The sequence below is a fragment of the Lontra canadensis genome, unplaced genomic scaffold (assembly GCF_010015895.1).
Source record: "Lontra canadensis isolate GAN:19392208 unplaced genomic scaffold, GSC_riverotter_1.0 scaffold92, whole genome shotgun sequence".
Lineage (NCBI taxonomy): Eukaryota > Metazoa > Chordata > Mammalia > Carnivora > Mustelidae > Lontra > Lontra canadensis.
In genome coordinates this window covers 1,189,695-1,333,873 of record NW_022631086.1, presented here as the reverse complement: position 1 = coordinate 1,333,873, position 144,179 = coordinate 1,189,695, and the positions used below count along the sequence as shown (strand labels likewise).

Genomic DNA, 144,179 nt, shown 5'->3' with positions numbered 1-144,179 from the left:
CTTGGGTACAAAGGTTATGTTTAAAATGTTTTCAAAATAAATATAGAAGTTTACATGACAAAAAAACCTGATAAAAATCCAACACAATCTGGGGTGCCTGGGTGGCTCAGTGGCTTAAGCCTCTGCCTTTGGCTTAGGTCATGATCTCAGGGTCCTGGGGTAGAGCCCCGCATCGGGCTCTCTGCTCAGCGGGGAGCCTGCTTCCCCCTCTCTCTCTGCCTCTCTGCCTACTTGTGATCTCTCTCTCTGTCAAATAAATAAATAAAATGAATCTTTTTAAAAAATCCAACACAATCTGAATAAAAAGATATAAATGATCTTTACCTGAAAATTAGAGGATATATACCTAATTAAACTTTAAATTTGAAGAAATCAAAGGTGATATTCAAAGTGTCATGAAGGCAATAGCAAAGATGCTTCAGACCAAAGCCTATGGGTCACAAAAGAAACAGACTCAACTGAAGTTTTATAGATATAGATATATCTCAGATATATGACACATATAATGATATCTATATATCTATATAAATTATATCAATATAGATAATTATATAAAATCCATATTACATATGAAATATATAATAATATATAATATAAAGTAGGATATAACATCATATATCTTCTGGGGGAATCTGGGTGGCTCAGTCGGTTAAGCATCTGCCTTTGGCTCAGGTCATGATCTTAGGGTCCTGGGATGGAGACCCGCATTAGGCTCCCTGCTTGGCAGGGAAACTGCTTCCCCTTCTCCCTTTGCCTGCCTCTCCCCCTGCTTATGTGCTCGCTTGTGCGCTCTCTCTCTCTCTCAAATAAATAGAATCTTTAAAAAAAAAAAAAAAAAGTCTTCTGAGATCTATTCTGAGCCCAAAGGCTCAATCTCACCCCCTCCTTTCTTTTTTTTTTTTTTTTAAGATTTTATTTATTCATTTGAGACAAAGAGCACGAGCAGGGGGAGGGGCAGAGAGAGAGGGAGAAGCAGACACCACGCTGAACAGAGGCCTGAGATCCTGACCTGAGCTGAAGGCAGATGCTTAACCCACTGAGCCATCCAGGCGCCCCCCACCTCACTCCTTTCTACATATTATTTTACTTCATGATTTCCAGGAAAAGAAAAGTCATATGGCTCCATCTCCTCAATGTCCTTCCTCTCCACTTAAGAATCTATCCTCTTTGCCTAGACTTGCTTCCCATTTTTCTCCCACATTCATTCCTTCTCTCCCACCTCGTGTGTAGAAGGAAACCATGGTTGCCAAAGGGATGAGGTCCCTGCCTCCCTGAAGCTTGTATCTGGTACAGAGAGGCAGACGAGGACCCCATAAGTAAATAAACAAGACAGCACTGAGTGGTGATAAATCAGTGTAGACCTAGAATATGAGTAATGGGTTAGGCAGTGCACGGCTGCTTTGGATTGGGTGCTGAGGGAAGGTCTTTACAGATTTAAAGAGAGAGCTAACAATAACAGCTAGCCAGCCAAGTAAGGACCGGTGCAAAGGGAACAGAGATGAACTTGGTAGGGCACAGACCCAGCTGAAAACAGTCTCTGCAGGGCTGAGAAAATGCGGGGAAGTAGAAAAGGCAACACAGCCAACGCCTTTATCCACATGGATATGTTCCAAGACCCCCAGGAAATGCCAGAAACCGCAAATATTACCAAACTCTAAATGAACTGTCCTGTACATACATTCCTACAATAAAGTTTAATTTATAGGGTGAGAGTTTAACAACAGTAATCTAATAGTAAAAGAGAACAATTATAATGATATGCTGTAATAAAAGTTCTGTGAATGTGGTCCCTTTCTCACCATATCTTACTGTACTACGCTCACCTTTCTTCTTGGGATGATATGAGATGATAAAACGCCTACGTGAGGAGATGAAATGAGGGAATGATGTAGGCATTGTGATGCAGTGTTAGGCTGCTCTGTCAGAAGGCGGATCGTGTGCTTCCGGAGCAGACCTTGACCTGGGTGACGGAGCAGACCTTGACCTGGGTGACTGACACCGGAAAGTGAAACCACCCCCGAGGGGGAACTCTTGTAGGGAGAATGGGAGGAGTTATAGCTGGAAAGCTGATAGGAGCCCGTTCCTCTGATGTCTCAGAGGCCCAGGTGAAGAGCCTAGATTTCATTCCCAGGGCAAAGCGAGGCCATTCATCCTTCCTCTGGGACTAGGTTAACCCCCAAGGACTTATTCTATAGCCTTTGGCCTGGGTCTGAATTTACTTCCAACAAACCCTCTTCTCTACCTCCCATTTCTCCCCTCTTCCATGGGACCTTCCCCTCAACTTTAAACATGCTTGAAAGATCTCCTACTAATTAAAAGAAAGAAATTTCCCTTTTTTCTGCTCCTCCCACCAACCAGACCCCTTTGTACTTGTTTTCACTGAACTTTTTTTTTAATTAACATATAATGTATAATTTGCTTCAGGGGTACAGCTCTGTGATTCATCAATCTTACGCAATTCACAACACTGAACTTTTTAAAAAGCATCCTCATGAAAACAAACACAGATAGCACAGAGCGTTATGTTTATTAACTCATTTAATCCTTACAACAACCCTACCAGGTGGTTACTATTATTAGCTCCACCTTACAGATAAAGAAACTTGAGTACCAAGTAGTCGATGATTTGCCCAAGTTCCCGAAGTTAGCAAATGGCAACCCACGATTCCAACTCAAATGTCCTAGTGTCAAAGTCTTCACTTTTAGTCCAGACTGGTGCCCCTGGGTCTTGCTGAGAGACCTTTCCCTCTTTGGAATGATAGTTTTGTCTCAAGTTCCTCAAACAAATTTCTCAAGAGGGTCATATCCTTTTCTCCTCTATCTTCCTCAAGTCTTCTGTAGATTTCGTATCATTGAATACCTTCTCCACTACTCCAATGGTTCCTCTGCAGCCCATGTTTAAGAGTTCTCCTTCACCCATGCCAGCATGGGCCCATTTCCAGAAATTGACACGCCAACCCAGACCTCAGTGTAATAGCTTCAGCACGGGCCCCTCTGCAAGCTCCCAGCTGCCGCACCAGCGCTGTGGATCCTTCTGAAACCCAGCTGCAACCAACACCCTGCTCGGATACCTGCTCTGATGCCACACTTCCTAGAGATCAAAGCCCAAGTACTTTTAGGTCACAACCTGCCTTTCCAAAAGAATTTGCCACAGGTCAGCTCCACATATCCGCTAGAGATGAATGAACTCCCACCATGTCCAGAAATGCCAAGTGCTTTTCCACTTGCCTTGCTTCTCGCTCTACTTGGAATGTCACCTCTAATCTCTAAATGCCCAAACCCTGCCATTCTTTTTTTTTTTTTAAGAAGAGGCACCAGCTATCTTTTTCTTTTCTTTTTTTTTGTTGTTAAAGTTTTTATTTATTTACTTGACAGACAGATCACAAGTAGGCAAAGAGGCAGGCAGAGAGAGAGGAAGGAAAGCAGGCTCCCCCCTGAGGTGAGAGCCCGATGTGGGGCTCGATCCCAGGACCCCGGGATCATGACCTGGCCTGAAGGCAGAGGCCTTAACCCACTGAGCCACCCAGGTGCCCCCAAACCCTGCCATTCTTAAAGGCCAAGCTCAAATATCACTTCTTTTATGATGTGGCAAGAGGTAACGTTTCTTTCCTATCTTCATGTCCACGATAGACGTATGGGCAACTCGGTCTTTCCATAGACATCACTCCTTGTTCTCCTCCTCTCCCTGATAAGGACTGGTCCTAGCCTCTATTTTGTACCACCACCCTCCACCCTGGCCCAATCCAAGGTCCTGTATAAACAGTCTACCAGGCAGTCACAGTTTGTATTACAAGATCTTCAGTGTCCTTACAGATGACACCCCTGTCTTCTTGGGGACCATGTAGGTACAAAGTCATAGAAGACCAGTGCTAGGCTGGGGTGTTGATTTATCAACCTGACCATCACCTTCATAGTGCAGATGAGGACCGTGCAGTCCAGAAACCTGAAATGACTTGTCCCAAATGCTAGGCTTTCAACAAATATTTAGTTATGTAATATGGACAGCAATGCCTTTGCTAGATGCTAGGGTCATCATGATGAAAAAGACCCTTCATGAAGTTGCTCTCTAATGGGAAAGAAAGCTAACAAAAAGCAAACTTAATAAAATGTCAACAAGTGTTCTGATATGCACAGTATAGATTTCCACGAGAACACAAAGGCTCCCTGCAGAAGAAAAACAGATGGAAGTAAAGGGTGAGCAGAGATGGGTCATCAAAAAAGGGGGAGGAATGTTAGCTAGCTAGTGAGATCTGGGCCAGGTAGCAACTCCATGAACTTTTGTCTTTTGCATTCTGTTTTTGACTGTAGTTCTTTCCTACTCTTTAATTCTCATCTTCTAGTTCTGAGTTCCTATGACGTTTCAACTACTCTCCCATCTTTCCACTGCCTCCCTCCCTTCCTCCTTTCCTGCCTCTCCCTCAACCCCTTCCACCCAGCCTCCATGTAGTCCCTGGAGCAGGTAGCAATCCCTACACAAAGAGTTAAAGATATTTTGCTGAGTGGAGGTATTCTGAGAGTGATAACAGAGCCTTCCTCCTCTAGCCCGTGCAGTGATCCCTCCACAAACACCCACAGCCAACCACGTGTCTCCTGGGGGAAGTAAAGATCTCATCAGAGTGGATAGGAATCGCCAAGTGAAGGTTAAGTGGTAATGGTTCTGGCCACAGAAGTAGATGTGTGAAGACCAGGAGCCCCAGCATTTTCAAGGAACTCAGAGATCATCGACCTAGATCAAGTTGAAGACTGCAGTAGGGTTGGCAAGGTCAGTAGAGGTCGGATGGAGGAGACAGGCAGCCCAGGGGCTGTGGTTGCCTCTGTCATATTCCTCCATTGGGAACCTGATGATTGCTTCCATAGGACATCAGGAACATGCAGTTTTCTCTACAGAAAAAGTTGACATTATTAACCAAAAATGCTCTTTAAAAGTATTTTCAATATAATAACAGCAAAGGAAGTGTGTGTCTCTCCCTCCCTACCAGCTTTGTGACTTTTTTTTTCTCACTTCTGAACCAAAGGGCCAGTATTTGGGATCCTCTGGGCCTGGAACTTTTTTCCTTTTTTTTTTTTTTTTTTTTTTAAATATCTCCACACCTAAGATTTAATTTTTTTCGATGTAGCTTTTCTTCCTCTCTATAGCTTGAAATCAATTTCAAAATGCCAGTTACTTAGGGCTGATACATTTCACCAATTTTCTATGAAAAGCCCAAAAGAGACACTGAAATTAGCCAATTTCTTCTGATCGTGATAGTTGTGCTAATGGAATTCTTTTTCAATAATTTCTTAGTTTTTCAATGCAATTCTTTAGGCCCCAATGAAGTAAAATATAATTTTTAAGTGATACAAGAAAATACAGAAGGAAATAACTGTCCAAGAGATTTGGAGGAATTGAAATAAAATAACTGAAATGATTTGAGAAGTAGAATGGTACAAAATTCTTGTCTCTGTCTCTTTGAAGTAATAATTTGAGATAATGTGTCTATAGCCCTAAAAGAGAATATGGATTAGAATGAAATCACTTCTTAATATGCCATTCGGCTTTTGGAAATGTGATAAAACATTTCATGTTAGTAGTCTGAAGTGATTTGGAAATCATTTATTTTTGAGGTATTTTAAACCTTTTAAATCTTGCCACTGGAAAAGGGAGAGAAGACGTGTTTTTAAGAAGAAAAAAAAAAGAAAAAGAAGAGGAAGGCATTTTAAAAGCTTCAGGGATGGTGTTAAGAACAGAGCTGGGGGGCGCCTGGGTGGCTCAGTGGGTTAAGCCTCTGCCTTCGGCTCAGGTCATGATCTCAGGGTCCTGGGATCGAGCCCCGCATCCGGCTCTCTGCTTAGCAGGGAGGCTGCTTCCCCACCCCACGCGCCCCCCCCCCCCCCCCTGCTATTTGTTGTCTCCATCTCTTTCCCCTCTTTAAAAAAAAAAAGAAAAACCTTAAAAAAAAAAAAAAAAAAAGAACAGAGCTGGCCTGGTGGGATGACAATGGGGCCAGCCGTCCCTGTCCCTGTTGTCACCCCTTCCGCAGGCCCCTCACCTCCAATTAGGGCTCCGATAAAAAGAGGAAACACTAGTTCAATATTTGTCAAAAATCAAAGTTCACCCCGAATATAAAATAAACTGTCGGCATGTAGTCCCACTACTCTCGAGGTGGGGTAAGAGAGGAGCAAGAGGAGGCAAGAGAAGCCTTAAGTAAAGGGTTGAGCAGCCGGGAGCCGGCGCCACAGACAGCAAATAAACCTGCGGGTCCAGCAATGCAGAGCTGCACCTGCGCAGATCCCAGGGCTCCCAGCTCTGGAATCCTGTGCTTCCCAGGTCAGAGCTCAGGATTCTCGAACTGCATTGTCTCTTTAAAACAAAATCTCTCTAAAGCCAGTTTAATGATGACACCAGAAGTGATTTATATGTTATGACAGACACTTCTAAAAAACAAACCACTTAAAAAAATCAGTGGACTGGAAGACGCTTGAGTCCAAGTCCAATTCCCTGTTACCCTATGTCTTTGACCACCCCGCCCCGCCCCCCCCCCCACCTTGTTTTCTTGTTTAATAGAGGGGGCTTCCAGCCAGGAAAATGAGATCATGAAAGCAACTGTACAGGACACAGCTGTGAGCAGGGAAGAACATTATTTCTGTTAATTCTAAACTACTCTCCCCACACACACACATACAAATGGAATTTGGGGTGTTCACAAAACTTCGTTTGATTTTTATCACTGCTATTTCTGTTCATAGTAATAATAGTAATGTTACAAAAAATATTTTAGGGACTCCAAGGTTTTTGGCAATTAGATTTGGCTTTTGTTTTGTTTTGTTTTTTACTAATTTTACAATTGAAGGCAGTAATTTGGAAAATGCTTATTACTTTGTAAACCCAAACTCTTCATAACAATAAAATAATTATGAACATTATCTCTTTGCTTTTCCTGAGGCCACTTTAAAGACAATTCATAGTCTTCCTTTCCCTTCTCAATTAATTTAGAAATGAGAAAGTTCTGTGAGAGGAATTTAAAAGAAAGGGTTGAAGGCAGAAAAAAAACAGACATCACATTCATCATCACTGATGCTCAGAACAACACTGATTGGTCTCTAATGTGAAAGAAAAAAGAAAAGAAAAGAAAAATTTGCATACAGCATAGAGAAATTCAGCGTATTGTTTTCCAAACTTTAAGAAAATGGGGCGATTTGGGTCAGGAAAAACGATTTTACTGTTTTTGTCAGGCAGGTGCTGTGTGTATGAATTTGTTTGGGTGTTCAGACATTGACCTTTATCAGATGGACTGGAGAGCAAGGATCTGGGCAGGTCATGCTGTCAAAGATAAATCTGTATTTGCCTGGTATTTTTCTGCCTAAAGAAAAATTACCTTCTCATGTTATCTAAAGCTTTGTTCTTATCATAACCTGCTACATTTGAAATAGTTCCCTCTTGGTAATATTTTCCAATAAACTACTAGGTTTAATAGATCAATTAGAAACCATGATAAGATCAGTATTACTTAATTTCTCTAAATTAATCTACTTGAAAATATGGTAACGGTGTCCTTGTTTATTTGCTCGTACTGAAGGTTGACCTTCCCCCAGTAATCCATAAAAGCAGTGTTCACTTCATCTGGTGGTAATTTGAGTTTCCAGCCTGGCCTACAATCTAAAATAAATATGATTTTCTCCACAGAATCTATATTTCCTCAGCTCCAAATCACCATTTTAATCCCTTCCTAATCTTCTTTCAAATTATGTTTACCTTTACTCACCTATCAAGAGTGTGATGCAACTGGGATGGCATCAAAAAATCTAAACCAGAGAGCAGTGGGGAAATGGCAGAAACACACCCACGATCCTTCAGAAAAAGGACAGCCCTGAAGAACAGTGTCTGTGGCAGAGAGTAACAACACAGCCATCACAAAGGGAAGCCAACGCCCAACAACAGGGCTTGGATGAAAACTTACATGCTCCATGTTCTCTTTTAATCCATTTCACTCTTAGGTTGCCTATTGTTTCAGAGTCTTATTTCTTCACAATCTGGAGGAACTGGTGATTTGTTTCAGATCAGAGTCATGAAGCACATACAATCCAAACTTCCGTTATGTGTTGTTCTCCTGTCATCTGTTCTTCCCTAATTGTTTCATGTGTGAGGCTTCTTGTTCCCGCAAGATTGTCATGTCCTTGAATATAAGACTGCACAGTTTCAGGCCGCTGTTAGCACATCACACAGGTCTAGGGACACAGAGAAAGCTCTAACAGGAAATGAATGGAATTGAACAAAGAAGTAGAACAAACACGATTTTCCTGTCCGCAATTAATAACCCAAAGAAACTGCATGAATGTTTCAATCATGATGGGCAATTAATGTGAAAAAATTGGAAACTAAAGGCACCAACCCTTTGGAGGGATCAGAGTCTGCATGTGTACTAGCCTAGCTCTTACCAAATGTCCTGAGCCAAAAGCTGACCCAGAGGATTGTCCAGAACTCTCAGTCACAGCAGAAGAAAAGGTCTTGAAATAAAAGTGATGCGCAGATAAATATAAATGGGATTTTGGAATACCCAATCCATGTAATAATCCACAGGCCCTTAATTAATCAATTAATTTCTAAACCAACTCCTTCCTGTAGTAGAGACACAAGTTTCACCCCATGCGTCCCAGACACTGTATAAAATGCTTTTGTTGCCATGTCATTGAATAATCCCAAAAAGGAAACCAAAGCTCCAACACATGAGAAAATGTGTCCAAGAGCATACAGTCATGTCCCCTTACCAGTAGACTACCCAACCCCTGTGTTTAATGAGTGAGAATCACGAGGCTCAGGTAGTTTAAGCGACTTGGCTAGTGGCCGTGAACCAGAGACTGAACCATTCCGAACAGCAGGTTTCCTGACTCATACTTGAGGCACGCTTTCCATTACACCGAGTAAACAATGACTTCATTGACTAGCTGCACCGAAGTTTAACAAGAATTTTCCAGAGAAGCATGGAACACTGCACATACTTTTTTTTAATTAACCAATGTCTTTGTTTTCTAAATACATGCTGAAGACTTTTTACTTTATTTTCAGAGAGAGAAAGGGTGGGGTGTGGGGAACGCTGTGGACGGAGGTAGAGAAAGAGAGTCTCAAGCAGCCTCTGCACTAAGCATGCAGCCCGCTGCGGGGTTGGATCTCAAGACCCTGAGATCGTGACCTGAGCTGAAACTGAGTCTGACGCTTCACCGACTACACCACCCAGGTGCTCCTTTGCTAAAGACTTTTTTTAAAAAATTCAATTTAGTTAACACGCAGTGTATTATTCGTTTCAAGGGTGGAATTTAGTTCACAACTAATTTTGGACAGAAACGGAGAAGTGGGGCAGTTGCTACTGATTTCTACTTCCTGTACCCTGGGGCCAAGCGCTGCCCCACGGACAGAAGGCCGACCCTCCAGCACCCCTCCCCGTGGGGCCCCGCCGGCTGCCGTCGCTCTGCATTGCGCGTCATGACGTCATGACGTCATGACGCAGGGATTCGCTGATGCGGACCTGAGGGAGGGGCAGCCGGACAGAATTGGCGGCGGCGCCCCTGAGCAACATGGCACCTGCTCCAGAGTCAGCCCACGGCTCCCCCAGGCCCGGGTTTGAAGTCTGCTTCTTTCACTTCCCGACTGCTGATTGGGGGCAGGTTACTGGTTTACAATAGGTTTACTATTGTATGAAACGGAACCATGGGTGCTCATGAGTGTGAACTGTGACTATTATGTCCCCTAAGTGGAAGGCCAGCGGTGCTGGGGCCCATCAACTGTACACTGGTGGATAGGCAAGCGCGGAGAGAAAGGGTATGCAACTCAGAGCTCCGTGCTGAGAGGCAGGAGGAGCTAATAACTACCCTGTATGCGCCGGAAAGTCCATGCGGGTGGTTAAAATCTCAAATATCCACACCAGTTGTCGAAGGGCCACTAACTCAAGGCCCCGGAGTGCTCTTTCGTGCCGCCCCGGCTGCCATGGTCCCAACCATCGAACTCCACCCAGGAGCCCAAGGGTTCGCACCTGGCACGGGGGTAAATGAGTGATGGTGGGGGAGACACCCCAGATCCTGCTTCTGTGCCACTGGCCACATCCTTGCTATTTCTTTGGTACCTGTACTATGCGGGCTGTGCCTGTAACTATTTTGAATATTTATTTGTGTTTCAGAGAATATATCGTGACATTCAGTAGTGGTCTTAAGCACCAAAATGAAGCCAACGCCAACGGGACCTAAGTAAGCACGCACCTTTGGAAGCTTTGTGCTAGCAAGAAAAACCACTACTTCCTCCCCTTGGACACAACCCCACACCAGGAGACGCATGTTGGGGTGACACACTTTGGGGAGCCGGCTTGACTTTAGCCAGCACTTACCTTTCATCTAGACCCTGTTGCAAGACATGGTCTCATACAGCTAGTCTCCACTTGCCGCCCTAATCCCCTGAATACACACTTCAAAATAAAAGAAACACTAAGCTGCAAAATCTTTGTAAGGAAGTCCAACAAAATCACGGTTTTTTCCATGATAGCTTCACGGGTGCTTTTCTAAAATCTCTAATACTGAACTAGTTTAATTTGTGCCTATTACGCTAATTCTTATAAAGTAACTCCAGTGTTGGTTAATGTTAACTTCACATTAGAATCACGTGGGAAGCTTTCATCCAAAATGTTGATGCCTGGTCCCAATCCACAAGTCAATTAAATCAGATTGTTTGGGGATGGAACCCCAACATCAGTATGTGGGTTAAAGTTCCTCAGGAGTATCTAATGGACAACCAAGATTTAAAACCACTGTCCTACAAACCACTAGAAATATAGAACAGAGTACCGGGGCTTACCTGTGTGTGTGTGTGTGTGTGTGTGTGTGTGTGTGTGTGTTTTCTAGCCTTCTCAGTTGTCTTCATAAATATTTATTGAGTGAAATATACATACAAAAGATCCCACATGACATATGTCTCTGTTCTTTAAAAAATGAACACCAAAAATACTCAGTTAGTTGAGTCCCCTCAACTAAAGAAATGGAACATTTCAAAATCTGTAAAGCCTATTTTTTGTTCCCCATTTTAGAATTCTTTCTTCTCTCTGGCCAGGTAACCACTACCCAAAATTTTGCTTATCCTTCCCTTTTTTCCTTTATGATATTTTTCCATAGATTTTGTACTTCCAAACAAAATATTGTTTGCTTCTGCCTGTTTACAAATTTTTATAACTAGATTTCTACTAGATACATTCTTCTGTGCCTTGCCATTTTTTTGCTCAAAATTATGTTCTGACAAATTTTATACATTTTTCATTTAATGCCCCCCAGTAGCCCCATAAATGAGTTTTACAGATGAGCACACTGAGGTTTGAAACAGCAAATACTTTGACCAGAGTCACATTCTAATAGAAACAGAAGTGGAGTCAGAGCATAGATCTCAGAGCTCACCCATTGAACTAACCTGGCTAACCATTGTACTGAACTTGACACAAAATTGGAAGGACTGTGAGAAGTCAAGTCTGGATAACAGAATTGAGAACTTAAAAACACAAATTATGCTATTTCACCATGCCTAAACGATTCTGTGTTCACTGAAACTGTCACAGCAAGTCATAAAGTCCTGTACAGAGTTTATTGGGAATTTCACATCTTTCCATAAAATGGGTTTGTACAGTTCACCTACCCCCAGCTACCTATTCACCTACCAAAAAGAAGTGTATAGTACTGATGTCCATTCCGATTTCTTTGAAACTCCTGAACTTTAAAGTGCTAAAGTGATGACTGGATAGACATATATATTATTAGGTGGATATATTGCATATGGATACATGTTATCAATTCTCTTATCCGTTTTACCATATTAAAGCTGAGTTTTTCCCACAAGCAACTGTAAATAGTAATGTGTTAAAGGCAAATTATGCCTAATAATTCCTTTTGTTTCTATCTCTGTTGCCTCCTCAATTTGGCTTAACAATCAGCCATGTATGATCAGCCATAATCTGCTATGAATTTCAGGGGTAAACAGTATGACTTAACATATGTATCACGTACATTCTTTTCTGGATTTTTTTTTGTTTTGGTTTGGTTTGGGATTTTTTGTTTCTACTTAGTTGAGACTCACTATAAACCTTCAAACTGTTGTTCTGAATAGAAAGTTTTTGGTGAAGTTGGAGCGGTGACCAAGAAGACATTTGTTTGGATGAACTACTCCAGTCAAGGATCTAACCCCCAGATCTTGCCTACAGCTAGGGAGTGGGGCCTTCTTTCACAGCCGGTTTAGAGAGTCCTAAGATAAACCCAAATACCAATTTATTCCTTAGGCTTGAGGAATTCAATGATTAAAAGTCTGGTACAATTGCATCATTGCGCAAACAAAATAAATAGGAAACCATTTTATGTTTCCTACTGCTGGCAGATTCTGTGTAGGAAAGGCTTTCCACTGGGATTGAGAAAATGTGGGGTTCTGGTCTCCCTGTTTACTAGGCAATGTCTGGCTTAGTGTTTCCTGGTTAATGCTCCTTGTGCCTCCCTTTAGTAAGCCTTGAGCTGGCAATTTTCAGGCAAACCTTTTCTAGCTTGATCTAGGCATATTTGAACTGTAGTATTCACAATTGGATTTAGATGTGGGCTTGGCTGCTTTGCTAACTTTGTGCCCCTAGACATAAAGGCTTTAAGTCTGGGTTTCCTTATCTATAAAGCAAGAAAAATATTCCTTCCTTTCAGGATCACATGAGGATTAAATGAGATAATAACTTTAATGCACCTAGAACAGTACCCACAACATACTAGGGTGCTTACTATATGACATATACTATTATTTAAAAAAAAACAATTTTTAAATAGGAGATACTATTTACAAATATATGTTTAATATTGGCATCTAACTTTTTGACAGAAGGGAAAACAAAGCAATGTTATGGGCTCACTAAAATGAACAACAGTCCTTAGAATAGTGCTTTGTGCAGTACTAGACTGCACTGACTTTTATCAAATGAGGCATATTTGTGAACACAATTTTAATAAAAGCAGAAAACAATAACACTGTGTTTGCGTGTAAGGATCACAAAATACTTCTTCAATTCAGAGTTCAGAAATACAGGAAAAGGACTGCAGAGTCAAGAGGAGCTTTTGTGGGTCATTTCATCTACATGAAAGAGAATATTTAGAGAAACTGAAAAGGTCAAACTAACCTGAACTCAAATTTTATTGACAAAAGTTTAAGCTACCTTTAGCATATGTCATCACACCATAATCAGGACCATCAACAAATATTTGCTGAGTGCCTGCTGTACTCAAAACATTTATGGCTAAGTGATTTGGAGAATTACTAAGAAGAATACAATAAGGTACCTGTCTTGAATGATTACAATCTGATTTAGGGAGACAGAACATAGCATACAAATAAATCTGTTAAAAAAAAATGTGGAAAAAAACCAGCCTGCAAAATTTTCTAATTTTTTTTTAGAATTTGCCTTTATTACCCTAATGTAGAGAAAATATTTTAAAACACAAAGCTTATGAGAGAAAGAGTAAACAATTCTCTAGCCATCACAAATTCTTTTTGTCAATAACCTCAGAAAAGAAAGATTTTTAGATTGAATGATATGAAAAACACCAATTTCAACCATTTTTTTCCACATGGACAACTAGAAATTTTGTATGGTTCCAACTTCATTTCAGTGAGTTATTTTTTTTTTAAGTCAAATACATATTGGTTTATCCTATGCACTCTAAATTCCTGCTGATTTCTCCTGGAGCCTTTTCAGATTTGAGGGAAATTTGGGAAGAAAAAAAATTACATGTTTAAACTTGGCAATTGAAAAACTGACACAAAAAGTTGATCAGTGATGCAGAAAAATTTCACGCAACACATTTCATAAAGAAAACTTAAATGCATATGGTAGATCCATCCAGTAAACCATGTTAGTGTAGTGATATGATCTATCAATCAAACTTGAAAATAATTTCCCCAATAAAAGAATTCATTTTGCTTAGAAGATTATGCAGAGGGGCACCTGGGTGGCTCAGTGGGTTAAAGCCTCTGCCTTTGGCTCAGGTCATGAACCCAGGATCCTGGGATCGAGCCCCACATCGGGCTCTCTGCTCAGCAGGGAGCCTGCTTCCTCCTCTCTATCTGCCTGCTTCTCTGCCTACTTGTGATCTCCGTCCCTCAAATAAATAAATAAAATCTTTAAAAAAAAAAAAGAAGAAGAAGATTATGCAGATTGTGAACATTTATGGAATACAATTGCCACCCCAAATATTTAACTTCACAATAAATAGCAAACTGTTTCAATTTTCCATATCATAGAAAAAGTTTTATTTTTAAAGTTTCATATCTTCAGAAGTTCTCCCTTTTTCCATGGTGGAGTGGATCTTAAAATCTGAAACTGATCTATATCTTGCTATGCATTTTCAAAACAATTTTAAATTCCCACACATTATTTACAACCATAACTCTAAAAATCTGAATTTTTAAGAATGACAAGTGATAACCTTACCTGAATAAAAAAAAATTCAAGCAAGCAAGCAAACAAAAGATATTGACTTATTTAATACAGTTAAAGAGCTCTTTGGCTCTCATTCCTTGATAATCTAAAAATTCTTCTAATGTGAAAGACTGTCACAATTTATGAGCTCTGAAAATCTAGGAACCCTGCGTCAAGTCCTTGAAGACACCAACCATTGTGTCCACGTATATCTCACATTCATGTCTCAGCAACACTTTATAAGAGAAAAATGCTTGTTTTGCTTTATGTGATTTTAACACAATATGCAAGGCCTGGGTCTGATGACAGCTTTTCCTTGCAACTGTAACATTAGATTATCTGTGGCAAATTTAATAACATAGAAAAAATTACTAAAACTTACCTTCTTTGAGAGCTAGAGAATACAATTCCTAATTAAATAGATTGGCATCAGATTCTGAACATATTGGAAGTTGCATGATCATTTATCTGACTGACTAGAACCTTAGGACCTACCAAAATAACATCTATAAATCAAATATTTTTTTTGGACAAAGCTAACACTGTTTATTTAGGCATTGATAGCATTCCCAGGAGATTCATTTCTGCTTTTAGATAAATTTTGTTTACTAAAAGAAAGCACAGAAAAACTATCTCAAAAAAAAAACAAAAACAACCACCAATACTTTTTTTTTTTTTTTTCAAAAGATGGCAAATGTGCTATTGACGGGGAAAGGAGTCTGCTGACTCCCTTTGTGTCTGCCGCTGGTCTTTGTGGTTCATACATCACAAGCTAGGGGAAAAGTGGAGTAGCAACTCACAAGTGTTTTGTATCCTGAGCCTCGGAGGTGAAAATGTGTATTGAGGAAAGAGATGCTGCAAACTACTAATTATAATGGACAATGGATTAATATTTTTAATATATAAAGTGATCTTTAAAATCTTTTTTAGTAGAAGATTTTACTTATCCATTGAGAGAGAGAGAGAACAAGCAGGGGGAGGGGCAGAGGGAGACAGAGGATCCTGAGCAAACTCCACTCAGAGCTCCTGCTGGATTGCCCAGCCCCGAGATCGTGACCCAAGCTGAATCCAAGAGTCAGACACTTAACCAACTGAGCCACCCAGGTGCCCCTGAAATCTATTGTAAAAATGAAATGTGTGAACAGAAAAACCAGCAAAAGATTTACAAAAGACAGAATACCAAAGGCTAATAAGCAGAATTTTTTAAAGTTCAACTCTACTGATAATCAAAAAATTACAAATTTTTAAAAAACTGTATGTGATCAGTTTCAAAATCCCATTTACGGTTTGATGATGCGGGAAAGAGGCACTCTGGAACACTACTGGTGGAAACAGAAATTGTTACAGCCTTCCTAGAGGGAAGTGACTTCAGTTCAAAATCTCAATACAAGGATAGAAAAAAAAAAAAGCTTTCCTATTGTCTCATCTGCATTTCAAAATAATGTAATTGAAAAAATACCTCACTCATGAAAGCAAAAAGAAATCTTTTATATACACATATTAAATCTCTAAAAATATACAATGTTATAGACTCAGAAATTTAATATTATAAATGTATTTTTATTTCCAAAATTAGCTTTTAAATTGAGCCCTCCTACAGGAATAAGCATATGAGAGTAGCCTAACATATCTGAAAAGGAATAAGAAGAGAGTTACCCCACAAGTTACAGTCAAGCATTATTTTAAAACTAAGATTAAAGCATTGAAAGACAGTTCATTAACATGACCAAATTATAAATTTTTGGTTTTTTTGTTTGTATCTTTTTTTTTAAAGTAGCCTCCACACCTAGTTGTGGAGTCCAATGCAGGGCTTGAAACTACAACCCTGAGATCAAAACCTTGAGCTGAGATCAAGGGTCAGATGCTTACCTGACTGAGCCACCCAGGGGCCTCCAAATTATAAGTTTAAAATGGAACTGTTATGGATTAAATTGTATCCCCCCCCCAAAATTCATTAAGTACATCAGAATATTGGTTGCTTTGGGGATAGGTTCCTTAAATGGGTAATTACTACATCTGAAACTAATGATGTGCTATATGTTGGCTAATTGAATTTAAATTTTAAAAAAATGTCAAAACCCCTAAGAAATGATAGTAATAATTAAATAGGTAATTAAGTTCAAATGAGGTCATTAGGGTAGGCCCTAACCCAATAGGACTGACATCTTTGTAAGAGTGAATTAAGACGTAAACATTGGCAAAACCAGAATAATGTCTATAGTTCAGTTAATAGCATTTACCAATGGCAGTTTCCTTACTGTAACAATGTGCTATGGTAATATGAGATATTATTGGGAAAAACCAAATAAATGTTACACAGGAACACTCTGTCCTGTTTTTAAAACTTCTTGTAAGTCTAAATTTATTCTAAAAGAAAAAGATTTTAGAAGTATACATTGTAATAGACAGTTCTGAGGGGAAGGGGGGGGCCCTGCTTAGCAACCATTCCCCCTTTCTGAGATCACTTCATTTCCTTTTGGATAAAAATGATATAAATATTCTCCCACTGCATATAGACAGTGGAAATCTAAGTCAAGGAGATTTTATACTTCCAAGCCAAATGCATCTATACTGGCCATCACATATGACTTCAGCAAGAAAATTCCTCTCAAAGTAAAGGCCCAGGGACATGATTCAAGTTGGTTTAATCAGTCCCTCTCTCCAGGGCTTTTCATCTAGATCAGTGATGGGATGAAGGAAATACAGTCAGAGGTTATTCATTCCTAAGTACTCACATAGCACTTGTTACCCTGGTCTTCCCATGGCTTGTGACCCAATGATCTACTGAATATTCTTGCAGGAATATTTTGTTTGTGTTAGCCGAAGCTGCTAAACAAGGAACCGTAACTCAATAGATGGTGTCTTATCCAGGCTTATTTTAAATAAAGAGTTAAGTGAACTTGCTGTCCTGTGACTTCCCCTCCATTTAAGGACAACTGGTCACCGATTCTCATATCTTTTCAAAGTATTTCCAACTCTCATTTCAAATTAAAATTCTCATTTCAAATTAAAGTATTTCCAGCTCTGCCAAAAATTAACAGCAGAGTCTTATTGTTGTGCCTCTTGGGTTTCCAGACTGAAACTTTCACCAAGCAGTTTTGTCTACCAGATCAATTTTTTGGTCAGATGGTCTTAAGATCATTGGTCTCACCTTAGGAAAATTCTCCACCAAATTCTCTACCAAAACTCAAATATTTCAAGACTTCTCTCACAATTTTCTGGCACTTTGTTTAAGCAAAGGAAATCAATAAATTAATCACAAGAAAGACTACAGACTTTGGAATCCAACAGATCTGATTAGACATCAATCAATCGCTGTGTGCTGGTTTTCAGAGCTTGTGCAACAGACCTGACCTCTTTGAGCTTCTGTTTCCTTCTTCAAAAACAAAAAGTAGTTCATGATCTTGTGGATTATTTGTAGTATTAAATAAGAGTTTCTGTGATACTTCTGAAACTGTCAGGTGCAAAGTAGATATGCTTTAAGCCTTTGGCCGTGCATCACACAAGTTAAGGAAGAAGAAGGAAGACAAAGAGGAAGAGGAGGAGGAGGAATGAAGAGGGAAAAAAATGTGTTCCTTCCTGTCCCCTAGAGATGAAAGAACTTACAAAGCTTTAAGTTTTCATGTCACTTTATATATATTATCTCATTGTGTCCTTACAACAGACACATGAAATAAAACAAGTATTCTTTTTCCTACTGTAATAGGGAGAAACTGAGGCATCATGTTGAGTGAGGGGCAGAACCAGATCCAGAATCAACCCCACTTCTCTGATTTCCTCTGCCTGGTTCATATTTTTTGGGAACAATTACTTTTGAAACACCTACAACTGTCTAATTCAGAAATACACAACTCCAATGCCAAAAATCAGGATATAACTATCATTGGTATCATGACTCGAACAATCTAACTATGTGTGCAAAAAAAAAAATCGCTTTATATGTGTATAAAAGCAATAGATACTAAAATTTTCCCCTAGTCTAGTCATAAAACTGGGACAGTTATACGCAAAATATTTCAGATTATGTTACCTAAAGCACATAAGCCACAATGGTACTCAACGAGGACAGCATATTCTGTGATGTATCATTCTGAGCTGTACCCGCTGTCAAATAGGCACAGGCATTTGACTGTGTGACAGTATCAGGCCAAAACAAAATCTGACTTCTAAGGGCTCCTCTGTTAGAGGAAAGATGCTCTCATAAAAAATCATCTCTCGGGGCACCTGGGTGGCTCAGTGGGTTAAAGCCTCTGCCTTCAGCTCAGGTCATGATCCCAGAATCCTGGGATCGAGCCCCACATCAGGCTCCCTGCTCAGCAGAGAGCCTGTTTCTCCCTCTTCCTCTGCCTGCTGCTCTGCCTTCCTTGTGGTCTCTCTCTTTAAAAAAAAAAATCATCTCTCCATATTTTGTATTTTGTGATTTCAATAATATCCCATTTGGGGAAGGGAAAGCAGATCATTATAGCAAATGTATCTTGCAATAAAGTACAGCAATGAAAAGAGACATAGAGTAGTAGCTGGTTCTCTTCACCATTTCAATAATACAGTTAAGAGCCCGGAGTAATTTATCAAAATGCGTAATCTATAAATGGAGGTGCAATTCAAAGTAGGCTCGTAAAATTTTAGATTTGAAGAAACATTAGAAATTATTACTTATATCAACATCCCTCTCCTCTGTTTTTAGATCATGAAACTGAAGATCAGAGAGGTTACAAAACTTGCCAAGGTAACACAGACCCAGAGCAGTAAGATGGTGGGAAGATTTCAAGATCTGGAATCCGAAATTTGAGTTGCGTCTCTGCTTCATGTCACTTGCGTCACCTTTTGTGTGATATTTAATAACCTATACATAATCTAATAATCTATATTTTTGCACTTTGGGGAATATAGTCCAACTGCTTCCTCATGGTAAAATGGTGTAATAATGAAAAGACACAAAACTAATACCTACGTCTTAGGTTGCAGTGAGAATTAACCAAAATGGCCTTTGTATTAAAAAGCACTTTGTAACCTATAAATCTCCATACAAATGTTGGTTATTAGTAATAGGACACTAAGTGATGGAAATTTCTTTTTTTTTAAGATTTTATTTATTTATTTATTTATTTATTTATTTATTTACATGAGAGAGAGAGAGAGAGAGAGCACAAGAGGAGAATCAGAGGGAGAGGCAGTCTCCCACTATTGGGGAACCTGAAGTGGGTCTCAATCCCAGGACCCCAGCATCATGACCTGAGCCAAAGGAAGACACTTAACTGACTGAGCCACCCAGGTGTCCCAGGGATGGAAATTTCTCACTGTTTTCTCAACCTGTTGGAGTCCACTGAGAGTTCCTAAAGAGCCAAGACTGTCTTATTCATCACTGTGTCCTGAAAACCTATCGTGCCTGGCATATAGAAGGCAGTCAACAACTATTTGTTAAATTAGTATGTTATCTTTGGAAATAATGTAGTCAGATTGAGATAGAACGAATCTTGTTTCCATAACTCACAATACTAGATAATTCTGTGATGATTTTTCTCCTTGATCTCAAGGAAAATCTGTGTCCACCAGAACAGGTTTTTTAATTAGATAGGAAGGAAATAAGTTGGTGGACTGGACTGCCTCCTCCCAAATACACATCCCTAAAAATGATGGGGAAGGGGAGTCAAAGTTCAGTTCCTACTTCTTTTCTTCAGTGTCCTGTGAGCTGCATTCTGAGAAAACTCTTTGACATGATTTTCTAGCTCACTAGCTTACTCCTCGTCTGGTCTTGGATTCTGTTATTCCTCTCGTCTGTTGAAGCCTTTTTTTTCCCCAGTATCACATTTTTATTTTCTAAACTCTTTATTTTTTCTCTCTAATGGACATGGTATCACTCATATCTCCCTGAGATGTTTAAAGATATGTGATGGTACCTGTTCTAAAGTCTGATTCTGTTTGTTCTTTTAGCTCTGTTTTCTCTATTTGTTGAGAGAGAAGTTTTCTTTCTTTGTGGGTGATCCTCCCTCCCAGATGTTAATCTTGGTTTTATACTCACGTTTTAATTGGAGTTTTGTCATTAGTTTGTGAACGCCTTATCTTTTTACCAAAATTTCCTCCTGGAGATGTGAGAGAGTGGAGTATGTGGCCACAGATAAAGTAACTGCATGGTTATCGGAGAAGAATCCATCAAACTTTATAATAGGTAAGAGAGGATTCATTCAAGGTAAGTAGGTAGGTGAATGGACAGATAGATATATGATAGATGAGAGATGGATAGATAGACACATAGATGATAGACAAGAAGAAATACATAGTCAATAACTATCTAGATACATAAAAATATACATTACACTATTGTTCGTAATTTATAGTCCTCGTGGTCAAGACTAGGCATCAGGTAGAAAAATCTGACAGGTCAGGGGCTGTAAGAACCATTGGCTGTCATTCTTTGAATGTGGTAAATGCTTCTGTCTTTTAGACTCCTAAGTACCTAAAGCATCTGGTGAAGAAGCAGCCTGGGACCACAGAACTTTACCCAGACTGGATGCCAGTTCTTTCTGTACTTAAGTGCCTCACTTTCATGGGACTCTTGACTGAAGAGGAGATAATTTATTTATCTGACCGCAGTTATCCATCTGCCCCTATTATCTCTCCACTGAAACCTTTTAATACTACATGAGCTGCACATCAATTCCTAATAGCAGCAAAAGCATGTATTTTGGCTTCCTCTGTAAAAACATCAATAACTCTAACAGTTAACTTCTTGTCACCCTTAGCAGTCTCTTCCTTATTAGGCCACAGAGTAAACTGTGGAGCAGGACTGAAAATCATGGAAGCAACAAGGTTTTCTTGGTATTGGGAGTTTTATGACTGCTGATAGCAAACTAAGAGATCACTGATTGTTACAAACCCACCTGAATCCCACAGGTTGGGGACTTGGGGTCCTGCAGGAGACTTGCAAGGTCTCTAAGGACTAGTGGGTCACTGCAGGCTGGCAATGACTTATAGGAGAGAAGGTGGCTCATAACCATGTCCCTTTACCCACTCTTGCCCCATCTACTCTTAGACTATGCCTGTGCCACAGGAATCCATAAGTGCAGTGTCCTTGGCCAAAAATCAACTATGATATAAAGAATAGGAACAGAAAGATATGCTCACCCAGTGCACCCTGTCCCATGTCCCAAGGCAGGGTGCACTCCTGCCTCATAGCATTTTGTCTTACTCTACCTGGGACCTTTGGATTCCTGTCCCTACTGGAGTTTGCCTGCCCCTACCAGCGAGAGCTGGCATTCCTCCTTCAGCTTGTGCAAACACAATTTTATTTTTGTTTATGCATCACGCTAGTCTATTTTATTTATAATATAATAATGACCAACATCCGTTGAGCCCCTACCAGAGGCCAGGCACTTGCCACCATTCCTTCATTGCTGGTGGGGGTGCAAAATGGTACATCTCCTTTGGAAGACAGATTGGCAGTTTCTTACAAAACTAAGTACACTCTTACCATATGCACCAGCAACCATGATTCTTAGTATTTACCCAAAGGAGTTGAAAACATGTGCATATGAAAACCTGCACACAGATGTTTATAGCACCATTATTCATAACTGCCAAAATGTGGAGCAACCAAGGTGTTCTAGGAGTAGTTGAATGGATACACAAGCTGTGGTGATCCAGACGAGGAACAATTATTCAATGCTAAAAATAAATGAGCCTACAAAACCATCCAAAGATACAGGAAAATCTTAAATGCGTATTTCTAAGTGTAAGAAGCCAATCTGGAAAGGCTTCATACCATATGATTCCAACTACATGACATTCTGTGGGGAAAAAACAAAACTCTGGAGACAGGAAAAAAAAAAGATCAATGGCTTTCAGGGGTTGAGGGAGGAAGGAGAGATGGAGCACAGAGGATGCGTAGGGCAGTGAAACTACTCTGTCTGTTACTATAACGATGGGTATGTGTCACTATGCATTTGTCAAAACTTCATAGAATGTACAAAAGCAAGAGAGAACCCTAATTGTAAGCTATGAATTTTAGGTGATAATGGTGTGCTGATGTTGGCTCATTGATTGTAAAAAACATACCACTCTGGAGGGAGATAGTTGGAGAGGCGGGGTGCGGGGGAAAAGGGGAGAGAGTATGTGAGAAATCTCTCTACCTCTCACTCAGTTTTGCTGTGAACCTAAAATGCCTCCAAAAAGTAAAATCTATTAAAAAAAAAAAAACTGTTCCTTCAGAAAAATTTTTTTTTAATTTATTTTATCCTAGTCATGGATTAAATGTATTTCCCCCCTAAGGATTTATAATCTGTTTCCATGTCCACACCACTCAGTACATTTCAGCTAAATGCAACAAGAAAGAGCAGTTCCAGAAAGGGAATCCCAGTCATTGAGACCAGGAGGGTTCAGTGCATGTACCTGAGTCAGCCCATGTAGCAAGATTAAGTCACATGTCACATCTCTTCAGCAGCCACAGTACCAATTGGCTCTCATCCTTTCAAATCCAAGAATGTCAGTATTACTTAGTCAACTTCTTAGAGCTCTCTGGAAATGACCAAGTCCTTACTCTACTCTTCTTACTAACCACATGTTTTGGAAAAACACCATTAGGGTGCAATTGGCACTGATATTTTCCAACTAAAACATTTATTTCTGAAAGTATAAATTGTCTTATTTTTCTATTGTAAGCAAATGGAAATATGAGATGCAATTATTGTGGCAAGGCAGTGGGAGAGTCTGTGGGTTGTTTTTTCTGTTGTTGTTGTTGGGTTTTTTTTTTCATATTTCCATAGGCTGGTGGCCACAGGACTGGCTTTCCCATCAGGCAGGAGTCCTGGCAACTCTCTAGGTGCCTTCTGATAGACTTCTTGGCAACAGGACATGGGGCCAGGATAGAGATGTGTCACTTTAAGTTCTTAGAAAACTCTTCTCTTTCTCCATAGCTGTCCTTTTGCCGTTGGGATTATAGTACTCACGCTGTATTTTTATCACTACAGGTTTGGTAAGCAGTCACACTTCACAGGATTATGCATGCATCACAGAGGACATTTCAGTCACTTATTGCTTCATAACAAACTGCTCCCCAAAAATCAGTGGATTGAAACGATACAGATTTGTTATTTCTCATGATTCTCTGGGTTCTATGGAACTCCTTCTGTTCATTACTGGGGTCGCCCATGCAGTTGCATTCAGCTGAAAGATTGGCTCAGGGCTGGACTGAACCAGAACACTGGGATGGCTTTGCCTCCCTCTCCATGTGATCTTAGTGTCTCTCTCCAAAAGACCAGCCAGATCTGGTCTTTCTGTCATGGTCTCTGGGTTCCAAGAGGGCAAACCCCAGTGTGTAAGTGCTCATCCAATTTCTGCTTACACGACTCTTGCTGATATCCCATTATCCAAAGCAAGTCACATGGCCAAGCCCAAGATCTGTACAAGGGCATCAATATGGGAAGGTGCGTTTTATTGGTGACCATCCATATAACAGCCTACCCAGAGGGAGGAAAAATTAATTATCTGATTGAACAGATTTAGTTTAGGAACAAAGCCATTAAATATGAACATAATGATTGGACATATAAGGGCCTTATATCAATAATAACTAATATATAAATGGGCAGTTATGACACGCCAGGCACTGAACTGAATGTTTCATATTTATTATTCTACTTTACCCTCATACCAACTGCATAAGATTGGTACTATTACAAATCCCCATTTTATGGATGACAGAACCAATGCCCAGACATGGAAACAAGCAGTAAAAGGTAGGGTTCAGGGTGAGAGTCCAGTGAGTACAACTCCAAAGTTGATGCTCTTAACCCCCATACAAACCATCATATTTCTAAACAGATGGTATAGTGATCCCCACAGTAGTGACAGAGGCATGTCTTTAATAATTCCCTTTCTTTTTTTTTTAGATTTTATTTATTTATTTGACAGAGAAAGACCACAAGTAGGCAGAGAGGTAGGCAGAGAGAGAGAGAGAGGGAAGCAGGCTCCCTGCCAAGCAGAGAGCCCGATGCGGGACTCGATCTCAGGACCCTGAGATCATGACCTGAGCCGAAGGCAGCAGCTTAACCCACTGAGCCACCTAGGCGCCAAAAAATTCCCTTTCAACATGAAATTGAAGTCACTCATCCTAAGTCCCAAACTAGTACATCAAGATGGCCTCCTGTCAACAAATCTCTCTACTGAGCAGACTTCTTTTCTCCTCATCCAATTCACCTAGACTTCTGGCTAATACATGGGCACAGATACAGTTCCCTTTCATTTAGAGTAGAACACAACCTGGCCAGCCACCATCCCCCCCAAACACACACACCTTCAGAGCCTGGCAACAGGCTCCTCTGTGGGCAGAATAGCTCAGGAGGAAAAGCACCGGTTAGACCACCCAGCAGCACAATCTGACACCAGTCACTTAACCTCCCTTAGACTATTTCTTCAGCTTTAAAAAGAGGCTAATAACAATGTCTGCCTCTGAGGGTTTAGGGGAGGATTAAATTGGATTAAATCTTACAGGGAGCTCAACTGCAGCCTCTAGTACATAAATAAATGGTAACTATTGTTATGAAGAGTAAGTGCTTTTCAGAACTTCTTTGGAAGCTGACTTTTCCTTGCCAGTCATATACTTTGAGAGAAGCATCCCAGGGACTTTACCATCTCTGTGGAGGACCTTCTAAGGACAATCAACAGAACCACGTAGACTATATGTTAGCTTATTTCCAAGAAATGATCAAAGAAAAGATTTAAAGAAGCTACTTGACTTGGCTGGTGGGGCGGTGGGGGAGAGAGATAAAAAAGGCAACATGATTCTCCGAAGTATGTGAACCAAGTTTCCCAAAGTCATTTATTACATATCCTGTCTGTTTGTATGTCAGCTCAACCTCTGTACTGAGGGTAATAAAATCAAATCACATGGGTGAGGAATCACATTGAAATGCATCCTTTTAAATCTAACGTTTTACTTAATTTTATGTATTCTTGCTAAAAGAAGAAAAATTCAAAAATATTGAGTAAAGAGTCTCGTGTTTAAAGATGCATAAACACTTTGTAGATTTCTTTTTCATGCATTTTACAAGGTTAGCATTCCTCATTGCTACAACTGTGCACAACTAGAGTGCCCCATGTTCGACGGGGAGGTTTACAAAATGGAGGTGCCTAGGGAAGTATTTTACGTCATGCACAAACTCTTCCAGTCCCTTTCAACACTATCACAAGCAAAAGGAAGCCACGAAAAATATGAGCCAGAATAATGTCCACAAATAATCTTCACAACTCCCTGTTGCTTACAGAGATCGAGGTCCCCTGAAGAGCAAAGGGTGGTTTAGGAAACTTTTAAATAAAATGGGGAACTAAAGTATCCACTCAAATGTCTCTTTGTCTAAAACAGGAAAATTTCAGTCTTCTCAATAAAGTCTTTTTAGAGTTTTGTGTGTTTTTTTTTCACTTTCACACACCTGGAACAAATAATGAAAGCAATAAGGACATCCTGGTATGGGAAGGAAAAGCAAGAGTTCAGTCAGCCAGAACCGAGTGCAAGCTCCACATTCTTGTACTTGCTAGTTTAATGACCAAGAGTGAGTCCCATTATCCGTAAAAATGAGAATCATAATTCCTCCTTTAAGAATTAATGAGAGGATTATGTGAGTCATTGTAGATGAAAATGCTTGGTACACCATTTGGCACGGAATAGATATTTATTAAATGTTTATTTTGTTCTGCCTTTTCAATAGGCTTTTCTTAACACCAATTACCTTCAAACCTACAGCATATTAGAAAAAAAAAAGTCCTTATAAAAGCCTTAGTCATTGGCAAATATAAGCTTTTGCCTAAAAGCTCTACATTAAGGGATTAAATTCTTTGCAAACCATAACAGTGAAATTAACGGTCACCTTACAAACATGGGGCAGGTGAACTAATCATATGCTTCACATTCAATACCTACCATCATGCTTTTAGAATGAATCATGAGATTTTACGCCTATGTGCATAAGCAGGAACTTAATTAAAGCCAACTAATGTTTTTTAGGAGTACAAGTTGATGTCCAAGTGCATTTGCTGCTCAGACGGCCTTATGAGCTTCATCCATCCTCTACCAAAAAAATCACCAGCTACCAATCACCCTTTCTCTCAGTTTTGCCAGGATGGGTCCAGTGGGTCATTAGCACATAGAGCTACTGCAATGTTCTCATTTACAGAAGGAGAGACAGCTGCTGGAAGGACTCGAACCCATTCTTCTGATTCTCAGTCCACTGTACACTATGGCATATCACTAAGTCCCTCGATGTGCAGCCTTCAATCCTATTTGTTAACTTAGGGGCAGGAGAGGGAACAGTGTAGCACAGTGGATATCGTTGACTGGCATTTAACATCCACTCCTCCTTTCTTGTGGTCAGTATTTTTTTTCCAGACTGCTAGTTGCTATCCATAAGTCTGTCATGAAATCAACTAAGGGGTTCAAGACTGGCATTTCTTAATGGAGTGGCACGACCTAGAGTAGCCCTGAATTGCATGGCAAAGACTAGAATAGAATCTATCAGGGCATCCAACTCTCTTGTTGGATCTTTTATCTGAGGTGGACATGAATGCAACTGTGTGTATGGGTGAGTTGAATCTTAGAGTTTATCAAATAGTTTGAAAAACATTGTTCTGGCATGCCTTTCGGGACTTCTGACATTGAGAAGCTGCATACTATGTTTCTCAGAATCCCTGCAGAAAAGATTGCAGGTGCAATTTGGATTTTGCCAGTTAGATGCCTCAGTGTGAGAACTGGAAGATGACAGTGGTCACACCTCTACTCCACAGCTATTCTGTGGAGGACACTTGTGGCTTTCTGTGGCATTATTGATAGAGGACCCAGCATAGAGTCATAGATGCTTGGATTCAGGATAGTAGGAGCGAGATGGTGAAGGAATAGTAGACCTAAATATCACCGGGTCCCAGGAGTTCAGCTGGATAGTTATCAAACCATTCTGAACACCTACAAACTCAATAGGAGACCAAAGAGAAGAAGAGAGGCAATTCTAGGAACAGAAAAGCAACCATTTTCTGGAAGGCAGAACATGCAGAGAAGTGAATCCGAGGCAATATACAGGAAGATAGAGCATGGGGGCTAGGGGGCCAGCTCCCAACAAGCAATAAAACAGCAGTGGAGCACAAAATTGGAAGATTTAGAAGTCTGCTTCACTGAGGGATGCTGCTCCAGAGGCTAAGTGGGGTGGGGGGGGAGCCCTCGTAGGAGCAGTGTGATCTTCAGAACCCATGGAAACACAAAAAGACCAGGGATGTCTGAGGGTGATAGAGCTCCCAGGTATTGGAGCAGGGAAGCTGGCTGCAGAGATGGAGCTAAGGAGGGGCTCTCAGCTTGGGGTTCCCTTAAACCATGATCCAAGGCACAGTTGGACCACTATTCTTTGAGCAGGGACCCCACAAGTGACAGATCCGGGGAGACCCTCCTCCTTCCTCCTCTGGGAGGAGCGGTGCGGGAGTGCACTGCAGAAATCTGCTGGGTTTGGAGACTCCAAACAGGGCTGCATGCCAGATATAGAAACTCTCGGTCACAGGCTGGATGAGCTTGGAGTGCAGCCAGAGACCAGGGAGACAGGAAGGATTGACTGCTTTTCTCTGATGGTGCTCTGAAGAGTGGGGCCCCGAGCTCTCAGCTCCTCCAGGCCAGAGACTGGGAGGCTGTCATTTTCATTCCCATCCTCCAAAGCTCTATGGAAAGCATTCAGGGACCAAATGCTCCCAAGCGTGAACCCGAGCAGATTATTTAGCCTGGCCCCTGGCAAGGGCAGTGCAATTCCACCTCGGGCAAAGACATTTGAGAATCACTGCAACAGGCCCCTTCTCCAGAAGATCAATAAGAACATCCAGCCAAGACCAAGTACACCAGTGAGAACTACAAAACTTCAGAGTTAGCGGACTATAATACATAGAATTCATGTTTTTTTCCCCATGATTCTTCAGTCTTTCAAAGTTAAATTTTTTTAATTTTATTTTTGTCTTATTCTATTTTTTTATTTTTCCTTTCCTAACATTTTTAAACTACTTTATCTTATCAATGCTTTTTTAAAATCTTATTAAATTTTCAATTTATAGTCATATTCTATTCTTTCATTGTATTTAACCTTATTTTTTGCATACATACAGGTTTTTCTTTCTTTAAAATTTTGGGATAGAAAATTTTAAAAGAATTTAAAAATTTAAATTTTAAAATTTAAGAAACAAAAAGTTTCTTTTAATAGATCAAAGTATACCCTAAATCTAGCACATGGCTTTGTTTTATAGTCTCCAGCCTGATCACATTCTTTTTTTTTTCTTTTTTCAACCAACTTCTTATATTATCAATTCCTCTTTTAGAATCTTTTTTTTTTTTTAAGATTTTTTTATTATTTGTTTGACAGACAGAGATCACAAGTAGGCAGAGAGGCAGGCAGGTGGTGGGGGGTGGTGGTGGGAAGCAGGCTCCCTGTCTAGCAGAAAGATGGATGTGGGGCTCCATCCCAGGATCCTGGGACCACGACCTGAGCCAAGGCGGAGGCTTTAACCTACTGAGCCACCCAGGTGCCCCTAGAATCTTTTTAAATTTTCATCTTTACAGTCATATTTCATCCCTTCATCGTGTTTACCCTTATTTTTTTGTATGTGTGTATATATATGTATGTGTGTATGTGTGTGTGTATATATATATATAGATATAGATATAGATATAGATATAGATATGTTTTTCTTTCTTTAAAATTTTGGGAGATACTTTCTTCTAACAGACCAAAATACACCCCAAATCAAGTGCAAGGCTCTGTTGTACTCACCAGTCAAATGTGTATATATATATATATATATATATATATATATATATTTTTTTTTTTTTTTCCCCTCCTTTCTTCTCCCCCTGGTTTCGGGTCTCTTCTGATTTGGTTAATATATTCTTCTGGGGCTGTTGCTACCCTTTTAGTATTTTGTTCTCTCCTTCATCTATTCTTATCTGGATAAAATGACAAGGCAGAAAAACCCACCACAAAAAAAAAAAAAGAAAGAACAAGCGGCAGCACCAACAGCTAGGGACATAATCAATAAGGACATTAGTAATATGTCAGAACTAGAGTTCAGAATGACAATTATCAAGGTGCTAGCAGGGCTCAAAAAAAGCATGGAAGATACAAGAGAATCCCTTTCTGCAGAAATAAAAGAAAGAAAATCTAACCAAGTTGAAATTTAAAAAGCTATTAATGAGGTGCAATCAAAAATGGAGACTCTTACTCCTAGGATATATGAGGTAGAAAGAGAGAATTAGTGATATAGAAGACCAAATGATGGAGAATAAAGAAGCTGAACAAAAGAGAGACAAACAAGTATTGGATCACGAAGGGATAATTTGAGAGATAAGTGATACCATAATATGAAACAATATAAGAATAACTGGAATATCAGAAGAAAAAGAGAGAGAGAACAGAAGATATATTGGAGCAAATTATAGTAGAGAATTTCCCTCATTTGGCGAAGGGAACAGGCATCAAAATCCAGGAGGACAGAGAACCCTGCTCAAAAATCAGTAAAAATGGGTCCATACCCCATCATCTAATAGTCAAACTTACAAGTCTCAGTGACAAAGAGAAAATCCTGAAAGCAGCTCAGGACAAGAGGTCTGTAACATACAATGGTAAAAATATTAGACTGGCAGTAGACCTATCCACAGAGACCTGGCAGACCAGAAAGGACTGGCAAGATATATTCAGAGAACTAGACGAGTAAAATATGCAGCCAATAATACTATATCCAGCTAGGCTGTCATTGAAAATAGAAGGAGAGATAAAAGCTTCCAGGACAAACAAAACTAAAAGAATTTGCAAACATCAAACCAGCTCTACAGGAAATATTGAAAGGGGTCCTCTAAGCAAAGAGAGAACCTAAAAGTAACAGACCAGAAAGGAACAGAGACAATATACAGTAACAGTCACCTTACAGACAATACAATGTCACTAAATTCACATCTTTCAATAGTTACCCTGAATGTAAATGGGCTCAGTGCCCCAATCAAAAGACACAGGGTATCAGAATGGATAAAAAAGCAAGACCCATCAATATGCTGTCTGCAAGAAACTCATTTTAAACCCAAAGACACCTCCAGATTTAAAGTGAGGGGGTGGAAAACAATTTACCATGCTAATGGACATCAAAAGAAAGCTAGGGTGGCAATCCTTCTATCAGATAAATTAGATTTTAAGCCAAAGACTATAATAACAGATGAGGAAGGACACTACATCACACTGAAAGGGTCTGTCCAATAATAAGAAGTAACAATTTTAAATAACTATGCCCCTAACACAGAAGCAGCCAATTATATAAACCAATGAATAACAAAATCAAAGAAACACATCAACAATAATACAATAATAGTAGGGGACTTCAACCCCCCTCACCGAAATGGACAGATCATTTAAGCAAAAGATCAACAAGGATATAAAGACTTTAAATGACAACACTGGACCAGATAGACATCACAAATATATTCAGAACATTCCATCCCAAAGCAACAGAATACACATTCTTCTCTAGTGCACATGGAACATTCTCCAGAATAGATCACATCCTGGGTCACAAGTCAGGTCTCAACCAGTAGGAAAAGATTGGGATCATTCCCTGCATATTTTCAGACCACAGTGATTTGAAACTAGAAATCAACTACAACAGGAAACTTGGAAATAACCCAAATACATGGAGGCTAAAGAGCATCCTACTAAAGAATGAATGGGTCAATCAGGAAATTAAAGAAGAATTGAAAAAATTCACAGAAACTAATGAAAATGAAAACACAACGGTTCAAAATCTGTGGGACACAGCAAAGGCAGTCCTGAGAGGAAAGTATATAGCAATACAAGCCTTTCTCAAGAAAGAAGAAAGGACTCAAGTACACAACCTAAACCTACACCTAAAGGAGCTGGAGAAAGAACAACAAAGAAAACCTAAACCCAGCAGGAGAAGAGAAATCATAAAGATCAGAGCAGAAATCAATGAAATAGAAACCAAAAGAACAGTAGAACAAGTCAATAAAACTAGGAGCTGGTCCTTCGAAAGAATTAATAAGATTGACAAACCCCTGGCCAGACTTATCAAAAAGAAAAGAGAAAGGACCCAAATTAATAAAATCATGAATGAAAGAGGACAGATCACCACCAACACCAAAGAAATATAAATGATAAGAACATATTCAAATTTGACAATCTGGAAGAAATGGATACATTCCTAGAGACATATAAACTACCAAAACTGAACCAAGAAGAAATAGAAAAGCTGAACAGACCCATAACCAGTAAAGAGATTGAAGCAGTCATCAAAAACTCTCCCAACAGAGAGCCCAGGGCCAGACGGCTTCCCACAGGAATTCTACCAAACATTTAAAGAAGAATTAATACCTATTCTCCTGAAACTGTTCCAAAAAAATAGAAATGGAAGGAAAATGAGGCCAGCATTACCTTGATCCCAAAACCAAAGACCCCATCAAATAGAATTACAGACCAATATCATTGATGAACATGGATGCAAAAATTCTAACCAAAATACTAGTCAATAGGATCTAACATTACATTACATTAAAAGGATTATTCACTATGACCAAGTGGGATTTATTCCTGGGCTGCAAGCTTGGCTGGACATCTTCACATCAATCAATGTGATACAGTACATTAATAAAAGAAAGAACAAGAACCATCTGATACTCTCAATAAATGCTGAAAGAGCACTTGACAAATTACAGCATCCTTTATTGATCAAAACTCTTCACAGTGTAGGGATAGAGGGCACATACCTCAATATCATAAAAGCCATCTATGAAAAACTCACAGCAAATATCATTCTCAATTGAGAAAAACAGAGCTTTCCCTCTAAGGTCAGGAACACAACATGAATGTCCACTATCACCACTGCTATTCAACATAGTACTAGAAGTCCTAGCCTCAGCAATCAGACAAACAAAAAGAAATTAAAGGCATCCAAATTGGCAAAGAAGAAGTCAAACTATCACTCTTTGCAGATGATATGATACTTTATGTGGAAAACCCAAAAGACTCCACTCCAAAACTGCTAGAACTCATGCAGGAATTCAGTAAACTGTCAGGATATAAAATCAATGCACAGAAATCAGTTGCGTTTCTATACGTCAAAAGCAACACAGAAGAAAGAGAAATTAAGGAGTCAATCCCATTTACAATTGCACCCAAAACCATAAGATACCTAGGAATAAACCTAACCAAAGAGACAAAGACTCTGTACTCAGAAAACCATGAAGTACTCATGAAAAAAATTGAGAAAGACACAAAGAAATGGAAAAACATTCCAAGCTCATGGATTAGAAGAACAAATACTGTGAAAATGTCTATGCTACCTAAAGCAATCTACACATTTAATGCAATCCCTATCAAAATGCCATCAATTTTTTTCAAAGAAGTGGAACAAATAATCCTAAAATTTATATGGAACCAGGAAAGAAACCGAACAGCCAGAGGAATGTTGAAAAAGAAAACCAAAGTTGGCCGCATCACAATCCTAGACTTCAAGCTCTATTACAAAGCTGTCATCATCAAGACAGTACTGTCCTGCCACAAAAACAGACACATAGATCAATGGAACAGAATAGAAAGGCCAGAAATAGACCCTCAACTCTATGGTCAACTAATCTTCGACAAAGCAGGAAAGAATGTCCAATGGAAAGGGAAAAAAAAAAAACAGTCTCTTCAACAACTGGTGTTGGGAAAATTGGACAGGCACAGGCAGAAGAATGAAAGTGGACCATTTCCTTACACCACACACAAAAACAGACTCCAAGTGGATGAAGGACCTCAATGTGAGACAGGAATCCATCAAAATCCTTGAGGAGGACACAGGCAGCAACCTCTTCGACCTCAGCTGCAGCAACTTCTTCCTAGGAACATTGCCAAAGGCAAGGGAAGCAAGGGCAAAAATGAACTATTGGGACTTCATCAAGATCAAAAGCTTTTGCACAGCAAAGGATATAGTCAACAAAACCAAAAGACAACTGGCGGAATGGGAGAAGATATTTACAAATGACATATCAGATAAAGGGCTAGTATCCAAAATCTATAAAGAACTTCTCAAACTCAACACCCAAAGAACACAGAATCCAATCAGGAAATGGGCAGAAGACATGAACAGACATTTCTGCAAAGAAGACATCCAAATGGCCAACAGACACATGAAAAAGTGCTCAACATCACTCTGCATCAGGGGAATACAAATCAAAACCACAGTGAGATACCACCACACACCAGTCAGAATGGCTAAAATTAACAAGTCAGGAAATGCCAGATGTTGGTGAGGATGCAGAGAAAGGGGAACGCTCCTACACTACTGGTGGGAAAGAAAGTTGGTGCAGACACTCTGGAAAACAGTATGGAGGTTCCTCAGAAAGTTGAAAACAGAGCTGCCCTATGACTCAGCAATCACACTATTGGGTATTTACTCTAAAGATACAAATGTAGTGATCAGAAGGAGCACATGCACCTGAATGTTTATAGCAGCAATGTCCACAATAGCCAAACTATGGAAAGAACCTAGATGTCCATCAACAGATGAATGAATAAAGAAGATGTGGGATATATATACAATGGAATATTATGCAGCCATCAAAAAAACCTGAATTTTTTTCTTTTACAATGACGTGGATGGAACTAGAGGGTATTATGCTAAGGAAGTAAGTCAATCAAAAAAAGAAAATTATCATATGATCTCTCTGATATGAGGAATTTGAAAGGCACAGCAGGAGGTCGTGCGGGGTAGAGAGGGAAAAAATGAAACAAAATGGGATCAGGAGGAAGACAAACCATAAGAGACACTTAATCTCAGGAAACAAACTGAGGGTTGCTGGGGGGTGGATGGGGAGGGATAGGGTGGCTGGGTGATGGTCATTGGGGAGGGTATGTGCTATGGTGAGTGCTGTGAATTCTGTAAGACTGATGATTCACAGACCTGTACCCCTGAAGCAAATAATACATAATATGTTAATTTTTTAAAAAAAGATGCTTGGATTCTGGAGGCAAGGCACAAGGCAACCCATCTGGGCCAGCAAGAAATGGAGTTAGCAGCAGGAGGGGAGGCACTCTAAAAGTGGTAGCTTCCAAATCTTGGTAGTATCAGTGAGATTCTGGGTCCTCTGGTTTTCAACTACAGAAGCAGCAGCAGCAATCTTGGTGGTTTCATTCTATGGTGTGCCTTTGGGAATCGCCATGGAAAACTCAACCTCAAGTCTATTCTTCAGCCCTCACATGATTCTGAAAGCCACTTAATACCCTGTAATAAATCCTTCCTTGGTTAAGCTACTTGGAGTAGTGTCTCTTCTGTACTCTACACTGCTAAAACTAACAGGAAATGGAAAAATAAGAGTAAAATCTTCTTTTGGTACTCAATACCATACTGGAACCTAATTATGAATCTCGACAGAGAATTCTGAAGAGAAGGAAAAAGCCAAATCATTCAAGTTATAGATATTTGGGGGGGTTGTTGTTCTGGTTTTTGTGGGTCCTATATCACCAACCAATCAATAAACACTTGTTCATTGATAAAACTACATGATGGAAAAATACCAAATATTTTCATACATTCACAACTAGTTGCAAGGAGAATGAAAGAATCTAAGGTCGGACAGACCTAAGACCCTAAAATAAGGGTCCTGGAAAGACCCTGAGATGGGAATTTGGAGGCAGGGATTTATTGAATCACACACTTAGAACAAAACCTGTAAGAAAGTAAGAAAACAGGACTGGGCAGAGGAAGCAGTTGAAGTGTGTTGCCACAAGGCCTTGGCTGATTTGGGAAGGGGGTGGTTTAAATGGGTGGGGGGCATAGTTCTGAATCTGACATGACCCTTCAGAGTGGTCCTGAATTGAAGAAAGAAGGCCAGATTTTTGTATCCCCACATTGACCAATCACTAGATACAAACTGCCTTTGGGAAAATTCTGTGACCCAGGATGAGGCAGCTCCTTTCAACCAAGGGCAAGTCCTTGCAAGGAACTCAGCTATGGGTTGTCAAGAGCTAACAGCTCTGGGCAGCTGAAGAAGGAGCACTTCAGTCCTAAAGGGGGGGACCTGGGTGGTGAATGTTCAGAACCCAGAGAAGTCTGAGTGAGAGAGAGATAACGAGATCTAAACTATCGTGGTGTTCATGTGGAAGGAAGGAGGAGATAGATAAAGGAGAAGACAGGGGCAGAGCAGACAGGGCTTTATGATTTATCTGCTGTGAGAGGAGGGAGAGGGACAAGTCAGAGTTCCCTCCCTAAACCCTGTCTTGGACACTTGGACAGATACCAGGCCATTGGCTGAGGCAGGGAGTCCAGGAGAGAAGTAGGTTCTTGGTGAGAAGGAGATGGAAGCAGATATTATAAATTCAAAGTTGCCTATATTGAGTTTGAGATACCTGCAAGGTTTAACAACAATCACCAAGCTCTTGTGACGTCCATGTTCTAAGCTACACACCTTATATACATCGACTCTGAATCCTTGCATGAGGATCCCTCTAAGATTAAACCGGTCTTGTTATTCCTATGCTTGCCCTGAAACAGATGGGTTTTCAAAGTGGTTGACTGCCTGGCCCAAGACACTCAGCAGAGCTTCTATGTGAACCTAAGTCTATTTGGCTCAATTCCTACAGGTGTCCTTTCCACACCATCCTACAAGTGAGAGGATCAGGACAGGAATGTGATCTAGAGGGATAACGGTTGGCATCATCACTGCATCAGTGATAATTAAAACCACAAGAATGGGTGGAACTAGTTAACAGTATTTACAGTAACAACGTCATTGGCTAATGTGTGTCAAGAATTCCCCAAGTGCCAGGATATCTTCTAGATGCTCTACATTATTTAATCCTTACAAGAATCTTATAAGATGGGGCCTAGGCTCCACGGGCTGTGTTAACAGGCTGAGCGGTTTACACAATAAATGTATTGTCACGCAGTCTGAAGGCCAGGCATCTGAGACACCAGCTGAAGCCGCAGAAGAAGAAACAGAGGGAAGCTGAGTTTTCATGGCATTGAAGGAAACCAGGTCGCATGGGATAAGCAAGAGCACCCAGCCGTGAGAGCCACACTAGACCGTACATTTGGCAGTCCAGTTGTTGGACCATCAGCGACATTCTGGTTTCAGAGATGTAAAACTCTTCCTCACTGAGTTCTGACTGTGACGTCGAGATTCCCACCCACACTCATAGCCACACTTATCCTTACATTAAACACTCATTTCACTTCTTTTTCTTATAACCTTAAAATAATCTGACTCAGGCATGCAGAGAGTCAGGGGGAAAGAAATGAGTTGAAAGCCTCATCATGGAAGCTAATGCAAAAGAATGATTCGAGAAGGAAATGATCAATGGTATCACCTGTTACAGGAAGATCCAGTAAGATAAGCGCCCAAAAACTAACAGAGGTTTGCTAATAAAATAATGGGAGAGCCGGGTGAGTGGAGACTGAAGCCAGGCAGCCTCTGGAAACGGCAGGAGTGGGGGGTCAGATCAGAGAGACAGCCATAGAAACCACAGTTTCGAGTGGCTCACTTCTGTAGAAAGAGGGGAAAGTAAGGTCCTACACAGAAGTTGTTGCAGAATATTGGGACTGGTTTAAGATGAACACATTTAAAGGCAGAGGGAGAGGATCCATTCATGAGCGTGAGGTTGAAAACACTTTGGAGAGAGGACAACTGATGGCATGAAGTTGCTGAAGAAATGAGCAGCCTCGGGGAGGAAAGAGTCTGAGACAGGAAGAGGGAAGAAGGCAACAAGGGGTATGGACACATAGCAGGCTATTTTAGGATCTGATATTGAAGATATTTCCTATAATGGCTTCTATTTTGTGGGTGAAAGAGGAGACAAGATTATCTGCTGACAGTGAAGAAAGAGACAGGTTTAGAGCCTTGAAGAAGAGAAGAAGACTTGCAAGAGTCATTTTGGAAAATGGCAGTGAGTTCTACGTGGAACCCTGTGGAGGATTATTGATTAGTAGAGGGCTCCGGTGAGAACACAGACCTGAGTGTGGCATGCCCACCTGTGATTTCTCCCAGTGTCCTCTAGTGGGGCAGGAAAAGCAGCAGAAACATTGTTAGTTGGGATTACTTGAAATCTGAGGGGAGAGAAGCAAGGGCATGAGTCAATGTTGGAAAAAGAATGATTGAAGAAAGAAACCAGAGGATCCAGGATGACCCCAAATGGCAAGGTTAGTAGGGAGAAAACAGGAGAACCAAGGAGACTCGAAGAACAGCTGTGTGGGAATAAGAGATGGAGGTCTGCAGTAGTAAGAATTTATGGAGATTTGAAGATTTCAGAGGTGGAGAAGTTGTAGGTGATGAGAAGACCCTAAAGTGCACCATGGGTCATAGATGAGTGTTGTGTGCCTATCCAGCTTCTCTTCCTTTGGGGAGCTTTCCTTCTGTCATTACTTGTGATTCTGGTTGAAAGATCACCCTAGAGCCTCCCCACACCCCACCTCTGCTACAGGAGTTGGCATGGGACACAGGCCAATGAGTTCATCCCCTGACTAAGGTGCTTGGTTCAGGAATGAGTAGGTGACCAAGAGGCGAGGATCAGACTCTTCTATCCTGACATTCTTTCCCTGGATGCTGGAGCAGAGAATCTCTCATTTTCTCAGCTCATGAGTTGTAAAGACCATGTAGCTTCTTGTGACCATCTTTCCTGGCAGCATGGAGGAACCAGTTGCAGAAGGAGAAAGTGAGGCCAACATGCAAAGACAAGCAAATCAAGGAGACATGAAAGATGGGTAGAAGCAAGATTTCAAATAACAATTTTAAATTGCTGGATCTAGCCATGCTGAAGCTAGTCTACCCCTGAATCTTTCAAATGAGCTCTCTCCCCACCAAATTCTCTTTGGCTGAAGGGAGTCTAAATATAATTTTTTTAAAGATTTTATTTATTTGTGTTTGCGAGAGAGAGAGAGAGAAAGAGCACAAGTAGGGGTTGGAGGAGGAGCAGAGGGAGAAGCAGGCTCCCGATGCAAGACTCGATCCCAAGACCCTGGAATCAGACCTTAGCCAAAGGGAGACACTTAAAATCAATGGAGCCATGCAGGTGTCCCAACGGAAGGTAGTCTGAACTGGGTTACTATAAACTACAATCCAAGGTTTAAGTAGCTGAAACAAAAGGAGGTAAAGGTATGGGGGCCAAGAAGGCCAAGGAGTGAAAGATAGGGCATTGTGTGAGTTTTCCTTATAGGCACTAAAGTCATCCAAGATGAAGGTAGTACTTCACGGGGATGGAGAAGACACCCATGAACCATCTGCAATAGGTCTTAAGTAGGAAGAACAGACAGGATGTTAGTAGATAACTACAATGAAGAACAGAAGAAAGTTCCATATCCATTAGCAGAAGTCTCAAATGAGCGATGGGTTTATACAAAGGTGCAGGCATTTCAGTGTGGAGACCCCATCGGGGAAAGAGAAGCATCCAGACCCCACTTACTGATGAGAAGCTAAGTGGAGTTCAGCAATAATGTGGATCAGATCGCTACTGCATAGAGCGGGCAGAGCCTTCCTGGTCCAAGGTTATATAACCATGAAATGCTTCCCAGTGAAAAATAAACTCCACTTCCAAGTCCTAAGTATTATTACAATATAAATAATAGAGATGCCCTTTAACCATTTTCCGCCCACCAACCCTTAACCTTGAATCACTCACTGTTCATCTGTAAGACAGACTAGAAGGTAGAACTGAAAATTTAGATGTCTCAGGCTTTCCCCCCCTCCAATTGAGATGTTTTATGCATACATTTAAATGTCTCAATGACCAGAGTAGTAATCTCGAAGGCAATTATCACTCAAGTATATTTGGTAGAATTAGTGTTAAATATTTTAAAGCCCTATTTAGAAAATCTCATCAACCTAACACATTTTATTGGCCAACATAAAATATACATGGGTATTAGGGAAGAACAAAATCTAACACAAAAATGTGAGGCTGGGCTGCCAACTCTAGAATGAATACCACAAAGGGAAAGCCAGCGATCAACTAGCATTTCGACAAGGAGGGAAATGGCTTTATTTTTTTTAAGATTTTATTTATTTATTTGACAGACCGAGATCACAAGTAGACAGAGAGGCAAGCACAGAGAGAGGAGGAAGCAGGCTCCCTGCTGAGGAGAGAGCCCAATGCAGGGCTTGATCCCATGACCCTGGGACCATGACCCGAGCTGAAGGCAGAGGCTTCAAAACCCATTGAGCCACCCAGGCGCCCCGGGAAATAGCTTTATTTAGGGATTTCAATTTGTCCAAATGACAAATAGTTAACATACCTATGGGTGATATACATAGACAGACTTCTTTTTCTTATGCCGTGTAGTCTTTCCACCAGAAATGGAAACATATTATTAGACCAGTTTATGTTTTTAAAGTGATGTTAAAAGTATCTCTGAATAGTGTCGAAAGTGAAATTTACAGAGAAAATAAGTGCCGTTCATTAAAGATTGTACTTGGAGAAGGAAAACAGAGGGAAGGTATAAAAACAATCCCTCCATCTCTAAACACCTCCATCTTCCCACGGATGAAAGAGAGCCGCTCAGCAAGTTCTCTAGAGACCAAACCAGTAAAGTCACCTCCTTCTTTCTGGGTGAGTGTGGGTCTGGAGCCATAGCCACTGAATCTTTGGATCGTGTGTGATGGGGAGAGCGGTTCAGGGGGTGTCTCCAGAGATCACAGGCCTTCCACTGGGAAAATACAAGCCCCCATCTCCTGTCTGTTGAACCCCCAGTTCATGTCCTTACTCTTGGCTCTGCAGGTGTTCTTATTAGGTCACAAATGCTATTTCATACTGTCCTTGCACGTAAAGGAGAAAGCGAGGCAACACTGACCCCATCCCCAAGGGGACATCCTGGGTCACTCCCTCTGTGTGATCTGTCAACGAGCCTCTAAATGTTAAACTCATTTCCTTTCCTCTAAAATTTACTTTTTCTCTTAATGTTTGGGGATAGTCTATTCCCCCCCCTTTAATTAGACACCAATGTTTTTTTCAGAGACTATTTAAAAATTCAAAAATAAGATTCAAAATAAAAATAAGATTCAAGGGGTACCTGGGTGGCTCAGTGGGTTAAAGCCTCTGCCTTCAGCTCAGGTCATGATCCCAGGGTCCTGGGATTGAGCCCCGCATCAGGCTCTCTGCTCAGTGGGGAGCCAGCTTCCTCCTCTCTCCCTGCCTGCCTCTCTGCCTACTTGTGATCTCTGTCAAATAAATAAATAAAATCGTTCAAAAAAAATAAGATTCAAAAATAAGATGCTCGCCCAAAGAACTAAAAGTTTCTCTCAATAAAGTTAAGAATATGGTTTCCTGAAAAACACTTGTGAAGTAGAAATTTAAAAAGACGGCAGAAAGTGATGGAAATTCATAATAAAACCCCCATTCTAAAAAAGTCCTCTTGCTGTCAGTACATGTGATATATTGGTGAATAAACCTGGGCAGGATTTCTTCATTTTATAGGTTTCGCATTAAAGGTTTCATTTTTAAAGGACTGAGATCAACCCAGTTCAAACATGAAAAATGCCACCAAATATGATCTGGCAGCAACATTTAAAACCGGTAGGTTTCTTACAGGACCTCAGACCTATGTGTTTTATCCAAATAATTAGGTGTAATGCTTTTTAAAGAAATCATATGCGTGACATTCATGAATCTCAATCACTTTGTGGACTTGATTTAATGTATGAATGTTTGTCTTCCTTTACGGGGGCAATTTTCACCACGATAACAGGAGAAACTGGAGGAGGGCGGAGTAGCAGAAGGCACAGCCTTTGATCTGGGACCAACATGGTCAGAATGCTGGTTCAATCACTAACCAATTGCAATCTTGGGTAGGTAACACCCTCTCTGAGCCCCAGACAGGTCACAAAATAAATCATTAAAGCTTCTCCACACAGCTACGATGAAAATTAAATGGGATAATAAAGCCCCCAGCTCATAAAAGGAATCCCACAAATGTTAATCCCCTGCCGCCATTGTGCATTCTAGATATGCAATCTACTAGAATTCTTCTGGGTCCCAAAGTGCTAGCAAATAAAATAATGTGTGCTCTTAACCTACAGCTGGCACCTCTAAGATCATTTTTTGCAAATGGGATTCTGGCTTGATCATCAAAGTATATGGTATTCACACACTGACCAAATTTCAAAGGTTTGGGGAATTTGTGAAATTGACCATTGGGTTCCATCTCTTATCTCCACCTCCCCCAAAAGAGATGGTATTCAATGAAGGAGTTTTAAGCAGTTCTGTGGGTGCCTATCGCCCCCTGGAATCATATCTTTGAGACAGGCACAGGTGACAAAGTGATGCTGATGTGAATGGATCAGTCTTTCAAGGCATTTGATGATTTCATAGTCAGGAAGTGCAAGACTGGTCACGTTCAAGCCCAGCATCTGGGAAACCACCTCCCTGAAGTCCACCAGCTGTAATATCAAACACACAGAAGGGTGAGAACACAATGTATCAACTACTGCTGGTCCAAATGCAACCAAACAAACCAACCCATTGAAAGCCTAGGTGTGCATGAGGTAAGCAAATTACTTAACTATCTTTAACCTCAGTTCTCTCATTTATAAAATAGGAAGGTGTCATCTATTAAATTACCTCTAAAATACTTTCATCCCCAACTTTTGGTGATTTCATAACCTCTTTTTTGATAAGCCAATTAGTGTGGCATTGGCTACCAAGTCAAGAATCTCGGTTAGGCAACCATGAACGGGACCCTGACCTAAGACTCCATATTCTCACTTCCTGGTGGGAATAACCATACACCTCCTTCCCAGGGCTATTCTGAAATTTGGATCCAATGAAACAATGACTGTGTATGTGTTCTATACAATAAGAAGTGCTTTACAAAAGTGTAGTTGTGTCCATGGGTGGTAAATCCTTATCCACTGGAATTTCAACTGGGCATGGAATCTTTTTTTTTTTAAGATTTTATTTATTTATTTGAGAGTATGTGAGAGCTGGGCGGGGGGCAAAGAGAGAGGGAAAGAGAATCTCAAGCAGACCCCATGCTGATCACGGAAGCCAATGTGGGGCTTAATCTCATGACCCTGAGATCATGACTTGAGCCAAAACCAAGAGTTGGGGTCTTACCTGACTGAGCCACCCAGGTGCCCTGGGCAAGAAACCTCTTAAACTAAAGGAAGAACAACGGGCAAGAAAGTATGAGCTGGGGGGTGCCTGTGTGGTTCAGTGAGTTAAAGCCTCTGCCTTCGGCTCAGGTCATGATCCCGGGGTCCTGGGATGGAGCCCCGCATTGGGCTCTCTGCTCAGCAGGGAGCCTGCTTCTCCCCTCCCTCTCTGCCTGCCTCTCTGCCTACTTGTGATCTCTGTCAGGTAAATAAATAAAATCTTAAAAAAAAAAAAAGAAAGAAAATATGAGCAGAGAAAAAAAGAAGGACTACTAAGTAATGACCAGATCACATCACATATCAGCCTCCTTCACAACCCGTAACATTAGACTCTCTGGGACTACCCTTCATCCATCACAAAAGGAAAAATGGAGAGGTGGGGAAATTGGAGACAATGGATGAAAATGTGCCTCATATTCCATAAATTCTCGTACACTGTGTACACTGTGATTCTGTGCTAGAGCAGAGCAGATTAAGTCAGGGCTATCTGGTCAACCCCTTGATGCAGTACCTTCCATTTTGGAAAGATGTGATCCAACAGACATTGCCTCCAGGAAAAGTGCCTTCCAAACATTCTCACCATGTCTTCATTCACTTCCCAACCTCCTTCCCATGCTGAGTCCAATCTAGGGGAACATAACACTCTCTCTAGCCTAGAATCCCTGATGAAGAAGTTCCCCCTCAAAATTGTCTCCCCTTTCACATATGGCGGAAGCTCTTCATTCCTGAGAGGTTTCTCTCTGAGAACACACACTTTATAGTTTGGCCTTCCTCAACATTGCCTGACACATGAGCCAAAGCAGAGGCAGCCAAAGAGAGGAAAAGAAAATATATCCTAGGATCAGAGTCCACTCTCTGCCCTTTTGAGCTTCAGAAAGAGAAGGAGATAAAAGCCAAACGCAATGGGGGTCAGGCTGCCCGGGACAGTTTCTTTATGCCTGACCTCCTGATGTGCTCACCAGATAAAACTCTCCTCCTCGCAACCAGCCAGCAAGTGAGTACTGTTTATGGCTTACATCTGGGTGAGACTGGCCATCGAGTCTGGGTGCCACTGTTTGAGAGTTGGGACTGTTTCCTGCCACTGATCTCTGATGGAGATAAGCTCTCCCTCCTGAGGCTGAAGCCTGGGCTGATGCAAACTTCAGAGGCAATCAGAGAACATAATCAAAACCTCTCCACAACCAGAAACTGGCTTTCCACAGCCTTTCCACTGCTTTGATGAGAATGTCTTTTTCTTTCCTACAATTCATGCCATGAAACTGTGGATTATTTTTCTTAGCAGAGTAAATCATAATGGTTATTTTAATGCCAGGAAGATGCTAGAGGGCAAGCAGATACATTGGAACGATAAAGAAAACCTTGTAGATTGTTTTTGAAGAAATGTAAAAATAATTATCAAGCTTTTGAATTGTCCTTTTTCCTAAACAAGATTTCACCCCAGATTTCTACCCACCTGCTTTTCTCTCATTTCTGCTTCTTCCAGAGACTTCTTTAGCATCTTCGTTTCACTGGTTACCACTTCCATCATACTCCTGGCCCTCTCCTTATCCTCCTGAGCCTCGTGCTCTGCGGTATCCAGTTCCGACTTGACAGACATTAGCTTTTTCTCAGCTTTCTCCTTCATCTTCTCAAGTTTGTCTCTGGACTTACTTAGGTCTTCAATAATTTTGGTCTGTTCCAAAGCTTTAATCTACAAAGTCAAGGGAACGCTAATAATTTCTATCGTATTTGTTTTTGGAAAATTGTATCAACAAGATAAAACTAGAAGTCAATAAATTCACTTAATAACTTTTTTCTAAATAAAGAATGGAATCCATCCCAGTTATACAGACTTTGCTAAACACACATGCCGGACAAACATGTCTTAAGGCAGTTACAGCTTATAAACATATCAGAGGACCATTATTTAGAAAATCAATGAGACAAAAGGTAGATAGCATGATTCTGGGGTTAAATATTCAAATAAAGTCTGCTGGTACTTACTCACAGACTCTAATATACTCCATAGGCAAAAGCAACTTGCACTTTGGGATTTATGAAAGGGTCATCCCCAGCATAGAAACACTAGGATAAGTAAAATATCTCCTCTGCTAGTGGTCTATAACAAGGAAGCCCACCTAAAATCCCCTCAGTGAGTCTTCATTACTACTGTAAGGAAAATCTGGAACAGCAATATTTCAGAACTAATGCCTTCGGACTTGACCAATGAATATGGGAGGCATGAGGTGGCCACAGCATCCCACTGCAAATAAGAGGGAAGGTGTGGGGGGTGCCTCTCTCTTGGAAGCTGTCCCAGGAGCTTAAAGCCAACACAGAGAGCATTCTGGAGCATGAGGCACATTTTCTTTATTACCTTAGTATTTAAAATTTTGCCAGATCTGCTTACAAAAAAGAATTTGAACAAAATGTTGAAATTCTGATCAATACCATAACATGGATGAACTTTGGACATTACAACAGATAAAATAAGCCAGACACAAAGGGACAGATATTGTATAATTCTATTTATATGAGGTACGTGGATAGACTAATTCATAGAGAGAAAATGTGGAACAGAATTCCATCGCCAGGGGAGGAATGGGGAGTTATTTAGTGGGCACTGAGTTTCAGTTTGGGAGGATAAAAAGTTCTGGAAATGGATGGTGGTGATGGTTGCACAACACTGTGGATGTATTTAATGCCACTGAATTGTGCACTTAAAAATGGTTCAAATGATAACTTTTATGTTATGGATATTTTACCACATTTTTTAAAAAGAATTGGAGGTAGTTTTACATATCCGACACAAAATTTTTAACAGCAACCATTACAAATAAGTATGAATGAGCTACCATTCAGCATCCACGGGGATGGCTGCAGTTAAAAAGAGAGACAGCAGCAAGTGTTGGCAAGGGTGTGGAGAAATTGGAACCCTCACATACTGCTGGTGGAAAGGCAAAGTGGTACAGCTGTGGGAAACAGTTTTTCCAGTTTTCAAAATATTAAACACAGAGTTAACTCATGAGCCAGCAATTCCACTCCTAGGTTTATATATTCAAGAGAATTAAAAACTTCTGTCACATAAAACCTGTCCACAAATGTTCACAGCAGCACTATTGATAATCGCCGAAAAGTAACAACAACCCAAATATCCATCAACGGGTGAGTAGATAAATAAAATGTTGTACATCCATGCAAAGGAATGTTATTCACCAGTAAGAAGGAATGAAGCACGGATACATCCTATGGATGAACCTCGAAAACCTTTTGCTAAGGGGGAGAAGCCAGTCATGAGAGACCTCTTAGCGTATTATTCCATTCATATGAAAGATCCAGAAAAGGCCAGGGACGAGTGGGAGGGGAGACTGCAGGATAACTGCCAACGGGTTGTTTTCAGGGTTGATGAAAATATTCTGAAATTAGATAACGGAAATTTGCTTTCATCTACTATAACACACACGACTTCTTAAGAAATTTAGTTTCTGTTCCCAGAGAGAGGAGGCTGATGGCAGCCATGCCTGGACAAGTTCAAAGCTTTGAACTGCCTCCATGAAGGAGAAAGGAAATCCTCGGGAAACTGACAGCTGTTGTGGGACTTGCAATGGGGAAGGCATAAAAACCACCACTGCAGCTTGAGAAATCCACAGGCGATACCATGCCAACTATGGTGGAGGGAAGGAATTCAGAGTCAGTTTTTGAGCCAATGAAATGGCACTAGAAAACCAAGTTTCTACCACCCACTAAGTGCAGGTCTGCAGAGGCTGACCTTGGAGATCATGCACGGATTCCAAGTTACGAAAACCCACGTGATCAATACAACGTGCATCCTACTCATAAACGTTTTTGAACATATATGTATATGTATTTGTAAATTAGATCAGCAGGGGTGCCTGGGTGGCTCAGTGTGTTAAGCCTCTGCCTTCTGCTCAGGTCATGATCTCAGGGTCCTAGGATCGAGCCCCGTCGGGCTCTCTGGTGAGTGGCGTGCTTGCTTCCCTCTCTCGCTCTGCCTGCCTACTTGTGATCTATCTCTCTATCTATCTATCTCTCTCTGTCAAATAAATAAATACATCTTTTTAAAAAAATAAATAAATAAATTAGATCAGCTACTGCTCTAAATAATGTAGTCAGTCGACTATCAAATAAATATGTTACAAATTGGGGGACACTGCATGACTGAAATCTTTATCAATTTTAAAACAAAGTTATCTCCTTTTAAAACAAAGAGATTCCCCTCATGTGCAAACCATCACACGCTACAGAGAGACTATGTGGCCAAGTGGAAATTTGCTGGGATTGGGATACTGAATTCAAAAGCTTGTATTAAAGGATATGTTCAGCCTTTCTGCTCAGATTAGAAAAGCATTTACAGTGGGCTATCTACCAAAAGTGACGGAACACAGCTTGGAGAGCTAGAAGTCCATAAATCAGGTCCTAATGAGGAGAACTCATAGCCAAAAATTTCTGAAAAATACGAGACTTTATCACAATCCTAAAGGCTGCCTCAAATCTTGTCATCAGGGAGCAAAGGCAAGTCATGGAGCTCTGAGCCAAGCCACCAGAACAAAACTAAAAGCCAGGGGATGACAGAGACCTCGCGCTCCTAAATCAAACCCAACAACCGAGATTCCGGGAAGTGGGGTGTGGCTAAGCTGGTTTCTTAATCCTCCAGAAGGAGCTTCCCAGATCCAGCCCAGAGTTCAACAAGAGCCTGTGTCCCTAATGGTCTTCCAGTGGGGCAGAACTGGTCATCAACAAGACCTATGTGCCACCCAGACCCCAGGGGGATGGAGAAGGCTCCAAGGGGGCTTTACGTCCGGGGAACACTCTGTCTAGTGTCAGCCTCCTTGAGAGAAAAAATGTCAAAATCCAGTGAACAGTTCTCTCTCATGTTAAACAAGCCCAAGGCTCTGAAAGAGATGGTGATGGAATTTTAAATCTGATGGGTCAAATCCCCCAGAGGATCTAAATTCTCTAGCTGGAGGGCTTTCAAGAAGCCGCATTGAAAATGCAACCCCGTGGGAGCTCAGCTCTATACACAGGCACCCTGAAAACCGGGAACCGCAAAGAGGAAGAGCATCCCCGTGGCCCAAAGACAGGCTGCGCCCTTACTAAAGAGAACCACAAGGATTTCAGCAGAGGGAAATTGAAGCAGAAAACAGAAGGTGTTCGACTCGGCAGTCTGAGCACACCTCCACTCCCACCGCTCTACAGCCCAAGAAGTCCTTCCTTGTAGGTTCTGCTCGCGGCACACATTCAAAGTAGGGAGAGTTCAAACCCAATTCCAATCTACTACTGGAGATCCACTGAGCCCAAGATGGTAGGTTACAAGAAATATATATAAAGAAAGGCTGCACTGACAGGGTTGGAGAAAGTTCTAGAGTAGAGAAGGAGCATGGGGAGCAGCTGTCTTGCATGGGAGATGATCAAGAGAGGTAGTAAGAGGAAGAGACCTTTGCTGCTGGCTAAAGGATATTATTCCCCTTTAGTGTTTCCGTGAGAGGCTAAATGAAGGTAACAATGGTTTTTCAGGTTTTGGTTGTCTGACTACTGATTTGGGGGCACAGCTCCCTACTAAAATTGGGCCACATGGTACAGATGAAAAGCCGATACCTCTCCACCCAATATCTATTCTTTCTTTTGTTCTTACTGCCCACAATAGATCCATTTCTCAAGCTGACTTCATCTAAGGGAGGCCTAGGGACTAAGTTCTGGCCAACAGAGATACAAAGCATTGCATTGTTCCTGGAAAGTGGCCTATAGGTTGTCCTCCTGGCTTTCCTCCTCGCTGGTGGCTGGAATGAGGCCAGAGCCCCAGCAGCTAGCTTGTGTTAGGAAGCAGCATTGAGGATGAAAGCTCTTGCCAGAACACTGCGGCAGAAAGAACAAGCCAGGGCCGCCGATGACCGCAGAGCCATTCTGCTAAGCATGGCAGGCCTTCTTTTCCATGAGAAAGGGCTCTTCTGTGTAAGCCACTGTTATTATAGGGATGTTCCAATATATTTCACTGAAGCTAATCATAACTGACACAGGTTAGGAAGCAACTGGTGTTACAGGAGTTACACAAAGCATTTTCTGGGTCCCCTGGAGTTCTGCCACATGATTTCAGTGCCTGCACTTGCATTTGCACAAAAACCTATGTTTGTGCCAATTAGTAGTACTACTTTAATTATTCTAAGTTAATGAGAAAAGAGCAATGGTGGACTTATTACATAAATAATGTGTTCCTGCCAAGGGAAGGCCAAACCATGTCACTGTGCGTATACAAACAGCACATCTGCAGCTTTCAGTTAAAACACGGGCTAGACTAAATGCTCTGTCCTTAGACCACAGGCACGCGAGACTTCAGAAGAACCCAGGCCACAAGCAATGGATACTACACATTCTAATTAATGGTGATTGTAGTGAAATAATATAATCCAGCACATTGAATTAATATCATTAATGTTTTCAATTCAACTTTTACACTCCACTTTGCTTTCTAATTGGTCTAATTTTACAATGGTAAAAATGTAGCAAGATTGGGGCGCCTGTGTGGCTCAGTCAGTTGGGCTGACTCTGGGTTTTGGCTTGGGTCATCATCTCAGGATTGTGGGATCGTGCCCACACCACCACCCCCCCACCGTCAGGCTCCACACTCAGCAAGGAATCTGCTTGAGATTCTCTCCCTGCCCCTTTCCCTCCCCTCTGCTCCTCCCCCCACACTCATGTCCTCTCTCTCTCTCTCTCAAATAAATAAATAAAATCTTAAAAATGGTGAAAAAAATCTGTTAACCACTTTTTTTAAAATGTAGCAAGATTAAGAAATTTTTATGCAGTGTTAAGTTTATATATATTGTATACATGAAAGCAATATTATAATAAAATTATTTTGACTCAATACAGGGAGGGGAATCTGTAAAAGAATATTTTTCTTTCCAAAAGAGATTTTCTACAGTAATCATGTTTGCCTGCCAACTTAAAATTTAATAGTTTTCTGAAAAGGTCTACATATTCCTGGTTGAGAATTCACAGGGAAATGTACTGCATAAGTCGTAAAAAGGAAGGCTGGAATAAACTAGGAGTCAAGGTCTTCAAGCATGGTTTTGCAACAGACAGAGAAATGCGCTCAAACACTCCACACAAATCTTCCTAACAGCCTTGCTCATAATAGCCAAAAAGTGAAAACAATCATAATGTCCATCACATTTTGAATGCATACACAGTGGGTGGTGGGTCCCAACGGTGGAATATTATTTGGCATACGAAGGAATTGTAATGGTTAATATTATGCATCACCTGGGCTGGCCCACAAGCCAGATACTTGGTGCAACACTGGGAGGACACTGGGAGGGTGTCCTGGGGAGAGATTAATATTGAAATGAGTGAACTTTCAGTAAAGTAGATTTCCCTTCCATAGCGTGTGGTCTTCATGCAGTCCGTTGAAACCCTGCACAGAACAAAAGTGACTCTCCCTGAGCTAAGAGGGAATTCTACCAGAATCCAACCTTTACACTTGAACTGCAACACCAGCTCTTCCTGCCAGCCTATCCTGCAGATTTTGAACTTGCCAAATTCCATAATCACATGAGCCAATTCTTTAAAATCAATCTCCCTGTAGCTCTCCCTCCATCCCTCCTTCTATGATGTTATACACACACACACACACACACATACACACACACACACACACACACACATATAGATCTTGCTCCTCTGGAATACTTGGATAAATATATTTCATATATATATATATCATATGTATTTCATGTATGTATTTCATACATATATATGAGAGATAGAGGATATAAATAAAGAGAAAGACAGAGAAATGCTACTAGTTCATACATATCCTATTAGTTCTGTGTGTATATAACAGAGAGAGAGAGGGAGGGAGACAGACATACCCTATTAGCTCTGCTTCTCCGGAGAGCTCTAATTTAGGAATGAAGTGCTAACACGTGCACAAGACAGATGAACGCTGGGAACAGACTAAGGGAAAGAAGCCAGAGGCAAAAGGCCACATATTGTATGATTCCATTTATATGAAGTGCTCAGCAGAGGCAAATCCATAGAGACTGAATATAATTTAGTGGTTTCCAGAGGCTGGGTCAGGGGGAAATAGGGAGTAAAGGCAGTAGGTATGGGATTTGGGTGGGAGGGTGGGTGGGGGGTATGACAAATGATTTAGAATTAGGAAGCAGAGATGCCTGAACAACCCCATCAGTGTATTAAAACCAGCGAACTGTGGGGGCGCCTGGGGGGCTCAGTCGGTTAAGCAGCTGCCTTCAGTTCAGGTCATAATCTCAGAGTCCTGGGATCAGGCCCCACATCGGGCTCCCTGCTCAGTGGGGAGCCTGCTTCTCCCTCTCCCTCTTCCCCTGCTCCTGTTCTCTCTCTCTAATAAATGAATAAACTCTTCAAAAAAAAAAAAAAAAGAAGCCAGTGAATTGTACACTTTAAAAAGGTGAATTTTGGGACACCTGGGTGGCTTAGTCAGTTAAGCATCTGCCTTCAGCTCAGGTCATGACCCCAGGGTCCTGGGATCAAGCCCTACGTCAGACTCCCTGCTTGGCGGGGAGCCTGCCTCTCCCTCTGCCTGCCATTCCCCCTGCTTGTGCTCTTTCTCTCTCTCTCTTTCTCTAATGATCTCTCTCTCTCTAATGCTCTCTCTCTCTCAAATAAAATCTTTAAAATAAATAAATAAATAAATAAATGGGCAAATTTAATGGCATATGAATTACATCTCAATTTTTTAAGGCATAGAAATGTAGTTCAAATTAATATTTTCTATATCAACCTTCCATAAATGGTGAAATTAATTCTTAATTCAATAAGTGTAGTGGGTTGAACTGCATCCCTCCCCACCAAAAAAATAAATATATGTCCACCCAGAACCTCAGAATGGGACCTTATTTGGAATAAGGGCCTCTACCAGTATCATTAAGGTAAGGATCTCATTATGAGATCATCCTGCAATAGGGTTGCCCCTAAGTCCAGTGGTGGGTGTGGCTTATGAGCCTTACAGAGAAGGAGACAGAGCAGGAGGGACACACAAGAGGACAGTCACCTAAGGATGGTGGCAGAGAGGAATTCCGCAGTTACAAGCAGCAAGCGGGAGCCCAGAGGCTAGAGCAATGGGCCCTCAGCTTCCCCAGAGGGATCAACCTTCCCAACACCTTGCTGTCAGGATCCTGGCCTCCAGAATTATGAGAGAAAAAATTTCTGCCGTATCAAGCCACCCAATTTGTGATCATTGGTTTTGGCAGCCACCGAATATGACATGAAGGCCATCTTTGCTAACATTCCGAAATGTTACCTTGTGAATAATAAAGTCAGTACAGGGACAAGCACAGGCAACATACAAAGATAAAGAGTTAATATCATTGGGGCTCCTGGGTGGCTCAGTAGGTTAAAGCCTCTGCCTTCGGCTCAGGTCATGATCTCAGGGTCCTGGGATTGAGCCCCGCATTGGGCTCTCTGCTCAGCGGGGAGCCTGCTTCCTCCTCTCTGCCTGCCTCTCTGCCTACTTGTGATCTCTGTCAAATAAATAAATACATAATAAAGAGTTAATATCATTGATCTCTCTTTGACACGAATATGTCTCAAACAATAAAAAATAAAAAGTCACTTGTAGCTAAAATCTCTGACAAACTCATGAAGTTAGCATTCACGGTGTTAGTAAGTCAGAGAGATCTCTGTTCACTAATGGAAGGCATCCTGTGTCCGCGGTGAAGGTCCTGATTCATTCTTGAGTCCGTCAAATTCCCCCTCTCCTACTTCTTTCCTATAATCTTAGCTGGTAAAAAAGAAGTGGATCTTAGTCACCTAGGTGGCTCAGTGGGTTAAAGCCTCTGCCTTCGGCTCAGGTCACTACCTCAGGGTCCTGGGATCGAGCCCCACATCAGGCTCTCTGCTCAGTGCGGAGCCTGCTTCCCCCTCTCTCTCTCTCTGCCTGCCTCTCTGCCTACTTGATCTCTGTCAAATAAATAAAATCTTTTTTTAAGAAGTGGATCTCTTTACGCAAAATAAAGCAAATAAACACACAAGCCAACTTTATTTACTTTCCTAACTCTTCCCCTTTTCATCTAAATATTCCAGAAGAGCTGACCACTGACTTTTGTTTCCACTTCTCCTTCATCCCTCAGCATGTTGGAACTTGACCTATTCTCAATGGTCACCCAGGACCGCTACAGTCTACTACACGTGCTTGAGTCCGAGGTGTCCCAATACCAAGGGCAGGAGACAGCCATTCCCCCTCTACCTTACCACTATACTTGATGCTATTGGCTACAGCCTCACTATAGAGACCCCCTGTTCTCCCTCCCTTGTCTCTCTCTGTTTCCTTTTAGTCTCTTCCCTGATGGTTTCCCTCTCCTGTCTGAAAGTCTTCAATGGCTCCCCAGGGCCCAGAGGACAAGTCCAAGCATCTCAGGAGACACACAACACCCTGGCCCCTGTCCACTGCCCAGCTTCTTCTTCCCCCACCCCGCCTCTGGACATCAGCATGGTGCCAGCAGCAAACGACCGAGCTTCTGCTCGCCTGCTGAATGCATCTGGTTATCACTGGTATCATTCCCTTCTCCAATCTACTTGTCTATACTTCAGTTACTCCCATCAAACGTACACAATTTTTCCCATATCCACGTATCACCTATGGTCATCATTCCTTTCCTTAAGTCAACCATCTTTTGAACTTACCTAATTTATTTCTATGAAAAGGAATTTTGTAGGATTCCAGTAGAATTTGCCACGACTGGAAGATAACAATAAAACAGAAACTGTACAATGACCATGAGGAGCATTGAGTCATGTATGGAATAGTTGGTCACTATCTTATACGCCCGAAACCAATATAACTATATCTTAATTATACTGGAATTAAAAATTTTTTAAAGAAAGAAAAAACCCACTGTACAATGAAAACAAAACAGTATTTCTAGATACTATTCCTTGTACCCAGCGCTGAGCTTAAGGCTTCTTCTTTATTTAAAATGTAGACTAGCAGGGTGCCTGGGTGGCTCAGTGGGTTGAGTGTCTGCCTTCAGCCCAGGTCATGATCCCAGAGTCCCAGGATCGAGCCCCACATTGGGCTTCCTGCTCGCCAGGGAGTCTGCTTCTCCTTCTCCCTCTCCCCCACTCATGCTCGCTCGCTCTCTCTCTCTCAAATAAATAGATAAAATCTTTAAAATAAATAAATAAAATGGAGACTAGTAAATGTTCTAGGGGCATAAAGACATAATAACCTCTAATTAAGATTTTCTCCTTGATAAGGAGTTGGAATTGGAAGAAAATGGAATTGGAAGGAAGGAAGGAATTGGAAGAAAAACAAAAGGGCACCCATTTTTTACCTCACGACAGAACATTCTATAGTGACCTATCCTGAAGCACCTAGAAGCATTTTATATGCCCCCAGAGCTGTGTGCCCCACACTCGAAAGCTTCGCTTTACCCCAATGACCCCAGAAGAAGAAAGTGTTAAGCCTGACACTATCACCAGAACTACACATTGCACAATCCCGTCACCCAAAGAGCAAAGCTTCATTCCAAGCGTCAGGCTTGCTTGTGAAAGGTTACGTGGAGAGACCACTGGCAGGTGAATTATCATAATCCAGGCAGAACAGGGGGTAGATGTGAGGCAGCTGTCCTTGCGGCCAAACGCGAACACACTTTTCAGATGCCAGGCCCAGTCCCCACCAGCTGTTGACCCCCTTTTGCTACAGAAAGTGTGGGCTTCTCTCTCTGCAGCACCATTTGCGGGTTATAGGGCCACCTTGGCTCCGGGTCCCAGTGCCTCTCTCCATATACTCAGCCTGGAAAACGCCCTCCTCAGAAGCCACACCCCCAAGTGGTCCCCAGACCGCCATTCACCAGGAGGGGCCCCACTTCCAAAGCCACTCTTTCTCCACTCTCCCCCAGCAGGTGCCGGGCCCTGTGCCTGGGCATCGCCCATGGGGGATCCCTTCTTCCATCGGCACCTCGCTGGCTCCTGCACTGTGAGCTGCCATGCCCCGTGCAGGCCAAGCTTTCTCAGACTCCTGACGTGTGTGGTAATCCTAAAGCCTCGTCCAGCCCCTCAGGACAAACTGCCCACCCCCCCCCCAGGAGTGACAGAATTAGCTACAATGGTGGGGCGTCTGCGTGGCTCAATGGATTAAGCCGCTGCCTTCGGCTCAGGTCATGGTCTCGGGGTCCTGGGATCGAGCCCTGCATGGGGCTCTCTGCTCGGCAGGGAGCCTGCTTCCCCCTCTCTCTCTGCCTAACTCTCTGCCTGCTTGTGATCTCTCTTTCTCTCTGTCAAATAAATAAATAAATGAAAATCTAAAAAAAAAAAAAAAAGAATTAGCTACAATGGCAACTAACATTTGTACCGGGCTTTATTCTATTTTAGCTTTATGTTAACTGGCCACATGCAGAGAGCTAGCTGGAACCTTCCAGTAAATGTCACAGAGTCCAGACAGCCCTTTGTCCCGGCCCAGCCCATGTCTTTCAGAGATGGAATCTCAGTTCTTAGAAACTGGCAAAAGCAACACAGGCCTCTAGCATGGGGGGAAGCAAGGGTCTCTGAGATATGGGGATGGGTGGATGGAAAGAGCCCAGCGGGATCCGGTTAGGGAGAAGGGATGCTCAGAGACCCAACCCATGCAGATTTCACAACGACGTTAGCAGTAAAATAAAGAGCAAGATGAAGTCAACCCTGACTTTTTAAATTAAGCTTCTTAATTTTTCCTGAGCACAGAAGAGTGCACTATAGGAGAAGGGTAGCAGCAGGCTGGAGGGAACCGGGGGAAAGAAGCCAGGCAGCCCACAGGGTACCTCCCAGCACCAGTCAAACCTTGTTTCTGAAACACAGAGTGGTCTCAGGAAATCCTTGCTCGGGTCCTTGCTTGGAGAGACCCGGAGGCATCAGGTCTCCCCGGTGTCCCCCCCAACTTAGTCATCCGTAGTAACCACCCAGACTGCTCCATGTCATTCTCTACCCCCCTGGCTTCGTGGAGCTCCGGAAGCTTGGAGTATGAAAATCCCCAGTGCTGTTTCCCCTTCCTTCCTATCACAGATATATTTGAGGAATTTGAACTATTCCCTTAACACCCACTTACAATGAAACATGTCCTTTCTTTATGACTGAATTTACCTCCTGGTTTTGAAATCCAAGTTCACTTTATTTATCATGCCTCGTCTATGTTTTTCTACCTGCCTACTGAACACCAGTTATGGGAACTATTGTCATCTCTCCTTCAACAAGGAAGCCAATGAATAGAACAGATTCTTCCAAGGCCTAAGGCTAGGGGTATAGCAATAATAGTAGTAAAGACATTAATAAGTTCTAATCAAGATTTCTTCCTTGACAATGGGAAGAACTGGAAGAAGAAAACCAAAGGGAACCCATTTTTCACTTTAGGACTCAACATTATATAATGCCCTGCCATACGCCAACTAGAAACACGTTATGTCCACCACAGGACATTTGAACACCCGGCTTTACAACACAGATGCTGCCTCAGCTCCCCCTGCAGCCCCTTCCAGCCAGGGTGGGAGCAATGGCTTGCTGACCCCCTACCCCAACACCCCCCCAAGATCAGTCTCAAGGTGTGAAAGGGTGTGGAAGATACTTGATATTTTCTCCCCACATTTTGCACCCCATCACATCCTTTCCCTTGCTTCCTGCTTTCCTTCCCCCGGCCTGTGTCTGCCCTTTTTTTTTCCTCTAGGTAAATAAGCTTCAACTCAAAAGGGCTTCAGGGGAAAAGAGCTAATGACTCAAAATAAAAAAATAGAACAGGAAATACTTCCTAAAATACTGTCCCCGCCACATATATTTAAGTGCTAGCTTAATGCCAGGTTCCTTTTCCCTCCTGGTCTGTTTCCAGACTCAGAAACATTCCAGAAGCCCAGTCTAGAGCGCTATCTGCAAAGAGCCAGGACGTTATTCCCATCTGTATTCCCAACACGCATATCTGCCAGAACTGGTTTGTGCCTGTGGAGTTACATATACGTTCCAGGGGCACACGCACACAGGATGTTTAAAGATTTTGATTAAATTTGTTTACGTTTTAATTCCTTTCTTCTCTGTAGTGATTAGAAGGGGAACGCTTGAAATCCAGGATGCACACTGCCCTGACCTGGGTACCTTCCTCACTTCTGGGGATAAGGCTTCTCCAGCAGCTCCTGAAACACCAGTTGCCCGCCTGACTCTTCCCAGTGAAGAGCTGGGATCATTTGCTCAATTCTTCCTAAGCAAATTCCTACACGATCACTCCCTACAGGATCCCAAGTACCAGTCACCCACCCTTGGAAGAAATGCTTCTATTTTCTGTAGTTTGCACCACCCCCTCCTTTTCTTTCAATTCCAGGAGAGTTAATAGACAGTGTTCTATTCCTTTCAGAGGTATGACACAGTGACTCCACACTTCCACGTCTTAGTCGGTGCTCACCCCAGGACGTGGCCTCTCCATCCCCTCCGCTGACACCACCCTTTTCTGACCGACTTTTCACGCAGCCACCACGGTCTCATTCCAACTATCGAAGACACGCTGTGCTGATCTAATATGCCGATCTGTGTAGCTTTTGCCTTTCCCCCAGGACTCTAGAAAATCAGAGGAAGCTTTTGTCCCTGTTTCTATTCTGCTGCATCTGTTATAAGACTTCCACTCTTCGGGGCGCCTGGGTGGCTCAGTGGGTTAAAGCCTCTGCCTTCGGCTCAGGTCATGATCCCGGGGTCCTGGGATCGAGCCCCGCATCGGGCTCTCTGATCAGCGGGGGGCCTGCTTCCTCCTCTCTCTCTGCCTGCCTCTCTGCTCACTTGTGATCTCTGTCAAATAAATAAATAACATCTTTAAAAAAAAAAAAAAAGACTTCCACTCTTCCACATAAATTAAAAATGGTAACTTGCAAAAAGCAACAAGGGAACCAAGCCGAGCACTTGCCTTGAGCTCACTGGTGTCAGCCAGCTTGGCTCTGAGCTCCGTGTTCGCTTCTCGACACACACTTAGCTCCTTCTGCAGCCTCTCCACCTTCTTCTGCAACTTTCTTAGAGTGAGATTGGCCTCGTCCCTCTCCACGGCCAAGGCCGAGCGCACCTGCTTCTCCTCCTCCAGCTGGGCCACCTTCTGCCGTAGAAGGCTCAGATGTAGTTCTTTGCTCTCCAGCCTTTCTCTCTGAGTCCTGAGCTGATTTGGTACAAACGGGGATTTTTAAAAAATAATAATAATCATTGGACAATCAGTAAATAAAAATGAATCACTCGGACCATGTTGTTCTTTATCTACACTTCAATAAGACTCATCTGTAAACTGCCCAAAAAGGTTATTGGATTCCTTTCCCTGATTGCATTTTTTATTCCTATTTTTCCAAGAATTAATTTTGTAGCTGCAAGGATGAGACAAAGGAGGCACAGAAGATACAGAGGGAAGTAGGCTTTCAACATCGGATTCCCTCCAACATACGTGCAGCATAATAGGCACATAAAATTGCTTTTTAAATGACTAAAATGGGCTTATCAAGACCAGAATATGGTAGAGAGACAAAATCCTCTCCACCACCCCAAGCCAACTATACTTATACTGGCCTTTTCTAAAAGAAGCCAGAATGCAGGTTAGTGCTCAAAACCTAGACTGAGTAATTTCAATCCTGTAGAACTAGACTGAGTGACATCAAACATGAGAGTCGGTATATTTTTAAAGTAAGCTATACAAGGGAGAGTTTAAAAAAAGCTTGGTTTATATGTTTAAAATCTTTGAAATAGAAGGGACTTAAGGGGCGCCTGGGTGGCTCAGTGGGTTAAAGCCTCTACCTTCGGCTCAGGTCGTGGTCCCAGGGTCCTGGGATTGAGCCCTGCATCGGGCTCTCTGCTCCATGGGGAGCCTGCTTCCTCCTCTCTCTCTGCCTGCCTCTCCACCTACTTGTGATCTCTGTCTGTCAAATAAATAAATAAAATATTTTTTAAAAAGAAGGGCCTTAAGAAGGTTTTTAGTTCATTGGCATCTTTATTATATACCTTGCCTATACCATCCACAAACCAAGCAGAGAACAAGTTCTTCAAACAGCACTTACCACTCACAGTCAAACTTGATAAAGGAAATCACAGTGGTTTTTAGAAAAAGATTATGGACCCTAAGGGGGGAAAACGTCCTCCTAGGCGTCAAATGTCACAATTAGTGAGTAGAATATTAAGTACGGGAACCTCTTTCATCTGCTGCGCACACTGGACATTAGAATCGTTTAGAATTCTAGAATGTTAGAGCTGAAGAGTGTCGCATTTTCCCTAATTATATACTCCACACTTGTGAAGTGTTCGGAGACATGAAGGGCAAACGGAAACACAGGCTTGTACATCTTGTCTAACTGTGACAGCATGGTCCAGACCAGATCCATCCTTAACAAGGCCCTTTTCATGTTCTCTAACCAAATTTCCTTCTTTGAGCTTCTTCATGTCAAATCCACTCTACTGCAAAATTACACTGGTAAGGTCTGTAGACTGGTAATTTTAATGATTATACAATACTTAATAGTGTTAATTGTAATGATTATACAATAGTTAAGAAGGAATGGTTTTGAAGAAATCAATTTTCTAGGAGAACCCAAAGAACAGTAGCTCAATTCAATGTTTCCAATGATAATAGGGTTACTGCTTTTTTAAAATAAAACACTCCTAAAAATCTAGTAAATGGAGAAAGGTCAAATGTGAATAGGTACAGTCTATAAGCCAAGAGTTTAAACATGTATTTTATTAAAAATGAACAATCTTATGAGGAAGATATTATACCTATCTTAAATATGCGGAAACAGGGAGAGCTATGTAATTTGTCTACGGTCACATAGCTTGGTGGAACCAAACTGGGATTCAAGATGTGACTCATTACACAGCCTGTATGCTATAATTCCATCACAGAATTTTCTCCTAAGAACTATTACAAGAACACATCTGCGTTTTGCTCTCTTTCACCAACGCCAATAATTATATAGTAATTAGATTTTTACCCTTTCATACACCCATTCATTTATTTCATCTAAACTGTTTCTAACTCTTCTTTAGAATGAGTGAAAAATTAGCTTTTCTCCTCACTTTACTATCCAATGCAAGAGGATTTATCCAGTTGGAGACTGTCACATGTTCCCCAGCTCTCCTCATCTAAGAATATAAACAGTTTCTTAGCAAGGCAAGTGGCTACTCAGAGTAAAGACTACAGTTTCCATCTTCCCTTGCAGCTAGTTTCAGCCTTCAGAACCATGTGATATAAATACAAGTTCACATAGAAAATTCTAGAAGCCTCCATCAAAAGACTGCTCACACATGCTCTATTGCATCCCTCCTCTTCATCCCTTTCTGCTCTAAATTTCTGTCTGGAACACAGACATGATGATTTTAGGTACCATTATGAACCTTCAGGATGTGGACCACCCCAGGAATGGGAGATTAATGGACTAAAATCAGCTGGGCTCCTTGAAAACTTTACAGAGCAGACCTGCCACACTTACCCTGAGCCGCCTACCTCCAGAAATTTATGTGAGGTGGAGGGACCACTTCATGTCATTTAAGTCACTTTTATTTGGGATCTCTATTACTCATGGTCACACATCACCTTAGCTGATATACTTACCGTCCCTCAGACTTGAAACAGAGACTCAAATTCTAAATATGTATTTGTATGTTTCCTAACTACAGTTGCAAATAGGAAGGAGTACATTATTTTTCAATATTTAAGTCTCTCTGCGATTCCTTCTCTCAGCACCAGCAAGTTTCAATATCCCCTACCTTTCTCTGTAAATTGTGGGCAATAGTCTTGTTTTCAATGACTGCATTGCTCTCGAGATGGACCAGCTGTTCCGTGCGAGCTAAAACTACATCCAGACGCATGTCAAAGCCAAGTTCAGCAGCCATCTGGTCCAGTTTCATTTTTTCTGAGAGTTGATCCAGAAATTTAAGATACTAAACCCAAGAAATAAAATTAAATTGAGACACAAAAACAAAGTTAACAAGTGATCTCACAGTACCCCAAACTTATAGACAGGTCCCATTAAACCTACTCTATAGCCCAGCCTGGGACCCCAGTGCCTGGGAATGAATTTCTGTACCATCATGCCAGTTCCATGTCCTGCTTCGTGTCCAAATTCACTTGACTCTCCTGGTCAGTGATCTTGATATCCAACCTAACAGTAGACACTCTTCTTCACCCCACCACATGACAAATCTGGCACCGTTCTGACTACATCCACATGTCTCTGTTTTGGCTACTTGTTGCTACCACGATGCCCCTTCTAGGTTAATCCAGCTCCTGGGATCTACTCACGTTCCATGGCAATTTTTCCCACCTAAGTGGGCCCTGCCCTCAAATGTGAAAAAAAAAAAAAAATAACAACAGTTAACCACTCTGATCACTCCATAATCAAAGCTCTCCATACAAATACACTTGGACAATGCTTTTGCTTCCATATTTAAAATCCTACACACATACACCAAAAAAAAATGTCTTTTAAGAGTTTTTAATGTTTTGTACTTTAAGGAATAACAGGGTAAAATAGAGCTGTATCAGGGAAGTCAAGGTTCATCTTTGAACAGGTTAGTGTCACAAAACTGTTCTAGGATCTTCTGTCACTTGATTTCCTTTTTCTTTCTTCCAAGTTTTTATTTAAATTCTAGTTAGTTAACATATAGTGTAAGATTGGTTTCAGGAGTAGAATTTACATTCTACATTTAGATTCGACACTTACATACAACATCCAGTGCTCATTACAACAAGTGCCATCCCTAATACCCATCACCCATCTAGCCCATCCCCCAGCCACCTCTCCTCCAGGAAACCTCAGTTTGTTCTCTATAATTAAGAGTCTGTTCTATAGTTTGTCTCTCTTTTCTCCCCCTTATGTTCATCTATTTTATTTCTTAAATTCCACATATGAGTGAAATCAATTGGTATTTGTCTTTCTCCAACTGACTTATTTCACTTAGCATAGTACACTCTAGCTCCATCCATGTCATTGCAAATGGCAAGATTTCACTCTTTTTATGGCTGAGTAATATTGTTACACACACACGCACGTGCGTGCGCGCACACACACACACACACACCACATTCTCTTTATCCATTCATCAGTCAATGGACATTTGGGCTCTTCCCATAATTTTTGTTCCATATTGTTGATAATGTTGCTATAAACATAGGAATGCAAGTATCCATTCGAATCAGTATTTTTTTAAATTTTACTTTATTTTTTCAGTGTTCCAAGAGTCATTGTTTATGCACCACACCCAGTACTCGATGCGATACGTGCCTTCCTTAATACCCACTACCAGGCTCACCCATCCTCCCACCCCCATCCCCTCCAAAACAAACATGGAGGACATTAGGAGAAGAAAAGGAAAAGTGAATTGGGGTAAATCGGAGAGAGAGACAAACCATGAATCGGTATTTTTTGTATCCTCCATTTGATTTCTGTGGTTTTTAGCCATCCCAGCCAGAGTAATGCTTCCTAAGTGCTTGCTGAATTAGTGAACCAATCAATGAGTTTTCTGTATCATCACTTCATGATTTGGATTCTCTCTTTGAAACTTGATTCTCATTGCAATAAGTCCTCATCTATCTGGCATCTTTGAGGCAATTATATGTTTAAATAAGTATAATTTCCTGAGGACTGAGGCATGCCAACATTAAGCCCAGAGCTATCTACACTTTGAGTCATCAAGATGAAATTGTGAGTATTTTCAAATTTTGCTGAATGGCATATCTAAAATTTTATCTCTTCTTTGGGAGGCACAGTCATGGCAAAATACTGCTTATTGGCTGTGTTACAAGACCATGGGTTACTTTGTTGTGCTATAAGATCACATCATCAATTTGTCACTTTTTAATGTTGTGTCAGCTCTCTCCTTGGAATTACTTTTTTGAGAGAGAGAGAGAGTGTGTGTGTGTGTGCACAAGTTGGGGAGAAGGGGCAGAGGGAGAGAGAGAAACCTAAGCAGACTCCATGCACAGAGTGCAGCCCAACATGGGTCTCCAACTCATGACCCTAAGATCATGACCTAAGCTGAAATCAAGAGTTGGACGCTTAACAGACTGAGCCACCGGGCGCCCCCGGAATTACTCATTTCTAATGTGTGTGAATGAAAAGAAAATAACTGCTATTGTTTGTTTTGTAAGTAAAATAGAATCAGTACCTTTCGTGCGGAGGCATAAAGCCTCTCTTGCTATGTCTACATGTGACCCATCCACTTAGCGTGCAAGGATCTCTACCAGGAAAAAAGGTTGAAGACCGGACCAAGCCAACACCACACAGAGCAACTGACCATTTCAAGGATCTTGGCTAGGCCTCAGAAAGCGAGGGTTGCCAGGGGACTTACTGTACAGCTTGTTTCTTTGAATCACAGATTAGCCTAGATACCTTCTATGTGGCATGAGCATCAGTTACCTACATCTAAATCTCAGCTCTGTACAACTTAGCTTTTCTGGTTTATACACCCAACCCCTCACTAGGAGGTGCGTGTTGTGGGTGGTTACCTGCACAACAGTCAGCAGGATAGAATCTGTTTACATAATTCGCTTTCATAACTGAGAGTTCTTTTGATTCTTCAGTCTCAATGAAAATTAACGAGTCACTACAATGATTTTTAAAAAGGGGGGGAAGAGACCCCAATCTACCTATAATTTTTGCCTTTTATTGTGTTTCTTCATAATTTAAATACTATTTATTTAACTCTTCCCTAAGTGCTGGAGAAACCCAGAAAAAAGAAAAAAGAATATTCCCCTGGCCTCAAGAAGCTTGGAGTTGACTGGAGAAGATGACTAAAAACTGAAGAAGGGGTGGGAAGGTGCCCAGGTGGCTCAGTCAGTTAAGCGTCCAACGCTTGGTTTCAGCTCAGGGTCGTGAGCTTAAGTCCCACGATGGGCTCCATGCTAACTCTCTCTCCCTCTCCCTCTACACATGCTCGCTTTCAAATAAATAAATAAACAATCTGGGGGGAAAAAAAAAAAAAACACCTGAAGGCAATCGAGTCACTAAGTGCTGGGACAGACACGGGCATGTGTTACACGACGGAGAACTAAGTCTCTAAGGGACTCCCAGAGGAAGTGACACTGGAGGCAGTTCTTCAAGGGACAGCTACTACCTGATGAAGGAGATAAGGGGAACATTCTCTCAAAGAGAACAGCAGTGTGCAATATGGGATGCCAAGGGGACCCTCTTTTTTTTTTTTTAACAAATTTGAATTTGGATATCTTTGGACTCAATCCCCACACACCCTTGAAGGGCCCTGTTGGTCCCTGGAGGCCTTGAGTTTGCCACCGTCAGGTGGAAAGATGGCAGGTGATGGGAAGCCTGCGGCGGGGGCGGGGGGCGCTGGGTGGGGGGGACCTGGTCAGGTCACAGAATGCTCAGCCAAGGCGAGAAGGAATCTGTAGCTGAGCCTGAGGGCCATAGAGAGCCCCTGGCCAGTTTGAAGATGAAGAGAGGCAAGATTAGGCATACATTTATTAAGACATTGCTTCCAGGGACATCACAACCGTAAGAAGGTTGTTTCTGGAATCCATGCAAATGATCATAGTGCTCCGAGTTAAAGCACTGCTACCAAATACAGAGTTGGGGGGGTGGTATTTGAGATACATTAAGGAGATGGAATCTGTAGTGTTTAGCACTTGCTTAAAAAGAGGGAAGCATTAAGGATGACTCTAGGGCTTTTGGCTCAGGCACCTGGAGGCAGGAGGGGGCAAATCTGTGGAGAGGTGATCGTTTCCATTTGGAATAGATTTAGTGCCAGGTGTACGTGGGACATCTATGTGGACAGTCCGACAGACTTCTTCCAATGGGACATATTCTATTCAGGTGCAACATGTCCTTTCAAATTCAAAATTTCAACCAACACACCTTTTTCAGGTACCCTTCACCCATCCCAACATCTTCAATCTACCCCTTCATGTATAAAACCACTATTTGGTCCAAATATTTATTAGCTTCTATTCTACACTATTCTAAGAATCCTTCAGCTGGGCACTCTACCTTTGGCCTCCAGACCCTCAGAGCCAGTCTGCTTTCAGAGACTCAAAACCCTTTCTTTCTTTTACTTTCTTCTATTCAAAAACCTACGGTGTCCCATTACATATTGGATAAAGCTTTGGGAAATTAACCTTGTCTATCCCAATTATTCCTACATGCTTCTAGAGCCTCCTCATGCCTCTGGCCTCACCACGCACCACATTCAGTCTCCCCATGCCTCACTGTCTCCTAAGCAGTCTGGCAAACCTCTGTTCCTTCTCCCTCCTGCTGTTCCCTGTACCGAGTCCCTTCCCCACTTCTTCTGCCTGACAAATTCTTACTCATTCTTCAAAGCCTCTCATGAATGTCACTTCCTGTGTGAAGAGGGCTCCTTTCCTCACACACAGAAATAGGGACTTTGCCCAAGTTCCTGTTGAATTTTACACCTATCTCCATTAATTAATGATTGTGCCTTCATTGACCTGGGCCATCCACTTAGATGAGGATTTCCCACAGACCCCTTATGCGTCTTTGCCTAGCCAACCTCAGTGCAGGCACAATGCTTCCTCAGCTTAAGTACAGAAACATGAGAATGAATGACTTCCAAGGTACAGATTTTGTAACCGAAGAGTGTCTTTGTGCCAAATTCCAATCCCATTTGTCTTTTTCTTCTGCGGACTCCTGGGACCCACAAACATGTACCTTCCCACTCCATCCAATAAAACCTTTCTCTGGTCCTCCTGCTGCCTGTCTCTTTTTCCCTGGTCACCAGACTTCGTAAGAATCTTTTTCTACATTTCTAGTCTTCCCTCCCGACTCACCCCTCAGGCCAGCGCAAACTGGCCTCTGTTCTCCATCACTCTACTACAAGTGGAGGCCCCTCCTCTCCTCACTCCATCCTTCTTCTCGCTCACTGGTTAGTGCCATTAACAGTTCCAAGGCTGTCTATACGTAACTTCAGCTTCAGGGCGACATCATATCCTCTTTCTAAAACAGAGCAACGCTCAAAGTCACTTACTACGCTCCGTATTCTACAGAGCAGAGATAAAGAATCTTTGTATCCAAACCACTCTAGTCTTCTCTCCTGTCACAACCCCAGCCGGGGTGCCATGTTGCAGCCAAGCGGGCACAATCGCTCTGCACTCTGACCTCGTGATGCACCTACAAGCTCTCATGCCTCCGCCCAACCTCTTAGCCCTACAGGATCTGCTCCTTCTCTCCACTAAAACCTGCCTTCTCCTCCAAGGGTGAACTGCATTATTTTCTCTCCTGTGAAAATCCTCCTCTTATCATTCCCTAAGGGATGAGGCTATCATTCCCTTCACTGAGTTCCTACAGTGTTTCATCAATCAGTCCATCTCTTACAACACCTACAGCTTCAGCGTCACAGCAAATTACCAGAATGCCAGCCTCCTTTATCGAATGATGAGCCTTTTATGATCAAGAACTATGGGTCATTCGTACCTTAGCCCTCAAACAGAATAGGCATTCAACAGATATCTGATGAGTTTACCTGGATTAATTTGACTGACAAAAGCCCCCACAAAATAGGAAGACCTCCCCCCAAAATGATATCTGTTGTTTTCTGACATTTCCTCATTACTCACACACATTCCACTAAAGTGCTATAAAATTCGGAATATTTTCAGGTAAAATTTTACACTGCAACAGATGTTTCTACCCATGGATATACCGTCGGGTTATTACTTTTTGTTTCTCAAAATTCAAGTGATCTCGCAAAACATCTCCAGAAACCAGCTCTCCCTCCAGGTGTGTCAGCTGACCCTGAAGACTTTCCAACTTGTTTTCTGCTTTCTGGGCTCTCTGTAAAGCTTTCTGGTGAAACCCAGATTCATTTCCCAACTGTTCCACAAGCTCAGATATTCGGACTTCAAGCTGGGAGACCATCTGGAAACAAAGAAACAGACAAGGCTAAGCCTTGTTTTCGATGCAACAAAGTGTTAAAATCCAGTGCTCAGCCAGAGCAACATAACTATAACACCAACTTCCAGATTCTTTGTAAAAATTAAATTAAAAAACATATAATTTGATAGCAGTCTTTTCCTCTCCTGGAAATAAATCTGCATTCGTTGTCTAATAAAGTATTTCTATTGGCATTTTTAATTTTTATATAATTCCTTAAACAGGTTCCTCGAGAAATATTTATGATCATACTGACTTACCCTTAAAACTGCCACTAATTTAGGGGTTTCAAAGTTCAGCTAGAACAAAAAAAAAGTTCAGACAAAGTACTATTAGACCTCTTTAAGTGTCATAGTCTGGAGAAACTCTTCCACCAAATATAGTGGATTAAAGATTATACAGTGAGTTAGTTTTGTGGTTTTTTTAAAGATTTTATTTATTTATTTGACAGACAGAGATCACACGTAGACAGAGGCAGCCAGAGAGAGAGAGAGGGAGGGAGACAGGCTCCCCGCTGAGCAGAGAGCCCAACTTGGGGCTCGATCCCAGGACCCTGGGATCATGACCCGAGCCGAAGGCAGAGGCCTCAACCCACTGAGCCACCCAGGAGTCCCTGTGAGTTAGTTTTGATAGGAAACTTATCAGTATTTCAAGGACATAAAGATTTTTTTAAGCTTTCTTTCAATTTTCCATGGAATATTGATTACTTATGCACCAAACTCTGGTGGTGTTGCCTCTGTGCTACATACTTAAGCATTGATGTTATCATTTTAGCCTTTGAGAGGTCAAATTTCATATAGCAACTTTACATACAAGAAGGCAGGAGAATCTGATTGCTACTTCCTCTCCTACAAAGAGACCACAGTTTCTCCATGAAGGCCCCCATTCCCATCACACACCCCTAACTTGCCCATCCCTTCCTGAAGTTTCCCTTTGTCCTGATATTCCCTTAGTCAAGAACATCAGTTTACCAAACAGCTCAGGTACAGTCTGAGAATACTCAAATTGATTCTACCAAATCTACTTTTCATGAAATGTTGAATTCAATAAAAAATACCAAGTTTGGGATGATAGATTTGTTTTGATGGTTTGTTTCAGAAGAGAAAAAGAAAAAAATAGATTATTTAGATAATACTCAGTACCACTCTTGCAAATTGAAATAATCTGTGGCACCCAGGTAGTTCAGTCAGCTAAGCATCTGCCTTCAGCTCAGGTCCTGATCCCCATGACTCCCACAGAGTCATTGGACCAAGAAACACTCCACTGGAGGAAATAAAGGTTTATGTGTGCCTAAGAAGAATGAAAGAGCTGTCTAGATAAAAGTCTGTGAGCTTATAGGAACTGTTTTTAACTTGGAAAATGACACAGGAATCAATCATGATCATGTCCTCTCTGTACATAATCATTTCTCATCCAGATGGTTAGCCAGTTAGGAAACATCTAAAAGTAAGAGAAAAATGTTTGCCTCGAAATTCCACACCAAAATCTGAAAATGTCGCAACTTTCTGTCATTGTGCAAGACATCATTATTTCAAAAACACCTGCTACAAGGGTACTGAAATTTCAAGGCTAAATAACATCTATGCTCATTTAGAATTCCTTGGAAGCCAATGGTAGGGCATTCCTCTAAGAGCACGGTTTCCAACTGGGGGTGCTCTTACCCTTGAGGGACATTTGTATGGAGACATCTTTGGCTGTCACAGATTGAGGGGGGAAATGGTGCGACTGATACCTAATGGGTAGAAGCCAGAGAAGAAGCTGTTCAACACTGCAGTGTACAGAACAAAGTGTACAGAATGGGCCCACGACAAAGGGTTATCCAGCCAGAAACGTCAATGGTGCCAAGACCGAGAAACCCTACTCCAAGATCTGGCAACACTTTGAAAAAGACAATTCAGTTTTACTATAAGAAGAAAAGCAAGGAACAAGAAGAAGTGACTTACTGAAAAAGTGTGGGTGGTGTCCTGAATTCTACTGAGAATTGCAAACACGGGGGAGAGTCAAAATGAGCAGGAACAAAGTAAACAAGAAAAGTGAGGTTCAGAAAGTAGGAGTCAACCTGAAACAGTGAATTTGCCAGGCCCAGCCTGAACCCACCCTTGGGCCTTCCTGTGGGTTATTACTCAACCACTGGGTGTGTGTCTAACCAAGGCAGCTGGCAGGGAGCACAGCCTCCTCAACAAACAGATTCATCAATTTGTAAATCTCCCATTCTTCAGAAACATTTCTAAGGCAATATATGAAATCCATTTTCTCCTAATTTTACTCGAAGATGAGTCACATAAGACCCCAGCTATATGCTTGATTTCAGGCTTTTAAATAGTGGGAACAGCTATTGAAAAAAATTACAGGGTAGAAGAGACAGACAAAGGCACTAAAAAGACTCTGAATCATTCTGATTTTTGGGGGGGTGGGAGAGAGGCATAGCAAGCTTAACCAATTTACATCATTTTTCTTTAGAAAATAAACATATACAGCATGCTGACAATTTCATGACATGTTTCACATGCTGAATTAAAATAGTTTGAGGAAAACATTTGGGAACACAGAAGAGGGAAGCCATAAAACAAAATGGTAAAGAACCATTAGCTACTGAATTCGATCGACCGCAAGTCAAGGTAAATAATCGACTGAAGTATTTCTTGGTCCTGGAGATAATTCTCTTCTCCAGTCCAGTACCAATCACGAGAAAAACTGAGCTACTCTCAGAGACCTGCACATGTCACAGGATGGACATTTCATATCCACAAAGACAATCCTACACTTGGACAAAGGGGTCACTTGGGTTGCTCCTAAGAACACACATGAATTCTGGAGAATTTTTTTTAAGATTGATTTATTTATTTGAAAGAGAGAAAGAGAGAGAAAGCTGGGGCGGGGGGACAGAGGAAGAGGGAGAGAGACCCTAAAGCAGACTCCACGCTGACTGGGGAGTCCCACCCTGAAGCTTGATCTCGCGACCCTGAGATCACAACCTGAGCTGAAACCAAGAGGTGGGCACTTAACCAACTGTGCCACCCAGGTGTCCTGAATTTTGGAGAATTTTTAAAAGGAACTGAAAATGTTTAACCATTAAAGGAAATTGTCAAATGCAACCCTGAACTCTAAGTTAGTGATGGCTTGGGGTTATTAGAAACATCAAAAGAGGGAAAAATACAACTTCTGCCTCGGACCGGCCTGAACTCACTGAAGAAAAAGATCACAATGGAATTCTACCTAGAATCTGGATATTATTTACTTTAAAACCTCATTAATTAGGACTTCGATCATTTGGATTTGATGGTGATTTAAACAGAGTCAGGCTGAACTTAACTCTGCTAAGCAAAGCTATGTAGTAAAGGAGAATTGTTAATAGTATAAACAAGACAAGAAAATTAAGCAATCTTCGATCATATATGTGAGTTTAAACATCTTGCTCCATGTTTTCAACAAGTCCCTTAAAAGACGGTTCAGGCACCATTATGAAGAGGAGGACAGAGAGGAAGAGAAGCGGGGGCACCAAGGGTTAATATTTGTCATCATTACTGGCCAGGAAGCGTGTTAAGGAATTCATAACAATTGTTTTTCATTCAATGCTTCCAACAAACAATAGCTTTCTGAAGCAGATACTCTTCCAGGTCTAGGAAACCTTGTCTGCAATTCCAAAACCCAAAAGCATCTGAAAACTGACGGCTTTTTTCCTAATTCACTTGCTTATGATAAAGCTTGCCAGGACCGGACTGGGCAGCAAACCCTACCCAGAAGCGCCACGGAGCTCCTCATGGTCCTGCTACGCTCCTAGGGATGGAGCTGCCGCGGGGTTTGCTGCAGAACCATGAACACGGTTGACTACAAGGTGCTGCCCACACCCCAGTGAGGAGGAATGTGTAAGTGCGCTCTCTCCAATGCCTTTCTGTGTTACTACTTTACCTTTCGAAACCCCAAAACATTCTGAATTCAAAAACACAGACGACCCCCGGATAGGAGGGTGGCTCAGAGGAGGGAGGGGTGCGGCTCTGGAGCCTTCCCTGTCCAGCGGATGAGAAAACAGCATCTCAGGGGCTGCCGTCTTAGGAACCTGCCAGTGTCACACCTGGACTGAGCGCGTCCACAGCACGGACGGGACTGAGCCCAGGCAGCTCTGACTCCAGAATCCACATCACGGTCAGTGGTCACTGAAGTGACACTCCAGGCTCCCAAAGTATGATATATAGTTGAAAGTAATAAAACCCACATTGGAAGGACCCAGCAAATGACTGTCCTCAAGAATCTTACAGGCGGCCACCTCCCACTCACCCTTTCCCTGCTGTCTTCCTGGCGGGTCATTTCTCGGATCCTTTCCAAAATGGCATCCTCCGTGGGCCCCGTCGGGCCCCAGCTGCCTCTAAGCAGGGCTGCGACTTTCTCCCTGAATGAGGAGCACTGGTTTCGCGAGGCTGCAGCCGCATCCAGACTGGTCTCCAGTCTCTTCTCCAGCTCTTGGGAGCTTTTCTTCAGGAGGCTCAGCTCCTGCTTCGAATCATCCCAGACCCGCTGGCCAGCCAAAAGCCTCTCCTGGAGGATCCTGACTTCCCTTTCAAGGACTTCTTTGGTCTGTACAGCTCGGAGCAAGTCCTGAAATGATTGCAGACAGTGAAGACGAGAACCTGAGTGGCCACTGAGGGACACCTGCATTTGCTTTTTTTTTTTTTTTAAGATTTTATTTATTTGACAGAGAGAGACACAGCAAGAGAGGGAGCATAAGCAGGGGAAGTGGGAGATGAGAAGCAGGCTTCCTCCCAGGCAAGGGGCCAGATGCGGGGCTCGATCCCAGGAGCCTGGGATCATGACCTGAGCCAAAGGCAGCCACTTAACGACTGAGACACCCAGGTGCCCCCTGCATTTGCTTTTTATTTCCCTTACTTACAGACTTCATGGAGTGAGGATGAATTCATCACGTTCCCTGTTTAAGCGTAAGCTCCCCACCACCTCTCCCTAAAGTTATTGAATTATAAAGGCAATGTAAGGTAAACGGAGGTGCCTAAGAAAGAGAAGGGATATAAAGCCAGAGCTAGGAGAAAAAGGAGACTGACCTATAAGCCTTTTCTGTGTGGACCTTGAGAAAGGTCCTGCTGACTGAAATGCTGGTGGAGGCAAAACATAGAGAGAAAAATTTACAGAATTAATTATCTGTTCTAAAGCTTGATATACATGGAAATTAACTCTGAATAACAGTAAACTTTCAGAGTCTTACCTACAAGTCCTATGCAATAAAAAGTGTCTGAATAAAGATGGCTCCTTAATACTATTTTAAATAACAGAGTAGTGTTTTCCCAAAACATCCCTGCAGAAGAGATCATCAGAACTTTCTTCCAACATCCATTTACTGCATATCTCCTTGTCTCATAAAGTGGATAGAAGAAGAGAGACCGAACTCTCCAGCCATTTGGTGGGCAGGAGGATTAAAAGTAGAGGGAAATAATGTACCACACCGAGAACAGTAATTTGAAAGAATATAGTATGTATGGTTAGGTTCACAAAAATAAATGAAGGGCGTAAAAGAGGCTACCGGCGCACTTACTTCTATTTACTTCTATTTACTACAATCTAGAAGGGTCCAAAGTGGCATAAAAGGGACATCTTTTAAAAAAAAAAAAAAACTTGTTGACATGGATTTCTAAAATACATGAGTCCGCATCAGATAAAAATAAACAACTTGTTAACCAGCACTGCTACAGTATTACAGCCTAGTTAACTGGGGGGGAAAAAAAATGTTATTTATTACAAACAGTATGTTAGGGTCAAAAGCAACAAAAAAGAAATATTATCTTCAATTAACAGATTCTATGCCTAAACAGGCCAGTAACATTTTAGGCTGCCAGTTAAAATGCACTCAACCCTTTCGCACTGGAACTAGACTTTAAAAGGAATTTATCAAAAAAATAAATAAATAAAATAAAATAAAAAATAAAAGGAATTTATCTCCAACAGCTTGGAGACAAGAAAGATGTTCCTTGAATTGCTATGTCTACTTTTTATAAAAAAGAGAGTATCTTTCTTTTTTTTTCCCTGGTGATTTTTTTTATAATCAAGGTAGTCCCTGGCATCAGCTTGAAATAAAAAGTTACTGAGCGTGGCTAAGTAGCTAAGAAAGTCTGACCTTTTCAGAAAAGGAATGGCTAAACTAATCGTGGGACCTATTTTGTGAAATGCTTTGGTCTCAAGGTCCTGGCAACACTTCGATTCCCCGGTCCCTTTCTATCCTGGTCCTCTTGGTGGAGAAGCCGCAGTGTTGCTAATTAAATTATGGCCCTTAAGGTAGAGTCCAGGACACTTTCTCACAAATACAGTATTTTAATACTTTACAGATTTCTTTTCAGAGAGTAATACAATAGGGGCTCCTGGGTGGCTCAGTTGTTAAGTGTCTGCCTTCAGCTCAGGGCATGTTCCCAGGGTCCTGGGATCGAGCCCCACATTTGGCTGCCTGCTCAGCAGGAAGACTGCTTCTCCCTCTTCCACTTGCCCTGCTTGTGTTCCTTCTCTCATTGCATCTCTGTCAAATAAACAAATAAAGTCTTTAAAAATAAAAAAGATAGTAATACAAAAGCTACTCAATTTGGATAACCGGTATCACCACTGATGATAATAAATTAGGCCCCTACTTTACTTAGAAATGACCATCTAACATGTGGTTAGAAAACTAAAGGTCCCAGGGGCACCTGGGTGGCTCAGTGGGTGAATCCTCTGCCTTCAGCCCAGGTCATGATCTCAGGGTCCTGGGATTGAGCCCCGTATCCTGCTGTCTGCTCAGCAGGGAGCCTGCTTCCCTCTCTTTCTCTGCCTGCCTTTCTGCCTACTTGTGATTTCTCTCTCTGTGTCAAATAAATAAAATCTTTAAAAAAAAAAACAAAGAAAAAAAAAAAAACGAAAGGTCCCAAATTCAGTGATGCAGAGATGAGAATGAATTCTAATCCCCTTCAAGCTCTAAAACCTTCTAGAATATTCTATGTTAACTTGTATATGGAAAGAAAACCCTAATGTAAAAGAGGGGAATTACCATGACCCAGAATGTGATATTTTTAACCACGTAAGAAAGGTCCTCAAAATACACACAAAAAAATATATCAGATGCTTGATATACAGACTTACTGTCAGTTTAGAGTGTGCTAACCAACTGATGGCTTACACCAGGAAACCAATAAACACAGTGAAAATATTCCAGCTATGAGGAATTTTTTCCATCCCCAGTATCAGACTATTGTCTCCCTGCTTTCAAGACAAGAGCCCAAACAGTTCCCAACAAATTCAGAGCACAAACTCTTATGACTGGTAAAAATCAGAAAACTCAATTTATGGTCATAAAATACAGTGGCACGTGGCAGCAGGCCAGATTTCGTTTCTGGACACGTTTCAGCCGCATGAAGTCCGTGTTGTTTCTCACATGAAGTGCAGCCCTGGGGAGCCAGGCACAAGGCCTTAGGGACGGCCCCTCCCTCTGTGCTCTGATTAAGTGCTTCAGGGTTTCGAAGCACTGCGCCGATCTGCTGGAAACAGATGTCCTCAGACTACAAATGCAATTACCACAGAGCTCGCAGAAACAGCCCTGAAGTGGAATCTGGTTGCATGGCTACCTCAAGGATACGCTCAAGTAATGTGACATCAGTATCACTGGCCAGGTCCTGGGGACCGCTGTCAGACCACACTGACACACAGAACAAGAGACGAGTAGCTCCCTCTGAGCAAAACCAGGGCTGACCTCCACAGAGGAAATCATATTTGCAAAAGAGGACAGCCACTAGAGAGACACTGATAGGGATGAGTTATTTAACAAAACCATTTACTTTTCGTTTGTCCTACCAACGCAAGAAATGAATAATGACCCATTCACAACCACTTTTAACCAAAACAGTTGTAAATAATATGATTAAGGTATTCAATCTACCTTCCCAATTAAATGCATGTCTATATTAATTCTCATTAATTAATGAGAATCATTAATGCATTAATCATCATTAATGCATTACGTGATAAAGCCATTCAAAGGTTTGTTTTTAAAATGCAATTGTTTCCTATCTTAATGTTGCTAACTATTATATAGATTTGGATACGCATGAGATCAAACTGCCTCTCAAAAATCCATGGCTGGGGCGCCTGGGTGGCTCAGTGGGTTGGGCCTCTGCCTTCGGCTCAGGTCATGATCTCAGGGTCCTGGGATCGAGCCCCGCATCGGGCTCTCTGCTCAGCGGGGAGCCTGCTTCCCCCTCTCTGCCTGCCTCTCTGCCTACTTGTGATCTCTCTCTCTCTCTCTCTCTCTCTGTCAAATAAATAAATAAAATCTTAAAAAAAATTCATGGCTAATTATTATTTGGGTGGAGAACCTCTGGCTTGAGTTTAATTCATCCAACCCTAGATGAATTACGTAAAAGGAAGCCAGTTGATTACTTTTACCTAGTGCAGTTAAAATTAACAAATAAACTCAGAAATTCTCCCTGAACAGGTACTCTTATACATTGCTGGTGAGAGTGTGGATAGGTATAATTCTGGTATAAACATTTAACAAAATAGAATATGCACATAGCCTGTGGTCCTGCAATTCCAGTCCCCAGAACAGATCTGTAGGGTAGATTACTAAATATGGAAAAGGACATATGCACAAAGTTACTCCATTACAACTAGAGGGTATTATGCTAAGTAAAATAAGTCAATCACAGAAAAGCAATTATAATGTGACTTCACTCATATGAGGAATTTAAGGAACAAAACAGAGTATCATAGGGGAAGAGAGGGGACAATAAAACAGGATGAAACCAGAGAGGGAGACAAACCATAAGAGACTCTTAATCATAGGAAACAAACTGAGGATTGCTGGAGGGGAAGGGGACTGGAGGGATGGGAGAACTGGGGGATGGACATTAAGGAAGGCATGTGATGTAATGAGCACTGGGTATTATAGAAAACTAATGAATCACAGACCTGTACCTCTGAAACCAATAATACTTTATATGTTAATTAATTGAATTAAAATTTTAAAAAAATTTTGGGGGCGCCTGGGTGCCTCAGTTGGTTAAGCGTCTGCCTTCAGCTCAGGTCATAATCCTAGGGTCCTGGGATCTAGTCCCACATCAGGCTCCCTGCTCAGCAGAGAGCCTGCTTCTGGCTCTCCCTCCGCTTGCTGCTTCTCCTGATTGTGCTCTCTCTCTTTCTCTGGCAAATAAATAAATAAAACCTTTAAAAAAATGTTTTTAATTTTTAAGTTATTCCATTACAGTATAGCAAAAGATTAGGTACTACTAATCTTAGGTAGTACTACACAAATATTCACTGATATGTGACCAGCTAAACAAATACAAGACATCTGTACCGTAGAACTTTTGTCGCTCATAAAAAGAACTAAGGAGAATTTTTATGTACTGATAGGGAACACTCTCCAAGATGGTCAGTGAGAAAAGTAAGGTGTGTAACCATGTATCTCGTGCCATTTGTACCTACATAAAAAGAGCATCTCTCTAGAAATAAGCAAAAGCAACTGCCAGTTCTGATCATCTCTAGAAAAGGGACCTATAGCTGGGGGCCTAGAAATGGAAGGAATATATAACAGAACAGAGACAACTATGAAAACATCCAGGATATTCTGGTCCAGTGCTGAGTCAATAGTGGTAAGAACACACACACACAGAAACACACACACCAGTTAGGCTGTCGAACTGACATCATCAGCCTTGGAAAATAATAAGAATTCAGCATAAGTCTGAAATTCTCATTATTGACCAACACAAGTTGACAATGAATTTAGCTGCCTGTGGGGCCAGCGTGTTCCTGGGCTTCACCATAGAACTGCTAACACTCCACCCTGAGCTGGTCAGATTGTGCCTGGAGGACCATGGACAGTTCCCAGCTGGCGATGTTAAGAGGGACATTGTCAAAATGGAATGGGTTCAGCAACACATGCTAGCATTAAACCTATAATACAAATATTTATGTAACTGTTTTATTTAAAATGTTGTTTTAATTTATTTTGAATGTATAGAATGAATTTAAAAGCAAAGCACAGAAGGCTTAATTACGGTTATAGAACAGAATGTAAATACTACAAACCTTGACAATGTAAATACAATAATAAAACTGGGAAGTAGAGAGAAGGAAATAAAAATTAAAAAGCACTAAATTCTTCTACATTGTGGCAAAAAGTCTAAAAATATCATCTCACGGTGCATCAGGAATAGAAATGTATTCCTTTAAAGTCTCAATGGTAAGTACCAGAATCTAAAACAGGAATGCCCCATGAGGCTAGAAGTACAAGGAGAGAAGGCTTTAAATTTTAGTTCGGAGTCTTATGAACAGATATTATTTTAGTGCTTATTTTCATTTTAAATCTTCACCCAGAGGCCAGGACTCTCCCAGCCTCACAGATGATACTAAAGAAGGCTCAACATTTGAGAGATACATGCTGTTTAGCCAAAAGAAAAGACATAAAAATCCATAAGTGTCTTCAAATGCTTTAAGGTTAGCCATAAGAAAGAGATTTCAGTTTATTCTATGAAGTTTCATTAGGATAGAACCAGGATGAGGATGTAAATTGTGGGGATTCTGATCCTGACGTGCTATAATGAAGAACTGTCAAAAAAAATTAGAACTATACAGAGAGGGCCTGGGTGGTGCAGTCAGTTGAGTGGCTGAATCTTGATTTTGACTCAGGTCATGATGTCATGGTTGTGGGATCAAGGCCTGCATCTGGGCTCCTCACTCAACACAGAGTCTCCTTGGGATTCTCTCTCCCTCTCCCTCTGCCCTCCCACCTGTATTCTTTCTCTCTGTCTCTCTAATAAATCTTTTTTTTTTTTTAAAGAACTTTACAGAGAATATGGATCTCCTTGTTCGGTACTGAGTTCCCTGCTTCTGGAAGAGTTCAAGTGAAGGCTGGAAAACTAGCTAGACAGTGACATTTTAAAGATGATTCTGGGGGCACCTGGGTGTCTCAGTGGGTTAAGCCTCTGCCTTCGGCTCAGGTCATGATCTCAGGATCCTGGGATTGAGTCCCGCATCGGGCTCTCTGCTCAGCAGGGAGCCTGCTTCCCCTCTCTCTCTGCCTGCCTCTCTGCCTACTTGTGATCTCTGTCAAATAAATAAATAAATAAAATCTTTAAAAAAAAAAAAGGAAATAAAGATGATTCTGATTCCACATAGAGGGTTACATGATCTAGATTCTAAAAGGCCGTAAGGTCACTTCCATCATCATGATTCTAAGATCATAAAGAGATCTTCAAATTCTTTAGTAATTTATCCTAGTAAGTCCTCACTTCCAGGAACTTATTTCCATATGCCTAAACCCTGAAAATAATTTTGTTTCTTTGGATCCCTGGGTAAATATAAATAACTAGGAAAGGAAATAAAAACACAGAGCATCAAGTGTGATGGGCATGTCCCGAGTACTTCGTGTATATTATGTCATCCAGTCCTAAGAATAATTTTAAGAGATGGATCCTTAAATTATTTTTCTATTTTACAGACAAGAAACTGAGGTTCCAAGAGGTAAGGCCATATATCTCACTCAGATCACATAGCCAAATGACTCTGGAGTCCAGATAAAAACCTGAGAGCCTAGCCTCTTAACCACTCTACTCCCTGAGTGAGAATTGTCCCATGCTAGTCTCTCTTCCATTCGCTACTTCATGCTAACAAACCAAAAGAGCAGAAAGGACATCCTTCCAAACCAGACCTGCCTGACTCCAAAACCAATATTCTTTCTTAGCTTTGACTCTAGCTACCAGAATTAAAGGAAATGTCAACAGCATGAAGGAAAAGAAACTGTTTGAAATCCCTTAAGTAAGTTTAGTTTCTGATTGATCTGAACTTGTATGGCCTATAGGAAATGCGTGTGTGGCTTGTGGAGGGTAAGTGCCTACTCTTTTGAACCCTGGATTATTTCAAAATAACAGAAAGAAAAAGTGCCGATCTTTCAGAGTTGTTAAAACATACTTCAATGTTAACAACTCAAGATTTTCAAATAATATATTTTCCTTACATATAATAAATCACCTGGTTTTTTATTGGGGAAGTTTTCATAAAGTAAAAGTCATAAAGTAAATAGAGTAATTAAGAAAAAGAGAAAAGCTGAGGTTCGTAAAAACAGCACCCCAGCCTGCAAATATTACTACATCCGCGGTCATTCTGGGCTTCACTAATAAAGTAAGTTTCCTACCTCAAAAACAGAGCTTTAGAAAGCATTATGAAGATGCTTCCTGAGGCCATTAATGTGTCAGTAAAAACCACTTGACAGTATTTTTCAGTAGTAAATCTTTGGAATCATAATCCTATGAATGAGCACTTTATTAAAGACCTCAAGTTTTTTATTGCACTTTTTTTTTTACAATTTTTATTATTTTGGCAGGAACTACATCCTAAAATGAATGTGTTTCCAAGCCTGAACAGCACTGCATCATTTACAAGTAAAAATACATATGAGAAATAAGTTGTTTTTTTAAAAATGTACTCTTATAGCACATTTTCATTTCCTACTGCTCATCTTCAGAAATGCATTCTTTCTTTTTTTTTTTTTTTAATCTGATAGAGACACAGCAAGAGAGGGAACACAAGCAGGGGGAGTGGAAGAGGGTGAAGCAGGCTTCCCACCAATCAGGGAGCCTGACATGGGGCTTGATCCCAGGACCCTGGGATCATGACCCGAGCTGAAGGCAGACACTTAACGACCAAACCACCCAGGTACCCCCAGAAATGCATTCTTATAGGTAAGTATTAACTTCTGCCCAATTTTCAAGGCTTGATATTTTAATCATTACTATTTTTAATCGAATTCAAGTTATTCATTCACTGAGGAAATTTGCATAGCTACTTACTGCTGTTGTCTCACTGACAAATAACTTGGCATCAGACAGATATATAGGATATAGCTGTGACCACATGCGGAAAGGGATTACTGATGATGGCAAAATAATGTCATGAGCAGGGTTCAAATCCGATCTTTGCTACTTAAGAGCTATGTGAACTTGAGCAGAGTACACTTAGCACAATGACTGTGCTAATAGTAAGTGATCGATAAATGGTGACTATTACAGAAATGATTACTGATAGGATTCATGTAAAAAATCTGAGATCCTGAAACTTCACTGAGAATGCTCACTGGTAGGTTAAACATTAAATGCATAATTCTGAAATACTTTTATGTATATGGTAAGACAAAGCAAAAGAGTATATATTATGATTAAGATTCAAAAGATACTAATAGAAAACACAAAGATAATAAGAAAACTCTATCACTTTTAATTAAACATACCACTAAGAGTTTATTTAACTAAAAATGTATTTCTAGCTCAGTCCACCAAAAGAAACAGCCCAATAGCAATAAGCACGTTGAGAGCCTAAATCGTGGTTGTAAGCACCATTCTCCAGGAAAGGGCACCAACAATCCCTACAGAACAGGTCGATTTTAGTTCTGTGTCTGAAAATTCTAAGTGATCCTCAATGCCATGTCTTCTGTCAGAAAAATCCAGGAAGTGTTGAAAGACCAGAGGCAGGTTATAAGGTCACAGAGACCAGAGGGGCTGCTCCTGGGCCAATATAATGAATTTAGAGCACCAAAAAAAAAAAAAAAAAAAAAAAAAGGTAATCGATTATAACACAGTGAGTAAATACAAATCCATGTGTCCACAGAACTCAAAAGAAAAAAAAAATAAAAAGCTTTTCTTTACAGAAGAATGCCAGCTAATAGGCAGAAGGAATGGTAAAATTTGAATATTACTTTTTGTACCCCCCACGATGTAAATTAATCCAGACATGAATCAGTGATGATAATCCCACTCAGTAAAGTCAATGGGGAACAGAAATAAACCTGCCAATTATCAGGAATAATCTGCCCAGGGATACCTTACTTAACTGAAGAAGAAAAAAAAAAGTCCCTTTATGCTAAAGAGATGGGCAAACTTAGTGTCAGCAACAAGGAACAATCCAGTATAACGTGCCTATGACATCTACAACTTAAACTCTGAAATGTCCTCCCCAAAAACATTGAACCTGAATCCAGTCCAGTCATTATCTGATTTTGAACTACATCTCCTTTACCACTTAATTGTCTCCTATGTATTTTATTAACGGATTGCACTGGCTTGCTTTCACTTTTGAAAATTCACCATTATTATTAATCCCATAATTAGTTTCTTTGTCACAAGAATATAAAAATATAGTTGAAAAATTATATAGCATGAAAATACAATAGGATTAATTGGCATGCTCAAACACGGCTTTGGGTAATTTGAAAAGATCAAGAAATTCATTGTACAATTAAAGGTCCAGTATTAAGGCACTTCCCTTTGACAGTCTCTTTTTTATTTTTTTAAGATTTTATTTACTTATTTGACAGAGGGAGAGAGCACAAGCAGGGGGGAGTGGGAGAGGGAGAAGCAGACTCCCCACTGAGCAGGGAGCCCAATGTGGGGCTCGATCCCAGAACCCTGGGATCGTGAAGGCAGATGCTTAACTGAATGAGCCACCCAGGTGCCCCATGACAGTCTCTTCTAAGTAACACCCACCTCCTTCGACCCTGCAAGTATATACGTTCTAGGGATTTGTCTTACTGATACATTCTCAAGCGTGACAAATAATATCAGATTATTCATAGCAGCCTTGCTTATAACAGTGTATGGTATATTACCATTTTGTATTTAAGTGAAAGGAAAAATATAATGCAGAGCATGTTGCCATTTGTATTAATATTAAATTTTAAAAAGAGTAAGTATACATATCATAGAACATTTCTAGAAAGGTATAAAAAAATAACTCTTAACAGAGGTTGCCTCTGAGGAGAACAACTGCATGGCTGGCAGGAGGGGTGGGGGTGGGGAAGATGTTCACCATATACCTTTTTTTTTTTTTTTCAGCATATACCTTTATGTCGATTTGGAATTTTGTATCTGGTGGATGCATTACCTATCTGTTCAAAAAAGGTTAACGTTTGAGTTTTCAAAATCCTTAGAGGCTAACTAAAGGAAAACATAGTTCTCTACAGACTCTACCTTTAAATATGGTGTGTGTGTGTGTGTGTGTGTGTGTGCGCGCGCGCGCGTGCGTGCGTGTGTTTCCTAATTAGGAAAAAGCTATGTATCCAACGGCCTGTTCAGGTCACCGAGTCCCATGCTGCCCCCAGCCCTCCTGCTGACAGCAGCCTTTGGAAGCTGTGGTCGGCCATGCCAGTGTGCTCACCCACATCTGGCTGTCAATTTCCGCTTCATAAACATGATCGCAGATGCACATACACACTTCACATACTGTACCTGGTTCAGCTTGTCTCTTTCCTCGGTGCAGGAGGCAGCTTTTTTCTGCTCTCTGTTTACTTCAGAAACCAGCCTCATGATGGTTTCTCTGCTAGCTTTTGCTTCCATCTCATGGACATTTATAGTCTCTTCAAGAGTAACAATCTGTCCTTTCACCAATGCGTTTTCCTCGCACAGCTCTCTAAGCTGAAGAGAAAGCAGTTACAGCTAGCTGATAAAAATTAACAATTTCATTCGGCTTCCTGTAAGCAACTCTGATCTATGTACCCCGCTGACTGCATGATCACACGAAACCCGGGAAAGCACTATCCCTCCATCCACTCAAAAGAACACATTTTCATAAGCAGCCTCTAAACTCTGTTGTTACACGCAGACCCAGTGATCAAATTAAAATTAATCAAAAGATAGCTTCAGGGCAGAGCTACTGAGAGCCTTGCCAAATGCTTCCCGACAGAGCAGGCATCAGCAAGCCCCTGGCTTAAATAATCGAGGAAAGGTGATGTTCCACGGAGATTACAGCAGGGGAGGGACCAAAGGAGTTCTATTCTGCCCACGTCTGCTGGCGCCAATGGCAAGCGAGGCGCTACCTGGCGGGGTGGGGGGAAGAGGGGGCACAGAGAAGAAAGCAGGACTTTCTTTTTAAAAAGAAAATCCTCCTAATTCATATAAGCATAGAAAAATCCCGAATAACGTGTTCAAACAGTGGCTATCATTAGGATTAGCAGAGCTTTTCACTCTCTATGTTGTGCATTTAGGCTGTCAGCAGAAAGCATGAATAAGATTTATAAGATTTACAAGGAGGGAAAATGAAATCAGACAGGCTCCTTGGCCTGGGGCACCAGCCCTTCAGACAGCTCAGGCTGGAAGGCCACGAGGACGCCTGCAGGAAGAGCTGAGACCCCACATTACAGAGTCAGTATCTGCGTTATGACGCTCTGGGGAAGCGTCATATCTTTCAGCCTCAGCACCTGGCCAACATGGCATCTGGATCCCAACTCAGGGCCGTTCCCACCCTCCTGAACACTTTTCTGCATATGCATATGTTCAGTCCCCAATATCTTTCAAAAGGCCCCACCTCAGAATGTAAGCTGGTGCAGCCACTCTGGAAGAGAATGTGGAGGTCCCTCAGTGAGCTGAAAATAGAGCTGCCCTACGACCCAGCCATTACACCACTGGGGATCTACCCCAAAGATACAAATGTAGCTATCCGAAGGGTCACCTGCACCCCAATGTTTATAGCAGCAACGTCCACAGTAGGCAAACTGTGGAAAGAGCCCAGATGTCCATCAACAGACGAATGGACGAAGAAGGGTGTGTGTGTGTACACAATGGAATACTATGCAGCCTTCAAAAAATGGAATCTCGCCATTTGCAACAACAAGGATGGAACTGGAGGGTATTATGCTAAGGGAAATAAGCCAATCAGAGAAAAGTAAGTATCATACAATCTTACTCATATGTGGAATTTAAGAAACAAACCAGAGGATCGTAGGGGAGGGAGGGGGAAAATAAAACAAGACAAAATCAGAGAGGGAGACAAACCACAGGAGACTCTTAATCAGAGGAAACAAGCAGGGTTGCTCGAGGGAGGGGGGTGGGGGTTGGTGTAACTGGGTGATGGACATTAAGGAGGGCACATGATATAATAAGCACTGAGTATTAGATAAAATTGATGAATCACTGAACTCTACCTCTGAAACTAACATATGTTAGTTAATTGAACTTAAATTTTGAAAAATAACTTTAAAAAAGTAAAAAGTTCCTACCTCAGAGGGGCACTCCTTGGCCAGTCCACATAAACTAGCTTGCCACACCTCTAACCTGCCTCACTCTCTATCCCCACATCCTCGTTGGTGTTTCTTCCCCTTTACTACGTGAGATAATATTGGATATTTGTTTATTTCCTCATTATCTTTATCTCACAATAACAAAATTTCTAGAAGAGCAGATTCAGTCTTATCTCATTCACTGCGGCACCACCAGCTCCCAGAACCGTGTCCAATATATAGTAGTCACTCACTAAATATCTGTGAAACAGATGAATGTCCAGTAAGTCCTGAGGAACACCTCCTTGGTTTCTTGGGGGAGTGGGGGGTGCACATGTGGTTGGGAGAGCTGTGAAAGGGAGGAAGTGGTTTTGAAATTGAAGGAGTGGTTTTGTTTCACTTCCCAGAGGACCACCTAGTGAGTGTTGATAAAGACAGCAGCCTTTCTCCTCTGGACCAGTGATTTTTTTTTTTAATTTGAGATGCTAAAGCCCTAGAATCCTAGTATCTGTTTTAAAATATAGTTTCTTTTGTTATTCAGGTATGGGGAACTGAACAGATCTGGAGAGAGCTGCCGCTGCAAACAATTTGTTACTCACAGTTGTTAAGAAGAAGAGGCACGCTGTGCCACATGAGGCCACGGAGGAAAGCACCAGGTCACTCCGGAGATGAGGAGAGCAAAGGAAAACAGAGGTAAGAATCTTTGTCATGGTTTCCACAGGATGAGGTGAGCAAGGCAAGGTAAGCAGGCTCGGGACTGGCTAGTTAGAGTAATCTGAGTTGTGTAAGGGCTGTGTGGTACCTAGCCCTGTGGTGATCCGGGAAGGTGGACACTGGCCCAGAGCCTGACAGAAAAAAATGGCTGGGGTGTGGAAGCAACTGGTTTGCATGTGAAAGCCATGCTCCCCAGAGGGTCATTTGGGAGAAATTGGCTAACCCTCTGAGTCAGTCTCTCCTGGGTCAAAAAGACCCCAGATGTCAAAGCATTCAAAATACAGAAAACAATAAGGCATAATTAATACAGTATCAACTTCCAGATTAGCACCTGGAGCTCATCTCTGATGAGGGGACGTGTGTTATGAAAGAAGAAGGTTCTCCATTCTCTTTTCTTTGCCCCATCATTTGGCTTTAAAAAAATCTCCCAAACTACACTGCCCCGTGGACTTGGACAGACAGGCTGCTGGTCCACGTGCACAACGGGGAAGTGGAGGAGAAGCATCTAGAACCCTTGGGACTATCAGGCCTGAGCTATCAAAGCCTGTCAGTGAAGTGGAATGCTTCCTGAAGTTAACTGAAATGATTTTGCAACTTGTAGGAAGTACAATAAAATTGTATAGAATATAATTAGAATTTACTAATAAAATTTACTAATAAAATAAAATAAATAGAATTTACTAATAAAATTCTGAGATGTGGCTTTAAGAATGGCTGCATGGATTAATGAAAGAAATTGAAGAAGACACCAATAAATGGAAAGATATTCTGTGCCCATGAATTGGGAGAGTTAATATTGTCAAAATGTCCATATAAGTCAAAGCGATCTATAGGTTCGACGCAATCCTATCAAAATCCCAATGGCATTTTTCAGAGACATAGACCAATGATAATGTTTGGACGGAATCACAAAAGAGCCTCAATAAACAAAACAATCTTGGGAAAGAAGGACAAAATTGGGGGGGGGGGGGATCATGTTGCCTGATTCCAATGATATTACAGAGCTATAGCCATCAAAACAGTACGGTAACAACATAAAAACAGACACATACGTCCACAGAATGGAACAGAGAGATCAGAAATAAACCCACACATATACACGGTCAACTAATTTACAACAAAGGAGACACGAGATACAATACAGAAAGGACAATCTCTTCAATAAGTGATACTGAGAAAACTGGGCAGCCATAAGCAAAAGAATTAAACTAGACTATTATCTTATAGTGCACACAAAAATGAAAACAACATGGATTAAAGACTTGACTCTAAGACCTGAAACCATAAAATTCCTGTAAGAAAATACAGGCAGTTAGCTCCTTGACATCAGTAACATTTTTTTTTTTTTGGACCTGACTCCAAAAGCAAAGCCAACAAAAGCAAAATAAAATAAAATAAAATAAAATAAAATATAACAAGTGAGACTCTACCAAACTGAAAAGCTTCTGCATGGCCAGAAAACCATCAAAAAGTTGAAAAGGCAACACACTGAATGGGAAGAAAATATTTGCAAATCATGTACCTGACAAGGGGTTAATATCTAAAATAAATAAAGAACTCGTATAAGGAAAAAATCCAATTAAAAAAAGTGGGCAGGGGCGCCTGGGTGGCTCAGTCAGTTAAGCTTCTGCCTTTGACTTGGGTCATGATCTCAGGGTCCTGGGATCGAGTCCTGCATCAGGCTCCCTGCTCAGCAGAGAGTCTGCCTCTCCCTCTCCATCTGCCTCTTCCCCCTGCTCACGTGCATGCACACACTTGCTCTCTCCTTCTCTCTCTAATAAATAAAATCTTTAAAAAAAAAAAAAAGAAAAGGGCAGAGGACTGAATAGTCATCTTTCCAAAGATGACATACAGATGGCAAACAGACACATGAAAAGATGTTCAACATCATTCATCATCGAGGAAACACAAGTCAAAACCACATGAGGTTTCAGTTTATGTCTGTCAGAATGGCTAATATCAAAAAGTTACAAAGTAACTATTGGAGAGGATATGGAGAAAGAGGAATCCTTGCGCACTGTTGGTGGGAATGTAAACTGGTACATCCACCATAGAAAACAGTATGGAGGCTCCTCAAAACATGAAAAATATAATTACCATATGATCCAGCAATTCCACTTCTGAGCATTCATCCCAAGAAAATAAAAACACTATTTAGAAAAGATATATGCGGGGCACCTGGATGACTCAGTCCATGAAACATCCAACTCTTGATTTCCGCTTAGGTCATGATCAGGGTCATGAGATGAAGTTCCGCATCCAGCTCCATTCTCAGTATAGAGTCTACTTGTCCCTCTCCCTCTGCTTCTCCCCCCACTCATGCTCCCTCTCTCTCTCTCTCTCAAATGAATAAATAAAAGAAAAAAAGAAAATATGTATACACCCATATGTTCACTACAGCATTATTTACAATAACCAAGCTATGCAAACAACCTAAGGGTCCATCAATAGATGAAAAAAGATATATATATAAATTTATAAATACAGATATATATTCATATATATGGAAAATTATATACATACGTGTGTATGTGTGTGTGTGTGTATAAACCTTGAATACTACTCAGTCATATAAAAGGCTGAAATGGGGCACCCAGGTAGCTCAGTCAGTTAAGCATCTGACTCTTGATTTTGGCTCAGATCATGATCTCTGGGTCATGAGATGGAGCCCCACTTTTGCCTCCATGCTGGACATGGAACCTGCTTAAGATTCTCTCCCTCCCTCTCCCTCTTCCTCCCCCCAAAACAAAAAGAGAAAGAGAATGAATCTTTGCCATTTGTGACAACAGGGCTAAATGAAATACGTCAAAAGACAAATACTCTATGCTTTCATTCATATGTGGAATCTAAAAAACAGATGAGCCAAAACAAACAAACAAAAAAAGCACATGAATATGAAGAACAGAGTGGTTGTTGCCAGTGGGGAGGAGGATGGGGGGTACAGACTTCCAGCTGGGAAATGAACAGGTGATGGAGATGCAGTGTGCAGCATGGTGACTACAATCCTCGGACACATTTGTAAGTTGCCAGGAAAGTACATCTTGAAAGTGTTCCTCTCAAGAAAAGAAATAATAAATTTTTTGTAACTCTTCATGGTGACAGATGGTGACCAGACTTACTATGGGGATCATTTCACAGTGTATACCAGGTCAAATCATTACGCTATACCCCTGAAACTAAAATAATGTTGCATGTCAATTACACCTTTTAATAAATTTAAATTTTAATAAAAAAGATTGGCTGCAAGGAGATCTGTCAGGAAGCAAGGATACGAAAGGTGTGAAATGAGCAAAAATATGGTGAGAGCTCCAACACCGTCAGGTGCCCTAATGAATCACTATGTGCTGAGTGAATTATTCATTGAATATAACTAACTTCCACCTTACTGGCAACCTTGTTATTATTTGATTCCAGTGGAAAATTAAAAAGTACTTTAGAACTAATCTTAACCTTAGACTCAGTAAGTATCCCAAAAATGGCACAGCTGGTTTGGGTGTGGGTTTCGTGTGTATGTGTGTGCTTCTGTCTGTAACTAAAACAAAAAACTCCCTAAAACACATTGTTAAGATGAATGATGAATTACATTTGGCAACCTAAATACATTTAAGACAAAACAATTCATCTTTTCTGGATAGTTATTAATCCCAAATAATGTTAGAAAAGACTTTGGAATTGAGCTCAGAGAGGTATAAGGTTTGTCCCAGATCACACAGTCAAGCAATGCTATATTTGGGCTACTGTCCCATTCTCCTGCCACCCCCAGACTCAATCACAGCAATTCCATTCACGGCACATGTCAGAATAACTGCTACATTTGTCATCTTTTTCATGTGCATTCACCTTTAGAATTAAATCTTCATCTGATGCCTTTTCATTCTTCTTCTCTGGATCTAAGAAGTCACCAAGTTGAGCTAGAAATTCCTCATGTTTCTTGCAATTCTTCGAGGCTTGATTCTTATTCTCCTCGTTTTCCTTTAAACACTTTCTAAAGGGCAAACAACACACAAGTCAAGTTATAACACCACAGAAGAGATCATTCATCAAACAAAGTTCAGAACTTAAGCTCTCTGATCCAATCACCACTTTCATCACAACAGTTTCCCAGACACAGAACACATCATTGCCCTGCAAGCCGTGTAAGGGCTGCATGTCAAAGCCAGGCATCTACACTTGGCAGAAATGTACAAAAATCTTCATGGCATCTTAGATCTTGTAACCACAGAGGAGATAGACTCTCTGCCTCTTGTCCTGGACCATTAAGGATCTGCAGAAGTGGCAGGAAATCTCTAGATCACAATGGATGTATGTAGTCATGGGTCTCTTTTGGGTCCTCATGAGGAAGTAGGACAGGGCTGCTATGTTTCTTCTGGTGTATCATCTTTTGCTTTATTTTCAGACTTTATGCAGTGATCTATAAGTGTTACTTAGGGCATACCCCGGGTCACAGCCAAGCATAACTATAATAAAAAATATATCATCAGCAGGGGATGTTCAAAGAGAGAAATGTTCAATCACCAGCAAAGACCGTTACCAGTTTTCATACACCCAGAGTGTTTTAAGAGTATTGAAATGGGCCAGTCAAGGAAAATCAGTTGATTATGCTCTGCTATGAATATTTCATTTCAAATCTCAGATAGGTTTGCTGAAATAGCACAGTCTATTTCTAATGCTTTAAATGTTACCAACTAAGAGATCATTAAAAAATAGACATACTTTAAAGGCAAATTAGAATCATTTCAGTAATTTGGTATCACTTTTTCAGTACCCTAGATAATAAACATGATTATTGCTTTCCCTTTTTACCATGTTCAGTGTTTACCGCAAATTCTTTCACTCTATTCAAAGATTAACAAAGCATGTAATTGCATACACTCAAAAGCATATCATATTTCTGTTTAGAAAAATGTATAACAATAAAAGACCAACATCAATATATCTCTGAGTTCTTATTTTCAGCATATGAAAGGTAAAATGTGTTCAGTCTCTCTGGCTCATGAAAAGCACAGTTAATGCTATGATGTGGATGGACTGATTTATGTGCACGATTCCACCCAGTTGGTCGAAGATTTCAGTCTTGCTTCTCCATCCAAGTGTGTCTGAACTATTCCCACTTCTATGTGCATTTCACTTGGACCCAACAAAGTTCTAGGAATCTATCCTAAGGACATGATCACATAAATGTGAAAATAGGAGTACACATGAATACACTTGTTTTATAATGATTCTTTGAATGAAACCTGCCTGTCTACAAGAAATAACAAAAAGAACTGGTAAGTAAATTACGATATTTCAGGCAATGGGTAATGTGGGCTAATAAGAATGATACACAAGTGAGTTTTTAAAATATCTACAACATAGGGGCGCCTGGGTCGCTCAGCTGGTTAAATGCCCAACTCTTGATTTTGGCTCAGGTCATGATCTCAGGGTCGTGGGATCAAGCCCAACATCGGGCTCTATGCTCAGCCCAGAGCCCACTTGATTCTCTCTCCCTCTGACCCTCCCCCTGCTCAAGAGCCATCAATCAATTAGTAAAATCTCTTTTTTTTATTTTATTTTTCCAGTGTTCCAAGATTCATTGTTTATGCTCCACACCCAGTACTCCATGCAATCCATGCCCTCCTTAATACCCACCACCAGGCTCACCCATCCCCCCACTCCCCTCCCCTCCAAAACCCTCAGTTTGTTTCTCAGAGTTCACAGTCTCTCATGGTTTGTCAATTTTTAAAAATACATGTCTACAACATATTATTCAGTAAAAAAAAAAAAAAAATGGTTCATTATATGATGTCAACTACCCGAAAACCTGTTCACCAGAATCTGAAGTATAGTTCTCGGGAATCATAAGGTCTTGAGTAATTTTAATGTTTTTGGTAATTTTCTATATCTTAAAAAAATTTTCTTACAATCAGTACATATCATTTGTATTATTCATTTATTTAATAAATATTTAATATTTATTTATTTTATTTATATATTATAATAAAATATATTTAAAATATTTAATTTGTTATTTATTAATATTACTATATTATTATAATTAAATTATGTATAATTATAACATGTTATAATTATGACATAATTGTTATTATTATTATTATTTATTAAATATTTAATAAATATTTACTGGATACTCACTATGCACCAAGCCCTGTTAAAGGTACTAAAGATACAGTAGTGAACAAAACAGATGAACATCCTTGCCCTCACAGAGCTTATATTCTAGTCAGGAAGATGGACAGTAATCAAAATCAATGTATGTGAAATGTATACGGTTATACAAAAAAAGCTGGAGACAAAAAAATTAAGCAGGAAGGGGAGGAAGAAATATATGGGGGAAGCAGAGTAAAATTTTAGATGTCGTCACTCATGGAAGACCTGGGAAAGCGACTTCTGAGTGAAGACCTAAAGGGAGCAGAGGGGAAGCCATGCAATATCTGGGGGAAGAGCTTTCCAGGCCATGGGATTAGCAAGTGAAAAAGTCCTGAGGTAGGAACACACCTGTTATGTTCGAAGGACAGCAAAGGAGCCAGTGAGATGAAATGGAAAGAATAAGGGAGAATGGAAACAAAACCAGGTCAGGATGAGCCCTCTAGGTAACAGAATATCCTTTGTCTTTACCCTGAGAGAGAAGAGAAGTCACCGCAGGCCTCTAGGCAGAGGACCAATGAGATCTAATTTGTGTTTTTACAGGATCACTCCAGCTGGGAGGGGCACAGGCAGTAGCAGGAAAATCACTTCGGAGGCTATTGCAAAAGTCCCAGAAAGAGATGGTATCCCCTTGAATCAGGTTAGTGGCAGTGAAGGCAACAATGGGAAGCAGTCAAAATATAGACTTATTTTGCAGGTAGAGATGAGAGGACTTGTTGAAAGATCACACACAAAGCGTGAAAGAGTGAGAGGACCAAGGATGGTGACCAAGACCGTTGACCTGATGAACTAGAGGAATGGAATTATCACTGGAGATGAGGAAAGGGGCAGGAGCATTCTGTGGGAACAGCACGAGCTCCGTTTGGTCATGTTAAGTGTGAGATGCCCATTGGACATCCACGTGACGATGTCCAGTAGGTAGTCAAAATATGTGGGTCTCTCTTGAGGTCCGAGAAAAGATGCAGGCTTGACACAGAAATGAGGGCATCACTAGCATTTAGATCATACTTAAAGTCCTGAGATCACCAAGAGACTGAATTTAGACAGAAACCAGAGGAGACGCAAGGACTGCGTGCCAGGGCACTCCAGTCTTTGGAAGTCAATGAGATGAGATGGGGAAAACAAAAGAGACCATGGCAGGGCAGCTAGAATGGAAAGATACAAAGCAGGCATGGGGAGTGTCCTGGCAGCCAGAAAAAGAAGGTGGTTCAAGGAGAGAGACCAACTGTGCCTGATACACTGGTAAGTCAAGTGAGGTAAAGACGGACCATTTAATCCTCAATGTGGGGTCACTGGTCATAGGAGTTTTGCTGTAAGATTGCGGGTGGCGGGGAGGAGAGGGAGAGAGGACAAGAGCTGGAGGTGTTGGATCTTCTTTTTTTAAGATGGAATAAGTAAAAGAAATATTAAGTATCTTATTATTAAAGTTATTTAAGTTATTACATGTAGAATTTTAAAAGTATATTTTTGGAACAACTAGTTCCCAGTTTTGTCTCAAGAATTACCTTTTGCCAGAACGAAGTGTGGAAAACCCACATTTCGTGATTTTTCTGCATAAATGGGTAATAAAAGCTAATGAGGAGTATTCGGGGTGGTCTGCAGTGGTCTGGGCTTCCAGGATATTTTTACAGCTAGCTTTTGAATAAACACCTCCCTCTCTGTGCCATTCCACCACCTCTAGTTAAACCTCTACTTACAGAAAATCTTCTAAATTCTGTATATGAGCATTTGCAGCCCCAATCAACCAGACATAAACATGCTTAGGACAATGCCTTGTGTGTTAAGATTCCTGGTAGCATTTGGAAATGAGCTTGAGAAAAATTTTCAAGACTCTGAAGATATTTGAGGTTCAAGATTTTTTTTTTTTTTTCCAAACTGAGTTTCAGGGCCAAATAAGGCAACAACACGCCAGTACCTTCAAGGGCATATCCTGCTATCAGGAGCTAGTATTTGAATACTAACGATCATGAAATATATTGAAATACCCTTACTGTAAGTTCTCATCTAGTTCTGCAACTTTCTTCTTTAACTCCTGGTTCTCCGTGATTGCAGCGTGAGCTGTGATTTCGGTTCTAATTTTAGAAGCGGTAAGCGCTGCTGATTCTTCTTCTAACTCCTGAACTCTGTATCTCAGGGAGGTGAGGAGAGATGATTTTCTAGCATTATCTTCTCTGTAATTCTCCATTTCAGTTTTCAGCTCTTGACAGGAGGCTTCTTTCGAAAGCATCTTGGATCGGAGGTCTCGAAGCTAACACAGAAAACCCGTAAAAAGGAGGAAAAGGATTTCAGTGGCATAAGCGTGAAGTACTTTTAAGAAACCCAAAACCATAATTTCAAATCTCACTCTTCGTTCATGACTTAATCCAGCTTTTCTTTTTTTTCACATTTGTATCTGTATCACCAGATGGGAACATACAACTAAACAGTGGACTTCACATACTGTCTCTTTCAAAACCAACTGAGCAATGTCTTGGGGTGATTAGTGTCACTCAAGAGACTTCTGTGGTGTATTTTACGAAAAGCAATAAAATAGTTTCAACGGTAACTCCTTTCCTAAATCTGCATTGCTTTTAATGCTGCTGACAATGAAACAAGAAACCTACAAACTAAGATATTGTCATTTCACAGCCACAGCTGATTCCTAAGTAGATACAGATGAGTTGACATGTCACCGTAGTTCTCGCACTTGCCTTCGGGATCCTTATTGTGGGCAATTTAAAAAATATTAATAATAAAAAAATAATAATAGATGTCTGGGGAAAACACGGAAGAAAAGGAAAATCCTTACAGGATTTATACAAAAGAAACATTTTAACTTTTATAAATTCTGTGGCATCAAAATACTGTACAACGTATGGGCCCGATTAAGATGTCAGGTCCGCCCTATAAGAAAACTTCTTTGGAACTATGAGTATACGTGCACACAATTTTTCACACACACAAGGTACCAAATCGCCTCTCAGCGGAATCCTGGCAGGCCAGTGAAAGGATAGTTAGCTCACAGGCAAGCCCACCAGACTGTGAGCAGAGTGGATCCAGAGGGACTCTCTCAGGAACTCCACAATAGACCTGATCCAGCCCAGAGGGAAGATGGACCCCAATCATTGTCCTAGAATTTCCCCCGCCAATCCGAACTAACACTAGGAAGGGATCCAGCATTCCTTTCTAAGCCCTCCAGACTGCAAGCTCATCATGTTAAAGATACATATTCAGGGAGATGCTAAAAATGACTCAACACCAAGGCAACTTCAACCAAAGTCATCAGGTGCCCCCAAGTCTCTCAAGGCTGTGAAGCTCCTCTGACAGGATCCAGGATCCAGCCCATGTCCCCTCGCTCTGCACCACAGCCGTGCACAACCTTTCAGGAATTTCTCTACAAGCGGAGTAGGCACACCAAAGGAATATCACCTTTGCCAAAAGGTGTAAAGCTGTGTCCTCCCAACCTATTTCTGATCACTTCTACACTCTGTTTCACTCTCTAAGAGGCTAAAAGGGCCCATTTCTAAGTCACAAAGATGCATAGTCTTACCTTGGACTGAGCGCATTCAAATTTGACCAAAGTTGCCGCCAGTTCGCTTCGGGCATTTTCGGCCACATTCCGATAGTGGCTCAACTGCTCCCGAGTGACTGGGACTTCCAAGGGACGGTTGTAAACTTCCTGACAGGGTTCCCCCACAAGACAAAACAGAAAGAAGAGTTTTAAACAACATTTTCTGTGCAGCTGTGCAAAGCAAGATTACACACAGAGCATTCTTTGTAGCCCCCAATGTCTCGAAAACGCTGCCCAGCTCATGTCTTCATCCTTATCGCTTCACTCTCAAAATTCCGAAGGAGGCGGGAGGCAGACCAGGAAGGAGTGACGTGCTCTCACAGACGGCGCTTAAGAACTGGCCTTTGCCACTATAGAGAGCTCCCTTCCACCCAACTCAAATGTTCCTTGACCTCTGACCAGAACGGATTGAGTCCCCACAGGACTGTCAGAACAGACACAGTATGACAAGGTCCACAGCAGAGAGACAGATTTCATTGTCCTTGTGTTTCCAGACTACAAAAATGATCAACTCACCTCATCTTTTGACTAAAGGGCATCATTTGTTTACCAAAGAGATCGTGTGAGTTGAAGGCAAAAGGCTGTCTCCTTCCTAATTATTCACTAAACCATTTATTCTCAATCTCATAGCCTCTCTGGGGATCATGACTCATGAAGGTGACTCAGATGAACTTGGGAGACCAGTGATCGTGAGGCAAGGCCTGAGGAGACCTTGTCCCACCCACCAGGCAACAGCCCTCAGCTCCACGGACGGCTGCCAACGCAGAAATGTGGATCCGAGCTGAACCAAATTTTTCCAATTTTTCAAGACAAGTCCTATATCCAGACTTTCTGAAGTAAAAATTCCCAGTTTTTGCAACTTGGCAACTACCTTCAATGTTTAAAAAAGAAACACCATAGGAGCCAAATAAACACATCTGCAGAGCAGATTTGATGGGTTTGGCCTGTGGGTCAGAGTCGATGAACTCTGGTTCTGTTACTTAGACCATAAGGCCTGCTTCTTTCAAGAATTACTCCTGACCTTGGACAGATACCTATGCCTACTTCTGTCAAGTCTCCCAGGCCTGTGGTCTTTGCGAAAGACACACAGAAAAGCCATTCATTTTTGAAGGAATATGAGAGAGGTCACACAAAGCAGGTTTTCCTGAAATTATCTACGAGGCCTCAGGGGACACACGAGTAAAACTGATTGATGGCTGCCCAGCTCCTGAACTGCCAAAGACTACTGTTTGGAAATACTCGAGAATGCAAAAATCCTCTCAAAGACCTTCACTTTACAACAAGCGTTGTCATGACTAGTGTGTTTCGACACACGAAATGCCAAACAAAACCTTCAGTGCACCTAGTAACAGCCCGTGTTTGCCAGTCACAACATATCCAAGAAGATGGTAGGTGTGTACTCCTGGGGAGAAAGCATAAAAGGCTGAATGACATCTAATGAGAGAACCACATCCTGGTCAGCCTCACTTTATACTCAGAAGTGACTTTCTCACCCCTAACCACCACAGCAAGATTTCCCAAAACAGGCCACATAAGGACTGTGGCCACTTATGAGAGGTATGAAGTAGAGTGTGCAGGACACATCATTTTATTTTACGTCTTTAAAGATTTTACGTAGGGGCGCCTGGGTGGCTCAGTGGGTTAAGCCTCTGCCTTCGGCTCAGGTCATGATCTCAGGATCCTGGGATCGAGCCCCGCATCGGCTGTCTGCTCAGCGGGGAACCTGCTCTCCCACCCCACTCCCCCACCCAGCCTGCCTCTCTGCCTACTTGTGATCTGTCAAATAAATAAATAAAGTCTTAAAAAAATAAAAAATAAATAAATATTTTATGTATATATTTATTTGAAAGAGACAGAGAGTGTAAGCCGGGGGAGGGGCAGAGGGAGAGGTGGGAAGAGACTCTCAAGTAGGCTCCACACTGCACATAGAGCCTGACTCGGAGCTCAATCTCACAACCCTGAGATCATGACCTCGGCGGCAGTCAAGAGACTGACACTTAACCAACTGAGCCTCCCAGTCGCCCCTGGATGGCACATCATTTTATAAAATTCATTAGGAAAATAAGTTCTTCAATAGCTATGATTATTTCTTCCAATGACTAGCATCCCTTTTCGGGGAATGATGCAATCATTCTATCATGTTATATCTCCTTCTTATGGAAAAGTATTATCCATTGGACATAATATTAAAAGCCACACAAGACAGGTCAGATAGGGCCCTTCATTTTAGGAGGTTATGTTCTAGAGCAGAACACTACCAGAAATCATTAACATCTTCAAATGCAACAACACAGTAAGATCTCATGACCACGGATGCTGGGACATGGCCTACATTAGATCACTGAGTTTAGATGACAGTTGCTGGGTCTACATCACCCTTCGAAGTCCAACAGACTAGAGATGATTCATCAAGAAATATTTACTGAAAACTTACTAAAGGCCAGGCACTGAGCTTACACCCTACTAAGGAAAAGAGCATTTATCACACAACCACACTAATGATTACATAATTACAAACTGAAATGCGTGTAAGAAAGAAAAAAAGAAGCAAACAAAGGAAAGTGTGACTTACAATCAGAGACGTGAGAAGGAAAGATTTCCCCCAAAGAAGTGATGACCGAGTAGGTAGTAAATAGGCAAGAGGTAATGAAGCAGGTGCAACACACATCATATCATCCCAACAGTCAAAAGTCTGAGCAAGGGTCCTGTGGCAGGAACATGTCGCGTAGGCAAAGATCTGAGCAAAGGCAGCGAGGCTGAGGGACAAGAGCAACTTAAGCACAGTGGCTTGGTAAGAGACTCTTAATGTCACAAAACAAACTGAGGGTTGCCGGGGCAGGGGGGTAGGGTATGGACATGGGGGAGGGTATGTGCTACGCTGAGTGCTGTGAAGTGTGTAAACCTGGCGATTCACAGACCTGTACCCCTGGGGCTAATAATACATTATATGTTTATTAAAATTTTTTTTAAATTATTAGAAAGAAAAAAAGAACAGTGGCTTGAAGGGCAGCTCTGAGCTCATTCACATGTGGTAGTGCCAGGTAGGGCTTCTTTTTCAGAATATTCCCGGCTATTCTAACCTGTGCATTCTGCCATATGAAACATATTCTATCCAACTCCCAAAAATCCTGTTGGTATTTTCTTTGGGACCATGATAATTTTAGAGATAAACTTAAGAACAGACATCTTTTAAATAGCAAGGCTTCCAACGAAAATCACTTTTTTTTTTTTCATGTTCAGGAAGTCTCTTAGTAGCTGTGATGACTAATTTTATGTGTCAACTTGACTGGGCCACAGGGCGTCCAGATACCTGGATGAACACTATTCTGGGTGTGTCTGTGAGAGTGCTCCTGGGAGGTTAGCGTTTGAATTGGTAGACGGAGTAAAGCAGATTGCCCTCCCCAGGGTCAGTGGGTCTCCTCCAAGCCACTGAAGGCCTGAGTAGAACCCAAAAGGCTGAGGAAGGAAGAATGTGCTCTTTCTGTCAGGCTGTCTTCGAGCTGTGACGTCAACGTCTTCCCCTGCCTTTGGACTCAGACTCAGCCTGAACTTACACTATCAGCCCTCCTGGGTCTCCAGCTTACTGGTTGCAGGTCTTGGGTTTCTCAGCCTCCATTATTCCATATCACAAATCTCTTTCTACAAATATATAGAAAGAGAAAAAAATTATAGAGAGAGAACCCCGCCTGAGTGCTAGAGACACCCCCAGGCTGAGAGGGCTCCGGAGTGTACCACAGAAACCCACTCCCTCAAGACCCTCCGAGGTAGCCTGACAGAGAAGAAACAAATGGCAGTAGCAGGAAAGGGTTACAGGGACAAGGAAAGGCAATCCAGAAGCCGAAGGAATACATGAACGTCTTCCTTTATGACTAAGCTCTTCGTCTCGGCCCTCTAGCCACCCGACAGATTCTAATGAAGTGTTCATCCCATCTCCTAGATATCGCCAGTTTGCTTTGGAATTCTTTCACCTGAGCTAAGAGCTGTGTTGTTGTTATGGCTCTTTACTGTCTGGGTTTGTCCTGGATTTCTACTCCATGACACCAGGCTCAGAGCGCCGTCTGCAGTCAGGGCTGACGCTCACAGGCCGACTCCACGGTGGTGGGCCGGCGTCCTCTCAGAATTGGATCTCTTCAGACTGGGCGGTCCCTTTGCTCTACCAGCCATCACCTATTTTCCCCATCCTCCTTGTCTATGTTATTTCTACTTCAGGAAATTTATTGAGGTTTTCGTAAACACTTAGTTTTATGGGCACTTGAAAAGGTGTTTTCTCTGCCTTCGGGGCTTGGAGCCCAACATCTAGCAGTCAGTCCTACCTTGCTCGTTACTTGAACTGGGCTCTTCTAGCCCAGTCTCATTTCTGTCCTTTACTGTGTCATGAACTGAGGGGTGAGTTTAACCTCCTGTCACTACTGAAAATCTCTGCCACCTGGTATCGCTGGTTTTCTTGCTTTAGGAGTGCTGGTGCTGTCTGACTTGGTGCAAAGATTCAGAACTTATCTTCGTGGTGAGCTGTACTGAGGAGCATCATAACACGCTCACGTCTTCCTTTCTGCTCTGAATCCAGTCTTTGCTCATACTGAGACCGCGATCCCTGATTTCTTTTTGTTTGGACCTGACGACCTAAACCTCTGTTCCGTATTTTGATCTTCGACCTCCCTGGATCACTTTGTTTTTCATGTCCCCTAATATAGCTGGGTTTGAACTTGCAATTGGTCCTAAAATTCTTCTTCCCATCCTGGATGTCTCCGTGACGTTTCCACCTGTTCGTGGGACAGATATATTTGGTCTTAGGTCTGCTGCATTATTTTATGTTATGCTTCTTGTTTTAATCGCTTTTCCAAAATCTTTCACCACACATCTGTTTGCTTTGCTTTGTTTGGTCGGATGATGGGGAAGGTTTGTATTTTTGTTCTAGTTATTCGTTTAAAACTGTAAGTAATACCATTTAGATAACATCTGCTGATTCACTACAATAGCCTAAATTCCCTTCCTTGCTCCTCTCGTCCCCTCCCTTACAACTTCTAGTTTTTGATCTTTATATTCTCATTCCAAATCCTTGCAGTGTACCAACAAAACTGTTAGATGGAAGAAACAGAAATGCTTATGCTACCTCTCCCCTTTCTTCCTCTCTTACTCTGGCTTGTCTTCTTTTCAGGGGATTCTAATAATGCACCTGCTTAATCTCTTCTCTATGTATTCCATTTCATTCATTTCTTTTCCGTTACTTTTTAATTCTTTATTTCCATTCCATCTCTCTTATTCTCCCAATTTCTTCTCTGTGCTCACCTTCCTGCCTGTGTCCCTCTTTGTCTTAGTATGATTTCTGCAATAGCTTCACTTTTTTTTTTTTTTTGTCTTTTCTTTCCCGAGCCCCACCCAGGTCACATTTCATCTCCTCTCCTCACCTTGCTGTATCTTCCTTGAAGTCCTGTATCACTGCTTTCTGAACACGCTTCAGGCGCATGTTGGCTTTACTCAATTGTTTTCTTCACGATGAATGCTTGGTCACAAGCTTTCCCATGCTGTTTCCTTTTGGACTGCTCATTAGAAGGCGAGTGCTTGCTGGGCCCACTGTGGAAGAGGTTAGTGCGCACAAAGGGACGGGATGGTAAAGCCATTCACGTTTCAGCGAAGACACAGGATTTGTGTACAACTTCCTTTGACCTCTTTTTCGTTCCAGCCCATGGAGGGCTTATCACAATGCAGACTTTCCACGAGTCCCCTGTTCCATAGCATCCTACAAATCTGGCTCATAGCGTGATTTCTACTTGGCTCTCCCTCGTCTACTTTTTGGAAGCCAGGGGGGTGCAGAGAAGCTCCCCTTCCCAGGCCACACATCTCCAGCCTTCTTGCAAATGAGAGATGCTGGCTCTACTCCTCTGAGCTTGCCTCCTCATCTTTGCAAAAGAAGCTTTCCCAGCCCTTCCCACCCTCCCACACACACCTCCCTTGGCCTTTGCTGCTTGGGAAAGGCTTGCCAGCTACTTTGTCTTGCAAGATTTCGGCCACCTCCTGGATGGGCCAACAGTGGCATTGTTTCTCAAGGTCTTTGTTGCTTGTGACTAATTTCCAGGAATAGAAGGGAGAAATGTTATCTGTATGTCACCACTTTTAAACTAGAAGTACCTACATAGATAGATTTTTTTAACTAAATGGCCCTTCAGTCACTTACAGGCATTAGAAAAAAATGTCCTTTCAAACATTTTCATTTTGAAAAAAAAATAAAATCTAGTTATAACAATGTGATACTCAATAGGAAATCAACAGAAAGACCAACAGAAACCCCAAGAACAGTCTTTAGTCTCTAGTGCTCAGAAAAATCTAGTGTATGGAAAAAGTGGAGAAAAAATATTGGTCAATAAATAATGAAGCTAATTATTAAAGAAAAAGAAAGAAATTTTAGAGTTGTACTACACATTATAAGCCAAAATAAATTTAAGATAAACTTGAAGCACTGAATATTAAAAATACAATAATAAAAGTACTATTTATATGTATCTTATCTTGAAAAGGATTTTCTAAGCATAAGCAATGAAAGAACATCAAGAAAAAGCTCACATATGACAAAAAATTTTGAAACTTCTATACGTTAAATATATGTAAGCAGAATTTAAAGTAAAGAGCAAACTGGAAAAATATCCACAAAAGTAATACGAAGAGTCAAAGCCATAATATGCAAAAAACCCCCTCAAACTAATAAATACCGCAGAGAAAAATTACATAAAAGAACTCACAATTATCAGAAGAACTCTAAATGCCTAAAAAAGAAAAGTATTCGGGGCACCTGGGTGGCTCAGTGGGTTAAGCCTCTGCCTTTGGCTCAGGTCATGATCTCAGGGTCCTGGGATCGAGCCCCATGTTGGGCTCTCTGCTCAGGGGGCAGCCTGCTTCCCCCCTCTCTCTGCCTGACTCTCTGCCTACTTGTGATCTCTTTCTCTCTGTCAAATAAATAAATAAAATCTTTAAAAAAAAAAAAAGAGAGAGAAGTATCCTTCTTCAGTGGTCATCAATTAAATACAAATTATACTACCAGTGAGATATTATTTCTGGTCTTTAAAATTGGCATTTTTTTAAGATTTTATTTATTTATTAGAGAGAGACAGAGATCACAAGTAGGCAGAGAGGCAGGCAGCGAGAGAGGAGAAAGCAGGTTCCCTACTGAGCAGAGGGCCCAACACGGGGCTCAATCCCAGGACCCTGAGATCATGACCTGAGCCGAAGGCAGAGGCTTTAACCCACTGAGCCACCCAGGTGCCTCTAAAATTGACATTTGAAATACACTTAATAATCAAGTGTATTAAAAGATAGTCCTAAAAAATAAGACACACAGAGAGAGAGAGACAGTTCTGTGAGAAACACATGCTGACACACTACTCCTAGAATGATAAGCTGGTATAAAATTTCCAGAAAAATATTTCATAATATATATCAATGAAATGTAAGTTAATACTCTTTGCCTGAATGAGTTTCCTTCTCATAATCTTATCTGAAGAAAGGGAAATACACCAAAAGATTAAAGACAAAGATATTCAGAAAGGCAATCATTCGCAAAATTTTCCAAAAATTTTCAACAGCAAAATTGAATTAGAGCTCAAGAACAGAAGAATGTTAACTTGAAGAAAAAAGAAAAATAAAATGTTACAGTCACACAATAAAATTACACTCAGTCATTAAAAATCATGTTGTTGGAGACTCTTTAATGACAGGGGAAAATGTAACATAATTTTAGTGAAAAGAGAAAAAATATAAAACTACACATGCAGTTTCATCCCAGTCAAATACAAAAATTTATAGATATAGATCCCTAAATAACAGACTGAAAGAAATTATTTTATATGTATCAAAGAATTAAAACATAGAATATTTTTTTTACTTTTTAATATTTTTAAGGAACTTTTTTTTTAAAGATTTTATTTATTTATTTGACAGACGGAGATCACAAGTAGGCAGAGAAGCAGGCAGAGAGAGAGGAGGAAGCAGGCTCCCCGCTGAGCAGAGAGCCTGATGCGGGGCTGGATCCCAGGACCCTGGGATCATGACCTGAGCCGAAGGCAGAGGCTTTAACCCACTGAGCCACCAGGATCCCCACAGAATTTTTTTTTAAATATTTATTTATCATTGGCGGAACAGAGAGAGAGAATCTCAAGCAGACTCCCCAATGATCACAGAGTTGAAACCTAGAATATTTTGAATACTTACAAATTAATAAGAAAATCAATAAAATGAGGATACATATAAATAAAGAATTCTCATTAAGAGAAATACATAAAAAGATACATAAAAAGATCCTCCAACCTCCCTAATAATCAGGTGAATAAGAATTAAAACAAAGACACACCACTTTTGGTACATCAATTTGAAAAAAATAGATTTGATAATAACAAGTGTTAGCAAAATATAAAGAAAGGGTTACCTTCATAAGTAGCTGCCAGGAATATGAAATAGTTAAACCCTTTGGATGCTCTACCAGTTTCACTGTATTAAAATCAATGTATTGAGGCATCTGGATGGCTCAGTTGGTTCAGTGTCCGACTCCTCAATTCAGTTCAGGTGGTGATCTCAGGGTCATGGGATCAAGCCCCGTGTTGGGCTCCACACTGAGAGGGGAGCCCGCTTGAGATTCTCTCTCTCCCTCTCCCTTGGCACTTCCCACCCCTCATGCACATACATGCATGCTCTCTCAAATAAATAAATGAACAGGAGTTAAAAAAATAAAATCTATGTATTTTATATATTAAATATAAACATTATCCAACTGAGCAGCTCTACTCTCCAATTATCTCACCATGAAAAACACTCACACATGTGCATAAAAATATGTTAAGGATTTTCATTATACTATGGTTTGTAATAACAAAAGAGGGAAGGGAGGAGGGCTAAAACCGTACAAATTTCCACTGACAGGGCAATTACTAAAACAAGGCATTTGCATACTATGGAATACTGTGCAACACACAGGGTGAGCTAGATCGTATGTTTGAACATAATAATATCTCCACGATACATCACTGAACAAAAATAAAGTGTAGACTCATGGTTTGACATTCCTTGTCATAAAACATAAAAAGGGGTTAATGTACTATTTATTTTCCATAAACATATGTAAAGAGAAAAAAAAAAAAAGAAAAAGGTCTGAGAGCATACACATCACCTCAATAACAGTACTTACCTCTGGGGGTGACACTAGAATTGGAGCTGGGTGTAGGGAGAAGGCAATGGTTCCGTTTTTTCAAGAAGGATGTATCTATGCATTATTTGTATAATTAAATATAATTTAAAGAGGGGCGCCTGGGTGGCTCAGTGGGTTAAAGCCTCTGCCTTCGGCTCAGGTCATGATCCCAGGGTTCTGGGATCGAGCCCCACATCAGGCTCTCTGCTCAGCGGGGAGCCTGCTTCCTCCTCTCTCTCTCTCTGCCTGCCTCTCTTCCTACTTGTGATCTCTGTCTGTCAAATAAATAACTAAATAAAATCTTTTAAAAAAATATATATAATTTAAAGAAAAGGAAAATATTGGAAAGAAAATGTTAACTGTAGTTATCTTTTAGTTATAGAACTAGATTTTATTTTCCTCTTTCTTCTATATTTCTATATTTTCCAAAACCTTTACAATGACCATGTATTACTTTCTCTTTTTTTTTATTTTTTTTATTAATTTTATTTTTTATAAACATATAATATATTTTTCCCCCAGGGGTACAGGTCTGTGAATCGCCAGGTTTACACACTTCACAGCACTCACCATAGCACATACCCTCCCCAATGTCCATAACCCCACCCTCCCTCTCCCATCCCCCCTCCCCCCAGCAACCCTCAGTTTGTTTTGTGAGATTAAGAGTCACTTATGGTTTATCTCCCTGCCAATCCCATCTTGCTTCATTTACTCTTCTCCTACCCCCTTAACCCCCCATGTTGCATCTCCTCTCCCTCATATCAGGGAGATCATATGATAGTTGTCTTTCTCCGATTGACTTATTTCGCTAAGCATGATACCCTCTAGTTCCATCCACGTCGTCGCAAATAGCAAGATTTCATTTCTTTTGATGGCTGCATAGTATTCCATTGTGTATATATACCACTTCTTCTTTATCCATTCGTCTGTTGATGGACATCTAGGTTCTTTCCATAGTTTGGCTATTGTAGACATTGCTGCTATAAACATTCGGGTGCACGTGCCCCTTCGGATCACGACGTTTGTATCTTTAGGGTAAATACCCAGTAGTGCAATTGCTGGGTCATAGGGTAGTTCTATTTTCAACATTTTGAGGAACCTCCATGCTGTTTTCCAGAGTGGTTGCACCAGCTTGCATTCCCACCAACAGTGTAGGAGGGTTCCCCTTTCTCCGCATCCTCGCCAGCATCTGTCATTTCCGGACTTGTTAATTTTAGCCATTCTGACTGGTGTGAGGTGATATCTCATTGTGGTTTTGATTTGTATTTCCCTGATGCCGAGTGATATGGAGCACTTTTTCATGTGTCTGTTGGCCATCTGGATGTCTTCTTTGCAGAAATGTCTGTTCATGTCTTCTGCCCATTTCTTGATTGGATTATTTGTTCTTTGGGTGTTGAGTTTGCTAAGTTCTTTATAGATTCTGGACACTAGCCCTTTCTCTGATATGTCGTTTGCAAATATCTTCTCCCATTCTGTCAGTTGTCTTTTGGTTTTGTTAACTGTTTCCTTTGCTGTGCAAAAGCTTTTGATCTTGATAAAATCCCAATAGTTCATTTTTGCCCTTGCTTCCCTTGCCTTTGGCGATGTTCCTAGGAAGATATTGCTGTGGCTGAGGTCGAAGAGGTTGCTGCCTGTGTTCTCCTCAAGGATGTTGATGGATTCCTTTCTCACATTGAGGTCCTTCATCCATTTTGAGTCTATTTTCGTGTGTGGTGTAAGGAAATGATCCAATTTCATTTTTCTACATGTGGCTATCCAATTTTCCCAACACCATTTATTGAAGAGGCTGTCTTTTTTCCATTGGACATTCTTTCCTGCTTTGTCTAAGATTAGTTGACCATAGAGTTGAGGGTCTATTTCTGGGCTCTCCATTCGTTCCATTGATCTATGTGTCTGTTTTTGTGCCAGTACCATGCTGTCTTGATGATGACAGCTTTGTAATAGAGCTTGAAGTCCGGAAATGTGATGCCACCAACTTTGGCTTTCTTTTCCAATATTCCTTTGGCTATTCACGGTCTTTTCTGGTTCCATATAAATTTTAGGATTATTTGTTCCATTTCTTTGAAAAAAATGGATGGTACTTTGATAGGAATTGCATTAAATGTGTAAATTGCTTTACGTAGCATAGACATTTTCACAATATTTATTCTTCCAATCCAGGAACATGGAACTTTTTTCCATTTCTTTGTGTCTTCCTCAATTTCTTTCATGAGTACTTTATAGTTTTCTGTGTATAGATTCTTAGTCTCTTTGGTTAGGTTTATTCCTAGGTATCTTATAGTTTTGGGTGCAATTGTAAATGGGATGGACTCCTTAATTTCTCTTTCTTCTGTCTTGTTGTTGGTGTAGAGAAATGCGACTGATTTCTGTGCATTGATTTTATATCCTGACACTTTACTGAATTCCTGTACAAGTTCTAGCAGTTTTGGAGTGGAGTCTTTTGGGTTTTCCACATAGAGTATCATATCATCTGCGAAGAGTGATAGTTTAACTTCTTCTTTGCTGATTTGGATGCCTTTAATTTCTTTTTGCTGTCTGATTGCTGAGGCTAGGACTTCTAGTACTATGTTGAATAGCAGTGGTGATAACGGACATCCCTGCCGTGTTCCTGACCTTAGCGGAAAAGCTTTCAGTTTTTCTCCATTGAGAATGATATTTGCGATGGGTTTTACATAGATGGCTTTGATAATATTGAGGTATGTGCCCTCTATCCCTACACTTTGAAGAGTTTTGATCAGGAAGGGATGCTGTACTTTGTCAAATGCTTTTTCAGCATCTATGGAGAGTATCATATGGTTCCTGTTCTTTCTTTTATTAATGTGTTCTATCACATTGATTGATTTGCGGATGTTGAACCAACCTTGCAGCCCTGGAATAAATCCCACTTGGTCGTGGTGAATAATCCTTTTAATGTACTGTTGAATCCTATTGGCTAGTATTTTGGTGAGAATTTTTGCATCTGTGTTCATCAAGGATATTGGTCTGTTGTTCTCTTTTTTGATGGGATCCTTGTCTGGTTTCGGGATCAAGGTGATGCTGGCCTCATAAAATGAGTTTGGAAGTTTTCCTTCCATTTCTATTTTTTGGAACAGTTTCAGGAGACTAGGAATTAGTTCTTCTTTAAATGTTTGGTAGAATGCCCCTGGGAAGCCATCTGGCCCTGGGCTTTTGTTTGTTTGGAGATTTTTGATGACTGTTTCAATCTCCTTACTGGTTATGGGTCTGTTCAGGCTTTCTGTTTCTTCCTGGTTCAGTTGTGGTAGTTTATATGTCTCTAGGAATGCATCCATTTCTTCCAGATTGTCAAATTTGTTGGCATAGAGTTGCTCATAATATGTTCTTATGATTGTCTGTATTTCTTTGGTGTTAGTTGTGATCTCTCCTCTTTCATTCATGATTTTATTTGGGTCCTTTCTCTTTTCTTTTTGATAAGTCTGGCCAGGGGGTTATCAATCTTATTAATTCTTTCAAAGAACCAGCTCCTAGTTTCGTTGATTTGTTCTATTGTTTTTTTGGTTTCTATTTCATTGATTTCTGCTCTGATCTTTATGATTTCTCTTCTCCTGCTGGGTTTAGGGTTTCTTTCTTGTTCTTTCTCCAGCTCCTTTAGGTGTAGGGTTAGGTTGTGTACCTGAGACCTTTCTTGTTTCTTGAGAAAGGCTTGTACCGCTATATATTTTCCTCTCAGGACTGCCTTTGTTGTGTCCCACAGATTTTGAACCATTGTTTTTTCATTATCATTTGTTTCCATGAATTTTTTCAATTCTTCTTTAATTTTCTGATTGACCCATTCATTCTTTAGAAGGATGCTGTTTAGTCTCCATGTATTTGGGTTCTTTCCAAATTTCCTCTTGTGATTGAGTTCTAGCTTCAGCGCATTGTGGTCTGAAAATATGCAGGGAATGATCCCAATCTTTTGATACCGGTTGAGACCTGATTTAGGACCGAGGATGTGATCTATTCTGGAGAATGTTCCATGTGCACTAGAGAAGAATGTGTATTCTGTTGCTTTGGGGTGAAATGTTCTGAATATATCTGTGATATCCATCTGGTCCAGTGTGTCATTCAAGGCCTTTATTTCGTTATTGATCTTTTGCTTGGATGATCTGTCCATTTCAGTGAGGGGTGTGTTAAAATCCCCTACTATTATTGTATGATTGTTGATGTGTTTCTTTGATTTTGTTATTAATTGGTTTATATAGTTGGCTGCTCCCACGTTAGAGGCATAGATATTTACAATTGTTAGATCTTCTTGTTGGACAGATCCTTTGAGTATGATATAGTGTCCTTCCTCATCTCTTATTAGAGTCTTTGGCTTAAAATCTAATTGATCTGATATAAGGATTGCCACTCCTGCTTTCTTCTGATGTCCATTAGCATGGTAAATTCTTTTCCACCCCCTCACTTTAAATCTGAAAGTGTCTTCGGGTTTAAAATGAGTTTCTTGTAGGCAACATATAGATGGGTTTTGTTTTTTTATCCATTCTGATACCCTGTGTCTTTTGATTGGGGCATTTAGCCCATTAACATTCAGGGTAACTATTGAGAGATATGAATTTAGTGCCATTGTATTGCCTGTAAGGTGACTGCTATTGTATATTGTTTCTGTTCCTTTCTGATCTACTACTTTTAGGCTCTCTCTTTGCTTAGAGGACCCCTTTCAATATTTCCTGTAGAGCTGGCTTGGTGTTTGCAAATTCTTTCAGTTTTTGTTTGTCCTGGAAGCTTTTAATCTCTCCTTCTATTTTCAATGATAGCCTAGCTGGATATAGTATTCTTGGCTGCATGTTTTTCTCGTTTAGTGCTCTGAATATATCATGCCAGCTCTTTCTGGCCTGCCAGGTCTCTGTGGATAAGTCTGCTGCCAATCTAATATTTTTACCATTGTATGTTACAGACTTCTTCTCCCAGGCTGCTTTCAGGATTTTCTCTTTGTCACTAAGACTTGTAAATTTTACTATTAGGTGACGGGGTGTGGACCTATTCTTATTGATTTTGAGGGGGGTTCTCTGAACCTCCTGGATTTTGATGCTTTTTCCCTTTGCCATATTGGGGAAATTCTCTCCAATAATTCTCTCCAATATACCTTCTGCTCCCCTCTCTCTTTCTTCTTCTTCTGGAATCCCAACTATTCTAATGTTGTTTCGTCTTATGGTGTCACTTATCTCTCGAATTCTGCCCTCGTGGTCCAGTAGCTGTTTGTCCCTCCTTTGCTCAGCTTCTTTATTCTCTGTCATTTGGTCTTCTATATCGCTAATTCTTTCTTCTGCCTCATTTATCCTAGCAGTGAGAGCCTCCATTTTTGATTGCACCTCATTAATAGCTTTTTTTATTTCAACTTGATTAGATTTTAGTTCTTTTATTTCTCCAGAAAGGACTTTTATATCTCCCGAGAGGGTTTCTCTAATATCTTCCATGCCTTTTTCGAGCCCAGCTAGAACCTTGAGAATCGTCATTCTGAACTCTAGATCTGACATATTAACAATGTCTGTATTGATTAGGTCCCTAGCCTTTGGTACTGCCTCTTGTTCTTTTTTTTTGTGGTGAATTTTTCCGCCTTGTCATTTTGTCCAGATAAGAGTATATGAAGGAACAAGTAAAATACTAAAAGGGTGGCAACAACCCCAAGAAAATATGCTTCAGCCAAATCAGAAGAGATCCCAAATCGTGGGTGGGGGGGGAGGGGATAAAAAGAGGTTCAGAAAGAAAAAAGAAAAAAGAAATAAAAAAAGAAAACCAATAATGAAAAAATATAAAAAGGAAAAAATATATATATATATTAGATAAACTAGTTAAAAAACGTTAAAAAAGAAAAGGGGAAAAGTTAAAAAAATTAGCAGAAGAGAAAAAAAGTTGAAAAAGAAAAAAAATTAAATTAACTGCAAGGCTAAAGAATCATGGGGAGAAAGCCATGAGTTCTGTGCTTTGCTTTCTCCTCCTCTGGAATTCCGCTGCTCTCCTTGGTATTGAAACTGCACTCCTCGTAAGTGAACTTGGTCCTGGCTGGGTTTCTTGTTGATCTTCTGGGGGAGGGGCCTGTTGTAGTGATTCTCAAGCGTCTTTGCCCCAGGCGGAGTTGCACCGCCCTTACCCGGGGCCGGGCTGAGTAATCCGCTCGGGTTTGCTTTCGGGAGCTTTTGTTCCCTGAGCGCTTTCCGTAGAGTCCGGAGGACGGGAATGAAGATGGCGGCCTCCCAGTCTCCGGCCCGGAGGAGCCGAGAGTCTGGGGCCCCACTCCTCAGTGCGCCCTCAGAGAACAGCGCCCAATTACAACCGTCACCCTGGCCTCCGGCCGCGCTCCGAGCTAACCGAGCCTGCGACCGGTTCAAGGTAAGCCCGAGCTGAGAGTCACTCCTCGGCTCCGTCTCTGTAGCCGGCTTCCCCGTTCTAATACCTGCGAGCTCTGCGATACTCAGACACCCCGATCCTTCTGTGACCCTGCGGGACCTGAGGCCACGCAGACCCCGCGTGGGCTTCACCCCGGTTAAGCCTCTGGAGCGATGTCCCTCAGCGGAACAGACTTTTAAAAGTCCTGATTTTGTGTCCGTTGTTCTGCCGCTTGCCGGGAGCCGGCCCCTCCCCCCGCCGTTTATCTTCCCGTCGCTTTGGATTCACTTCTCCGCCAGTCCTACCTTTCAGAAAGTGGTTGATTTTCTGTTTCTAGAATTGCTGTTCTTCTTCTCTTCGATCTCCCGTTGGATTTGTAGGTGTTTGCAATCTTTAGATAAGCTATCTAGCTGATCTCCCGCAACCTGAAGTCGTCTCAGCTGCTACTTCTCCGCCATCTTGACTCCTCCTCTCCCTGTATTACTTTCTTAATCAGAATAAATGTCTCCCCTTTAATTCACAAAAAAAAATAGAACAAGGGCAAGGATAGACAAAAATCACAAACCCACAATGAACTGTCTTTATGAGGAACACGAGCACAAAGAAGCAACCCCAGACAGCAAAGAAAACTCAACACATGTGACAGCAGACATTTCAGGGGAGTTTTTCTCTTAGGAAAGCCTTTGTGTAGTTAGCAAACTTTTTTGAAAATTCCTCAACTTTTTCTACAAGTATTAAATAATCTTCACTTCTCAAAAAAAATAATTTTACCCTATTCAAAATTGGCAAGATTAAAAATTTATCCATTTGTCCTCATCTGAGGATAATCTAAGTTATTAGGTATCTCTCAGCTAGGCTATGAAGCAATTTTATATTAATTTTAGAAAGCCAACTACATATTATTTGATTCTGCTACTGATATTATTATGATAATGACAGAAATTGACTCACAGGGTGGCTCATAGTCTGCTCAGAATAGAGAATGGTTTCAAAGCTCAATGGCATCGCTGAGACATAAATTTATTCATAATTTAGTACACAATGTGCCCAATTGTCTGACCTGGGGACAATGTCTTGGGCCAGTCTTGCTACTATGATATTTAGTTGTCTTATTACCCCCATCGACAAAAAAATGAGAAGAAAATCACTGTCTGCCTGTGACACACAAAATCTCCTAATCCATTCCTATCTCCCTATGCTATAAACAATCTTCTCTTTGTTCCAGCATTATTCCACACTGCAGTGCACAAGTGTGTGACCAAGGGTCTCTCAGTATGGAGTGTTTCCTGTAGTCTCAGTGTCTGTCTATCTCTCTCTTTCTCCTCCCTCCCCCTCTTCTTCAAGCTTCCAGGGCTGTCCCAGTCAGCAATCACTTCTCAGACCTTCTCCCCTACTCTCCAACTTCTTCCCACCAAATACAGTTTCTTCCCTAGTTTACAGCATAAATTAAGTCTTGCAAATTGTATTTCTCCAACATAATCAGTGCTCTAATCAATTTTTGACCACTCATCTGTTCTTATCCCTAATTTGAGGGACTTTCCTGGTCCTCCTGCTTTCGTTTCTTTGTATATGTGGATTTGGTTTCTGGGGATCACTAGTGCCTTCGGGGCATAGTGTGATGTATGCGGAACCCAGGAAATAAATCCTTGCAGTTGCGGGAAAAGTTTTAGAAGAGACATTGCTATACAAGTTTTGTGGAAAAGCTGATCTATTATTTTCATATTATTTTCCAATTCCTTGGCTCTTAGATGTCACTCTTACTCATTTAAAAACCGTTCTAAGGAGGATGAAAGAGTAGGAGGACCCTAAGCTCACCTCGTCCCTTAGATACAACTAGGTAACAGCTGTGTCAGTGTAAATAACTCAGAAAATGACACAGGGACTGGCCAAACAGATTCTCCACAGTTAAATGTAGAGAAGAGGCCTCATAGAAGAAGGTAGAAAGGGCAGAGACAAAGTCAGGAGGAAACAGACCTGCAGAACTGTCCCCAGAAGGCAGGGGGAACTCCACAGATATAGAGAGGGGAGAGAAACAGACTCTCACAAGAGGGAGCCTGCACAAAGAAGATGAATCCTCATAACATTTGGCTTTGAAAAGTAGAGGGACTAAATTCTACGATTTCTTGCCATCAGTGGGGCTTAAAACTTGGAACTTTAAAAATAGCAGGCTTGCAGGAGAGCCAGGAACACAAGAGGAAACTGAGTCCCTGCACTTAAAGAGACAGTGCAACAAATAACCCCATGGAGACATAGCATAGAAGCAGATTTTGAAAAACACCTGAGGTATATGGAACAAAGATCTGTTTACTAATCTCAGAGCACGGGTTAGTGGGGCAGGGATCATTAGGAGATTTCTCCGGGAACACAAGAGCTGGCAGCTTCATTTCCCTCTACTCCTCCTCACCATAAACACATGAATACCTGTGGGAATCAACCGTGAGCCAACATTCACTACATAACCTGCTAACAGTGTGCCCTGCCCACACTTGTTCCTGTGGAGCCAGGCCAGTGTATGCCTTGCTAACACCACACATCCAGCCACCGCACTCTTTTGCAGATCCAATCCCACTGCAGGTCACCTCCCAGTGATGCAGACCTTGCTGGCACTGCACACCCCACCCCCCACACTCTCCTGAGGTTCGGTGCTACTCTATCTCTGCTAAACACCTGGTCTGACTCAACTTAAGCCCAAGGTGGCCTTAGGCTGTCCCACTAACACCACAGGAACAAACACTGTCCGTAACAGGCAAAGGGTGCCATTGAAGATTACCTGCCTAATGGCAAATGGGGTTCCGCCACAACATCAGTGTGCATAGACACACACAGGAGACACCCCTGAAGTGCCAGTGCTGGTGAACAGGGAACCCTGAAGCACAGGGCTTTACAGGACATCTTTTTTATAAGACGGCTATTTTCACTAGCAGAAGGCATAGCTGACTTTTCTAACACAGTGAAACAGACACAGAGTTAGACAAAATGAGGAGACAAAGGAATACGTTCCAAATGAAAGAACAGGACAAAAATCACAGCAAGAGACCTAAATGAAACAGAGGTAAGTGATATGCCTGATAGAGAATTTAAAGTAATGGTCATAAAGATGGTCACTGGACTTGAGGAAAAAGTGGAAGACCTCAGCGATTCGCGGTCTCTTCTGGTTCCATACAAATTTTTGGATTATTTGCTTCAGCTCTTTGAAGAATACCAGTGGAATTTTGATCGGGATAGCATTAAAAGTATAGATGGCTCTAGGCAGTATAGACATTTTAATAATGTTTATTCTTCCGATCCAAGAGCATGGAATGGTCTTCCATCTTTTTGTGTCTTCTTCAATTTCTTTCATGAGTGTTCTGTAGTTCCTCGAGTACAGATCCTTTACCTCTTTGGTTAGGTTTATTCCCAGGTACCTTATGGTTCTTGGTGCTATAGTAAATGGAATCGATTCTCTAATTTCCCTCTCTGTATTTTCACTGTTAGTGTATAAGAAAGCCACTGATTTCTGTACATTGACTTTGTATCCTGCCATGTTACTGAATTGCTGTATGAGTTCTAGTAGTTTGGGGTGGAGTCTTTTGGGTTTTCCATATAAAGAATCATGTCATCTGTGAAGAGAGAGAGTTTGACTTCTTCATTGCCAATTTGGATACCTTTTATTTCTCTTTGTTGTCTGATTGCTGTTGCTAGGACTTCTAATACTATGTTGAACAAGAGTGGTGAGAGTGGGCATCCTTGCCATGTTCCTGATCTCAACGGGAAGGCTGCAAGCTTTTTCCCATTGAGGATGATATTTGCTGTGGGTTTTTCATAGATAGATTTGATGAAGTTCAGGAATGTTCCCTCTATCCCTATACTTTAAAGCATTTTAATCAGGAACGGATGCTGGATTTTGTCAAATGCTTTTTCTGCATCAATTGAGAGCACCATGTGGTTCTTCTCTCTTTTCTTATTGATTTATTCTATCACATTGATTGATTTGCGAATGTTGAACCATCCTTGTAGCCCAGGAATAAATCCCACCTGGTCATGGTGGATAATCTTTTTAATGTGCTGTTGGATCCTGTTGGCTAGGATCTTGTTGAGAATCTTAGCATCCATATTCATCAGTAATATTGGTCTGAAATTCTCCTTTTTGGTAGGGTCTTTGCATGGTTTGGGGATCAGGGTAATGCTGGCTTCATAGAAAGAGTCTGGAAGTTTTCCTTCTGCTTCAATTTTTTGAAACAGCTTCAGGAGAATAGGTGTTATTTCTTCTTTGAAAGTTTGGTAGAATTCCCCAGGGAATCTGTCAGGTCCCGGGCTCTTGTTTTTTGGGAGGTTTTTGATCACTGCTTCAATCTCGTTACTAGATATCGGTCTATTTAGGTTGTCGATTTCTTCCTGGTTCAATTTTGGGAGTTTACAGTTTTCCAGGAATGCATCCATTTCATCTAGGTTGCTTAGCTTATTGGAATATAACTGTTGATAATAACTTCTGATGATTGAGCTGTGATCACCAAGACAGCATGGTACTGGCATAAAAACAGACACATAGACCATGGAACAGAGTAGAGAGCCCAGATATGGACCCTCAACTCTATGGTCAGTTAATCTTTGACAAAACAGGAAAAAATATACAGTGGAAAAAAGACAGTCTCTTCAATAAATGGTGCTGGGAAAACTGGGCAGCTATATGTAGAAGAATGAAACTCGACCATTCTCTTACACCGTACACAAAGATAAACTCAAAATGGATAAAAGACCTCAACGTGAAACAGGAATCCATCAGAATCCTAGAGGAGAACATAGGCAGTAATCTCTTCGATATCAGCCACAGCAACTTCTTTCAAGATATGTCTCCAAAGGCAAAGGAAACAAAAGCCAAAATAAACCTTTGGGACTTCATCAAAATCAAAAGCTTCTGCACAGCAAAGGAAACAGTCAAGAAAACAAAGGGGCAACCCACGGAATGGGAGAAGATATTTGCAAATGACAGTACAGACAAAAGATTGATATCCAGGATCTATAAAGAACTCCTCAAACTCAACACACACAAAACAGATAATCATATCAAAAAATTGGCAGAAGATATGAACAGACACTTCTCCAATGAAGACATACAAATGGCTATCAGACACATGAAAAAATGTTCATCATCACTAGCCATCAGGGAGATTCAAATTAAAACCACATTGAGATATCGTCTTACACCAGTTAGAATGGCCAAAATTAGCAAGACAGGAAATAACATGTGTTGGAGGGGATGTGGAGAAAGGGGAACCCTCTTACACTGTTGGTGGGAATGCAAGTTGGTGCAGCCTCTTTGGAGAACAGTGTGGAGATTCCTCAAGAAATTAAAAATAGAACTTCCCTATGACCCTGCAATTGCACTACTGGGTATTTACCCCAAAGATACAGATGTAGTGAAAAGAAGGGCCATCTGTACCCCAATGTCTATAGCAGCAATGGCCACGGTCGCCAAACTGTGGAAAGAACCAAGATGCCCTTCAACGGACGAATGGATAAGGAAGATGTAGTCCATATACACTATGGAGTATTATGCCTCTATCAGAAAGGATGAATACCCAACTTTTGTAGCAACATGGACGGGACTGGAAGAGATTATGCTGAGTGAAATAAGTCAAGCAGAGAGAGTCAATTATCATACGGTTTCACTTATTTGTGGAGCATAACAAATAGCATGGAGGACATGGGGAGTTAGGAGAAGGGAGTTGGGGGAAATTGGAAGGGGAGGCGAACAATGAGAGACTATGGACTCTGAAAAACAATCTGAAGGGTTTGAAGAGGTGGGGGGGTGGGAGGTTGGGGGAACCAGGTGGTGGGTATTAGAGAGGGCACGGACTGCATGGAGCACTGGGTGTGGTACAAAAACAATGAATACTGTTATGCTGAAAATAAATTTAAAAAATGATTTAAAAAAAAGTGGAAGACCTCAGAGAGACCCTTAACAAAGAGATTTAAAAAAAAAAAACTATTAAAAAAGAACTAATCAGAGATGAAGAACTCAATATCTAAATTTAAAAATAAGTAGATGGAATAAATAGTAGACTAGAGGAAGTAGAAGAATGAATCAGTGACCCAGAGGACAGAGTAATGAAAAGCAATCAAGCTGAACAGGAGAGAGACAAAATAATAATAATAAATGAAAACAGGCTTAGTTTTCATTTAATAATAAATGGAAACAGAAATCAGTGATGTCATCAAGTGTAGTAACATTCAAATTATAGGGATTTAACAAGGAGAAGAGAGAGAAAAGGGGGCAAAAAATTTACTTGAGAAATAATAGCTGAAAACTTTCAAAATCTAGGGAAGGAATCAGAAATCCAGATCTAGGAGGCACGGAGAACCCCCAACAAAATTAACTAAAAGAGGGCCACACCAAGACACATAATAATTAAAATGGCAAAGTGTAGGGATAAGAGAGAATTTTAAAAGCAGCAAGAGAAAAGAAAACAGTTACATATAAGGGAAACTCCATAAAGCTATTAGCTGATTTTTCAGCAGAAACTTTGCATGCCTCAAGGAAGGGACATGATATATTCAAAGTTCTGAAAGACAAAAACCTGCATCCAAGAATACTCCATCCAGCAACGGCTATCATTCAGAATAGAAGGAGAGATAGAGTTTCCCAGACAAACAAAAGTTAAAGGAGTTTGTGATCTAGAGATGTTAAAGTGGACTCTTGAGTGGGAAGAAAAGATCATAAGTAGGAGTAAGAAAAGTAGGAAATACAAATGCAGTAAAAATAAGCATATCTAGGGGCACCTGGGTGGCTCAGTGGGTTAAAGCCTCTGCCTTCAGCTCAGGTCATGATCCCTGGGTCCTGGGATCGAGCCCCGCATCCGGCTCTCTGCTCGGCAGGGAGCCTGCTCCCCTTCCTCTCTCTGCCTGCCTCTCTGCCTACTTGTGGTCTCTGTCAAATAAATAAATAAAATCTTTAAAAAAAAATAAGTGTATCTATAAAAATCAGTCAAGGCATTCACAAAATTAAAAATGTAAAGTATGACATCCAGTACTAAAATGTGGGGGGATACGAGTGAAGAATGGATTCAGACTTAAGCGATCATCAACTTAACTGCCATATGCATATCATATATAAACCTAATGGCAACCATATATCAAAGACCAGTAATAGATATGCAAAAAATAAAGAGATAGGAATCCAACGACATCACTAAAGAAAGCCAGCAAACATTGGGAGAGGAGAGCAAGAGAAGAAAGGAACAAGAACTACAAAACAATAAAACAAATAACAAAATGGCAAAAAGTACATATTTACCAAATAATTACAAATGAAAGTAAATGGACTGAACACCCCAATTAAAAGAAACAAGGTGATGAAATGGATTTAAAAAAGGAGACCCATCTATATGCTGCCTACAAGGGACCCATTTAGGACCTAAAGGCACATGTAGATTGAAAATGAAGGGATGGAAAAGTGTTTATCATGCAAATGGAAGCAAAGAGAAAGCCAGGGTTGCAGGAATTACACTGGACAAAATAGACTTTAAAACAAAGACTGTAACAAGAAACAAGGAAAGAGACTATATAATCATAAGGAGAACAATCCAATAGAAAGATGTATGAATTGTAAATATTTATGCATCCAACATTGGAGCTCCCAAATACATAAAATAACTAACAGCAAATATAACAGAAGTAATCTATAGTAATGTAATAATAGTAGGGGAATTTAACAACCCCCTTCCATCAATGGATAGATCACTCCAACAGAAAATCAACAAAGAAAGAGAGGTTTTGAATAACCCATTGGACCAGATGGATCTAGCAGATACATTCAGAACATTCCATCCTAAAACAGCAGAATACATATTCTTTTCAAGTACACGTGGAACATTCTCCATATGATCATACATTAGACCACAAAACAAGTCTCAACAAATTCAAAAAGACTGAAGTCATGCCATGCATCTTTTCTGGTCACAATGCTATGAAACTAGAAATCAACCACAAGAAAAAACCTGGAAAGAACACAAATACGTGGATGTTAAATAACATGCTACCAAACAGCGAATGGGCCAACCAAGAAATCAAGAAATCAGAGAGGAAATAGAAGAATACATCAAGACAAATGAAAATGAAAACACAACAGCCCAAAACCTTTAGAATGCAGTAAAAGCTGTTCTAGGAAGGTAGTTTATAGCAATACAGGCCTACCTTAAGAAGCAAATAAGAAAAAAATCTCAAATGAACAATCTAACCTTACACCTAACGGAGCTAGAAAAGGAATGAACAAAACCAGTAGAAGGAAGGAAATAGTAAGATTAGAGCAGAAATAAATGAAATAGAAACTTAAAAAAAATAAAACAGAACAGATCAATGAAACTGGGAGCTAGTTCTTTGAAAAAACTAACAAAATTGATAAAACTTTAGCCAGACTCATTAAAAAAAGAAAAGAGGACTCAAATAAACAAAATCAGAAATGAAAGAGAAGAAATAAAAACTAACACCACAGAAATACAAAGGATTATAAGAGAATATTATGAAAAACAATGTGCCAATAAATTGGATGACCTAGAGGAAATAGATAAATTTATTTTATTTTTTTTAAGCGCAGACTTTTTTCACTGTTAACATATAATATATTTGTTTCAGGGATACAGGTCTGTGATTCATCAGTCTTACACAATACACAGTGCTTACCACAACACATAACCCCTCAATGTCCATTACCCTGCCACCCCATCCCCCCAACCCCTCCACTCCAACAGCCCTCTGTTTGTTTCCTGAGATTAAAAGTCTCTAAGGGTGTGTCTCCTTCTCTGGTTTCATCTTGTTTCATTTTTTCCTCTCTTCCCCTATGAAGCTCTGTCTTGTTTCTCAAATTCCATGTATCAGTGAGATCATATGATAACTGTCTTTCTCTGATTGATTTATATCACCTAGCATAATACCCTCTAGATCATCCACATCGTTGCAAATGTTAAAATTTCATTTTTGATGGTTGCATAATATTCCTGTGTGTGTGTGTGTGTGTGTGTGTGTGTGTGTACCACATCTTCTATAATGGATAAATTCTTAAAAAAAATATAACCTCCCAAACTGAATCAGAAACAAATAAGAAATTTGAACAAACCAATTAACCAGCAATGAAATTGCATCAATAATTTTAAAACTCCCAACAAACAAAAGTCCAGAATTAGACGGCTTCACAGATGAATTCTACAAAACATTTATTTTTTTTTAAAGATTTTATTTATTTGGCATGGAGAGATCACAAGTAGATGGAGAGACAGGCAGAGAGAGAGAGAGAGAGAGGGAAGCAGGCTCCCTGCTGAGCAGAGAGCCCGACACGGGACTCGATCCCAGGACCCTGAGACCATGACCTGAGCCGAAGGCAGCAGCCTAACCCACTGAGCCACCCAGGCGCCCATCTACAAAACATTTAAAGAAGAACTAATACCTGTTCTTCTCAAACTATTCCAAAAAATAGAAGAGGAAGGGAAACTTCCATATTCATTCTCTGAGGCCAGCATTATCCTAATACCAAAACTAGATAAAAATACCAAAAAGAGATTGAGAGAGAACATGAAATACAGGCCAACATCTCTGATCACCAAAAATGCAAAAATCCTCATCAAAATATTAGCAAACCAAATCCAACAATACATTTTAAAAAATCATTCACTACAATCAAGTAGGGATTTATTCCTTGGATGCAAGGGTGGTTCAATATTTGCAAAGAAAATGAAAACACTAATTTGAGAAGATATACACACCCCTATGTTTATACTAGCATTATTTACAGTAGCTAAGATACGGAAGCAACCCAAATTTCCATCAACAGATGAATGGATAAAGACGACATTGGGGGTGTGTGTGTGTGTGTGTGTGTGCATGTGTGTAAAGCAATATTACTCAGCCATAAAAAACAATGAGATTTTTGTCATTTGTGACAACATAATGCTCAGTGAAATAAGTCAGACAGAGATAAAACCCGTATGATTTCACTTACATGTGGAATCCAAACAACAAAACCAGTAAGAAAACAACCAAAAACAGAACATCTCTTAAATACAGAGAACAAACTGATGGTTGCCAGAAGGGAGGTGGGTGGAGGGATGGAGGATATAGGTAAAAGGGATTAAGAAGTACAAATTTCCAGTTATAAAATAAATAAGTCATGGAGATGAAAAGTACAGCATCGGAAATATAGTCAATAATATTTTAATAACTCGCATGTGATAAGATGGTGACTATTTGCTGTGGTGAGCAATGAGTAACGTACAGAATTGTCTAATAACTGGGTAGTGTTCCTGACATTATTCTAACACTGTATGTCTACTACACTTCCAATAATAAGTTTTTTTAAAAGCACACAAGAGTACTATAGGAACAGTACTATAAAGAAATGTACAAAACTGTATCAGTAACCTTTCTGATTGGTAATAATGTGGGTGACTTTTTTTAATTGATTGCACAGATAATTATTAACCAGAATAGATACAACAAGATGGATGAAGACGGGAGTGGTAATAGGAATGAAAATTTCTGCCTGGATATCCCATGAAAGTTCGGCAGAAAAGCGAATCCCAGCACTGGTCAGCTAGAGTAGGGGCCGGGAAGGAAGGAAGCAGGCACCATAGGCAAGAAACCATTCAAGATACATGGCAAGCTTAAACAAACTCACTTTCCATGTGACGGAAGGTTTGGCTAGATATTAGACAGGGGTAATGTGATTCGGCTGACTTAAGGAGTCTGCCTATTACCCACCCTGTCTACAGAAGACAGTGTTTGTCGGCTAGGGGAGGAACCTGGTGGGGTCTGCATGTCATCACGTCTACTCTGTGGAGCTGAAAAGGTTAGATCAGTACAAAGGAGATGGGAGGAAGGGAGACCAGCCAGGAGGCGACTGCATCAGCCTACATTGATTTTTGGATGAAGCTTTGGCAAGTCCATTTTCAAGCCTCATGTTGAGACGCCTTACAATTATTACATCAGTTTAGAATATATGACAGTTGGAGGCTTGGGAAGTTGGAGTTAGACACATGATATCCCTCTACCCTCACGCGACGGGACATACTTCACTGGTCTCCGTGGGAAGCTGGATCCAGCTGATGAGGAACGCAATCTTCGTACCCGGACAAGAGGTTCAGAAATATGTTTCTGATATTAACCAAGTGAATGGTGTCAGATGGCATTCCGAGGACTGGCTAAAGAGTGTGTATTCACACATTCTATGCTCCACTTCAAAATGATCCTTAAAAAGCCAGAAATTCAGAGAGAGGTCTTCTCGGACCCCATTTGCTTTGATCCTGCTATAAAAGTGCTTTTACTGAACAAGGACTTGCCATTGCATTGTTTCGTGGGTCTTGAAATTTGTCATGGTTTCCTGTAGTGAATAGGTGTGTTACCAAGCAACTTGTTTGCGTTACCTTGTGGCCCTAGTGGATTGTGTGACCCCGGAGGGTCTGCTTGGAAGGGCCAAGTCCAAGGAAAATGCTACCTTGGACCAGTGCAAAGCCCCAAGAGCACATGTGTGATACCCTTTCCCATCCTCCCAAGCTCTCCCTCTTTTAACATTTCTTTATTGGCCTTTTACTTCCTTTTCTCTTTTTGACATTGGATGAGGAATAAATCTGAAACTTGGGAGGGAGGTTAGAAATTATGTTCTGAGATCTGGACCCCTGGTAACCTGCAAAGATTATGGGAAACGTTAGCAAGGTGGTGACTTGCTTTTAGTTTAAAATCTTGCCATAGTGTAAAAGCTCTTCAGTTACTGGGGAGTATGTTTCAGAACACCCGTAGAGTGGAAAGGAAGGCAACTTTGGTTTGTGAATGCTACTGGAGAGGGACAGGCCTATGGGCTTCCTAACTCAGCCCACTGCTGGGGCAGGGGGCTCAGCAGATGCCAACAAGCCTCCAGGGGTTGATGGAATTTGGTACAGAATTTGTCAGATGAGAACGGGGTGAGATTGTAGGGTGAATCAGATGGGAGGACTGGAGTATTGGTAAGAAGAACGGTCATCCATCCTTCCATTCATTCATTTACTCTACAAATAATCACTGAGCATTTTCAGTAAGGTCCTGAGTAGTGCTAGGGACGACTTAGCGAACATCACAGCCTTCTGCGGGAAGGAGACATTAAATACTTAATTATGCATGTAATTTATTACTTGCTATTGTGTTAAGTGCTGTGAGGGAGAAGCCTCAGTTGCTATGGAGAATGGCTCAAAGACAGCAGGGCGGTCAATGGGGTTTTGATTGGTCAGGTTCTGCAGAAATTAGAGGAAAATGAGTTAGGAAGACTTTGAAATCGCAAATATGAGAAGAGGGACAGGACTGCTAGGAAGGCGCAAACACTGTCCACCTGGTGATTTTCTTCCTTGGCTCTGATGCCTCCTTTCACCTTGCCCAGCTGCCTCCTGCTGTGCTCTTGTCCCGCCTGCACCGAACAGGTGCTGCAGGTGCTGGCAACAGGTGCTGCAGGTGCTGGCAACAGGTGCTGCAGGTGCTGGCAAGGACGCAGGACGAGCTCCCGTCAAAAAGGAGATTAGGGACTCTATGTTTCAGAAGGAAGGGCTTCCGAAATGGGAGTCTACTCACTTTCATCTGTCCTACAGAGCGTGCCGCGGACATCCTTATGCTCTTCTTGATAAGCCACGAGAGTTGCTAGGCGCTGAGGTTTAGGGTTGGAAATCTGCCGTTAACCCGATCTATCCTGGACACAAAAGAGAGAAACATTAATTCTAACAACTTGATTGTGGCTTCGTTTGTCTCTTTTGCAAGGATTCTTGCAGGAAGGTGACACATGATTTGATTTCTTTCTAAAATGAAAGCTGGAGGGATTATACATTGCTAACATTTCCCTGCTATCTTTTTTTTTTTTTTTTTTTTTTAAACAAAGCAGGCCTCTCTGGAGGCTTTGTTGCTCTCAGGAGTGTGTAAGCTGGACGTCAGGGCTTCCTTCTTGCCGTGGCGTTTTTATTGAGTTTTCTTTGGGCTGAGCTAAGGGCCAGCCACCCTGGAAGAGAAAGCAGGGCTCTAGCGCAACGCACGAGCTATGTAGGTCACTTTCTCCCTCCCGCTTGTCCGTTGTTGGTTGGAGATATTTTTTACAGTTAATGAAAACATCAGAAATCACTGAATTCTCATGTTAATCCTTGAAGACCCTTACTATTCTGGCTATAATATTATTTATATTCCACTTATTTTTGTGATGAACTTCCTGCCCCAAATGTAGTGAAAATGTTGTACTTGCATAACAAATGCATTCCAAGTACTGCTGGGAACTCAGCGATGCTGCTTTCGGCCTCTCCCTTCTTTCTGCACACTGAGGTTCAAGTTTGGGGTTTCCTGTTGCCTCTGCAGCCAGGAAGGAATGCACAAACATAATATTCGGTTTCTTAAGTCTGAAAATTAGGATGTGAAAATTGAGAACCTAATAAGCCAGACTCTTTAAGCACACTTTCGGTGGCCTTTGACTTAATGAAGAAATTAATCTTAATATTAAATTAGAGTCACTGTTCTTTAAAAGACTGGAATATCAAAAATGGACTTATAATTTCCTTTCTCTGTGATCTCTAATCTTGACCCTCTGCCTCCATCCCAGAGGTAATTACTAGGTAAGTTTGGGGAGTATCCTTCAGACCATTAAAAAAATATTTTGGGGGGAGTGCCTGGGTGGCTCAGTCAATTAAGCATCTGACTCTTGATTTTGGCTCAGGTCATGATCCCAGGGTCATGGGATAGAGCCCTGCGTTGAGCTCTGTGCTCAGCAGGGTGTCTGTTTCTCCCTCTCCTTCCGCCCCTCCTGATCCCCCACTCCCTCTCTCTCAAATAAATAAATCTTTAAAAATATTTTTTCATTTTTACTTATACCTATAAAAGATATATTATTTTAACATATATTCTTAATCATAAATAGTATGCTAGTTTTGCTCTCATTTATTTTAAAAACAGTATGTTCTTAAGATCTATTCATATTGTAGCCCTAAGTAGATTTAGTTTGATTCTTTTCTTTTTCGATTCCCATCTTACGAATAGACTATACTTGACCAATTCCTGTATTAATAGACACCACAAACCATGAACATTCGCGTGGAGTTAGAATTGCACCCCTGGGCTACACAATAAGTGCCTCCCACACTGGCAGGGTCACTACGCACGTCCATTCATCAAACCTACCTAAACATATGTTTTAAATTGTACCCTACAGAAGAGCAAATCATTGCTTCCAGACCTACTTCCAGTTGTTTGTTATTTGCAAATAGAATTTGCTTTTCAGGCTTTAATTGCCTCATTTCCAGGTGAGGGGAAAGAACAATCCCCACCCACTTGTGATGAATTGTAAAAAGTGAACAGAAGGGCACCTGGGTAGCTCAGCTGGTGAAGCATCTGCCTTTGGCTGGGGTCCTGATACCAGCATCCTGGGATCGCAGCCAGGAGTCTGCTCCTCTCTCTCCCTCCGCCCCTCCCCGTCACTCATGCTCTCCATCTCTTTCTCAAATAAATAATAAATAAATACACAAATAAATATATATTTTATTTATAAATAATATATATATAAGTAAATATATTAATTAATTAATTTAAATAAATGAAACAAAAAGAGTGAATGGAAATAGTTCCCAACTCAGTGAATATTAGTTAGGATTATATATACATCATACACACACACACACACACATTTTGTATGTATACACATTTTATATATATACACATTATATATAATTATGTTATATGTATGTAGGCTTTTTAGAATTACATCAGGATGATACACACTCTCACACACACACACACACACACACACACATATGTATATATGTATCTATTAAAGTTATATTAGTACTTGAAGCAAACCTCCCAATGTTTCGGCATCTCAGTTTTTCTAACTCCGCTCCTCCCCACACAATGAAAACAAGACTCAATTTCTTTTAACAGAGCACCAGTACTAAGGGTATTTTGGAATACTGTATTTTTTTCAATAGAGATTCTGAATTAGAAAGATTTTTTTTTTCCCCCCAGTGGGGTTAACATACAGTGGTCTGTTAGTTTCAGGCGTACAATATAGCGACTCAACATTTCTGTGTATTACTCAGTGCTCATCATGCGAGCACACTCTTAACCCCTGTCACCTATTTCGCCCATCCCCCCACCCACCTCCCCTCCGGTAACTGCCAGTTTGTTCTCTATAGTTAAGAGTTGGGGTTTGGTTTGTCTTTTTTTCCTTTGTTCTGTTTCTTGAATTCCACATATGAGTGAGATCATGTGGTATTTGTCTCTCTCTGACTGACTTACTTCACGTAGCATAATACTCTCTAGTTCCATCTGTGTTATTGCATGCAAATGGCAAGATTTCAGTCTTCTTTGTGACTGAATAATATTCCACTGTATCTATGTACACCACATCTTCGTTATCCATTCATCCGTCGATGGACACTTGGGCTGCTTCTATGATTTGGCTACTGTAAATAATGCTGCTATAGACATGGCGTACATACATCCTTTTGAATTAGTGTGCTGGTATTCTTTGGGTAAGTGCCAAGTACTACTATCACTGGATCATAGGGTAGTTCTATTTTTAATTTTTGGAGGAACCTCCATACTGTCTTCCACAGTGGCTGTGCCAATTTACATTCCCACCAACAGTGCAAGAGAGTTTCCTTTTCTCCACATCCTTGCCAACACTTGTTGTTTCTTGTATTTTTTGTTTTAGCTGTTCTGACAGGTATGATGTGATCTTATTGTAGTTTTGATTTGCATTTCCCTGATGATGAGTGAGGCTGAGGACCTTTTCATGTGTCTGTTGGACAACTGTATGTCTTCTTTGGAGAAATGTTTATTGTGTTTTCTGCCCATTTTTAAATTAGATTATTTGTTTTTTGGGTGTTGAGTTGCTTAAGTTCTTCATATATTTTAGATACTAACCTTTCATCAAATATGTCATTTGCAAATATCTTCTCCCACTCAGTAGCTTGCTTTTTTGTTTTGTTAGTTTCCTTCACTGTTAGCTTAATTTGGTGTAGTCCCAATGGTTGATTCTTGCTTTTGGTTCTCTTGCCTGCAGAGACATGTCCATAAATATGTAGCTGAAGCCAATGTCCAAGAGATTACTACCTACATTTTTCTTCTAGGAGTTTCATGGGTTCAAGCCTCATATTTAGGTCTTTTATCCATTTGGAGTTTATTTTTGTGTATACTGTAAGAATGTGGTCCAGTTTCATTCTTTTGCATATAGCTAGCTGTCTAGTTTTTCCAATACCATTTAATTAAATTGTGTGGTTTTTTTAAATTACGTGCTTAAAAAAAGAATCATTGCAATCATGCTATAACTCTAATTTTATACCTTATCTTCTTCAGTAGATATTAATGTTTCCCCAAACATTCTTTAAAATATTAAAAGCTGGGGCACCTGGGTGGCTCAGTGGGTTAAGCCTCTGCCTTTGGCTCAGATCATGGCCTCAGGGTCCTGGGATGGAGACCCGCATCGGGCTCTCTGCACAGCTGGGAGCCCGCTTCCCCTCTCTCTCTGCCTGCCTCTCTGCCTACTTGTGCTCTCTGTTTCTCTGTCAAATAAATAAATAAAAAACCTCAAAAATAAAATAAAATATTAAAAGCTGTACAATAATCCATCATAAATTTGCAGTTTAACCTGACTATTCTCCTATATTTGGACATTTAGTTATTTTTTCCTATCTGTCACTATTATAAATTTATTAGAATTCTGATTGTTTCCTTAGGATAAATTTCTGGGAGGGAAACAACTGGGTTAACATAAATAAATATTTTAAGGATTTTGGTACACAGTGCATAAAAAGTAGTACCAACCTAATTCCCAGCAATAATTTATTATAACATTCTCATGGCATTAGGATCACAGCTTAACCAGCCCTTCTCAAATTTTTCTATATCACTTTGAAGATGCCTGTATTTTAATATTTATGATATGAATAATAACAATAGTAATATTAGCCATCATTTTTTGAGGACTTGATATAAACAGACACAATATAAGCACTTTACTAACATTACTGCAGTCAGCCCTTATAACAGTACTTACAAAGGATGTGGAGCCCCAGCTTGCCCAAGGACACACACATAGTGAGTGATGGAAATGGACTTCAAACTCCTAAGTCTATCTAACTCTAAATCCATGCTTTCATCCTGGGGTTTGCAAATGTCTTTGTTTATACCATCTATCAGTATGAATTTATGAAATAAATTCAAATATTTATTTATGTATAAATGGCAAACAAGTACCACTGTGCAGATTAGGTACATTACCAAATAAACACAAAAATATAAATAAAGATGAGATTACTAAAAATAAAAATTGAAATATTTTCTTACTGAATCTCTCATAAATAATTTTCTGCTCCTCCTGTAGCCATCAACCCACTTTGGAGAGCACAGCCCTTACCTGCTACACTTGTTCTTAGATCTATCCCCTGAATATAAGCTCCACAAAGGCAAACCCCATGTCTGTTTCCCAGCACTGCATCCCCGCGTCTGCAACAACTCTGGGCACAGAGCTGGCACTCATGAAACACATGTTGAGTATTAGTAATTGAATGAATGATTTGGGTACAAGGTTGTGGGCTTGAAGGCAAAACCTAGAAATTAATTATATTTGTATCCCTAGTGCCAGGTACCTTTCCTAGGATATGACAAGCACCTCCATAAATGTCTGTTGAATGGAGACCCATTCAGTATTTTTTAAATATTTTGTTAAATAGAGGGATGGAGAAGTAGATGAACAACAGAATGAAAAGGCTTTTTCCCTTTTGTTCACATCCCTAAGGTTAGCATATCAAACATAAAAACACCTTACTAGCCCTAAACCATGGCCGCTATTAAGAAGTACAGGCGAGGGACACCTGCATGGCTGCCAGTTAAGCATCGGCCTTTGGCTCAGGTCATGATCCCAGAATCCTGGGATCGAGTCCTACATCAGATTCCTTGCTCAGTGCGGAACTTGATTCTCCCTCTGCCTGCCATTTCCCCTGCTTGCATGCGCGCGCGCTCGCTCTCTCTCTCTCTCTCTCTCTCTGACAAGTAAGTAAATAAAATCTTAAAAAAAAAAAAAAGACTTAACTAAAAAAGAAAAAGAAGTACAGATGGGATTTCACTCACCTCTTGTAAAAATAGAGAATAATATACCTCATATTTTTAAATTAGCCCTTGCTAGAGATCAACCTAGAATAGAGATAGGAGCTTTAGAAGAAACCAGACAGGACAGGAGATAGTTGACCAAGATACACTGGGAAGGAAAGGCTATGAACTGTTCATCCACATCTTGTCAGGTAAGGATAAAAGTATAACACATTTGTAAAATGCTTCCCTTGAAGGAACTAAAACTATGAATCTTAATCCTTGTTAGGATGAAGGTCCAAAGCTAATAAATTTGCAATTATTTCTCTAACTCGTCCTGCCTTTAGAAGCTTGTTAGGGCCTGAGCAACAGCCAATCTTGATCTCAAGGTTTTAGAGACTAGAGGTACAAGGTTTTATAGATGGGAAACGACATCAATCAACTCTGTAACTTCAGCATCTTTATTCTGTAACCTCACTGTTACATGTCACTTAAATACACTCGTTAGTACATTAAGGTGGTTTGTCTTGCCTTTTCCTTCAGATATGACTGTAATAAGTCATTTTTTAAAGTAGCATAAATGTGGAACTTCTCTCTGTAGCCCCTCTTTGCTTATTTCCATTCCTACGGTGGATATCGTCACCTCACCAGAACGTAAACTCCATGAAGGTATTATTATCATTATTTATAGCCACCAGATAATAAATACTTATCATGTTAGGTCTGTGTTAAGCATGATTTAAATACAATGTTTTTTTTTAATTCCAAGACCAACTGTTTGAAGCTGTTACTACCATCTATAACAAGGAAATTTAGTTTCAAAAAGGAAAAAAGTCTGATCAAATCTTACAGCTGTATTTTTCTGACTCCTCCCCTCCCTGCCCCTCCCCTCTTTTCTTAATCTTAGTCTGGCTCCCTCTACCTCAACACCTGATGGCCTGCCCTCCCTCCTTATATTGGCCTTCCCGAGCCCCAATCTAAATGAGTTTTTGTGTTATTTGATTTCATGGCACCCCGTCTGTATGCTTCATAGTATAACTATTGTTTATACGATTTTTTATTTCATATCTCTTTCCCAGTGAGACCATGAGATCCACACGAGGGAGGAAAATGCCTGTTTTGTTCACCACCATGACCCCAGTGACCGGGTTTCAGTTAAATACTAAAATATGAATATGAAGGGGCGCCTGGGTGGTTCAATGGGTTAAAGCCTCTGCCTTTGGCTCAGCTCATGATCCCAGGGTCCTGGGATCGAGCCCCACATCGGGCTCTCTGCTCCACAGGGAGCCTGCTTCCTCCTCTCTCTCTGCCTGCCTCTCTGCCTACTTGTGATCTCTGTCAAACAAATACATAAAATATTTTTTTTAAAAATGAATATGAGGGGTGCCTGGGTGGCTCAATGGATTAAGCCTCTGCCTTCGGCTCAGGTCACGATCTCAGGGATCGAGCCTCACATTGGGCTCTCTGCTCAGCAGGGAGTCTGCTTCCCCCCGCCCCGCCTGCCTCTCTGCCTGCTTGTGATCTCTCTCTCTGTGTCAAATAAATAAATAAAATCTTTATTAAAATAAATAAATAATGAATATGAAGGACTGAATGAAACGGCACAGCCAAAATCAAAACCAAAGCTGTCTGATTCCAAAGCCCATGCTCTTAGTTACAATGTTGTTTCTCCAGATACATCCAGTTAAATGCTAAACAATCGTTTCTCCCTAAACTAGATTATTTTCTCACTCTCAATATCGCTGTCTGCGAATCTGGCCATTGCAATAATGAGTGCATTTCCATAAGTAATGTCAAGGTCAAAGTATAAAAAAGTACAAATTCACAATTAAATTTTCCAAAAGAATAAATTCATAATTAAACTTTCTAATGACTTTTTGGAAGGTGCGTTCTGCTTTCTACAAGTTCATAAATGTCGTACAGGTCAGGTCCAGCCTATTCAGAGGCTAATATTTTAGTTCAATATAAAGTTCTATGAAGTTTTTTTTAAATATGTTTAAGATAGCAAGAGAATTTCTCAGACTGGATGCGAGGAAAACCACAGGAAAATTAGTTAACTTCAGGCCAGATTTTAAGTGCTAGCAGTTTTTCAGCATTCCTATTGGATATGGCCCCATGAGAGGTACTGGGTTTGGCTGTCAAGGCTAATAATGAATGCGGATTTGAAAATATGTCACATATGGAATGCCTTCTCTGAGAGAAATAGTGGAAACAAAAATCTTCAGGCTCTCTGCTCAGCGGGGAGCCTGCTTCCCCCTCTCTCTCTGCCTGCCTCTCTGCCTACTTGTTATCTTCCTGTCAAATTAAAAAATAAATAAATAGGGGCACCTGGGTGGCTCAGTGGGTTAAGCCTCTGCCTTCAGCTCAGGTCATGATCTCAGGGTCCTGGGATCAAGTCCCATATCAGGCTCTCTGCTCGGCGGTGAGCCTGCTTCCTCCTCTCTCTGCCTACTTGTGATCTTTCTCTCTCTCTCTGTCAAATAAATAAATAAAATCTTTAAAATAAATAAATAAATAAATAAAAATAAAAAGTTAAAAAAAAAAAGCCTTGAGGATTTACTGCAGAAAATTTATTCCTTTAAATTTTAGACTAGAGAACAGTCCATGCTGGAGAATCTTTTTCCCACTTGAAAGGGGATGCGTGGCTCCAGTCCCCAGAAGAAGGAGACACGACCTGAGCTTAGGTGTTGCTGGCCCTCTTGGGAACTAAGACCTGAGATGAGTGGGGAGGATAATAAAAACTCCAGCTACCTCCCTGGCTTCCCAGGATGGTGCCCCTGCTGATGGACGCCCACTGGAGAGCCCTACAGGCAGCGGGGTAGCTCCTGGGAGTGGAACGAGAGCAGGGATTGAGGGACATGCCCATGGGGCCCACAGGCGGCTCTGCCTTCTGTATTCACTTCTCAAGCAGGGAAGGGAAACCGTACCCTGGTCCCCCATCTCCCCAAGAAAACCAAAAAGGGAGATATAGATAAGGCCACAGATGTAAAGGGACTTGGGATGGGAATAAGCGACCTGCTGCACGGCTGGGTCTTGAGAGGCCAGAGCAAAGCCGAGGACGTCAGCAGAGACCCACATCCAAGTCCCCAAGGAAAGTTGGAGCCAGGGCTGCAGAGGACAGTCTCCCACCCAAATGTGACTCCCCCACCCCACCCCCCGGGTCCCAAGAGCCTCAAAACCACACCCATCCCCACCCGCAGAAACTTGGTTCACCTAAGGGAGAGAGATAGTGAGGAAAACACTGGAATAAGTTCCCCTGAATTGACAAGATGGTCTTTTTCTTCTAAAGGGAGGAAACTGTCTCCTGAGTTAAGCTCCGTTGTTGAAAAAAGTTTCATTTTTGCCAGCCTTGGTTACATGCTTTATACTCACTCCCTGTGTCCTCTCTGTACTCAAGGCACTCACCAGGGAAGGTTAGCTATCGTCTGCTCAGTAACCCCCCCAAAAAAATTAAATTTAAAAAAATATCCAGGGTGCCTGGGTGGCTCAGTGGGTTAAGCCGCTGCCTTCGGCTCAGGTCATGATCTCAGGGTCCTGGGATCGAGTCCCGCATCGGGCTCTCTGCTCAGCAGGGAGCCTGCTTCCCTCTCTCTCTCTCTGCCTGCCTCTCTGTCTACTTGTGATCTCTCTCTGTCAAATCAATAAATAAAATCTTTAAAAAAAAAAAATAAATAAATAAAATAAAAATAAAAAAATAAAAAAATATCCAGATACGGCAGCCAGAAATTAATAGAAACAGGTTAAGTTGATATTGCTCAGGTTCTAGAAATTATAGGGGCAGAACACATTTCTCCAGAGAAGTCACATCTTTAAGGCACAGGTTAATGTACTTCAGCTTCAAGAATGAATGTTATGAGAAACCACCACATGAAGAAAGGCTCTGTTTTGAAGACACTGTCCATTGTGTACCATCATAACACTTCACGTTTGTCTGGAAGGTCGTGGTTGGAAGTGGGGAGGGCTGGGGGCAAGTTGTGAGGATAGGAGTGTGTAGGCTAACTTTAGAAGACTCACTATATCAGGTGGGCGGTTGTGAAAAAAAACACACACACACACACACTGGGTGACCTCAGAGACAGATGTTTGTTCCCCACAGTCTGGGGAGGCTGGGAAGTCCGAGATCAAGGTGCCAGGTGATTTGGCTCCTGGGGAGAACTCCCTTCCCAGCTTGCCGATGGCCATCTTCTCACTGTGTCCTCGAAGAGCAGAGAGATCTCCAGTCTCTTCTTTTTAGAAGGACACCCATCCCATCACAGGGGCCCAGCCTCATGACCTCATCTAAACCCAGTTACCTCCTGATGGCCTCCTCTCCAAATACCACCACACTGGGGGTTAGGGCTTCGACATGTGAATTTGGGAGGGACACAAACATGTATCAATGCACAATAGACTGCACGTTGAATTGCCCAGAGTGGAAACAGGGGAATCCAAAGTGGAAGCAGTTGTGGGGTACTGGGCATGGAAGCAGTTGATTCACATTTCCAGTCATCAGTGATGTCTGCCTGATTTCTTCCTACTTTCTAATAACCCAGATCCACATCTGCCGATTCCAAGGGTGGAAGCTTCCAGAGAGCTCTGGAAAAAACAGTTCTACCTCCACTGCTCTCTTCTCCTCCTCTGCCGTTGATTTACCTGATGACTCCACTGCCTTTGCATTTTCCAGAATGATTAAAAAAAAAATCTGGTCTTATACCCAGCACTGTTGGGAAATAATGCCGTTTTTTACTTTTTCTCTCTTGGAATGCAGCTCAGAGAAGCAGCAGACATAAGCACATAAGCTTGGTCTACTCTCTTGAGTGAAAAGCCCAGATTAAGTACTAATGCTCCAAAGAGGACACTGAGGCCTGGAAGGGTTCAGGGACGGTCATAAATTCTCAGCTTTATAAAACAGTGGGGCTGACTTAATGTCATATGTTCTCACTTACTATTTTATATATGTTTCTGGTATAAAATATTTTGGAAATTTTGATTAGTTTATTAATATTTCTTAGAAAACTTGAGGTGGAAATGAACCTGACAACATAAAGAAACCAGACCTGGAAAGATGAATTCAGCTCATTTCAGTCAATGATATCCAAGTCTCTTCATTCCAAGGTTAATATTCTTCTGAGGCCAACAAATATTTGGTCAATAAATGAACAAAATGATTAGTAAAGAATTTTCTTAATAGATGCCCTTCACAGGAAGAATTCATTCCCTTCAGATCTTTTCTGTGTTCCCGTCTGCTCCCCCTCAACCATCACATGGTCAAAGTCAATGTTTTAGAAATTCCTCTTCACACTCTCCATGGAAAACCTCTTATTTCAATGGTTGTCTTAAAAAAAAAAAAAAGAAGAAGAGAGAGAGAAAAGAAACAAAACAAAACAAAAAACTCATTTCTCTGGCCTTCCTTTATGACCTTCAAGAACCACCTATGTGCTGAGGAGCCCCAGGTATATGATGATCCCAACCCGAAACCTCTCTGTTGGGCTCAGGATCTACATCTAACTGCCCAGCAGGTATCACCCAGACAGCCAAGACACCTCCCACCCAACATGTCCAACACTGAACCCTGAACTCACGCTACTTTCCCCCAACCTGTTCGTTCTCCATTTCAGCGAATGACAACAAACACCCACCCTGTTCCTTGAGCCAGAAGCCCATACTTTACATTGTCTCTCTCTCTCCTTCCAGTTCCAGTGCCTCCATCTTGATTCTCACACCTAAGTAACTGTTCCCTTTCCATGTCCATCGTGCCTACCAGGTCACCTAGACTACCGCAACAGCCTCCAGAGTGTCTCCCCAACCTCAGACTTATCCCCACCCTCACCCACCCCCGACCAAGGTACTAGTCCATTTGTAGCCAAAGGAATCTTTTAATTTTTATATATATGTATAAATATATGTATACATATATATACATACATATACACATATATATAAATATAAAATATATACATATATATATTATTTTTTAAGTAAGCTCTAGCCTAACATGGGGCTCAAACTCGGGACCCTGAGATCAAGAGTCACATGCTCTATTCCCTGAGCCAGCCAGGAACCCCCAAAGGGATCTTTTTAAAATGCAGAACTAGTCAATATATCCCAAGACTTAAAATTCTCCAGGGGCATCCCTTGCCCTTAGGGCACAGTCCAAACTCCTGTAAAGTCCTGGATGACCTGACCCTTGCCTACTTCACCAGCTTCCACACCCATGACTTCTTGCCTCACTGTGCTCTCCAACCACACTCCAGCCACACTGGCCTTCTACAGATGCCTGAGTGGACTTTGCTTCCTGATCTCCCACCCATGCTTTGTGCTGTGGAGAAAACGTATCCAACACAATCACCCCGATCCTTTGCCTCACTAACTCTTACCTTCCAAAGCTCAGCTTAAAATTCACTTCCTGGGAGAAGACTGCCCTGACCACCAAATCTGGGGAACACCTTTTTTTTTTTTAATTAGTTTCAGAGGTAGAATTTAGTGATTCAGCAGTTCCATGTAATACCCAGTGCTCATGGCATCAAGTGTCCTCCTCAATGTCCATCACCCAGTTACCCCATCCCCCCACCCACTGCCCCTGCAGCAACCGTCAGTTTGATTCCTAGAGCTCAGCATCTCTTAGGATTTGTCTCTCTACTTTCATCTTGTTTTTCCCTTCCCTTATGTTCATGTTTTGTTTCTCTGCATAGAAGTGACATCATATGATATTGTCTTTCTGGGACTGACCTATTTCACTCAGCACAATACCCTCTAGTTCCATCCACGTCATTGCAAATGGCAAGATAGCGCTCTTTCTGACGGCTGCGTAATATCCCATCGTGTATACACACCAGCTCTTCTTTATCTGTTTATCTGCTGGTGGACATCTGGGCTCTCTCCATAGTTTGGCTATTGTGGACATTGCTGCTATAAACATTGGGGTGCACGTGCCCCTTCAGATCACCATGTTTGTGTCCTTTGGATAAACTCCTGGTAGCACGATTGCTGGGTCATAGGGTAGCTCTATTTTTAACTTTCTGAGGAACCTCCATACTGTTTTCCAGAGCGGCTGCCCCAGCTTGCATTCCCATCAACGGTGTAAGAACATTTCCAGGGAACACGTTTGCTCCTCACCTGACTTGACCTCCCTTTGGCACATGCCACACAAAGCACGCTCTCCTTGAATTCTCCTCACGCCTCTTCCCCTGCTCTCTGCATGGCTCCCTCCTCTGATTTACCTGGCCCTCCCCTCTCAGTCCCTCCTGCAGCCCCTCCTCCTTCAGCACTCCTTAACTTGTTATTCTCTGGGGTTCTGTCCTCAGCCCTCTGTCACCAGAAACACCTTCTCTGGCCAACTTCCTGCCCTGTTGAGATTTCAGCCATTCCCAGCGTCTGGAGGCCCCCAAAGCTGCGCCTCTAGCTAGAGACGCCCACTTCCAACCATCTACTGAACATCACCACATGTCCAGCTGGGGCTTCAAAGCCAACATCAACTCCCCACCACCACCAGAAGCCAAACTTGCCCAGCTCCATCCTCGTCCCTGGTCTACCGGAATGCCCTGTATAATTGTTCTTGTATTTCCTGCAAGATCCTTACCTGACACCATGTCTTTACTCCAGGCATGCTTTCTGCCACCCTTTCTTAAACTGGATGTGTTACCATTTGCCCTTCAGCTCAGCAGTTAGGAACAGTACCTTCTACTTTGTCACTCCATTCGTTGCAGGCACATGTGTCTTAAGTTTCATTTCAGGGTGACAGAAAAGTTGCAAGAATAATCCAATTAACCCAAGTATACGCTTCCCTTGGATTCGCCAGCCATGAGAACATTTTGCCACATCTGACTGATTCCTTTCTCCATGCGCTGATTACAAGTATGACTGCTGAACCATGGGTAATTGGCCGACATCATGGCCCTTCACCCCTCAAAACTTCGGCACGTATCTCCGAAGAGCATGTACATCCCTTTGCATAAAACAGTCAAATTTAAGGACTTTGACAATGACATCATAGCATTCACTAATTACCTCAGGGTTGTTCCCAAGAGCCCCTGTACCTGCCTCACATGTGTTGTTGAGCACCTGTCGAGCAAATGGTCCTCAGCCTCTCTCGGACTTTCCTAACATCAGTGATGAGATGAACGGACACACAGCTCCTAACGTGGTGCACTGAGAACCCAACATCTCTCATAGAGAATGACCATGGATGCCAGAAAGGATTCAGCTCCGTCTATGAGGGAATGCTGGACTGGACATACCCCAGCTGAGGGATGGTCTATGAGAGGGACCCTTTCTAAGCACATTGCTCTCATTCCTGCCTAAGGGCCAGTAGCTGCCCCTGTGATGACTGAGAACATTCCTTCTTGGGATCATTCACAACTCGGCACAAACCTCATCTCCTTGGGGCGCCCTCTCCATACGCCCTATCCAAAGTAGACCTCACCCTCAGCCCAGCCAGTCTCGATCTTGATACCCTGCTTTAGCTTCTTGTTAAATCATTTACCACTCTCTTTTTTACCCTAAATGACCTTGCTTACCTACTTACTTTTTTGTTATCTATTCCCCCAAAAGAATACAACTTTTCTGAGAGCAAGACCTTATCTAAAACAGCGCCTGTTTGGGACACCTGGGTGGCTCCGTCAGTTAAGCGTCTGACTTTAACTCAGGTCATGAGCCCAGGATCATGATCCCAGGGTCCTAGGATCAACCCCCACATTGGGCTCCCTGCTCAGTGGGGAGACTGCATCCCCCTCTCCTCCCCATTCCTGCTCTCTCTCGCTCTCTCTCTCTCCCAAATAAATGAAATCTTAAAAAAAAGGGGGGGAAAGAATTTCTGCATCTCTTGTTCCTGACAGAAAGCCTAGGATGCAGTGCAAGCTTGCCAAAATGGGTGACTAGCACGATGTGTGACTCGCGAAGCACAATACTTCTGACTGGGATTTCCTCCCAACTCCTCACTTTCAATCCCTCCAAATGTTCACAGGATGTCAGCATCAAGACTTCCTATTCCATTTCTTTTACCCTGAAGTTGGAGAGACTTAGGGAAATGTGACAATTATACTCAAGTATAAATATCTGTATGAACAGCGAGGTGAAGCTATAATGGCCTGACCATGCTGAGAAATTAATTTCCGTACGAAGTTTAACAGGAAAGATTCAAGAAGGAAATCACAGGATAAATTCAAAGAAAAGGAAGTTATTTCAGTTGCTCGGGAATATAAGGTATGTATTTGGTCTTGTAACCAATATTTAAGACATTTTATTCAAGCATTCTCTATACGTGTCAGGAGAGAAGTCACGATCAATAGTTACACTGGTGTCAGTAAGAAAAATGTGGTGCTACTGGTCCCACTTCTGCAACGCCTTTGAGAACTGCCTTAGATCTAAGCCACCAAAGCACCAATTTCTAAAGGAAAAAAAAAAAAACTGGAAGCAAAACAAAGAGGGAAAAAAACACACCTTGGGTAAAGTACATGGCATAAATAATTCCTAGTACACTAAGCATTACTCCCTTTTTCAAGTTAAGTTTGTCCTTGAACAAAGAAAAAGACTTTATTATGAGTCAACTTAATTCAACTACAAACCAAGGAGCACTCACTATTGTTTCAAATACACTACACACTGTATTTGCTGACATTAACTAAACACACGTTCATTTTAAAATATGCAAACAAAAACTCGCCCTGTTTGGTGTCCAAAAAGCTCTCCTACTGGTCCTTTGAATGCTTTCTCTCAGGCTGCGTTCTAAAGCCAGGGGGTCAAAGAATGATTAGGTAACAGGAGAAACCAAGTGTTGGGAGTTAAAATCAACAAAGTGAGATACACAAATGAATCAACTGGTTATCATTTATTTTTTTTCAAACATTTAATTCTGAAATCATTTTAGATTTAGGGGTGCCTGGGTGGCTCAGTGGGTTAAAGCCTATGCCTTTGGCTCAGGTCATGATCTCAGGGTCCTGGGATCAAGCCCCGCGTTGGGCTCTCTGCTTGGCAGGGAGCCTGCTTCCTCCTCTCTCTCTCTGCCTGCCTCTCTGCCTACTTGTGATCTCTCTCTCTGTCAAATAAATAAATAAAATCTTTAAAAAAAAAAAGTTTTTGAAATCATTTTAAACTTAGAGAAAAGTTGCTCTATCTGTATATCCTTTACCCAGATTCCCCAACATTAATAACTAGGATAAGCAAGGTACGTTTATTAAAACCAGGAAACTAATATTGGTAAAATACTATTCACTAAGCTACCAGTCTTTCCACTAACGTTCTCTTTGTGGTCCAGAAACCAGTCTAGGTCCCCACATCGCATTTAGTGTTGTGTCTCCTTAGTGACCTTGACACTTTTGAGTCCTGTCAGTTATTTTATAGAAAATTCTTCTAGCTGGGTGTGTTTAATGTTTTTTGATCAGACTGTCATCATTTACTTTTGATAACAGAAAGTCCTTATTTATTTACAAGAGAAAAACATGTAATTACTGATCTAGTTCAACCCCTACCAATGGAGTACATTTTCTAGGATTTTGTCTAATTAATTAATTCCTAGTCTAAAGGTGTTTTTTTTTTTCCCTTGGACAAAGAGAAAAAGGTGTCCTGTTAACTTCCACAGCCATATCCCAAATATCTTATACACTTTAATTCTTCTTCACAATGACTTTACCAAGTCTGCGTCTTTAGTTTTTTTAGTAGCTCTCTTACCAAAATTTTGCCTGGTTGCTATTCAGATAGTAAGAGAGGTATGTTGGAGAAGTTCTAGTCTAATTTGGGTTCATATATATGTCCTTATAGATTTTTGTTCCTCTCAATTTTTATCTTGCCTATTTGAACACCAAGTTTTGATGCCATGTTATTGTATATACATTTAGAATTCTTACACCTTCCTGTGAATGAAAATTTTTATTATTATTAGATAGCGAAATAATTTGTATTGTGACTCTCTTTACCTCCGGTAATGCATTTTTGCCTTAAAAGTATTTTGTATATTATTATATCTAATCAGCTTTCTTTTGCTTATTTCTTGCCTGACCAATCTTTTTTAAAAATTTATTTATTTATTTTAGAAAGAAAGACAGTTGGCAGCAGGGGGTGGGGGGTTAGAGGGAGAGAGAAACATAAGCAGCCTCTGTGCTAAGCCCGGAGCCCATGTGGGACTCAATCTCACGACCCTGAGACCAGGACCTGACCCAAAACCAAGAGTCAGATGCTCAACCAACAGTGCCACCTAGAAGCCCCATGCCTGATGGACCTTTTTGTACACTTTGCTTTCAACTTCTCCATCTACTTTTGTTTATAGGTCTTTCATAAAGACCATATACCTATATCAAAAAAAAAAAAATTCAATCCGACAATTTTGTCAGTTAACTGAGCATTTCGTCCATTCTCCTTTATGGTAATTCCTGCTATATTTATAATATTTATTTCCACCGTCGGTTTGTTTGGTTTTTTTTCCCCACTACTTTTTCTGTTTCTTTTTCTCTTTCTTGGCTTTTTTGGGGAGCTTCGGGCTTTTTTCTTTATACCTAGAATAAGGAGGCTTCTAACTTAAATTCATATGAAGATGTGTGATTCGGGTCATATCTTTTCTTAAACTTGAGTTTGATTAAAAGGAGGTGGGGGAACAAAGAGGAAACCAGAAGAGGGAAGAAACAATTCTTCAGAAAGTAGAAATGGAGGGGCTCCTGGGTAGTTCAGTCGATTAAGCATCTGCCTTCGGCTCAGGTCATGATCTCAGGGTTCTGGGACTGAGCCCCACATGCTTCTCCCTCCTTCTCTGCACCTCCCCCTGCTCATATCTTCTCTTTCTCAAATAAATGACTACTTTTTTTAAAAACTATTTTTAAAAAGTATAAATGGATGCCACCTCATACCCATTAGGATGGCTACTATGAAAAGAAAAAAGATAAAAGAAGGAGGGAGGCAGGAAAGAAAAATGTAAGTGTGGACAAGGATGTACAGAAATTGCAATGTTTGGGCATTGCTGATGGCAATGAAAAATGGTCTAGCTACTATGGAACCCAGTACGGTAGCTCCTCAAAAATTAAAAATAGAATTGCCATTATCATCCAGCAATCCCAAAAGAATTGAAAGCAAGGTCTTGAGCTATTTGTGCAGCCACAATCAAAGCAAATTCACTAGAACCAAAAGGTGGAAACAACCCAAGCGTCTATGCACAGATGAATGGATAAACAAAACATGATATATACATATAATGGAATATTATTCAGCCTTAAACAGAAATGAAATTCTGCCATGCTACAAGATGGATGAGTCTTAAGGACATTATGCTAAGTAAATAAGGCAGTCACAAAATGACACTGTATGATTCCCCTTACATGAGGTACCTAGTGTAGTCAAATTCAGAAACAGAAAATAGAATGGTGGTTTCCATTGCCAAAGGAGAGAAAGGAATGGGGAGTTATGGGTTAGTGGGTGCAGAGTCCCAGTTATGCGAGATGAAAAGGGTTCTAAAAATAAAAAAGAAAACAGTTCTAGACATGGACAGTGGCAATGGTTGCAAAATAATAGAAAGGCAATTACTCCACTGCACCATGCACGTAATATGGGTAAGGTGGTCAAGTTTATGTTACATGTATTTTTTCATAATTTTTTAAAAGTGGAAATAGTGGGGAAATAAAGGGAAAACTGACTTTCCTTCCTTCATCATTATAGATGACCATCTCCAGGGCCATTGCCCTGATGACCTACAGATGATATAGTTGATAAACGGAGTTGCTATTTATATTTTCTTTTCACAACAACCCCATTGGACAGTTAGTTCACCTGTTTCACAGAGTGGAAAGAGACTTGCTCAAAGTCCCAACAGTGCTATTTACTGGAGACTCCACTTTGGTTCAGGTCTTCTAGGTATGTGAAAACACTGAAAGAGCAAAGCCACAGAATGTCTGTGCCGTCTGATCTCAAATGCAATCACTTCTTGCCAAACGACTGCTGTAGCTTTTTGCTCACTGGTATTATTTTAATAATTTAGCAACATTTTTAGGCTTTCACACCTTCTATCTTTTTTTTTCCCATGCCTTATTTCAAATGCACAACAAAGTTACACTGTTCCACTCAAAGTTCTATTTGTAAATTTCTTAGAAGCATGTTTCCCTCTTCCCTGCTTGAGCTGTTAAACTTCAAGTCATGTATCATTGCTCTCAGTATTCATCACGTTTTCTAGCCTAGTAAAGGTCTGCTGATGATTTGATTAGAGGCAAAGCCAACTTGAGAAAAATGCCACATTAAATCTGGGTCATGGGTGATACCCACAGAAGCCAACTGTTTCTGTATCTGTTTTTCTTGATTGTGAACTCTTCATTCTTCACTGAGAGCAGAAACTGTGAAATTCATTTTTTTTAATCCTCAGTACCTCACACAAAGCCTCAATTACTGATTGTTGAGGTGGTGACTGAGGTCTTATTAATGGAGGTGTCAGTGATGACAGGAGTGGAGAGGATGCCAAGGCAAATTCCAAAAGTTATAGAGAATAAGAATAGCTAATATTAATAAGCACTTACTCTGTCAGTCTGTTGGATGGATTAGATATATTAACTGTGAAATCCCAAAACTATCCTCTGTGGTAAGGACTCTGATCCCATGACTTCAGATGAAGGAACTACAGTTCAGAGACATGAGTAATTTTGTGTGCCCATGTCATCACAGATAATAAGGGGTATAATCAGGATTGCTTGAACCCAAAACTAGAACCTTTGGTCTCTGCAACATTCTGTGTCCTCATAGAGTTGCATAGAATTGTATTTTAGTCTGTTTTTCAGTACATGATGGTGCAGTAGGAAAAGGACTAAACTTACGAAAGAAACATATTTAAGTCTCAGCTACAGCAGTTGCTAACTAAGCAAACCATTTTCACATCCATATAATGGGAAATTCTTACCTTGCCTACCTGAGTTATAAGACTGTCTCAAATGAAGTATTTAGCAAACTGAAAAATTAATTTTAATAAATGCTGCTCTTTCAGTTTCTACTTTTAGTCTAAGATCTAGGTCTTTCGGGTCAATTAAAATCTTGGACTTGGTGAATATTTTCCTCTTTTTTAAAAAAGATTTCGTTTATTTACTTAGAAAGCATGGGCGTGCAGGGGGAGGGGGGGCGCCAAGGGAGAGCCGACTCTGAGCTGAGCATGGAGCCCCACTCAGGTTCAATCCCATGACCCTGACATCGCGACCTGAGCAAAAAATCTAAGAGTTGGACACAATCAACTGAGCCACCCAGGCGCCCCGAATATTTTCCTTTTATGTAGTCAGTAAAACTTATCTTAAAAATCTCAACATGCATCAATAAGATTATTCAATATGATCACATATTTATTACCAAAACATTTTTTTTCATTTTTACTATGGAAAACGGTGGCAAATACCACCAATCAGAATCAGCAAAAGTGGGACAAAGTGACATTATGTACCTACCTCCTGGTGTGACACACTCAGACATACCACTTTATAGTATTTCTACCAAAAATCTAGTATATATGCTGTCAGTGTGAGCAGTCTACCAAAAATCTAATGAAAAATAATCAGATGAACTCATTCTGCAAGACAAATGACCTAGACTCCATAAAAATATCAGTATCATCAAAGACAAAGATTGAGGAACTATTTCAGGTTTATAGAGACTAGAGATACACAACTAAATATAATGCACGATCCTGACATGAAAAAATATTCTGCAGTAAATGGTATTATTGGGACAATTGGCAAAATTTTTGTAGCTAGTATACATTAGGTAAAATTACTGCAGCAACGTCAAACATCCTGGGTTTGATCACAGCATTTTGGCTGGAGAATGCCCTTGCTCTTAGGAGATACCTACCAGAATATTTGGGAATGAAGGGTCACAATGTCTATGATTCACTTTCAATTGTTTCTCCAAATTTAAATAATATAAAAATACTAAAAAACTTATGCATGGCTAATATTCTTTTTTTAAGATTTATTTGAGAGAGAGAGGACGAGCAGAGGAGGGGCAGAAGGAGAGGGAGACAGACTCCTCAAGCCGACTCTCACTGAGCACAATGATGTGGGGGCTCCATCCTAGGACCCTGAGATGATTACCTGGGAAAATCAAGAGTCTATGGCTCAGGGTGCCTGGGTGGCTCAGTGGGTTAAAGCCTCTGCCTTCAGCTCAGGTCATGATCTCAGGGTCCTGGGATTGAGCCCCGCATCGGGCTCTCTGCTCAGTGGGGAGCCTGCTTCCTCCTCTCTCTCTCTCTCTCTCTCTCTCTCTGCCTGCCTCTCTGACTACTTGTAATCTCTACCAAATAAATAAAATCTTTTAAAAAAAAAAAAAAAAGTCCATGGCTCAGCAGACTGAGCCACCGAGGTGTCCCTGGACTAATATTCTTAATTCACAGAGGATACCATATCAGGATAAAATTTGCAAATGTAAAATGGAAAAAAAAACTTTTTATTTGCATCATATATTACTAATTTTCCACAATAAGCCAGGAATCAAAGAAATCGAAATATAGGTCAGATGGATGTAAGGCAGCAATCAAAGCTTCTAAATATTAGCAGAATCCCTATAACGTTTTGGAGAATCCACCCCATGTTTTGAATCAAAGAGTGTCCCCAGAGATTTCTGTGGCAGTATGGTTAGGCTGAGGACAACTCTTAGGTTAGCAGCTCTGCGGAGCACAATCCCTTCCCTATCTCTGGCAACACTCCTAGCATACTATGCCTGGTGGGACCCTGATGCCAGGTCCAAAATGGGATACTTAACCCGGGCTCAGCCAGCTCTAACTTCGTGTGTGTGTTTGTGTTACAACAGATCCGACGCCCCAAGTCCCTAGTGCCTAAGGAATTGAGTAAATGGATCCAAGGACAGCTGAATGCCTGTTTCCAGGGTGACCAGCAACAAAACGGGCAGCGACTTTGCTCAAGACCATCATTAACCCGACCACACCAGATTTTGAAGAAATTGCTCTGAATCACTACTTAGGCAAAGAGTGTAAGTTACACGAGGCGGGGGGCGTCGCGGGGCACCTACAGGAGCTGTCTTCAGAACTTCACCGTTTAAACGGTCCGAGAAGCAAACGGGTGCCCACTAACACCCAGACGCACTTCCCCAACTCTCGCCCTGCCCATAACTTCCTAAAATTAGCCGGCCGCTGGCAGTCCCCGCGCACCTCCAAGGCGGAGCCATACCCACCACGAGGCCCCCGCGCACTGGGAAGAAGTTTGCAAACGCCCAGCGGCCGTGCAGCCCCGGTGCTCGGTGCTCGGTGCTCCGCGGCCTTCCGAACGAGCCCGGAGCGCGGCCGGCGGGCCGGGACGTACCTCCGGCGCGGGTGGCGAGGCGCGGCAGCGGCGTGGCTGGTCCCGGGTGGGCGCAAGGCTCCCGGCGCGCTCCGAGCGCAGGCGGCGGGGGCGGGGGCGGGCGCGCGGTCTCCTGGGGCAACTAGTCAACAGGCGCGGGAGGCGCAGCCCCGACGCCGGCGGCGCTGGGGGGACCTGGAGGCCCGCGGGGCTGCGTACTCGCGGGGTGGCCCCGCAGCCTTGGACCTCTGCGATGCGCCCCCGGCGTCGGACAGACCCGGATCCTCCCCCACGGTGGCCTCCGGCGCGCGGGCGGCGCGGAGCGGCGGCTTCGGCGGCCCCGGCGGCCGGGTCTGGCCAGGCCTCGCCTTGGCTGAGCGGCAGACACTCGCCAGAAGGCCGGGGTTCCCGGTGGGAGAGGCCGGTCTTCGCCGTGGAACTCCCCCGCGAGCGCGATTCCAGGTCTCGTCCTTCTGCCAGGCACGCACAAGTGACAGCCAGTGGTCAGTGTTATGGTCAACGTTACCGTGCACGCGCACGAAAGCTCTAGGACTGTGCTGAAAAAAGGTGAAGAGCA

The 144,179-nt window shown here is 41.3% G+C and overlaps 1 protein-coding gene across 1 annotated transcript; it reads right to left on the bottom strand.

The window, feature by feature from the left end:
* Positions 1 to 41,379: 41,379 nt before the first annotated feature.
* Positions 41,380 to 121,992, bottom strand: CCDC170 (coiled-coil domain containing 170). The gene is made up of 11 exons (XM_032836365.1): positions 121,896 to 121,992; positions 93,818 to 93,946; positions 92,280 to 92,536; positions 87,982 to 88,126; positions 81,662 to 81,847; positions 70,695 to 71,012; positions 66,204 to 66,404; positions 60,286 to 60,459; positions 57,458 to 57,700; positions 44,027 to 44,263; positions 41,380 to 41,859 (listed from the first exon to the last, which is right to left on the bottom strand). The coding sequence occupies exons 1-11, from the start codon at positions 121,926 to 121,928 to the stop codon at positions 41,659 to 41,661; spliced, it is 2,124 nt and encodes a 707-aa protein (XP_032692256.1). The 5' UTR covers positions 121,929 to 121,992; the 3' UTR covers positions 41,380 to 41,658.
* Positions 121,993 to 144,179: the final 22,187 nt, after the last annotated feature.

Coding starts and splice junctions, on each gene's coding strand:
- CCDC170 (XM_032836365.1), bottom strand. CDS start 121,928: ATGTCCGCGGCACGCTCTGTAGGACAGATGAAA. Junction 81,848..87,981: donor ATGAAGATTTAATTCTAAAG/GTGAATGCACAT, acceptor CTTTCTCTTCAG/CTTAGAGAGCTGTGCGAGGA. Junction 44,264..57,457: donor CTGACACCAGTGAGCTCAAG/GCAAGTGCTCGG, acceptor TTGACTTTGTAG/ATTAAAGCTTTGGAACAGAC.